Source organism: Bos grunniens, chromosome 3 (genome assembly GCF_055505025.1).
Source record: "Bos grunniens cultivar Pamir isolate PY7600 chromosome 3, Bosgru_T2T1.0, whole genome shotgun sequence".
NCBI classification, from domain to species: domain Eukaryota; kingdom Metazoa; phylum Chordata; class Mammalia; order Artiodactyla; family Bovidae; genus Bos; species Bos grunniens.
This window is the reverse complement of record NC_141167.1, coordinates 22,222,610-22,350,077: the sequence shown is the minus strand read 5'-3', so window position 1 is coordinate 22,350,077 and position 127,468 is coordinate 22,222,610. Positions and strand designations below refer to the sequence as shown.

The window sequence follows — 127,468 nt, the reverse complement described above, 5'->3', positions numbered from 1 at the left end:
ACATTTGGCTCCCCTTCAGATCTGGTCCGCGGGCCTGGAGCCCCGAGCTTGGGTCTCCTTTCAGTTTTCAGACCCCAGCAGTCCACACAGTGGCCGAGACTGGGGCTTAAGAACCATGCAGACTCTAGTTGAAAGTCCAGCTCTTCTCCTCACTGCTTGTGGGACCACCTGGGCTTCTGGACGTTCTTTTCACTTGCCAGTAAAACTGCTTCTGTCATGACTTCCCGGAGGGGTTACTGGGAGGAAGCAGAGATAATGTATGTGTTATCATTGTACCTGAAACTCGCCAGAAGACCCCCTAAGCTTGGCTTAGCAGTCACTTCTGGGAAGCTCATCCTGACCCCTGGGCTAAGGGCTTCCTCTGGGCCACACCAGCATCGCTGCGCTCACTGCCCTGTGTTGCCTGTTCCCTTGTCTCTGTGCAGCTCCAGCGTCAGGTCTGGGAGCTCCTCAAGGGCAGGCAGGGGGTGACTTTCCTCTCTGAGTCACCAGCACCCACAGTTGGGCCCAGGAAAGGGAAGCCCCAGGGGGTGGTGAAGAGACCCAGAGGGAGAGACTAAATCCTAGTCCGTATCATCCACCCCACATAGGTACAGACATACACAGGACCTGCACACCCTCTCTCAAGCTCTCTCTGGCTGAAGGTCCTGGGGTCAGTGATCACCGATGCTCCATCTGGTCTTCAGTTGGTGGGGAGGGGTTGTTCTCCCCCTCCCCGCCCACGTCTGCCTGCAGCCTCAGCTGTCCCCTGGTGGCTGCACACTCAATGAGAAGGGTGGATTCAGTAGAGCCTTTGAATCCTTCAGGGGGCTCTTCCCCCTTAAGCACTGGGACCAAAGACCTTCCTAAGGCCGGGCCCGGGGGACCTCATAGGTTGCGCAGCACCTTGCACTGCAGGTTTCCAGGGCAGCCGGGCCTCCAGCGCCCCCTCTTTGTGTCCCTAGAGGCCAGCTCTGTGAAAACTTCAGGTTCTGAGTACTACTGGTAGGGCCAGGCTCTGGGGGACTTAGCATCCGGTCCTCATGACACACCTCCCTTTCTCTCAGAAACGGTCCAAGAGCCCCATGGCCTCTGTCTTGAGTCATTATTCCAGAGATTAAGGAATGATAATGTTGGTGGTGCCCTGCTCCCTAGAGACCCTGGCCCAGTGGGGAAGAATAGAGAGCTTGATGAGAGAGAGAGAAAGAAAGTTCAGGGACGAGTCTCAGTATCATCCTGAGCAGGCTGGAAGATGGTGGAACCTCTTGGGGAACACTGATGGGGTTGTGTGAACTGTGCCTCTACCTGCAACCTGGGCGCCTTTTCCTGCTTCTCACGAAGGCACTGGGTAGTGGGTGGCCCCGAGAGTGACAGGTGCCAGGGGACAAGAAGGAGTGTGTGGGATGAGGATGCATTTGGACAAGTGGTTGGGAGCTGGTGGGATGTCTACAGGGAGAGGACTAGGGGGCATTTGGGTGTATAGGGCAGGTCTGAAGTGCAGTTGAGCAATTTCTAGTTCAACCAGAGCTTTTGCTTTCCAGTTGGATGCCCAACTGGGAGGTTAAGAGGACAGGTCTGGGCCAGGCAGCCTGGACACAAAACCGATATGACACTAATACTGTGTTGGACAAATCAGTCAACAAAGCTCCAGGTTACTCATCTGTAAACTGGGGGGAGTACGTGGTGTCCATTTAATAAGAGGTGTTGTGAAGACTCAAAAAAGTGGTGTACATAATACACAGAATAGTGTCAAGTGTACAGTTAGTGCACACAACAAATGTTAGCTTTTGTCTTATTATTATTATTATTATTACAGGATGAACTCGGTTGGATGCAGGACCACTCTGTGTCAGAGCTAGCAAAATCCTTCAAGTCATTTAGTTCAGTTTAGTATTAATAATATTGCACGGTGGAATCTGCAGCCCAAGGAAGGGATGGCCCCTGCCCAGTGTCATGTGACAAGTCAGGTTGAGAGGCAAGCTAGAGGCTCTGCATGGCTGGTTGGAACAGAATGTGCTGGGCCCAGCTGTCCCCCTGGACCTCTGGAGGAGCCAGCATAATGGGGCTGGTTTGTTCTGCATTGCTGAGGCTGGTACTGTTCTGTACGTGGACTTTGCAAATGAGTAACTGGGCTCCTGACCAGTTCAGGCTGTGAGCTTGGGGTGTGGGATGGGGGTGGTGATGAGGATGGGTGCTGGTGAAGTGGAGGACGAGTGGAGGAGGAGCGTGAGCTCCAGCGAGCAGGGAGGAAAAGGAGAGAGAGGGATGGGAAGAAGCTGATGGAAGAATCTTCCAGGTGCCAAGAGCTAACAAGTTGCAACAAAAGACTGGGAAGGGTCTTCCCTCCAACCCAAAGGCAGTGATGGTGGTGGTGATGGTTCGCACGCTGAAGCTAACAGCTGTTTTGTGGTGTGTAGGATGATTTCTGATTGGAGATTTTTTCTGATCCTATTTTCTTGAGGAAAAAATGCAGACTCAGAAAGGGAGGTAAATTGCTTAAGGTCACGAAGTCTGGAAGTGGCACTGGACCCTGCTCTTTTGACTTTAAATCTATTGTTAATTCTACCTCAATGTAGAGTTCCTTGTGTGCTTGTATGTGTGTGTGTGTGTGTGAGAGAGAGAGAGAAATGGGAAGATGAAGAGGAAAATAAAGTGTTTGTCACTGTAGCATTCGCAGTCCTTTAGAAAGAGGCATCTGGGAACTGGAGAGCGGTCCCCTTAGTAACTAAGCGGATGCTTGGTAGTGGCTACTTCTGCCTTCATCCTGCCTGCTCGCACCTCCACATCTTCCACCTCCAGTCCTCTGCCGAATCTGCTCTCACTAGGAGCACCAGAATCCTGTCTTCTTGTTGCAAGATACAGTGGCCTGTCTGATGCTTCTGCTCTCAGCACAATAGGATGATGGCCGTTTTCTCTGGGGAGTTCTTTCTGACCACCCTGGTGAACCCTCAGCACCCCAGGCTCACACAGGCCCATGGACTCACAGCCTCACGTTGGTCATGGTGGTGCTCTCTGAACAAGACAGCTGATCTCTGTGAGGCAGAGACCACAGCTGCCTTGTTTGTCATGATGTCCGAGTGTCCAGCATAGGTCCGGAATAATGGGAGGTCCCCGGTCAATGGTGGTTGAATGAATGTCATAAGGATCTTATCCCCTCCGTTTATTTACATTCCTTCCCATGAAGTATCAGCTTCTGAATCAGCATCTTCAGCTCCATCCCCTCTAGGACCCAGTTACCCCCTGCACAACTCTGCAGGAACCTCAGACCAAGATGGAATTCTGGATCTCTGACTCATCTGAGCCCCCTGTGCTGCTAGGGGCACCACCAGTCATCCACCCAGGCCAGAGGTGGATGGCCCCAAATCCCCCTCCCTCACCCCACCCTACCTCCCCTGCTTCAGGTCTGCAGCTTGCATGGATGTTTGCAGCAACCCTCTGTCCTCCTTATTCTCATTCTTGCTTCATGCTCAAACTATCCTCCACACATGGTCACTCGAGAGACCTTTCCCAAACACAGAGTCAAGCGGGACCCAGCCCTTTACATCTGTGAGGTGAGCCTCCCTCCTCCAGGAGGGGCCCTGGACTTGAAGCCAGACTTCCCTGGGCAAATCCTGCCCTGCCAATTTTATATTAGCATGATGTTGGGCAAGTTAGTAACATAGGTGCGTCAGCCTCTGAATATGAAAATTAAGGGTAAAATGATGCCCATCTTATTGGGTTGCAGTGAAGAGTAAATGTGTTAATGTATGTACAGGAAGCGTAGAGTAAATAAATACTTAGTGTTAGCAACAGACGTCTTTCTTTTCCTCTTTTGCCTGCAACGTCTTAATTAGCCACGAGATGGCACACTGCAGGCGCTCTGCTACTTAACTGCTCCAAGCTTTCCTTCCTTCCCTACCACAGTGCTTCACATCTCAGTGCCTATTTGTTTATGTTCTGGGCTTATGTTTTCCCTTCTGCCAGCCTTAGCAACTTCAGGAACGCTTTCTGATACATCTTTCCCACTCCAAACTCACCAAGTGGATTGTTTTCTGTCTGCGAGCTCCTGGAGGGCATGACATCTCCAGGTCTCTGGGCAGAGTCCCTGCATAGAAGAAGAGCTGTGTTTGTCAGATGAATGAATACGTGTCAGCCAGTCCCAGCTCAGCCACTTAAATAATTTGCATGATCTTGGGCAAATCAATTTACTTCTCAAGTTTTTTTTTTTTTTTTCCTTAAATGGACATCAAAGAGGCTCAACAACATACATGTGGAGACAGCCCAGTGCAAAGCCTTAGTAAGATCTGACATGGTGTAGACCCAGGGCCACCTTGCCCAGACACCTGCCTGCCAACCATGGAGCATTGTCATTGCCCACCAGCTATTACCCACTTGTGCTTACTCCTGTCCCCCATCCCAGTTGAGGGTATTAGAAATGAGTTTACCTCTTCCTAAAGGTCCTTTTTTATCAAGTATGGTCTGGAGTTAGTCTGCAAGCTGGCTGGGCTGGGTGGGCCGAGGCTTAGTTGATGGTTCAGCTGAGTCCAGTGGGCTCCCATTTGCCTGGAAAGCACAGGTTCAGCCTCCCTGTCCCTGAAAGCCCCACTATCCTCCTGAATGAGGCCCTCCTGGGCCTTGTCTTCTTCACTCTGGTTCCTGATGTCCCAGCTCTGGCTGGGGTGGGACACTGCCTCTGTTTGGATGACCTTAGTCATTGTGCCTCTCCCATAAAAACCCTGAAAACAATGGTCCTTCCTTAGGACAAACTCCCAGGATGGGATGACTCCATGAAAGAATATAAGCATTTTTGAGGCTCTTGTAAAGTACATGCTCACCAGTGATTTCTTTAACAGTTGAAGCCATTTATACTTAATCAGTTCACTGTAAGCAGCGTGGGTGGGGGAAGATTCCAGTTTGCCTTGGTGCCAAACACTTAAAAATTGTTCGAAAAGAAAGTATAATACTTTCTTTTTTGCCAAATGTCTGTTCTGTCCTTTATCCTTTCTCCTTATTGCTGGCAATATCTTGAAAAGCCACCAAATGGCAGCACTCACACACAATCCTTGGGATGCTTAATGCCACCAGCAATCCCTTTTCCTGTGTGTAGAGGGGAATCTGCCCAGGCCGAGGTCCGAGCGTAGTGACCACTGATAGGATCCCTGAGAGATGTGCGGGTGGCTCAAATGGAGAGATCACTGGTTGGAAGTCAAGTGCCTGGGATTCTAGAACTCGTCCTGTCCTGCCTTAAGTTTAGCTACCATTTATTTCCTGAGGACTGCCTGGGCTACATTTTATCCAACCATCACATCAGGAGCATCCATCACCAGGATTTGTGTCCATATTTACAATTCCTTTTCCTGTACACTGGCTGTCTTAAAAATTGTATGTATCCCACTGAAGATATGCTGGAATTTCCGTATCTGCGCTGGCACCCTCAGGCATGGGGATTAGGTTGTTCTCTGTAGACCCTATCTCTGCCTAAATATCCAATAACTGCCTCACTCCATGTTAAGCAAGAGTTCTACAGGGTATGGTATCCTATAATATTCCAAATGGAAACTCAGATACAGGGTTATCTATATTCAGAATTCCTTGTAAATATCTAAGGTTTTTATATACCCTTATCAATTTACCCATTCCCTAGACAGTGTAATAAGAGACTATAAGATGATGCAGTTACTTTCTGTTAATCATAAGGGAAGATAGCTGAGGACAAAGCTGTCATGCAGAGATATGCAGAGATGAAAGTAATCTAGAGGTTGAATTGGACCCTAGATCAAACTGTGCTTGAAAGCCACACTACGATTAGTTACATGAGCCAATAATTTTTTTTTGCAGTTGAAGTCAGTTTGAGTTTTTGATGTATTTTTTTGTGGGTTACACCAAAAGGAAACCTATATGATCCAGGAAGATATCAGAATTATTTCTAATAGTTGTTAAAACCAATCAGAAGTATCCTAAATTACATAATTTATCCCCAAACCATATAGATATATTTTGGCATTATATTTATCTTCATATTCTTCCTCTGGTAATAAAATTCCTTCATTAATCATTATATGAGGAGACTTAAAATTAGCAAACTTTCTTTAGGAACACATGGATTCCATCCTTAGATTTTAGGATAATTTGGCACATGAGTATGGGAGGCTTGTAGCAGTCTAGAGTTAGCTCGAAGTGGAGCAGAGTCAGGGCCAGGGTCATTTTGCATTTATCCATGGCAAAATGCTGCCTAATGCCGTTCCTGGGGACACCAGGGAGGAAAAGTAATACCTGATAAATCTGTATATTATTAGAAACATGAGACAATCTTTTTATATATGACACCTTTTCCAGGGAAACAAAATCCATATTCTAAACCAAACCAAGTTTGTGATAGAATTCAGAAAAGGTTTTAAATATAATGGGACCATAGAGTTCCTTTGTGTCAAGACTAAGTGATAGTGAATTGTATCAACAATTGATTCTGCAGGATCCATAGAACTAGAAAATTTTTCCAAATTATGGAGAAGAAACACTAGTTTTACTATTATTCATTTAGAAATCTGTGCAGTTGAGCATGAGAATTCTTTTTTTTTGACAGAGACACAAGAAGGTTTTTAACAAGTAAAATATGGAACATGTAATGTTTTACATTCACAATTCTGCTCTTTGTTGCCATGACAATTTACCCCAGCCTTGAATTTGCAGTAAAGAGCATGAGAATATTAAACCTGGTATACTCTGTGGATTATACTGTGTTTGGTAAAGCAGGTTTTTCTTATACCATATTGGAGCTTCCCTGGTGGCTCAGATGGTAAAGAATCTGCCTGCAATGCAGGAGACCCAAGTTCAATCCCGAGTCAGGAAGATCCCCTGGACAAGGGCATGGCAACCCATTCCAGTATTCTTGCCTGGAGAATTCCATGGACTAAAGAGCCTGATGAGCTACAGTCCATGGGGTCACAAAGATTCGGACATGACTGAGCAGCTACTATGGGAAAGGGACATTAGGAACTTAGAACAGGAATTTAGATTGTGCCTGGGTGCTGCCAATGTTGCCTTGTCTGGGGTGGAGATGGCTGGCATCAGTACATGCCCACTTGCCATGGAACAGAGCTGTCTTTCATGAAATTAACTGATCTCTTTGGGGGCTCGTCTGAACTCCCTGGCCATAAAAGAAGACAAGCCAGGTACATGGTAGGGATGTGGCACTCACGCAGTGCCAGTGAGCCGTGGGCCTACAGTGAGTGAATTTTGTCAAGCAAGCACTATAGTACACTTCCATCCTGTTTACCAGCTTGAGTCTTTACCTTGATCCAGCTGAAAATGGTAGGAAGGCATAGGGGGGTCTTTTTTTCACAATTTTCCTTGGAGAATCTCAAGGGGTAAAGATCTGTAATGAGAATGAAGGTCCTCCACTCCCCTCACGCACAAACTCTACACATATCATGAATGCAATTCCTAAAGCTAATGCTAGGAACTGACAAAGGCTGGGTACTACAAGCCTAGCCTGTGGATCACAATAAACTGTGGAAAATTCTGAAAGAGATGGGAATACCAGGCCACCTGACCTGCCTCTTGAGAAACCTATATGTAGGTCAGGAAGCAACAGTTAGAACTGGACATGGAACAACAGACTGGTTCCAAATAGGAAAAGGAGTACATCAAGGCTGTATATTGTCACCCTGCTTATTTAACTTACATGCAGAGTACATCATAAGAAATGCTGGACTGGAGGAAGCACAAGCTGGAATCAAGATTGCCGGGAGAAATATCAATAACCTCAGATATGCAGATGACGCCACCCTTATGGCAGAAAGTGAAGAGGAACTAAAAAGCCTCTTGATGAAAGTGAAAGAGGAGAGTGAAAAAGTTGGCTTAAAGCTCAACATTCAGAAAACGAAGATCATGGCATCTGGTCCCATCCTTTCATGGGAAATAGATGGGGAAACATTGAAAACAGTGTCAGACTTTATTTTTTTGGGCTCCAAAATCACTGCAGATGGTGACTGCAGCCATGAAATTAAAAGACGCTTACTCCTTGGAAGAAAAGTTATGACCAACCTAGATAGCATATTAAAAAGCAGAGACATTACTTTGCCAACAAAGGTCCGTCTAGTCAAGGCTATGGTTTTTCCTGTGGTCATGTATGGATGTGAGAGTTGGACTGTGAAGAAAGCTGAGCGCAGAAGAATTAATGCTTTTGAACTGTGGTGTTGGAGAAGACTCTTGAGAGTCCCTTGGACTTCAAGGAGATCCAACCAGTCCATTCTAAAGGAGATCAGTCCTGGGTATTCTTTGGAAGGAATGATGCTAAAGCTGAAACTCCAGTCCTTGGCCACCTCATGTGAAGAGTTGACTCATTGGAAAAGACTCTGATGCTGGGAGGGATTGGGGGCAGGAGGATAAGGGGAGAAGAGAGGATGAGATGGCTGGATGGCATCACTGACTAGATAGACATGAGTTTGGGTGAACTCCAGGAGTTGGTGATGGACAAGGAGGCCTGGCGTGCTGCGATTCATGGGGTCACAAAGAGTCAGACACGACTGAGTGACTGAACTGAACTGACCTGATGCTCCTAAAGGCCTGCCATTGAAAACACATCTGGAGCAAGCAGAGACTGTGCAATCTAGGAGCAGATCTAATATGTCCCTAGGATAAAAAGCAACCATGAATCATTCAGTTCAATTCAGTTCAGTCGCTCAGTCATGTCCGACTCTTCATGACTCCATGAATTGCAGCACGCCAGGCCTCCCTGTCCATCACCAACTCCCAGAGTTCACCCAGACTCAGGTCCACCGAGTCAGTGATGCCATCTAGCCATCTCATCCTCTGTCGCCCCCTTCTCCTCCTGCCCCCAATCCCTCCCAGCATCAGACTCTTTTCCAATGAGTCAACTCTTCGCATGAGGTGGCCAAAGTACTGGAGTTTCAGCTTTAGCATCATTCCTTCCAAAGAAATCCCAGGGCTGATCTCCTTTATGAATCATTAGGACAATTAAAATACAATCCGACTTAGCCAAATCTATTGACTTCACTATTTTCCCTTCAAGGACTACCTTGTAGCTCAGTCAGTAAAGGATCTGCCTGCAGTGAGGAGACCCGGGTTCAAACCCTGGGTTGGGAAGATCCCCTGGAGAAGGAAATGGCAACCCACTCCAGTATCCTTGCCTGGAAAATCTCATGGACAGTGGAGCCTGGTGGGCTGCAGTCCATGGGGTCATAAAGAGTCAGGCATGACTGAGCGACTAATACTAATACTAATTTTCCCTTCAGGGCTTCCCTGGTGGCTCAGACAGTAAACTGTCTGCCTGCAATGTGGGAGATCCTGGTTTGATCCTTGCTGGACATGGAACAACAGATTGGTTCCAAATCAGGAAAGGAGTACATCAAGGCTGTATATTGTCACCGTGCTTATTTAACTAATATACAGAGTACATCATGAGAAACGCTGGGCTGGAGGAAGCACAAGCTGGAATCAAGATTGCAGGGAGAAATATCAATAACCTCAGATATGCAGATGACACCACCCTTATGGAAGAAAGCGAAGAGGAACTAAAGAGCCTCTTGATGAAAGTGAAAGAGGAGAGTGAAAAAGTTGGCTTAAAGCTCAACATTCAGAACACTAAGATCATGGCATCTGTTCCCATCACTTCATGGCAAATAGATGGGGAAATAGTGGCTGACTTTATTCTTTTGGGCTCCAAAATCACTGCAGATGGTGACTGCAGCCATGAAATTAAAAGATGCTTGCTCCTTGGAAGAAAACCTATGACCAACCTGGACAGCATATATGCAGAGACATTATTTTGCCAGCAAAGGTCCGTCTAGTCAAGGCTATGGTTTTTCCCTGGTTGCTCAGCTGGTAAAGAATCTGCCTGCAATTTGGGAGACCTGGGTTCTATCCCTGGGTTGGGAAGATTCCCTGGAGAAGAATTGGCAATCCACTCCAGTTTTCTTGCCTGGAGAATCCCCATGAACAGAGGAGCCTGGCAGGCTACAGTCCATGGGGTCACACGACTGAGTGACTGAGTACAACACATGGTTTTTCTAGTAGTCATATATGGATGTAAGAGTTGGACTATCAAGAAAGCTGAGCACTGAAGAACTGATGCTTTTGAACGGTGACTCTTGAGAGTCCCTTGGACTGCAAAGAGATCCAACCAGTCCATCCTAAAGGAGATCAGTCCTGAATATTCACTGGAAGGACTGATGCTGAAGCTGAAATTCCAATACTTTGGCCACCTGATGCGAAGAACTGACTCATTAAAAAAGCCTCCTGATGCTGGGAAAGATTGAAGGCAGGAGGAGAAGGGGCCGACAGAGGATGAGAGGGTTGGATGGCATCACTGACTCGATGGACATGATTTTGAGCAAACTCCGGGAGTTGGTGATAGACAGGGAGGACTGGTGTGCTCAGTCCATGGGGTTGCAAAAAGCCGGACATGATTGAGTGACTGAACTGAACTGATTATCCCTTCACAGTAAATAACTGCCTTTGTCATATACAAATTGACAAGGAATCAAATTATTTATTACTCTTTTCTTTTGTCTTGGTTCCCAATAGACTGAGCTAGTAACTTGTATAAAGTTCGTGTGTGTGTGCTCAGTTGTGTCAGACTCTCTGTGACTGACTGTCACAGACTGTAGCCTGTCAGACTCCTCTGTCCATGGGATTTTCCCAGCAAGAATACTGGAGTGAGTTGCCATGCCCTCCGCCAGGGGATTTTCCCGACCCAGGGATTGAACCCGTGTCTCCTACATTGGCAGGTGGCTTCCTAACCACTGAGCCATCTGGGAATCCCTGTGCAAAGGTCAAGAGGTGGCAATTCAAATACTCAAGTCATTCAGATCCTGGCCCCTCCACCTCCCCATCTCTGTGGGAGGTGTAGATGAGCACGGCCTGGATTTAGACTGTGTGATGGCTCTGAACACTGGTTCACAGCCAAGGATCATGCTCTTTCTCTCCCAGACCCTGTAGGTCTCTCCTTTCCTTCTCACCCTCATTCAGGTTAACTTTAAATGTAAATGAGAGTGGGATTTTTGAAGGTCTAAACTCAAATATGCGCTAATGTTTTACAAGGCAAAGACTTTATAATTTTGCTACTTTAATGATTTCCAGTAACAAATTGTTTGTGGTCTATATCACAACTCAATGACTAGCTTGACTTTATGAATAAATGAAAGTGGGGTGCAAGGTGGTTAAATGACATTGTGTCAGTCAACTAATCACATACCTTTTACTTCCCAAAAGGATGTGATGTGTTTCTGTTGATGAAGAATCGTCATGGAACACTGGAAACTTTACAAATGGGAAATATTTTTCTTTTCTTTGTTTTATTTTTAAATATTTATTTATCTACTTGGCTGCCCTGAATCTTAGCTATGGTACATGGCATCTTCTGTCTTTGTTTGCAGCATGCAGAATCTTTAATTGAGGCATCAGTTCAGTTCAGTTCAGTCGCTCAGTCGTGTCCGACTCTTTGCGACCCCATGAATCGCAGCACACCACGCCTCCCTGTCCATCACCAACTCCGGGAGTTCATTCATATGAACTCTTAATTGTGGCATGTGGGATCTAGTTTCCTGACCAGGGATTGAACCTGGGGGCCCTGCCTCGAGAGTGCAGAGTCTTAGCCATTGGACCACCAGGGAAGTCCCAAAGTATTTTTCTTTTAAAAACACAGGAATTTTGTTCTGTTTTCTCTTTCCTAATCTATGGATGATTGTTCTAACCACGCCCTCTACTGTGAATATCTTCTGTTCCCTTCTATCCTTGTTGACTATCTCAGATGCCACTGGGTGGAGTTTGGGACTGTCATACCTGAGGGTCTTCCCATTCAGCAGGGTTGTGGTGAAGAGTCCAAATATTGAGAAACAAAGGCATTCCTGAGTAAACAGGAGGAAAAGTAGGTGAACTAAGATTCTGACTTCAAGAGACGACTCATTGGAAAAGACCCTGATGTTGGGAAAGATTGAAGACAGGAGGAGACGGGGATGACAGAGGACGAGATGATTGGATGGCATCACCAACTCAGTGGACATGAATCTGAGCAAACTTTGGGAGATAGTAAAGGACAGAGAAGCCTGGCGTGCGCAGTCCATGGGGCTCCAAACAGTTGGACATAACTGAGTGACCGAACAACAATGATTTGTGACATTGAGCATCTTTTCATCTGTCTGTAGGTCCTCTGTATGTCTTCTTTGGAAGAATGCCTATTCAGGTCCTTTGCCCATTTTTAAATTGGATTTTTTTTAATATATGGGGCAGGAGGAGAAGGGGATGACAAAGGGTCAGATGGCTGGATGGCATCACTGACTCAATGGATGTGAGTCTGGGTGAACTCTGGGAGTTGGTGATGGACAGGCAGGCCTGGCATGCTGTGATTCATGGGGTTGCAAAGAGTTGGACACGACTGAGCGACTGAACAGAACTGAACTGATGAGTTCTTTATAGATTGTGGATATTAACCCCTTAGTAGACATATCATTCGAAGAAGGAAATGGCAACCCACTCTAATACTCTTGCCTGGAAAATCCCATGGATGGAGGAGCCTGGTGGGCTGTCTATGGGGTCGCATAGAGTCGGACACGACTGAAGCGACTTAGCAGCAGCAGCAGCAGACATATCATCTGAATCTTCATTCAGTATGCTTTTCATTTTGTTGATAGTTTCCTTCCCTGTGCAAAAGCTTTTTAGTTTGATGCAGTCTCATTTATTTATTTAGCTCCTTTTTCCTTTACATAAAGAGACAGATCCAGAAAATTATTGCTAAGACCCATGACAAAAAGCTCACTGCCTATAGTGTTCTTCTAGGAATTTTATGGCTTCTAGTCTTCCTTTTAAGTGTTTAATTCATTTTATTTTTTTGAGTATATGGTGTGAGAAAAGTTATCTAGTTTCATCCTTTTACATGTAGCTATCCATCAAATCTATATATTGTTAAAGAAATTTTGAGTTGTACCAATGGGTGAGTTTTACAAAGGAGGAAGTTGTTTTTTTGTTCAGTATTCTCAAACTGCCTAAGGATGAAATGACTTGCCTCCTGAACATGGGGTACCTCCACTACTAGACATATCCATCTGCTAAAGTTCTCCAAGATATTAGGGCAAAGGAATGGCTCTCAATAGGTTCCAGAAACGGGCTCAGGGAGCCCACTGGTGTCACAAGATCATAGACAAGCTCTTTTACTGGCGCTTAGAAAATGTCTGTATTTCTGGGGGAAGATTTGCTGTTTTCTTCAAATTTGTAAAATGATCAGTGATGCACAAAAGGTAAAGAATAAAAACATGACACTTGATATGATTTACAACTAACTCTGTTGGGTGTACTGTCCTTTACAGAAAAACTTTAAGATTAGTGTTTAAGAAGTTGAACATTGTTTTTTGCTTGTGTGCCATCTCCCAGTTGGGGGGACAAAAGAGAGAGTGATGGCATTTTGGTCAGGTTTATGTGACTCCTTCAAGATACTTGCCCACATCACCTACTCCTGACTTGAGACTGAATACTTATAGATTTACCAGTACGGCCTGCTGAATGGTGACCTTTAATTACTAGACTCTAAATGCTATGACACCCTTCACGGTCTCAGCACTATCCCTGATACAGTTTCTATTTTAAAAACATCAGTAGGCTATTTGTGGCCGAGATGACTCAGTGTCCCTTCAACATCTTTTCTCCACTCTTACAGAAATATCGATAGTTTTAGCTGAGAACATGGTCCCAGTGAAAGACCACATTTCCTAGTCTCCTTTTCAGCTAAAGGAGGAAGTCGGTTATAGGCAGAGCTGTGAGCAGAAGGGATGTATACAATTTCCAGCTAATGTTTTCATAAAGAAAGGTGCATACCTTCCCATTCCCTCTTATGTTCTCTCACTTGCTCAAAGGCAGATGCGGTGGTGGGAGCTGGTAACTATCTCAGATCATTAACTGAAAGCCACGTGTTGAAGATGGAGAACAAAAGACTGAAGGAGCCTGGATGCCTTGACGGTCTTGTAAAGCAAACCATGCTACCAACTCTGACCACTTGCCTCCCTGAGATTTTAATGTGAGAAAGAAAGAAATTTCTATCTGGTTTAGGTCCCTCTATTTGGGGACCTTCTTGTTAGAGTGGGTTATTACTGATGTGATCAGTGCTTACTTTCCATTTACTGTCTACCCATATTGTCAAGAATACTAGTTTGCTTTTACTTGGCAGGGATCATGTTTAAGGGCTATTTAAACTGTCCATCTACTTGCCATAATTTTGCTGCTATGAGGCACTTGAGGAAAAGGAGGGCTAACTTCCATTACCATCCTTCAGGTTTCAACTTGTTTGTCACCTTCTCAAAGAAGATGTTCTAGACAACCCCATCTAAAGTAAATTCCCCTTAAAAGCAAATACCATATGACATCACTTACTGTGGAAACTAATATATGGCACAAATGAACCTGTCTACTACACAGAAACAGACTCACAGACAGAGAAACCAGACTTGTGGTTGCCAAGGGGAAGGGAGGGGGAGAGAGATGGACTGAGAGTTTGGGTTGGGTAGATGCAAGCTACTACATTTAGAATGGATCAACAAGGTCCTGCTGTATAGCACAGGGAATTATATCCAATCTCCTGGGATAACCTAACTGCCATCCCTTAATGACACCCCTACACAGCTTGAAGGGGCGTCCCTGGTAGCTCAGCTGGTAAAGAATTCATCTAAGATGCGGGAGACCCTGGTTCAATTCCTGGGTTGGAAAAATCCACTGGAGAAGGGATAGGCTACCCACTCCAGTATTCTTGGTCTTCCATGGTGGCTCGGCTGCTAAAGAAGCCGCTTGCAATGCAGGAGACCTGGGTTCAACCCCTGGGTTGGGAAGATCCCCTGGAGAAGGGAAAGGCTGCCCACTCCAGTATTCTTGCCTGAAGAATTCCATGGACTGGAGAAGTCCACGGGGTCACAAAGAGTTGGACATGCCTGAGCGACTTTCATTTCATTTTCCTGGGATAAACCTGGGAAAAGAATTTTAAAAATAATGTATATATGTGTAAAGCTGATATAGCAGAGATTGGCACATTGTAAATCAACTATACTTAAGTGAAAAGAAGTAAGTTCCACTGGATTACTGTCTAGCTCAACCACTCATTTCTTTCATGGCACTCAGTATTAATACAATTTGTATTTATCTATTTGGTATCCATTTTCCACTTTAGAAGCTCCATGAAGGCAGGGACCATGTATATTAATCCACTGAGTATCTAATATGTATCAAATATTTGGCACTTACACATCAAATAAGTGGTGAATCTCGAAATCATTAAGAAATTCCTGTTCAGGCTTCACAAGAGTTGTTAGCATCAGGAAACTATATAGAATGTCTTGAAAATATTCCAAACAAAAGCCTTCTTATCCCAGACTCAAACCCCACAGACCACAAAGACAAGTTTACATACCTTACTTTGTGAAAATTTAGAAGTCCTGTATGATAAAAGACACCATAAATACAGTTTTCAAAAAGTAAAAGAATGGGGGGAAATTACAAAGAAAAGTTATAATCAAGGATTATTATCCACAATATGTAAAGAGCTTACATGAATCAATAAGAAAAAGATAACTTCATGGAAAAATAAACATAGATGACATATACATTACAGAGAACAAAACAAAGATAAACATAAATGGCCAATAAGCATGTTTTGAAAACTAAAAGTAATGTCTCCAATAATAGGACAAGAGCTAAAAAAATTATAGTATATTCACATTACAGAATTTCATGAAGTCATGATTAGAAATGAGATGTATTTTTATTGAGTGAAAAAAGGAAGAACAATATGGATATGATCCCATAGACAAGAATATGTACATACATATGCATATATGAAATGTACAGGAAAAAGTCTGAAAGAATGCATCCCAAGCTATTCTGTTTTTAGGAAAAGCAGTAGGATCGGGCAGGGAGGTGTGGCTATGTGAAATGGGATTTTTACTTCTTACTCCATAGCTTTTCTAGTGTTGTAAATCTTTTACTGTGAGCATACATTCATCTATTATGAGTGCAATTCTGAAAGAGATTTTAAAACAGCAGAAAATATATGGAAGCCACTTAGAAAATTCTTGATATTTGGCATTAGTAATAACCAGAATCAAACAGAAAAGATGAGAAAATCTCTGAATCATACAGAAACATATCAAGGTGACACCCTATGTCACCATACTTTGATTACTCTCTATTTTCCAGGACCTTGAGCTGAAATTTAACTTTAAAACAAAATGTATAAAATCATCATGTCCTAGGCTCTAACATTAGGGGAGTTTCTTCAGGTGCAAGTAGATCCCCTTCTTGGGTTTGATGAAAACGTAGGGCATGAAGACAACAGGCTTGGTGGGCTCTACTCTCATCTGGAAGCGGAGCAGAATCAAGGCAACAACCACCTTTATCTCAGCTATGGCAAAATTCTGCCCGATGCAGTTCCTGCAGACACCAAGAAAAAAGAGACTGGAAGAACTGATACTTCTTCTGACGCTTTAATAAGATACTAGAAAAACAAGTCTGTTGTTAACAATACATTTGCACATGAAATTCCATACCAACTTTTGGACTTTGGACTTACCTTGTTCCCTGTAAGAATGTGAGCTGGAAGGTTCAAATTGATGCCCTTCCAAAACAGGGTGGCACTTGGAGCTGCTCACAGAATTGTTCCTCCCTCCACCCCCTCCCAACCCGCCATGAAGTTCTAATGTATAATAAAACATGATGACCATAGTTGGTAATACACTGTATTGTAGAACTGAAATTTGCTAAGAAAGAAGAACTTAAATGTCCTCTCACACACAAAAAAGGACAGGTATGTAAGCTGAAGAATATGTTAATGAACTACATGGGAAGGAATCTTCTCACAGTGTATATCGACTCATCATGATGCATATATCAAGTGTCTTACAATTTAAGATTCTAATATAAAGATGAAATAAAAGATGAAATAAATTGTTTTTCTGAAAAAGAATCATCTCATCTTTATTGGGAGTGAACCTGCATTGAACCCATGAGCAACAGCTTGCCTTGCTGTTTAGCCGTCTGAGCCATGGCTGTATAGGATGCCGTAGCAAACGGTGTTGTCCTTCGTGAAACTAACTGACACTTTCAGTGGCTCAAACAGGCACTAAGATCTACCTCATGGTCAGGTGAGAAGATAAGTTTCCATAGAAGAACTTATAGAGCTGGGGGGCTGAAGCGAGAAGGCTGTTTCCAGGTAAACATTTTTATGTGTTTTTAAAAACTTCAAATAGTCCTCACCTTGGTCCAGATGAGAATGGTAAGTAAGCATGGGAGTGTCTTTTATTACATTCCTGGGAGAACCTCAAGGGGTCAAAGACCTGAAATGAGAGGGTAACCCCACGACCATCCCCAAAACACCATTAACACATTTCTGAAGCTACTGCTTAGCACCGATCAACAGAAATATCCATGCACCACATATGTAATTTCAAATGTTCTGGTATCCACATTTTTACAAGGGGTAATGAATTTTCTAATATAATTTATTTAACAGAAAATATGATCATTCCAACATGAATTCATATACATAATTACTTCAAGAAAATATTTCCTATTTTTTGTACTACAGCTGCAAAATTTTACTTTCCCAGCACATCTCAGTTCTAACCAGCCACATTTCAAGTGCTCCACACCACATGTGGTTAATGGCTACCACCCTGGACAGTACAACTGTAGACCTGCTGACCTTGTCTGGTCTCCCAGGTGATTAGTCTGCTACCCAGACTAGGAAAGAGGAAAGCAGAAATACCATGGCCGGTGGTAGTATTTGCACTTTGAAGGTACAAGTGCATCTACTTAGAAGTCAAGCCAAGATGACCTACGTGATCAGTTGTCCAACTTGCCGTTACACATAACGGGTTTGAAACTAGCAGCGTATAAAAAAGGAAGTATCTACACACGTGTTTAGAGTTTCAAGAGACTCAGGTATGCTCCAAACCTTCTTTTTGCCTCTTCAGATCCTTTCTCCTCCCTTTCCCACCTTGCTCTGGGCTCCAAACTGACCCACGGGGTTTCCTGTTGGGTTTGACCAATAAAAGGCATTGAAAGGAAATCTGGAGAGTGGGACAGTCATACCTGTGGGTTTTCCCAGACGGCGGGGTTGTGGTGGAGACCCCAGATACTGAGAACCACAGTCATTCCTGAGAAAGGAAGGAAATAAAAGAGATTGCAGAAAAAAGAGCAAGTTGTGAGCTCCTTTTATACTGCTCTTCAGTAACACTTTTCTTTTTGAAGGGAAAGACTTAGTTCCTGGCAGAGTTCTGTGGGCCGTAGCTGATGCCAGCAGTGAAGGACCCATAAAAAGATGGGGTCTGGTGGCACCTCAGTTTTCAAATCAATGATCTATTTAATACCTGATTCTATCTTAAGGCACTCTTGGTATCATGTCAAAATGATAGCCTATGTTTATGTTTTCCACTATCTCTAGAAATTGTTTATGCATCTATTCATGGACTATAAAGTATCCAGACACAACAGCTTAGGTACATTTAGGAACAGAATTGTACTTCCACTCTGCAGATCCAATGACAAGTTTCTGTTGGTGCAGGTCATACATGGAAGTAGGGAATTTTGGCAAATGTTCATGTAGTATGAGGATTTTAAAAAAGACAGAAGAAAAATAAATAAAATTTAAAAAACAAAAAAGGAAAAAAAGAGGTGAGATAATTTGAGGATTATTGGGTTATCAGAAATAATTTTGGTAAAGTAATTCTAGATCTGTCAACAAAGGGACAGTAAGTGACAGGCTGTTGGTACTGATACAAGCAATCCTGTTGGCTTGTTCCTAAGGGCAAGAGTTAATTGAACACTGAAGCAGATTAAGTGGAGCGTATCTCATGTGATCTCTCTGCCTCCCACTTGCCCTGCTCAGGTACTTGTGCTGTTCTGAAAAGCACTGGGCTCCAGACATGGAACCTCTGAGCAAGTTCTAGCTCTGCTCAATGCACTTTGGGATCCCCCAGTGGGTTTTTGGCTACACCAAAATTATCTAAAAGTGCTCTGTAAACTGCAAAACACATATAAGCATCTGCTAAGAGCGTGTTCCAAGATGAAAAAGATGAGATAATCTATTTGAAGGCTCTATGTAAACTTTTAAGTACTGCATACTTACTAGGGTAATATTACTATGATGATGAAGACAAAGACCCTCTTTGGGTCTTCTAGATAAAGATAAAAGTGTTCATCTCCCATGAAGTCTTGCTGGGTGTCAAATGCAGCCAAGCCAGGATTATCTTAGAAACAACATCCCATAATGGAAGAAACCCTGAGTTGGGATTCTGGTGATATAGGTTCTGTTCATAGCTTTGCTTCAAATGACTATATACCTTTGGGAAAGTCTCAGAAACCCACATCTGGTCAAGGCATTACCCACTGAGAACTTAGCAGGTGCCCAACCCTAAGCCAGCTATCCCGAAGTTTGTCTTTTGACTCTTCCAAGAGTTGAGAATCCCTCTGGTCTTTTTCACTGTGGTCCCCAGGATTCAGTGATCTTTAGAAACTGCTTAGGAAAAGAATGCAAAGACCTGCAGGCAAAGAGCGTCCATCTGGAAAGGTAATGGGCTTGCTGAGTTGTCTGGAAATGGACACGGCTGGAGGTGCCAAGCGGAGTGACTCCTTAATGCACATTGTGGTGTATGACATCTCGCTCAGTTGGTCCCTGTGAGTACAAGAGAGGGAGCACAGGGAACTCAGACTCCATATTCAGTTTGTAAATACTGACATATTTTTCTATTCAACCTTTGCTCCTGGTCAAAGTCCTTTTACCCATTGGTTTATGTAACAGAATGTTAAAAAGGAACACTTTCTGCCTCAGGATTAGCTGAGGTCCCAGAGGACAAGGGACCATATAGGAGCCACACATCCTCACCTTGAATGTGGAGAAAAGGGAGGGAACCTCCTATACTTTGGTGGGAATGCAAACTGGCGTAGCCACTGTGGCAAACAGTATGGAGGTTCCTCAAAGAACTGAAAACAAAGCTACCATACACTCTTGCAATCTCATTCCTGGGTATATATCTGGAGAACTCTTATTTGAAAAGATACGTGCACCCCAATGTTCATAGAAGCATTATTTACAAGAGCCAAGAAATGCAAGCAACCTAAATATCCATCAACAGATGAGTGGATAAAGAAGATGTGCTATATATACACAATGGAATACTACTTAGTCATAAAAAGAATGAAACAATGTCATTTGCAGCAACATGGATGGATCTAGAGATCATCATGCTAAGTGAAATAAGTCAGAAAGAGAAAGACAAATAGTATATGACATCACTTACATGTGATATTTAAAATATGATATAAATGAACTTATTTGCAAAGCAGAGACAGACTCACAGTCAAAGAAAACAAATTTATGATTGTGCATGCTAAGTCGCTTCAGTCGTGTCCCATTCTTTGTGACCCTATGGACTGTGACCCAACAGGCTCCTCTGTCCAAGGGATTCTCCCGGCAAGAACACTGGAGTTTCTTGCTGTGCCCACCTCCAGGGCATCTTCCTGACACAGGGATCAAACCCGCGTCTCTTTACCTCTCCTGCACTGCAGGTGGGTTCTTTACCACTAGCACCATCAAAGAAAACAAAGTTATGGTTACCACAGGGGTTAGGTGAGGGGAAGAATATTAAAAAGTACAGTCACTTTGTTGTACACCAGAAACTAACACAACATTATAAATTAACTCTACTTGAAAAAAACCCCAAATATCCTCATAATAAAGTGAAGCACTAAACTACTGGTAAAGGATTTGCTGAGAAGATTCCTGAAAACGTTTTGCAACATTTAGCTCATCATATAAATCAAGGAATGGCTAAGGAATGAAGAGAGGAGGCCTCCAAGTTTTGAGAGGGAAAAAAGATCCTTCCAAAGAACTGCTGGAATGCTGGAGTGCTGTGGAGAATGCTGGAGAGGGGGTTCCCTTCATATTTAGCAAAGAGGGGATTAAAGAAGATGTTCTGACATGTGCTCCTTAGAGGCTGGGAAGAACAGAACTAGTAGGAAAGGCCATGATTCACAATTGACAGAGAGGCAGGGAAAGGAGCAGGGACAAAGCAAGAAGCCTACAGTGAGTCCTATGGGCCAGTGAACCAGCAAGAAGGACAGCTTCTGAACCAGCTTGAAGGACACTCTAAGGACAGGAATTTCTTTGCCCCATGAATCATCATCATAAAGTCCCAGTGAGAGAATCTCCAGAAACCTCACTGAGAGTAAAAGGAAGCACCAAGTTTAAAGGGCAGGACGGCAACAGTACCAGCTGCCTCTCCTCATCCTCTCTCCCTCCTGGGACCATTTCTGGAAGGGTTGGTAAGCAGAAGCCAACAACAACCCCCTCTTTATTTTCTTGGGCTCCAAAATGACTGTAGAGGGTGACTGCAGCCATGAAATTAAAAGATGCTTGCTTCTTGGAAGAAAAGTTATGATCAACCGAGACAGCATATTCAAAAGCAGAGACATTACTTTGCCAACAAAGGTCCGTCTAGTCAAAGCTATGGTTTTTCTAGTAGTCATGTATGGATGTGAGAGTTGGACTATAAACAAAGCTGAATGCTGAAGAATTGACGCTTTTGAACTATGATATTGGAGAAGACTCTTAAGAGTCCCTTGGACTGCAAGCAGATTCAACCAGCCCATCCTAAAGAAAATCAGTCCTGAATATTCATTGGAAGGACTGATGCTGAAGCTGAAACTCCTTTATTCTGGCCACCTGATGCGAAGAACTGACTCATTGGAAAAGACCCTGATGCTGGGAAAGATGGAAGGCAGGAGGAGAAGTGGATGACAGATGGTTGGATGGCATCATTTACTCAGTGGACATGAGTTTGAGCAAGTTCTGGGAATTGGTGACGGACAGGGAGGCCTGGTGTGCTGCAGTCCATGGGGTCACAAAGAGTCAGACATGACTGAGCAACTGAACTGAACTGAACTGACAACTGCTTCACCCACCTCTGGCTTCCAGACCCAGAGAAGTACTGAATTGGAATAGATGGAGATGCTCCAAGTGGATAACAATTTGAAGTTTTTATTATTACACTGGACCAGACAGCTTAATTATTGAAATGAGACTGCTCTTGTGATTTAAATGGATGGGAACACTATGAGATTCACTCAGAGCTTCACCCCAGTGATGAAAAGGACTTGCCCACACAAGTTTCAAGTATCAGCGGGAGAAGAGTAAAGTTTTTATTGGATCATAGATTGTCAGGTTGGTTCAGTAAAATGACAGCATACATTTGGTCTTTTTGCCTCAGGTATTTTTATTTGTCTTTCTGATTGTTTAGCAAGCTTTGGCCATTCGTTAATGTGAAATTTTAATTTTGAACTCTTTCCTCCTCAAGCTCATAATAAGAAGAGGAATTCTGCTTAGCCTAGCACTTTACATACTTAAGAAAAATAATGCTGTCTATTTCAGCCCTGGTGCGAAAAGATGAGAGGCCTTTTAACCCAATGCAGAAATAGATTGACAAGGAAGCAAATGGAGATGTTGAACAACTTTCTAACTTTTTCAGAAATTTGCTCTTTGCGGTGTGGTTTTATTAGAATTATAAATTTGGGGACTGTTCTGTACAAATTTCATTAAATGTAATGAAAGGCCATTTTTTATTCTCTATAATATGGTTGCCATTTCTCTCATTAACATAAATGGTAGCGAAGAGATTCTCTAGAGCGTGTTTTATCACCTGGCAAAGATTTCCTTATAGTTTTGACATTTCACATGGGCCAAACAGGAATAAGAAAAGTCAATATTTGAATTGTGTATATACATGTACCCTAATTGAAGTTAAAATATCTGATTAATATTGGTGTGGGAGGTGATATACACTGTCTCTAAATTCAGTGAATGAATAAAAACTTACTAGTCAACACTGCATCTAGTGCTATATAGATTAGACCTTTGACTTATCGTAGGAAATGACTAGTGTTTTGTTATAAAAAGTAAGATCTCTGCTTCAGTTCAGTTCAGTTGCTCAGTCGTGTCTGACTCTGTGACCCCATGAACTGCAGCACACCAGGCCTCCCTGTCCATCACCAACTCCCGGAGTCCACCCAAACCCATGTCCATCGAGTCGGTGATGCCATCCAACCATCTCATCCTCTGTCATCCCCTTCTCCTCCTTCCCTCAATCTTTTCCCGCATCAGTGTCTTTTCAAATGAGTCAGCTCTTCGCATCAGGTGGCCAAAGTATTGGAGTTTCAGCTTCAACATCAGTCCTTCCAATGAACACCCAGGACTGATCTCCTTTAGGATGGACTGGTTGGATCTGCTTGCAGCCCAAGGGACTCTCAAGAGTCTTCTCCAACACCACAGTTCAAAAGCATCAATTCTTCGGCTCTGCTATATCTATATAAATTCATATTTTCCTTTACAAATGTTCTAATTGAGCTGACTTTTGCATTTGAAACATGGTATTTTCCCTCTAGTCACTGGGCTGGGTTGTTAGCATCTCTTTCTTTGATCAACAAAACAAATACAATGGCTGCATTTTCCTTGCAAACAGTGTATCTGAGGAGCACATCTATAACCTGGGCTTCACGAACAGAAAGATGTGCTCAAAGTCTAGCCAAATGGAGTCGAATTTTTCCACCTGACTAACTCCTACCCATTCTGTAAGAGGCAGCTTACGTGTCAGATCTCCCAATAAGTCTTCCTGGGCCTCCCATGCTAAATCTCTGTGGCCACTAATGTGTATCTCTCTTTTTACCCTCACTATGTTATATTGCAATCAACTCTATGGGGATCAGACCTCCCTGGTGGTGCTGTGGATGAGCATCTGCCTGCCAGTGCAGGGGACACGGGTTTGATCCCTGGTTCAGGAAGATTCCATATGCCATGGATATGGAAGTTTTCATAAGCCCATGTGCGTCACAACGACTGAGCCAGTACTCTAGAGCCTGGGAGCAGCAACTTCCGGGTCAGCACAGCACAATGAAGAGTAGCCCTTGCCTGCTTCTGCAGAAAGTCCATGAATACCGAAGAAGACCTAGCGTAGCTAAAAAAAAAAAAAATATATATATATATATATGGAGACCAGTCTTCCGTACTAGAGTATGAGCTCATTGAGGGCAGAACCCACATCAAATCTGGCACCTTTTTATAGTGGCTCAGTACTTAAAGCTGCCCTAGTAGCTCAGCTGGTAAAGAATCTGCCTGCAATGTGGGAGACTTGAGTTCAATCCCTGGGCTGGGAAGAACCCCTGGAGAAGAGAACAGCTACCCACTCCAGTATTCTGGGCTGGAGAATTCTATAGACTGTATAGTCCATGGGGTTGCAAAGAGCTGGACTGAGCGACTTTCATTTTCACTTTCAGCACTTCAGTGGTACACACTGTACTTGAGTTGAACACATGTGGACTGAGTATGTTTATTATTTTGTTCTAAGTCCAAAGTCCATCCTGAGAAGTGAACAAGGGGATGGGAGAGAATGTCTCCATGAGGCTTAGAAACACAGATGTTCACTCAGGTCTTTCAGAAGCACAGCCTCACTGGAGTCCTACCATTCAAGCTGTGGATGCAAATCTAGGGAGATCATATCCCCATTTCCAAAGCGCCAGGGCCTGAGTGAAAGAAAGAAATAGGACCTTTTACACACACACTGACTAAAAAACCAATGAAATAGAAAACTTACCGATAAGTGAGTGTAAAATAGAAAGAGATAATTTTGGGCCTTGTAGAAAAAGAGAACAATAGTAGCCTGCCTCTTCTACTCATATATATATGTATGTGTATGTGTGTGTGTGTATGCATATGAAACACTATGATCACCAAGAGGAAAGAATAAAGCAAAATCCCAGGAGGAAAACAAGGAGGAAATGTTTATAGATGCAGATCTTACCAGGTAATGGAAGACCCATCCCCCAGGATGGCTCTGATCTCCTCCCGGCATTTCTCCTGATGCTCAGGGTACAGAGCTAGGTGGTAGAGGAGCCAGGAAATGCCTGCTGATACAGAGTCATGCCCTGCCAACATGAATGTGTTCACCTCGGACCACAGGTCTGCATCTGTGAAGCTATCATTTTCAGCCTAGAAAGAATAGTAGAGATACTTTTATGCAGTGTCAGTTTACAGATGTTTGAAGCCCAGTCAAAACAATGGTTTTAGGGGGAAAAACTAGCTATCAAATAAGAGTTTTCATTTTTATGCAGTTTAACAAATATATAGTTTGAGTCATGCTTTGCCCAGGGCATAAAGGAGAACCAAAGACAGATAAGAAAAGCAGGCCCCTGCAATAACTTCCTGCAATCATTTTGTCAGATTTATCCAGACTTTTCAGCATCTCTTCCTCATTGGTTTATCAGCTCAATCTGATTCACTTTCCCGTGTTTCCCTGAACTACCATGTATCTTTATGATAATCACCAAATCCTGCTGAATTTGTAAAAAATTTAGTCTTATCTGACTCCCTCTAGTGACAGAATTGTAGAATTCAGTTTTTAATCTCAAACTGCAGCACCAACCATCAATTCAAAAGTACTGTTAAATTTAGTTGATCAGTTTTGCTTTTGTCTTCCCTCCTCCCACTCATCTAACTACCCACACAATTAACTAGATACATAAGCAGGCTCAGAATTTGAAAGATTTTGTTTTTTGTCTTCCCTCCTCCCTCTCTTCTAACTACCCACGCAATTAATTAGATACATGAGTAGGCTCAGAATTTGAAAGACTTACCTGAGCAGAAAGGACAATATCCAGGAAGTCCCGGTATTTCCTCTTCTGAGTGTTAGTCTGCTTATTCTCATCCTTGAGGGAATTCCTTCTATTCTTGACTATCTTGTCTAGGGTAGAATAAATATTCCCCATTACCAAAGTGACAGAAAAGTCAATCAAAGTAAAATAAATCACAGAAAAAGCCATGACCCCCCAGATAGTTTCAAATCTTGTCTAATTTCCTGAAGTTAGAGTGACTTCATTACATTTAAATAGATTTAACTTATGCAGGGGGGCTTCCCTGGTGACTCAGATGGTAAAGAATCCATCTGCAATGCAGGAGACCCAGGTTCAATCACTGGGTCAGGAATATCCCCCCTCTGGAGAAGGGAACGGCTACCCACTCCAGTATTCTTGCCTGGTGAATCCCATAGACAGAGGAGCCTGGTGGGCTACAGTCCATGGGGTCACAAAGAGTCGGACATGACTAACACTTAATTTATGCAGATGTGTATTTTCCCATCAAATGACAACTTTTGTTCAAAGTTCCAAAGGCAAACACAACAGATGAAAATATACTTTATATAACTAAGTAGGCAATATAATTAAAAAATTAAAAATGTAGGTGCAAGTAACCAATCATTCTTTTCTTTCTCAGTCTAATGTCTCATTTTCATGGAAAAATTATCACATGAAATGGAATGAAAAGAAAAAGACCAGCAAATAAATGCCAACCTATATATAACTGAAGGGGCTGAAAGGAAAAAAATATTGGATAGAATGTTTAAAATTATAATCCAAGAAAACTGTCTGGAAATAAGAGAAAAATTAAATCTACATATTAAAGGGCTCATACTATGTCTGGAAAAATTGCAACAGAATAACCAATTCCTATATATATATATATATATCCTAATAAAACTACTTGACATTAAAGGCAGAGAAAAGGAAATTCTCAGAAATTCTAGACAAAAATATCAAATGAATTTTAATGATGATGAATTAAGCTAGCATCATACTTCTCGAGAACAATAAAAAAAAAATCAAGGCAAGGTTAGAGTATTAGGAAAACTCAAGGAAACAAAGTGTGAGGCAAAATTTTTATCCAGCAAAACTATCCTTCATGTATCAAGTCTACCAAAAAACTGTTATAAACTTATATGAACTCAGAAAATGCTTTGCTCATAAAGCCCTTACTGAGGAATCTATAGTGGATGAGTTTCATCCAACCAAGAAATTACTGGAAAAACTTCATTAAAATAACTGAGGTGTGCCTTTCAAAGACTTAATTCTAGATAACAGAATAAAATAAGGATAAAGATGTGGACAGAATAGTAACACATAAGCATTAAAAGTGAAAATAATGCTACTAAAAATAGGAGGAGTAGGGAGGGAAAAACCTGGCTTAAAATTCAACATTCAAAAAACTAAGATCATGGCATCCAGTTCCATCACTTCATGGCAAACAGATGGGGAAATAATGGAAACAGTGACAGACTTTATTTTCTTGAGCTCCAAAATCAATGCAGATGGTGACTGCAGCCATGAAATTGAAAGACACTTGCTCCTTGGAAGAAAAGCTATGACAAACCTAGACAGCATGTTAAAAAGCAGAGACATTACTTTGCCAACAAAGACCCGTATAGTCAAAGCTATGTTTTTTCCAGTAGTCATGTATGGATGTGAGAATTGGACCATAAAGAAGGTTGAGTGCCAAAGAATTTGTGTTTTTGAACTGTGGTGTTGTTGAAGACTATTGAGAGTCCCTTGGACTGCAAGGAGATCAAACTAGGCAATCCTAAATGAAATCAATCCTGAATATTCACTGGAAGGACTGATGCTGAAGTCGAAGCTCCAATACTTTGGCCACCTAATGCGAAGAGCCAACTCATTAGAAAAGACCCCGATGCTGGGAAAGACTGAAGGCAAGAGGAGAAGGGATGACAGAGGACAAGATAGTTGGATGGCATCACCGACTCAATGCACATGAATTTGAGCAAGCTCAGGGAGATGGTGAAGGACAGGGAAGCCTGGCGTGCTGGAGTCCATGGAGTCCATGTGCAAAGAGTCGGGCACGACTGAGTGACTGAACAACAAATATCAACAATCACTTTAAACATCAATGGTTTACTACACCAATTAAAAGACAAAGAAGGTCAGAATGCACCTAAAAAACAAGATCCAACTGTACGTTGTCTACAAGCCCTCCTTAAATATATAAAGATATACATAGATTATAAGTAAAGGGACAGAGAAAGATATACCATGCTAACTAATCAAAAGAAAGTTGGAGAAGCAATATTAGTTTCAAACAGAAGAGATTTCAGAGAAAAGAAAATATTAGGGATAAAGAAGAGCATTACATAATGACAAAGGGGTCAATTATCCAAGAAGACAATGATCTTTAATGTGCATGTGCCTAACAAAGGAGTCTCAAAATGCATGAGCCAAAAAGTAATGGGACTCAAGAAGAAATAAATAAATCTACTATCATAGTTAGAGACTTCAATATCCCTCTATCATGATGGACAGATCCAGCAAGCAGAAAACAAGCAAGGATATAGTTGAACTGAACAATATCATCAATCAACTGGATCTATTTGACAACTATAAAATATCTCATTCAACATGAGAACACTGACCAACACAGACCATACTTAGGGCCATAAACCATAATCTAGACTTTAAAAAATAGAACTCATAGGATGTATGCTTTCAAACCACAGTGAAATAGAAATCAGTAATAGAAAGATAATTGGAAAACTCCAAATTATTTGGCAAGTAAACTACACACTTCTAAATAACACATGAGTCATAGAAGTAGTCTCAACTTTAAAAATATTTTGAATTAATGAAAATTCAAATACAATTAATCAAAATTGTGAGATACAGTGAAAGCAGTGCTTAAAGGGAAATTTATAGCATTAAAAGAATTATCAGAAAAGAAGAAAGATCTAAAATCAATAATCTAAGCTTCTCCCTTGGGAAACAGGAAAAGAAGAAAAAAATTAAGTCCAAATTAACTAAAGGAAAAGAAATAATAAAAATCTGAGCAGAAAGCAATAAAACTGAAATAAGAAATAAAGAGACAAAATCAATGAAATCAAAAGTTGGTTCTTAGAAAAGATCAATAAAGTTGATAAATCTCTAGCCAGGTTAACTAAAGAAAAAAGAGAAAAGACAAAATTGCTATTATTAGGTATAAGAGGAACCATCACTTCTGATCCTATGGATATTAAAAAGAGAATAAGGAAATATTATGAACAACTCCATGCTTACAATTTGATAACCTAGTTGAAATGGGTCAATTTCCTGAAAGACACAACCTACCAAAAGTCAAAAGAGAAGTAGCTAATCTGAATAGACCTCTATTTATAAAACAGTTTGAGTCAATAATTAATAACCTTCCAAACCAGAATGGACCAGACTTGGTTGATTTCCTTGGTGATTTCTATCAAACATTTAGGAAAGAAATCCTGCCAATTCTCTACAATCTCTTCCAGAAAAATAGACACAAAGGGAGTACTTCCTGACTTATTTTATGAGACCAGCCATTATTCTCACTCCTGAACTGAGACAGGCCTGGAATCTGGGACCCTTTGTTGCAGTGCTGAAAAGCTTGTACCTGGACACATCTCTTCTCAAGCTACAGTATACAAAGAAACTATATGGGACTAAAAATTATTGTGTGCATGTGCAGTTAGGGCAAACTCTAGACCAAAAGACATAAAATAGACAAACCAAAACCAAAACCCATCTGCTGTTTCTGAAGGACCTGGAGCAAAAACTGGGTGTCAGGAGAAAAAGCAGGGTGTTCCGCAGGGCTCCCTGCACTCAACAACACAAAGGATGGGCAAACCACCTAAACCGCCCTTCCAACCAGACCCCTGGACACACTCCTATCGTCACCCCACGTAAGAAGCAAGCTCAGCCACCCGCCTTGGGGCCCAAACCAGGGAGCTTGTCACTTGTTTCTGCTCCCTCCTGGAGCCCCAATGAAGGCTTGACTGAATTTCTTGTCTGGCTTCCAGTCAATTTCTATTGACTGGGGAAGACCAAGAACGCTGGTGGGTATCAAAACCAAATAAAGACATTACAATAAAGGGAACATTTTGGAGGATAATTTGGTGGATTCTTACAAAGCTAAACTTATCCTTACCATGCCATCTCTAATCATCCTCCTTGGTATTTACCCAAAGGAGCTGAAAACTTAAGTTCATACAAAAACCTGTGCACAAATGTTTATAGAGACTTTATTCAAAATTGTCGAAACTTTGCTTTTTGAAAGCAACTAAGCAAACTATTGTTTGCCTTCAATTGGTAAACAAACTGTGATACACTTAACAGTTTGTTAAGTGTATGTGTTTCACTTACACATAAGTGAAAGTGAAAGTCGCTCAGTTGTGTCCGACTCTTTGAAACCCCATGGACTTCACAGTCCATGGAATTCTCCAGGGCAGAATACTGGAGTGGGTAGCCTTTCCCTTCTCCAGGGATCTTCCTAACCCAGGGATCGAACTCAGGTCTCCCGCATTAGAGGTGGATTCTTTATCAGCTGAGCCAAAAGAGAAGCTCTTATACAATAAAATAGAATTGAACAATAAAAATAAATGCACTATCAAGCCATGAAAATACATGGAAGAACTTTAAATGCATATTGCTAAGTGAAAAAAACCAATCTAAAAAGGTTACATATAGTATGATTCCAGTTAATGACATGGAAGAGGCCAAACTATAGAGACAGTAAAAAAATTAGTGGTTGCCAGGGGTGTGGCACAAAGGAAGGAGGGCTAAGTAGGTGAAGCACAGGGGAGGTTTAAGGGCAGTGAAACTATGCTGTATGAGACTGTGATGGTGGAAACATATCATTACATATTTGTCAAAATCCAGAGAGTGTACCCATGAAGAGTGAACCCTACACTATGGACTTTAGTTAATAATAATGGCTCAAGAGGGCTTCCCTGGTGGCCCAGTGGTTAAGAATCTGCCTTGCAACACAGGGGACACCACTGGTCCAGAAAAATCCCACATGCCAGAGGCCAACTAAGCCCATGTGGCACAACCACTGACCCTGTGCTCTGGAGACCACCAGCCACAATTACTGAAGCCCATGTGCTTAGATCTTGTGTTTCTCAACAAGAGAAGCCACTGCAATGAGAAGCCCACGAAGCACAAGTAGAGAGTAGCCCCTGCTGGCCACAACTAGAGAAAGCCCATGTGCAGCAGTGAAGACTCAGTGCAGCCAAAAATAAATAAATACAATAAATAAATATGTATGTAAAATGATTTGGAGAGGGCAATGGCACACCGCTCCAGTACTCTTGCCTGGAAAATCCCATGGATGGAGGAGCCTGGTAGGCTGCAGTCCATGCTAAGGGTTGTACACGACTGAGCGACTTCACTTTCACTTTTCACTTTCATGCGTTGGAGAAGGAAATGGCAATCCACTCCAGTGTTCTTGCCTGGAGAATCCCAGGGACTGGGGAGCCTGGTGGGCTACCATCTATGGGGTCACACAGAGTCGGACACGACTGAAGTGACTTAGCAGCAGCAGTATGTAAAATAATAATGGCTCACCCATTATAAGAAATACACCATACTTATACAAGATGTTAATAAGGGAAAGTACGTATATAGGGGGTGGTGAAGAAGTAGCAATATATGGGAACTCTGTGTTTTCTGCTCAATTTTTCTATAAGCCTAAAACCCCCTGAAAAATACCTTATTAATTAAAAAAAAATACTACAAAGTCTCTTCAATTGATTCAGTGTGATTTAGCACACAAATAGATAGACCAAGGATAGAAAAGAAAGTGAAGAAATAGGTCCAAGTACATTAGAATATGATAAAAGTGGTTACCTCAAACTGACTGGAAAAGATGGAACTTTTTAATAAATGGTGATAGGACAATTGGATAATCATTTGGAAATATTAAAGCAACTCTGTCATGAGTCCTACTATCATCAAGTGGGTTTATGTCAGGGAAACAGCTAAACATCCTACAATGCACTGGACAGCTCCTCACTGTCTGGATAACAAAGATTTAGCTAGCCCCATGGAGAAGGCAAGGGCACCCCACTCTCCAGTACTCTTGCCTGGAAAATCCCATGGACGGAGGGGCCTGGAGGGCTGCAGTCCATGGGGTCGCTAGGAGTCAGACACGACTGAGTGACTTCACTTTATTTTTTCACTTTCATGCATTGGAGAAGGAAATGGCAACCCACTCCAGTGTTCTTGCCTGGAGAATCCCAGGGATGGGGGAGCCTGGTGGGCTGCCATCTATGGGGTTGCACAGAGTCAGACACGACTGAAGAAACTTAGCAGCAACAGCAGCAGCAAATGTCATTAGTGCCATAATTGAGGTATTCTGGAATAGGGGAAGGTTTTAAACTATTGCTCAAGATCTAGATGCAGTAAAAGAAAATATAAATAAATTTGACTAATGGAAAATTTTGAAAAGTTTTTATTTTTGACCAATTTAACATTTCAGTTCAGTTCAGTTCAGTCACTCAGTCATGTCCAATTCTTTGCGACCCCATGAATCGCAGCACGCCAGGCCTCCCTGTCCATCACCAACTCCCAGAGTTTACCCAAACTCATGTCCATCGAGTCGGTGATGCCATCCAGCCATCTCATCCTCTGTTGTCCCCTTATCCTCCTGCCCCCAATCCCTCCCAGCATCAGAGTCTTTTCCAATGAGTCAACTCTTCACATGAGGTGGCCAAAGTACTGGAGTTTCAGCTTTAGCATCATTCCCTCCAAAGAACACCTAGGGCTGATCTCCTTTAGGATGGACTGGTTGGATCTCCTTGCAGTCCAAGGGACTCTCAAGAGTCTTCTCCAACACCACAGTTCAAAAGCATCAATTCTTCGGCGCTCAGCTTTCTTCACAGTCCAACTCTCACATCCATACATGACCACTGGAAAAACTATAGCCTTGACTAGATGGACCTTTGTTGGCACAGTAATGTCTCTGTTTTTGAATATGCTATCTAGGTTGGTCATAACTTTCTTTCCAAGGCGTAAGCATCTTTTAACTTCATGGCTGCAAGCACAATCTACAGTGATTTTGGAGCCCAAAAAAATAAAGTCTGACACTGTTTTCACTGTTTCCCCATCTATTTCCCATGAAAGGATGGGACCAGATGCCATGATCTTCGTTTTCTGAATATTGAGGTTTAAGCCAACTTTTTCAGTCTCCTCTTTCACTTTCATCAAGAGGCTTTTGAGTTCCTCTTCACTTTCTGCCATAAGGGTGGTATCATCTGTATATCTGAGGTTATTGATATTTCTCCCGGCAATCTTGGTTCCAGCTTGTGCATCATCCAGCCCAGCGTTTCTCGTGATGTACTCTGCATATAAGTTAAATAAACAGGGTAACAATATATGGCCTTGACGTACTCCTTTTCCTATTTGGAGCCAGTCTGTTGTTCCATGTCCAGTTCTAACTATTGCTTCCTGACCTGCATACAGGTTTCTCAAGAGGCAGGTCAGGTGGTCTGGTATTCCCATCTCTTTCAGAATTTTCCACAGTTTATTGTGATCCACACAGTCAAATGCTTTGGCATAGTCAATAAAGCAGAAATAGATGTTTTTCTGTAACTCTCTTGCTTTTTCACTGATCCAGCGGATGTTGGCAATTTGATCTCTGGTTCCTCTGCCTTTTCTAAAACCAGCTTGAACATCAGGAAGTTCATGGTTCACATATTGCTGAAGCCTGGCTTGGAGAATTTTAAGCATTACTTTACTAGCGTGTGAGATGAGTGCAAGTGTGTGGTAGTTTGAGCATTCTTTGGCATTGCCTTTCTTTGGGATTAGAATGAAAACTGACCTTTTCCAGTCCTGTGGCCACTGCTGAGTTTTCCAAATTTGCTGGCATATTGAGTGCAGCACTTTCACAGCATCATCTTTCAGGATTTGAAATAGCTCAACTGGAATTCCATCACCTCCACTAGCTTTGTTCGTAGTGATGCTCTCTAAGGCCCACTTGACTTCACATTCCAGGATGTCTTGCTCTAGGTCAGTGATCACACCATCATGATTATCTGGGTTGTGAAGATTTTTTTTTTGTACAGTTCTTCTGTATATTCTTGCCACCTCTTCTTAATATCTTCTGCTTCTTTAGGCCCATACCATTTCTGTCCTTTATTGAGCCCATCTTTGCATGAAATGTTCCCTTAGTATCTCTAATTTTCTTGAAGAGCTCTCTAGTCTTTCCCATTCTGTTGTTTTCCTGTATTTCTTTGCATTGATCACTGAGGAAGGCTTTCTGATCTCTCCTTGCTATTCTTTGGAACTCTGCATTCAGATGCTTATATCTTTCCTTTTCTCCTTTGCTTTCCGCTTCTCTTCTTTTCACAGCTATTCGTAAGGCCTCCGCAGACAGCCATTTTGCTTTTTTGCATTTCTTTTCCATGGGGTGCGGCGGCTGTGATGGACCATGCAGAAGCGTGCGGAGAGGAGCTACCCCAAGCCCAAGGTCAGGGGCGGCGACCAAGAGCGCCAGGCTGCGACGGGGCAGGAGCAGCCAAGAGGAGCTACCCCATGTCCGAAGTCAGGGGCGGCGGCCAAGAGGAGCTACCCCATGCCCAAGGTCAGAGGCTGTGGCCGAGAGGAGCAACCCCTCATCAAAGGAGCAGTGGCTGCATGGGCCCCCGGGGGCCAAGAGGGGCTACTCCACATTCTTGGTCAGGAGGGGCGAGCTCGTCAAAGGTAAGGAGCAGCGGCTGCACTTTGCTGGAGCAGCCGTGAAGAGATACCCCACGTCCAAGGTAAGAGAAACCCAAGTAAGATGGTAGGTGTTGCGAGAGGGCATCAGAGGGCAGACACACTGAAACTATAATCACAGAAAGCTAGTCAATCTGATCATATGGACCACAGCCTTGTCTAACTCAATGAAACTAAGCCATGCCATGTGGGGCCACCCAAGACGGGTCATGGTGGAGAGGTCTGACAGAATGTGGTCCACTGGAGAAGGGAATGGCAAACCACTTCAGTATTCTTGCCTTGAGAATCCCATGAACAGTATGAAAAGGCAAAAAGATAGGACACTGAAAGAGGAACTCCCCAGGTCGGTAGGTGCCCAAAGTGCTACTGGAGATCAGTGGAGAAATAACTCCAGAAAGAATGAAGGGATGGAGCCAAAGCAAAAACAATACCCAGTTGTGGATGTGACTGGTGATAGAAGCAAGGTCCGATGCTGTAAAGAGCAATATTGCATAGGAACCTGGAATGTTAGGTCCATGAATCAAGGCAAAATGGAAGTGGTCAAACAGGAGATGACAAGAGTGAACGTTGACATTCTAGGAATCAGTGAACTAAAATGGACTGGAATGGGTGAATTTAACTCTGATGACCATTACATCTACTACTGTGGGCAGGAATCTCTCAAAAGAAATGGAGTAGCCATCATGGTCAACAAAAGAGTCCGAAATGCAGTACTTGGATGCAATCTCAAAAAAGACAGAATGATCTTTGTTCGTTTCTAAGGCAAACCATTCAATATCACAGTAATCCAAGTCTATGCCCCAACCAGTAATGCTGAAGAAGCTGAAGTTGAACGGTTCTATGAAGACCTACAAGACCTTTTAGAACTAACACCCAAAAAAGATGTCCTTTTCATTATAGGGGACTGGAATGCAAAAGTAGGAAGTCAAGAAACACCTGGAATAACAGGCAAATTTGGCCTTGGAATACAGAATGAAGCAGGGCAAAGACTAATAGAGTTTTGCCAAGAGAATGCACTGGTCATAACAAACACCCTCTTCCAACAACACAAGAGAAAACTCTACACATGGACATCACCAGATGGTCAACATCGAAATCAGATTGATTATATTCTTTGCAGCCAAAGATGGAGAAGCTCTATACAGTCAGCAAAAACAAGACTGGGAGCTGACTGTGGCTCAGATCATGAGCTCCTTATTGCCAAATTCAGACTTAAATTGAAGAAAGTAGGAAAACCACTAGACCATTCAGGTATGACCTAAATCAAATCCCTTATGATTATACAGTGGAAGTGAGAAATAGATTTAAGGGACTAGATCTGATAGACAGAGTGCCTGATGAACTATGGACGGAAGTTCGTGACATTGTACAGGAGACAGGGATCAAGACCATCCCCATGGAAAAGAAATGCAAAAAGCAAAATGGCTGTCTGAGGAGGCCTTACAAATAGCTGTGAAAAGAAGAGAAGTGAAAAGCAGGGGAGAAAAGGAAAGATATAAGCATCTGAATGCAGAGTTCCAAAGAATAGCAAGGACAGATAAGAAATTTAACATTTAATTTCCCCCTAATGTTCTGCATTTTGTTTTTTCATCATAAATAGGCAATAGCAAGAGAATGTGAATAATTGTTTTCACTAAGTTCTGTGTAGATGCCTACAAATCCACTCCTGTTTCCTCTAATATTTAAATATTAATATTTTTGGTGTGGGCCATGATACAAACAGGTTTGATAACTACCGTTATACCGAAAGCTCATTTGTATCTTAGATGATTTCTAATCTGCTTATCTGTATGTCCTTATAATATCTATATTTATGTGTCTCCATACGTATGCATGTGTAGGTGTATCTTGCAAGTTTCTTGGAACAAATGTATTTTATATTTAACATTTATTCAGTTCCAGGGCCTGTCTTAAGTGCTTTACATATATTAACATATTTAATCATCATCACAAAACAATGAGATAGGTTTTTTTTTTAATCTTCATTTTACAGATAACCCTGAGACAGAACAGTAACTTGCCCAAAGTCATACTGCTACTCAGTGGTGGAGCTGAGGAAGGATTAATTCATGGCCTGATAAATATTCTCTGTTTTGATGTTCATGAAAAGTAGTGTTGAATTGCTTAAAAACTTAATCGATTTCAACTTTTGTTTATGTTTTGCTAAAACTATTTATTTTCGAATGAAGCTTCTTTTATTTTTTTATTGGGGTAAGAATACTTAACAAGATCTACCTAAAGCACAATGTCGTTCACTATAGGTACTGTGTTGTGCAGCAGATCTTTAGAACTTATTCATCCTGCATAACTACTTTATACCCATTGAACAGTCCCCCAGGGGGTCCTTTTTTTTTTTAATGTATGTCCATGTTTACTCTGTTCCTCCATTTATTCCTATGTTGCCTGAATATTTTTAGCTTGTCATTACTATGACAATCACTATGCAAAAAGCCATGCCAGGTATGCTATAAAATGTTAAGTGCCCACTTGCTATGTTATATTTGTATTAATAAAAACTGCATATAATAAAAATGGTGTAATATATAGAAAGGGCTTCTCTTGTGGCTCAGCTGGTAAAGAATCCGCCCGCAATGTGGGAGACCTGGGTTCAATCCCTGAGTTGGAAAGATCCCCTGGAGAAGGGAAAGGCCACCCACTCTAGTATTCTGGCCTGGAGAATTCCATGGACTGTATAGTCCATGAGGTCGCAAAGAGTCAGACACAACTGAGTGACTTTCACTTTCACCTATATAGAAAAATTCAGATAAGACTATTACTGTGGATATAGCAAACTCTTCTATAGGAATTGTTTCATTTGAGCCGTGTTCCTATAAAAGCTCCATTAAGAACAAGAATTCTTTGTCTTTTCACACTGAGACCTTTTCCTCTAGAGAGACAGAATACAACTGAGACAGTGTATGGACTTGGACAATCCGAACTCAAGAAATACCTGTATGATGATGCAATATCTTGTTTACCTCCCGCAGGCGGTGGCCCAGAGGACTTAATTTGAAAATTAGGTCATAGTGATAAAAGTAATTGAACACGCGTTGCATAAGGATATTGCTGCCTTCACTTGTTGCTTTTACATAATTATCATGGGAGCTAGAAGAGGGAGTAGAGATAATATGTCAATAAACGGCTTAGATAATGCAAATGAAGTTTTTTGTTTACCCCTCCTGTAACTGACCTGTCTGTTTGGCAGTTGGTTTCCCAGCTGAAAATACATTTCATGAGTACGTCCAGGGTCATCAAGTTGATGTGCTCATAGATATCCAGAAGTGTATTCTGAGAGCCACAAATCTTCTCCCACTTATTCTGGCACAGGAGGTCAAGATCAACATCATCATCATCATCAAAATGCTTTTATCTGAAAGTTCCTCCCTGACACTTCTCTTACCATGTGACAGAAACAATTCTGACTTAGCAGGGGTCAAAGGTCATATAAGTAAATGTTAACCTGAAATAGCTGCCCCTTATTTCACCAGTAAAATGGGTTTATTTAGGCACAGCAAAGAATTGAAGTTCAGGACATGCAATCATGGTGCGTGTCTGCTCAGTTGTGTCCAACTCTTTGTGACCCCATGGACTGTAGCCCACCAGGCTCCTCTGTCCATGAGACTTCCCAGGCAAGAATACTGGAGTGGGTTGCCATTTCCTCCTCCAGGGGATCTTCCTGACTTCAGGGATCAAACCCTCGTCTCCTGCATCTCTTGCACTGTAGGTGGATTCTTTACCAGTGAGTCACCTGGGCAAGTCAGGAGGACAAAGGACAGGAACAGTTATAAGGAGAACGAGGAGTTGGGGGAGCTGTTATAAACAAAGAGTCCATTGAAGGAAACTGGGAGATTAGAGTGCAGTGGTTTTTCATTGTCCAAGTTGTGTTAGTCTCATTAACCGGGCTGTTGTGGGTAAGCAGAAATTCTTCTTTTCTTTTGCTGGATAGTAAAGTAGTAACCTTCTTCCTGTTGGACATGCAAAGGTAGGTTTCTTCCGATTGGATCTGCAGTTGACCTCTAGCGGTAGGACGTGAGAGCTCCCCTTCTGGCTTCCTGATTTCATTTTAAATGAGATTTCTGTTTACTAATTTTCACATAAATAAGCCAAGTGCTTACTTGGCATAAGGAAGGGAAAAACGCACCTAACTAAATGAGAAAAAGCATGGAACAAACCAGGTATCTGGTAAATGGCTGAGGTAAGTATTTTTGGCCTTCCAATTATTATCACAACTCTTGTTTTAGAACAGATCAGGGTTCCAGTAAAACAGATAATCTCACACAAACCCATAATTACAAGGGTTCTCCCCAGGGTTTCCTCCTTCTTCAGTCCCCAGATTGCTAGATACCCCACCTATCACTACTCTCAACCACTATAGCTACCCTTAAAAATAAATTTGGAATTAAAAAATAATTTTTTTTTGATTTAGAAGTGGGGAACAGAGATAAGCAGTGAATAGGAGCAGCTGCTGGGAGGTGGCTCTCAGCCAAGCACTGCCTGTGTCCACTCTCCTTCTGCCCCCAAATGACCCACTTCCACTACCCAGGACGTTTTGTGCCTTAAACTGTCACAAAGTTCCCTGCTGAAAATGTATTCATCATAATAAGCATTCTTTGTGTAAAAAATACAAATAAATCTACATGTTTTAAGTTTAGATCAAGCTATATTTGTTGAGCACCCCTGCCTACAGCTGGGTGCTAAAGATTTGGAGGCCACAGAAAAAAAGGCAAAGAAATTGAAAAAAATCTTTTACCCAAGTGTGAATTGTTTAGTCAGTTGCTTTCATCCTGAGGGCTTCCCAGGTGGCACAAGTGGTAAAGAATCCGCCTGCCAATGCAGGAGATGCAAGAGACACGGGTTTGATCCCTGGGGTGGGAAGATTCACTGGAGTAGGAAATGGCAACCCTTTCCAGGATTCTTACCTGGAAAAGTCCATGGACAGAGAAGCCTGGTGGGCTATAGTCCAGGCGGCTGCAAAGAGTTGGACATGGCTGAGGATTACGTAAGTTTTACTGAGTACAAAAAGTGAGTTTGCTAATACAATATTGTTAATCAATTATATTTCAATGAGAATTCTATAAAAATAAATAAAATAAAATGAAACCTACAGGAATACCAAAAAAAGGGGGATCTAGAAGAAATGAGAACAAAAGAGGCTCTCCAGAGACACTTTGCAACAAAGCAGGGGAGGAGCTGTAAGAGGAGTCTTGGGAAAATATGCAACTGAGAAGCAAGAAAGATAGAAATGGTTCATCAAACTGTTGATAAACTCAAATATCACCACAGGCTGATTTGCAATTGTGCATAAAACTGCACAGCACCAGACTTGGAAAGCATGCCCTCTCTAGCCTGTACTTCTAGGTTTCTGCCTTGAGAAAGCACAACGAACATTTTAGTCACAATCCCAGTCAATTTCAGGTTAAATCCGCTTTTGTGAGCTTGGCTGAGGGCCCAGCCAACCAGGTAGTAACAGTGGTTCTCTCTTGGGAAGGGGATGGGTTTGCAGATGTAGGTGGAGGGCAACTTTGGCTCTGTTTGTGGGGTTTGAAGCGTTATAATGAAACTGTATTAATGAATTACTTGTCTTATTTTCAAGTGTGTACAACTTAAAAATCAAAAATATGCCATGTACAAGTGGAATTTTGGACTAGAACTCATTTATAAATCAGGGACCACCCACAGGAATATTCTGCAACATCCTTCTGCCCCTTTGGCTGAGCACAGGTCAGCTCCTAATGATACTCCACTACCTCCAAGAGGATTCTTTCTAGGTCCTTTATGGCCTTCAGGCAAGTCTATTCCAACCTTCAAACTTTTACTCCTGCTAACTCATTGTGCCTAAAATGCCCTCATCCATATTATCCACATATTCAAGTCCAGCTCATATTTCATAGTAAATTTGAGTCTCCTCTGAATCTGAAGCTATTATAGCTGCTTCTAGTTTCCTTACTTGTCACCACAGCACTTATCATCTGAGTCTTACCACTTGGTACTTGGTTTATTGCCATAAGATCTCAAAATATACCTAAGATGGATGACCAGATCTTTATCCTCTTTTATCATCCAAAGAACGATAGCAAAGGCTTACATGGATTCTCATTGCTTGGTGGGTACTTGTACATTGGGTAATTTCTAGAAATCATCCTCATTTGACTTTCACTACCCACTAAACAGATATCTGATACATTCGCTGTAGTGTTTTGCAACACGCCAGAGCACTTTCATCCCTTCACTTACCAGCATGATGTTCACAGATTGAACCATCACCTCGACAAACGATTTCAAGGTATTAAAATGGAATCCAGGAGTTAGTAGACGACGGTGCTGAGACCATTTGGGTCCACTCAAATTCACTAGTCCTTTTCCTTGAGAAATTAAAGGCACAAAACCAAATGCCATTTTATTAGGTGAGATGGGGAAGGACAGCTGAGGAACATAGACATCATGGAGCGACTGTTGGTGCACAGACAGTGGTGACACAGTGGAATGTCAAAGCAGTGCTCGTACATTAAGGATGAAGTGAGTTTTGATGCTTACACCTGGGATGGATGTATTTAGCACTGTAAGAAAGACCCTGAGTTCTGAAGCTGGATAAGCATGCTAATCCTGAAACCACCAGTTACTACCTGGTAGTAATTAAGTTATGTAACCTCCCTGGAGTTTGGTTTTCTCAATGCGAAACTGTGATAATAAATACCTACTTTACTGGGTCACTGTGCAGATTAAATGAAGGCATATACATAAGGTGACTAGCTTGGTCCCAGTAAAGGCACAACAAATATTTATCTCCTATCTATTCAAAACCAATCCATAAACTGCTGTCTGAAATTTTGCTGACACAAAATTCACAAACAACTAGATAAGAGGTTTAAGTCTGTCTTCGGCTACCTTCTCCTTCAGTGTTAGTCTGTGCTTCACACCTGTAAGTGATACAAAGCGAAAAGACTCGTCAAACCTAAGGCCTCATAATCTTCTGTTACCAGAAAAGTAAAGATTTGGCTTTAAAAGAACCTTAAAGTTTATTAATATATAATTGCCATCATTCATTGAGTGCTTATAACATGCCAGGCTTGCAATAGATGCATGCTCCAACGCTGATAAAATGCCAGCCATTACACTAAAATGGCTAAAATGAAAATATGTGTTTCATTCAATCCACAATAGCTCAGAGATGTTATTCTCATCTTTATTTTCAAAGATGAGGAAACAGAGGCTTAGAGAAATTAGATGACTTCTCCAAGATCACTCAACTAGTTAGTGGGGATAGGGGAAGGGCAGGATTCAAATTCAAGTAGCTCTGAATCCAAAACCTATATTCTTTCATTTAAGTACTTTCTTGTCTAACATAAATGCCAATTATATAACTAAAAAGCTTAATTTGTAATTAAGCTTGGAATTTGTAATTAAGCATGGAATATTTTCAAACTGCAGTTTGAAGCAAAACTTTACTGATTTGCATATGGAAATACAGAAACTCCAAAAAGAAAAGGAAAGATCCGAGAAAACAAGAGAGAAGAAAGAATAAAATAAAGAATGTGGATGGTAAGGCTGCAGTTTTAAAGACAAGAGATGGGACAGATTTACAGACAGGCTGTCTTGCAAATGAGACTTTGGCAGAGAAATTGACAAGAAGGGTTCCTAGGAAGTTGCACTGTGCTGACCTTAGGACTTCCTCTTGACCTTCCCCCTAGAAAACTCCTAGTATAGATCTACCATATTCTCAATGCTTTTGAAGTCTAATTTGAGTTTTCTTGGCAAGCTCTACTATACAAATGGGGCTTCAAGAAAGAGTGGATCACCTCCTTCATTTGCATATACATACCAATGCTTGCAGTTATGAACTTATACAGGAAGTTGGACTTGGGATCTGCAGAGTCAAGCAGAGGAAACAAAAGACAACATTAGAGGAAAATCACCAAAGTTGGGGAAGGTTCTCTTCATGTGCCGAAACTAAACACAAACAGTGAGCAAAAGGGAGCCCGGGGCTCACTCCCTACAGCCCTTGGTTGTCTTGGCTCAGGAAGCTGACAACAGCAGCTCCAGGAGGCAGACAGGTACACAAATCCAGATTCTTTCCTTGTTTCCACTTCCTCCAGCAGAAACAGATTGCCCAAAGGTTGCAAAGTGTCCAGGACAGGAGTTGGGACAATATATCACATCTTTTTTGGAAAGCAAATTAACTATTAGAGCCGGGACCTGCAGAACCCTTTCAGGAACTCTAGCATGAGGGTGTTTCACAGCTCTTGTCCTTTACAAGATGAATATGAGACAAATCAGAGCTCTGGGACTGGGAGACACAGGGGCTTTCAGGGAAAGGCTGCTTTTATAAGGTTTTACTAAGAGTAAGGGAGGTGATGGGGCTTCCCAGGTGGTGCTAGTGGTAAAGAACACACTTGGCAATGCAGGAGACTTAAGAGATGTGGATTCAATCCCTGGGTTGGGAAGATCCCCTGGAGAAGAACATGGCAACCCACTCTAGTATTCTTTCCTGGAGAATCCCGTGGACAGAGGAGCCTGGCAGGCTACAGTCCATGGGGTCACAAAGAGTCGGACACGACTGAAGCGACTTAGCACATGCATGCATGCGGGGGAGGTAATAGCACAAAGAAGCTGAGCCTATCATTAGCTTTACAAAGTTGGGAGAGCAAAAACTGGACATTTGAATTTTGTGGTATGAGATAATCTACCCTGGGAACATTTCTCCTGAAGACTTTATACTCAAGAAATGGGCTGAGGTGGGGAGTATTACTGATGCTGAAGTCACAAAACCAAGAGAGGAAAGGAAGGCCCTGGAGATCCAATGGTACCTTCTAGGCTTTAAGATACACTGCCCTAAAACAGTCCAGGGAAGTCTGAACAAGACAAGGGACTAGGGGGACGTGGGAATCCCCTTCAGGATTGGTGGGAAACCTCTCCACACTTCCGCCAGTGTCTCTTAAAGGCCCAATACCAATCTTTGCTTCAGAATTCCTTTAGAAGCCTGCCTGTGGGTTGTGTCATATCACTCCTAGGAGGATTAGGACCCTGAGAGTCATCTCTTTTCTTACCTGTTCTGCTCAGAAATGTCTTTGCATAGTCTGGATCATAGATATATAAAAATGCCTGAAAGGGCCCAATCCAGCGAGGAAAGGCACAAGGGTATTTTTCTACAATCTTCTCAAGGATCTCCATTTTACCATCTTTAAATAACTGCAATGAATAAGTGAAAGAAATGAGAGAAGTCAGCCAGTCTGGACTCATCCCCCTCCATAGACATAAGTTGAGCTCAGGTCCTGGATGAGGTTCCACAGGTAGAGGGGTTTGACCATTTTTCTGGAAATGAGTGAACACACTTTCCTTGGGATTTCTAAACCTAAAGTATAATTTTCTAACCAAACAGTATATTCATCTTTTCAATATAATATGTTGTATCACCAGACAGTGTTCCTGTTGAATGACATATATTTCGAACTGTTTCCCCAAGTGAGAAGGTGCAGTGAATAGAGTCATGCACTCTGCCTCACCTGCCAGTGTCACACACTTAGATTAGGAGTGGAGTCCGGAAGCTGAAAAAAGTGTTTTTAGGTGGGAAGGAAAAAACGTTAGTAGATTGAACATGACTCACCATCCAGCTCACCATTCTGTTTCTATAAATACTGATGACTGATTTTTTCTCATGACTTAATAGTAAATGCTCTCTAAAAATCTGCCAATCCCTTGTAATAGTAGAAGGCGCATATATATAGGTGTGTAAATCTTGCTGCTGCTGCTGCGGCTAAGTCGCTTCAGTCGTGTCCAACTCTGTGCGACCCCACAGATGGCAGCCCACCAGGCTCCCCCGTCCCTGGGATTCTCCAGGCAAGAACACTGGAGTGGGTTGCCATTTCTTTCTCCAATGCATGAAAATGAAAAGTGAAAGTGAAGGTGCTCAGTCGTGTCCAACTCCTAGCGACCCCATGGACTGCAGCCTACCAGGCTCCTCCGTCCATGGGATTTTCCAGGCAAGAGTACTGGAGTGGGTTACCATTGCTTTCTCAGGTAGAAATCTTTTTTTTTTTTTTTTAAGAAGAAAAGACTGTGATTTTATTTTCAGATTTTTGGAAATAGTTTTCAAAAAAATAAAATGACAAGAACACATACAAAAATTGCAACCATTCATTGAACTATGAGCTCTTAGCAGAGGAAAGGACTTTTGAAGTATTTGAGTTCCTCTCCTTCTGAAAGCCAGGATCACTTCTCAAATGCCCCTCATGCAACCAGCCTCCTCAAATCTTTCCCAAATTTGATGAACTTCATCTCTTAAAAGTTAACAGGAATCATTTAAAATCATTTAGAACAAAAGAAAGAATAAAATACAGGAGGTATGCCTCTTAAGTTACATGTTTTTAAGGAAAACTCACATCCTTGAAATAGCTTTGCAATATGCAGAGCAAGGTACTGGCTTCATAAAAAACAAAATGACTCTGTACTTGCATTCTTTAAATGTGAAGAGCAGCTGTCATCTTCCTCTATAAAAATTAGCAAGCAATATTCATTCAGGTACATTCATTTAACTGTACTTCATATAGTTTTATACTTGGGATGAGGCTAAAACAAAAACACAAAAACCAGCCAGCCTAGAGCTCTAATAAAACAAATAGTAATTACTGAGAGATGTGACCAAGTGAAAAATCAATCCTGAATAACAAAACAAATTTCTAATTACAGAAATAAGCTGACTGAAAATTTCCACACTTGGAAGATTTTGATTATGATAAAGAAATACGTAAAGTGGGAACAGTAAGTAAACGTGATGATTTGGTTCCTTCCTGAAGGTCTACTGGTCCAGCTGCCAGCCATACAAGTCTCTGGGTTCTCAGCGAAGTGTGACCAGTTCTTCTGAAGAGGTAGGATGAATAGCAACCGTGTTACCAAAGTCAGATGTTGTTGCTCCCATTTTCAATGCAACTGCAAAGCCCTGCAGCATTTCATCACATCCAATTCCCTGCATATGAATTCCAACCACCTTTTCCTCTTGGTTGGCACAAACCATTTGCATCACACATTTTGTTTTCCTTTTGGTAACTGCATGATACATTGGGGTAAAGGTGGTAGAATGTCTTCAGATTTTCTTTTCCATATTTATAAATGGCTTCATCTTCTGTGAGTCCCACTGTCCCAATAGTGGGGGGGGGGGTGGCTGAAGACCACTGTGGGGATGTTGTCATAGTCTAATTTGGAATCTTCTTTGCACTCAAAAAGTCTATGGGCAAGTTTTCGGCCAGCAGCAATTGCAACTGGAGTAAGAAGAGCATGTCCACACACATCCCCAACTGCATAGACACCTTTTACGTTAGTATTCTGGAATTCATCTACTATGATATGACCTTTGTCATCAGTTTGAACCCCCAGTTTGTTTAAATTCAAGCCCCAGGAGTTTGGGTCCCGCCCAATGGCCCAGAGCAGGCAGTCAACATCTGCAATAGTGGTGAGGGTGGGTTCCCTACCAGGAATCGAAGTAACCATGCGGAGTTCCAGGCCCGAAGAAGTTTTTTTAACTTCCCTGACCTGGGAGTACTTCAGCACCTCAATGCCAGCGTTCTCCAGCTCATCGGTACAGTTGGAACTGATTATTGAATCAAAAGTTCTAAGCACCTTATCATGCCGAATCATTATTGATGTCTTAGAACCCAGGGCAGACAGGATGCCAGCTATTTCCACAGCGATGTAACCAGCACCAACAATGACACTGCAGCGAGGCAACTCTTCCAGCTGAAAAAACCCATCACTGGTTATTCCTAGGCTGGCACCGGGGATCTGGCTCTCCTGAGGAACCGAGGGCACGCCGCCTGTGGCGATCAGGATGTGAGGAGCGGTGTATTTTCTCCTGTTGACCTCCACTGTGGGCTGGGGATCGCACGTGAATGCTGCATGGCCATGGATGATGTCTATGTGGGATTTGGTTAGATTATTTTGATAGATGGTGTTCAGACGGCTCACATAGGCATCCCGCTTTTCCTTTATAATCCGCCAATTGAATTTACTTTCACAACTTTGAAAGCCATAATCAACGTGGTCATGCATGAATTCAGAGTGGACAGCAGTGTTCCACATTACCTTTTTGGGTACACATCCGATATTCACGCATGTGCCGCCCAGCTTGTGTCTCTCTACCACAGCCGCCCGGGCGCCCAGCTCCGCCGCCTGGCGCGCGCTGGCCAGCCCTCCCGAGCCACCTCCAGATCACCAGGCAGTCGTCCGAGATCTCGGCGCCAGCGCGGAGCGGCGGGCACGGCGGCTGCGGCTCCTGCTTGTACGCCATGGCGCGGAAGAAGGCGCTGGCTGGCCCAGCCTGAGGTGGTGCGGAGTTGGGGAAGGCGCATGCCACCCACAGCCAGCAGTGTCCCGCGCTCGCGATTAGAGTCCTGGCCAGCCTAAATCTTGAAGCAAGCTCATAAACAAAACTCTCAGCTTCCAACATTTATACATTAGTGTACAAATACTGCCATCAGAGATGAACTTTTTGCCTTGATAAGCAGATTACTATGGCTCGTTTAAATACTTTCCTGGTGGCTCAGATGGTAAAGCGTCTGTCTACAGTGTGGGAGACCTGGGTTCGATCCCTGGGTCAGGAAGATTCCCTGGCGAAGGAAACGGCAACCCACTCCAGTACTCTTGCCTAGAAACTCCCATGGACGGAGGAGCTTGGGGCAGGCTACTGTCCATGGGGTCGCAAAGAGTCGGGCACGACTGAGCCATTTCACTTCACTTCACTTCACTTCTGAGGTAGGAAGGTAGGTGGGCCTCGGGCTGAGCCACTGGAGCTTGTCTCTTGCTGACATTTCAGAGAAAAGACAGGGGCAGAGAGGAGCTGAGCTCTGCTAGAACAAAAAGATAAGATGACAACATATTTTTGGAATCAAGAAAATCTTCTAGACCACACATGTGCAGAAAAGATCCTCAGGGGTCAGGGAAGGGAGGAGGCACCAATCCTGCCAACCTCGCAGAGACTTTTGCGTGAATCCATCTTGGCTAAAAGATACGCATGCACATCTGAAGGACCCTGAATCAGACCAGATATGAGCAACAAGCAAGATGATTGGCCAGAGGAAACCTGGAAAATCCATGCCCTCATATAAGCAATTTAAGTCACCCCCAAAGCACGACTCTCTGAGCCCATCCATGTGTTCTTTTCACATGTACTCTGCTTCTAATAAACGCTTTACCCACCGTACTATCTTTTGCTCTTTGATGAATTCTTTCTTCAAAGAAGACAAGGACTGAGGTCCCATTTTAAGCCCACTGGCCCTCAGGGTCTAGTGGTTAAGGATTCAACACTCTAACCACCATGACCCAGATTCGATTCCTGGCCAAGGATCTAGGATCCTGCTTCAAGCTACTGCACCCCAGAGCCCCCCAGATCACTTCTAAATCACTGACAATAAGATTCATTTACATCTGCTTGTTGTATAAAGTGTGAGGGTAGAGAGGCACCTCTGTGTGTGTCTGGATGCGCCTAGCTATGCATTTGAGCACAATTGTGAGGGGCCTGACTTGCAAAGAAATCTTTAAAATTTTAAAAAAAATTTTTATTTATTTATCTAAGTTTTTGGCTGTGCTGGGTCTTCATGGCTACGTCCAAGATTTCTCTAGTTGCGGAGAGCAGGGGCTACTCTTCGTTGCATCGTGCAGGCTTCTCATTATGGTGCACTTGCTTCAGAGCATGGGCTCTAGGGTGTGTGGGCTTCAGTAGTTGTGGTACACAGGCTTAGTTAGCCCTCAGTATGTGGGATCATCCTAGAGGAGGGACTAGGGACTGAGTCCTTCCTCTGCATTGTGTCCCCTGAATTGACAGGTAGACTCTTAACCATCGTACCACCAGAGGAGTCCTGTAAAGAAATCTTAAAGCTGGCAAGTTCTTTCTTGTGTGACCAATCAGAATTTGCTGTGTGATTGTGAAAAGGTGGAAAACTTCAGCTCCCAATTTCCTGGTACCAGCTAGTAGCTCTAACCCATGAAATGTTCCCTGGATACTTTACAGGGAAAACATTTGAGAAAACATTTGAGACTCCTGAAATCTAGTTCCTGAAATATTGCAGACTCTATTTTGCTAACATTCCCACAATCAAGCCAGTGATAAGAGCCCACTGACAGTGCAAATGGTGTTTCCTAACAATGTAAATATTTATTCATTTGCAAACAATAAACAGATAAGTATTTATTAAGTGCCTATTATATGTGCCAGGTCATAGAGATGCAGAGAAATATAAAACAGGCAAGTTCTTTGCCCTGGTGGAAATTGCAACTTAATATGAGGATTATTTTTTTATATTTGAAATTGTCATGAACATCCTCAGCCATAAGCTTTCTGGTTGTACTTTTAGTAACTCTAGTCTGGGAAAAAAGGAAAGAAAGCTATTGTGAATTCTGTAATATATGAATTTATATTTTTTCATCCACAAATCTAAACACATTTGAGTTTATGTATCATATGTATTTAGGAAAGATGCTCAGAAATATTTTAAAAAGAGCTTAGTCCCCTGAGATATAGTAATAGCTAACATTTACTAAGCACTGTGATGAGCTAGGTGCTGCTGTCTACAGAAAAAAAAAAAAAAGCACAGCCTGAAAGTTGAGAATTATGTTTTATATGGTGGACAAAACTGAGGACTTAAGCCCAGGATGCAGCCTCTCAGATAGCTCTGAGAGACTGCTCTGAAGAGGTGAAGGAGAAGTCAGGATATATAGGAGTTTTTGCAACAAAGACCAGGTAGTCGAAACTTCAAAAGATTACTGTTAATTAAATAAAACCAGAAGGAATTTAGTGCTTTTCTATGCTTTATATTTCTTACTCTTTACATCACGAACCCTATAAAGCAGATACAGTTGCAATCCCATTTTACAGATGAGGAAATTGAGCCTTAGAGAAGTTAAGTAATCTCTTCCAGATTGTGTAAGAAATGGAACTTGAAGTGGTCCATTTTCAGAACCAAGTAGCTGGCCTTGGGTGGAAAATTATTAACAAACGGTTTCCCACTCAGAGCTAGCTAGTTTTGTCTTGAAAATTACTGGCAAGCTAGTCTTACCTAACCGGAGAAGGCAATGGCACCCCACTCCAGTACTCTTGCCTGGAAAATCCCATGGACAGCGGAGCCTGGTAGGCTGCAGTCCATGGGGTAGCTAAGAGTCAGACACGACTGAGTGACTTCCCTTTCACTTTTTACTTTCATGCATTGGAGAAGGAAATGGCAGCCCACTCCAGTGTTCCTGCCTGGAGAATCCCAGGGACGGGGGAGCCTGGTGGGCTTCAGGCTATGGGTTGCACAGAGTCGGACACAACTGAAGCGACTTAGCAGCAGCAGCAGCAGTCTTGTCTAACAGCTTACACCTGAAGAGTCCCTAAGCTAACAGGATGTCTGGGAAGGGATAAACAAAAATCTTTGTTGAGAACTGTGGACTTAGGATGCGAAGGGAGAAGAAAGAATACCCTATGAGACTTGGGCAATTCCAGGAAGACTGTAACCGCATCAGTTCAGTTCAGTTCAGTTCAGTCGCACAGTCTCACCTAATGAGGAACCAGGGAGGGATCTGCGAGCCAGGGAATAAGTGTTTGCTGTAACTGTCCTGGGTGTGCCTGCCCACCGGACACCCGATCTTGCAAGACTGTCATTATAAGTCTTGCTTTCACTGTGCTTCGTGTCTCTGAGTCCATCCCTTGGTTTTGGGCTGGTTGAGTGTGTTTCTCACATTGTATAGCCAGCCACTAATAGTAAGGATTCAAACTTGCATTGAACTATGGAGCCCAATAACTACTTAGTTACACAGACTTTCCCTGAATTATGTATAAGGATACACACACACACACCCACATAAACTAGGGGTGTTTACCACATAAACACTAGGTCCTCCACACTGACTGGGATACACTGGTCTACTGAATAAATGTCAGTCTACCTAGTCGGTTCTTTATAGTCAAAGATCTTTGAATGAATCAATTTATTTAGCATCTAATATATGTGTGCATTCAACAAAGTAGTTTTTCAAAATTAAAGTATAATTGATTTACAATGGTGTGTTAATTTCTGCTCTTTAGCCAAGTGACTCAGATATATATATATATATATATACTTTCTTTTTTCTGTTCTTTTCCATTGTAGTTTACCTTAGGATACTGAATATAGTTCCTTGTGCTATACAGTAGTACCCTGTTGCTTATCCATTCTGTATGTAATGGTTTGCATGCACTAAACCCAAACTCCCAGTCCATCCCTCCCCCACAGCAAACACAAGTATATTCTCTATGTCTGAGTCTGTTTCGGTTCCATAGATAGGTTCGTTTGTGTCATTTTTTAGCTTCTACATACAAGTGATTTCATATTTTATTGTCTTTCTCTTTCTGACTTACTTCACTTAGTACTATAACAAGGAAGAACAAAATCTGGCTCCATATTGGATCTGTTTCTTTTACTTTAACCTTTGCTTTCCATTGCTTTTGTTACTATAATCACTAAAAGGATGATATCCATAGCTATGAGCATACATAACACCTGCCTCAGGAACCCTGCCCTTCTGCCTGAATGCTAAACTAAAGTGCCTTTGTTGAGCTCACAGGGAAACAACCTGACCCTGCACACCTGTGAACAGCTGCAGGAAAGAAGAAATTTACACATCCCCTCCTGAGGCTGGCCAAACTAGGAGATATTTTGCAAGACTTGTGGCTATTTTACTTTACTTCTTCACCTCCTCCCCATCTCTGTTCTATAAAAGAGATAAGTATCCAGACCTCTATAAGATGGGACTCTAGAACTCTAGTCTGCCACCTTCTTGGACACACAGTTTTTCTACTGCTCCTTGCCTCAGTGCCTTGCCTCCTGATTTATTGGCCTGTGTGTGGCGAGCAGACTGAACTAGGACTCGGTAACAGTATGATAATATCTTATTCCATCCGTGTTGCTGCAAATGGCTTTATTTCATTCTTTTTTTGTGGCTTTACTCCTTGGAAGGAAAGTTATGACCAACCTAGATAGCATATTCAAAAGCAGAGACATTGCTTTGCCAACAAAGGTCCGTCTAGTCAAGGCTATGGTTTTTCCTGTGGTCATATATGGATGTGAGGGTTGGACTGTGAAGAAAGCTGAGCACCGAAGAATTGATGTTTTTGAACTGTGGTGTTGGAGAAGACTCTTGAGAGTCCCTTGGACTGCAAGGACATCCAACCAGTCCATTCTAAAGGAGATCAGTCCTGGGTGTTCTTTGGAAGGAATGATGTTAAAGCTGAAACTCCAATACTTTGGCCACCTCATGCGAAGAGCTGACTCACTGGAAAAGACTCTGATGCTGGGAGGGATTGGGGGCAGGAGGAGAAGGGAACGACAGAGGATGAGATGGCTGGATGGCATCACCGACTTGATGGACATGAGTTTGGGTGAACTCTGGGAGTTGGTGATAGACAGGGGGGCCTAGCGTGCTGCAATTCATCGGGTCGCAAAGAGTCGGACACGACTGAGTGATTGAGCTGAACTGAACATGCTATTATATAATACACCACATATTCTTTATCCATTCATCTGTTGATGAACAATTAGATTGTTTCCATTCTTGACTATTGTGAATACTGCAGCTATGAACACAGGTGTGCATTATCATTTGGGATTATACTTTTGCTTGGATGTACACCCAGGAGTGGGATTGCTCAATCCTAGAGTAATTCTATTTTTAGTTTTTGGAGAACCCCCATACTGCTTTTTTAAAATTATTTATTTATTTAATTTTGGCAGTGTTGGGTCTTTGTTGCTGTGTGGGCTTCTCGTTACCCTGGCTTCCCTTGCTGTGCAGCATGGGTTCTAGGCATGTGGGCTCCAGTGGTTGTGGCACAGGGGCTCAGCAGTTGCAGTTCCTGGGCTCTAGAGCACAGGCTCAGTTTCTCTGGGGCATGTGGAATCTTCCCCTGCCCACCCCCACCCCCACACCCCAATACTGTTTTCCATAGTGGCTGCAGCAACTCATGTTCTCACCAACAGTATAGGTGGGTTCCCTTTTCTCTATACCCTCTTCAGCAACAAAGTAGCTATTGAACACCTACTATCAGTCAAGAACTGGGTTTATAGTGGTGAGCAAAGACTCTCCTCTCACAGATCCTATATTCTAGTGGGGAGAAAGGGAATATGGATGAAAAATGTTGCCTGCCGTATCAACAAACAATGTTGCAGCCATCAAGCCATCAGTCACTACTGCTGCCCCACCCACCTCCCCCCAAACCCTGAGCCTGACTATTGGGAACTCAGGATGGGGAAGAACATGATATCAGCTGTAGATAGCTAAGGTGCACATCAAAGGAATAATTTCAATGAATCCAAACTCTTGCATTTTCCCATACACAGAAAAGCGCTAAACTCCTTATGTTGAGATACTTAGTTTTCTTCATTTTATTATTATTATTATTTTGGCCACACCACACAGCTTGTAAGATCTTAGTTCTCTGACCAGGGATGGAACCCATGCCCCTTGCAGTGGAAATGCAAAGTTCTAATCACTGGATTGCCAGGGAATTCCCCTGGTTTTCTTTAATTAATAGTAATCTTTTGATGTTCCAACCATATGATTTTTACTGCAGAACCCCTTCATACCCTTGCTCCTTGCTTACCTTTTTGGAGCAGTCTCAAGGCAATGGCACCCCACTCCAGTACTCTTGTCTGGAAAATCTCATGGATGGAGGAGCCTGGTAGGCTGCAGTCCATGGGGTCGCTAAGAGTTGGACATGACTGAGCGACTTCACTTTCATTTTTCACTTTCACGAATTGGAGAAGGAAATGGCAACCCACTCCAGTGTTCTTGCCTGGAGAATCCCAGGGATGGGGGAGCCTGGTGGGCTGCCGTCTATGGGGTTGCACAGAGTCGGACACGACTGAAGCAACTTAGCAGCAGCAGCTCAGAGCTATGTGGCTTGAAGTCCTCATAAAGTCCAATAAATTAAACACATGGAACTTATATTTCATTTAACACTTACATAGCACTTACAAAGTGCCAGACATGGTCTCAGTTCTTTTCAAATATCTAATAAGTTTATCTTCTGAAAAAGTCAATAAAAATATTAGTAATTATATTATATGTAAATAACCTAATTATTTCAAGTAAAAGACGAAAGGTATAAGATTATATTTTTTAAAAGCCTAACTATACTACTGACAAAAGACATGAGACAAAAAGTTCAAAAACTTAAAAACAAAGGATTAAAAATGTACCATTTCAATACTAGCAAAAAAGTTTGCACAGTTACACTAGTATCAGATACAGTAAAATTTAAGACAAGAAGTCTTACTAGATATAAGAAGGGACAATTCTTGTATAAAAAGGATTAGTCTACCAGAAGATATAATAATTCAAAATCTCAAAAGCTTGAAAATTGATAAAACAGAAAAGGACATTAGAACTAAAATGAGAAATAAAGAAGTTCACAATAAGACTGGAAGACTTTACCACAATGCTACTCAAAGTATGATCCATAAACCAGTCCATGATGAGATACTTATAGAAACTGAGCACAGCCCTTCAGATTTTTATAACAATTTAACATTGCTGAAATTTCTTACTTTTTTTAAAAAATGAAAACAATTGTCTACAACAGATCAGGAAAAAAAATGGCTTTTCACCACAAATGCTTTGAGAAGCACTATGTTAATATATCATTCTTAATAGCTGGTAGAACAGATCTCTTGGGCCTTTTTAGTTTTCCCAATTTCTGATTGACAGTGCCTTCTCAATTTTGGTTTGTGGATGGTGTAGAGGTGAAAATTAAACTCTAACGAGAAACAAAGGAAATGGAAGTTGAGGATGAACAGTTTAAAAAAAGTTAAACAGGTTAAATGAAAAAAAAAAATCTAGATATAGAGCAATAACTTAAAGGCTGGTTCAACCCCAAATCTCTGCTCTCTCTCCATGTCACACCCCCTTAGGTCCCACAACAGATCAGAGCTTTTATTTTCTAGAAAAACTAAACCAGAGAGACTCCAAGACTTGAAGAAACCAGACACTGTGGAGGGCAGGGATGAATCAGTGGACTAAAAATAGAGGGATTCAGTGAAAGACTGCATAACAAATGATTAGATCCCCAGCTCCCTTCCTTTTTCTGCTCCTAGAATGCCAGGAGTCACCTGGCAATCTAAGTAACAGAAAGGTAGATTCATCTCCAAGAAACTGAAAAATGAACAAATAGATACTGACAGGTTGAGTCCTCCAACAGGTTTGCTTTCATGGAAAGTTCTTGCTGTGTACACAAGACTTCAAACATCTTTAAAGCCTCACTCTAGAAAATGAAAAGACAGCCAAAGACCATCTCTCAGTTTTGGAGACAGCCTCCAAGAAAGGCATAAAGCAAAACTAACAAACTGTGGTAGCCAGCCTCCAAAATGGTCTCCAATCATCCCCCACCTTTTTATATTGTCCCTTCCTACATTGTACACACATTTGTCAATGTGACTGATTGCTTACAGTAGAAATGATGGAATAAAAGTTTCAAGATTAGGTTATGAAAGACTGCAGTTTCCATCTTAGATTCTCTAATTCTCACTCTTGCTCTCTCATATCTTACTCTGAGGGAAACAAACGGCCATGTTGAGAGTAGGGTGACTAATCTTTCCAGCTTGCCTGACTGAATGGGTTGCCAGATGCAAAACCTTCAGAACTAAAAATCAGGGGTCAACCAGGAAACCTGGAATGAGTTGGTCACCCTACTTGTGAGCAACCTTATGGAAAGGTCCATGGGGGAAAGAACTGATGCCTCTGGTTAATAGCCAGTGAGAAACTGTGGCCTGTAAACAACTGTGTAAGTGAGCTTAAGAGTGGATTCCCTAGCCCCAGTGGAGCCTTGAGATGACTATCACCCCAGCCAATCCCATGCAACCTTGGAGGAGATCCTGAGTCTCTCACAGAGAGATTCTCAAAAACTTCACAGATTGTGTGAGATAAAACCATATGTTGTTTTAAGTTGCTAAGCTTGAAGGTAATTTGCTAGGCTTTAATAGATAACTAATACACAACAGAAGAAAAAAAAACTGAAAAAGTTAGTACTTCCAAAAAAGATATGTATAGTATTTCAAGACCAGGATTCTGTAACAAAGCAGAATGTGTTAAATTGACTATAGGAATGGCCTCAATTTGTTAAAGCCTCCCTGCACTCAACACTTTGATTGTCAGTTCTCTCACACTGATTTGGCCATGTGTCTTGCTTTGGGAGAGTAGCAAGCATGACTCAGAGACTTAAAAAGCACCTGCACATTGAGACTTGCTCTCTTGCTATTCTTGAGACCCTGATACCACGTGGGCAAAGCTAGCCTAACCAGCTGAAGGATAATAAACCAGATGGAAGAGAATGAAGGCACCCAAGAGGACAGTCAGCCTTTATCTGCCCCAGTAGCTGACTGTAGTTGCATCAGTGAGCCAAACTGAAGTCAGTTGAGACTGGCTATAAGAGTAGAACCTCATAGCCTAGTTTAGCTCAAATTGCTGACCCACAGAATCATGAACTAAATAGCTGGCTGTCATCTTAAGCCACTAAGCTTCAGCTTTAGAGTGTTTTTTAAGTTAATTTATTTTTGGCTGTGATGGGTCTTCATCACCGTGTGTGGCTTTTCTCTAGTTGCAGCAAGCAGGGGCTACTCTGTTGCGGGTCACAAGCTTCTCATTACTGTGGCTTCTGTGTTGCAGAGCACAGGCTCTAGGATACACAGGCTTCAGTAGTTGTGGCTCGTGGGCTCTAGAGTGCACGCTCAGTAGTTGTGGAACATGTGGTTAGTTGCCCCACAGCATGAGTATTCTTCCCGGATCAGGGATAGAACCCATGTCCCCTGCATTGGCAGGCAGATTCCCAACCTCTGGGCTACCCAGAGACGCTCCTTAGGGAGGTTTTTTTTTTTTTTTTTTTTTTTTTTAATGCATCATAAGGTAATTGATGCAATAATGGATGAAGAATAAGACAGAGCTCTTGGTGTTTGGCAAAACTAATACAATTATGTAAAGTTAAAAAAAAAAAAAAGACAGAGCTCTTGGAAATAAAAATCATGACAGTCAAAATTTTTCAACATTTTAGTAGAAATTCTAGGAAGATAAAATCAAGAAGAAAAGATTAAAAAAAAATAGATCTAGAAGGTTTATATCCAACCAATAGGAGTTCCAGAAAGAGAGAAAAGAGAAATGGAGAGAGGTGGGGGATGTGTTGAAGAAATTGTAGTATTCACTGTAAATCTCCTGTTCCTAATTCATCATCCTTACCACCTTAATATATACCATAATTAGCACCTGCATTTATTAACCTAAGGGTTTTTCCCCTGGGCATTTGATCCTGCTTTGATGCTTGACTATCAGAGAAAAATTAATAACTTAGGAAGTGAAACCTCCTCCTTTCCAAGTATTGGAATTATGTATTTCCAAACAAAAGTGGAAGACTTATTCAGTGAAAATTATAAATCATGTTGAAAGAAATTTCAAAAGGCATAAAGAGCCTCCTGATGAAAGTGAAAGAGGAGAGTGAAAAAGTTGGCTTAAAACTCAACATTCAGAAAACTGAGATCACGGTATCCGGTCCCATCCCCAAATAGATGGGGAAACAATGGAAACAGTGAGAAACCCAATTTTCTTGGGCTCCAAAATCACTGCAGATGGTGACTGCAGCCATGAAATTAAAAGATGCTTGCTCCTTGGAAGAAAAGTTATGACCCACCTAGACAGCATATTAAAAAGCAGAGACATTACTTTGCCAACAAAGGTCCATCTAGTCAAAGCTATGGTTTTTCCAGTAGTCATGTATGGATATGAGAGTTGGACTATAAAGAAAGCTGAGTGCTGAAGAATTGATGCTTTTTAACTGTGGTGTTGGAGAAGACTCTTGAGAGTCCTTTGGACTTCAAGGAGATCCAGCCTGTCAATCAGTCAGTCAGTCCTGAATATTCATTGGAAGGACTGACGCTGAAGCTGAAACTTCAATACTTTGGCCACCTGATGCAAAGAGATGACTCATTTGAAAAGACCCTGATGTTGGGAAAGAATGAAGGCGGGAGGAGAAGGGGATGACAGAGGATGAGATAGTTTGATGGCATCACTGAGTTGATGGACATGAGCTTGAGCAAGCTCTGGGAGTCAGTGATGGACAGGAAAGCCTGGCGTGCTGCAGTCCATGGGATCGCAAAGAGTAGGACATGACTGAGCAACTGAATTTACTGAGGTGGAAACATATCCCATGTTTATGGATTGGAAGATTTAAGATGTGAATACTACCCAAAGCAATCTACAGATTCAATGCAATCTCTATCAAAATCCCAATGATGTTTTTGCAGAAATAGAAAAATTCTAGAAAATTCATTCTAAAACTCATGTGGGATAACAAAGGATTGTGAATAGCCCAAACAGTCTTCAATAGGAACAAAGCTGGATGACTCAATGTTTTTTGATTTCAAAATTCACTACAAAAGTATACTAATCAAAACAGTATGGTTCTGGTTTAAAAACAGACATATAGACAAACAGAAAAGGATAGAAAGACCAGAAATAAACCCTTCAAAATATGGTTAAATGATTTATGACAAAGGTGCCAGGACCATTACATGGGAAAATGTGCTGGAAAAATTAGATATTCACATGCAACAGAATGAAGTTGTACCCTTACCTAAAATACAAAAGATAACCCAAAATAGATCAAAGACTTCAGTTTAGTTCAGTTCAGTCACTTAGTCATGTCCTACTCTTTGCAACCCCATGAACCGTAGCACGCCAGGCCTCCCTGTCCATCACCAACTCCTGGAGTTTACCCAAACTCATGTCCATTGAGTCGATGATGCCATCCAACCATCACATCCTCTGTCATCCCCTTCTCCTCCTGCCCTCAATCTTTCCCAGCATCAGGGTTTTTTCAAACGAGTCAGCTCTTCACATCAGGTAGCCAAAGGATTGGAGTTTCAGCTTCAACATCAGTCCTTCCAATGAATATTAAGGACTGGTTGGATCTCCTTGCTGTCCAAGAGAGTGTCAAGAGTCTTCTCTGAGAGAAGACTTAAAACTATAAAATTCTTAAAAGGAAACATAGGACGAAAGCTTCACAATTTTGGATCTGGCAATAATAATCTTGGATATGACATCAAAGGCATAAGCAACAACAACAAAAAATAAATGGAACTTAATGAAATTAAAAAATTTTTGTACATGAAGAGACAGTATCAACAGAGTAAAAAGGCAACCCAAAGATTGAGAGGCAATATTAGCAATCATACATATGGGATTAATAGTTAGAATATATAGAGAACCCCTAAAACTCAACAATAAAAAAACAACCTGATTCAAAATCAACAAAGGACTAAATAGACATTTTTCCAAAGAGGAAATGAAGATGGCCAACAGGTACATGGATGCTCAACATGACTAATCATCAGAGAAATGCAAATCAAAACCACAATGAGAGATCAAGCACCACATGCCTACCAGAATAGCTATCATCAAAAAGAACAAATAACAAATGTTGGCAAGGATATGGAGAAACCCAGAGAGTCCCCATGGCAAGAGGAGTCTGGTGGGCTACAGTCCATGGGGTCACAACGCGTCTGTCATGACTGAGCAACTAAGAACACCACAGCACAGCAAACAGTGTACCCTCACATACTGTTGGTGGGAACTGTAAATTAGTGTAGCAATTGTGAAAAACAGTATGGAAGCTTCTCAAAAAACTAAAAATACAACTACTGTATGACTTTTCCACTCCTGGGTATATAGCCAAAAAAACCCAAAAACACTAATTCAAAAAGATACATGCACTCTGATGTTCATAGTAACATTATTTACAACAGCTAGGGTATGGAGAAGCAATGGCACCCCACTCCAGTACTCCTGCCTGGAAAATCCCATGGACGGAGGAGCCTGGTAGGCTGCAGTCCATGGGGTTGCTATGAGTCAGACACGACTGAGCACCTTCACTTTCACTTTTCACTTTCATGCATTGGAGGAGGAAATGGCAACCCACTCCAGTGTTCTTGCCTGGAGAATCCCAGGGACAGCGGGGCCTAGCCGGCTGCCGTCTATGGGGTCGCACAGAGTCGGACACAACTGAAGTGACTTAGCAGCAGCAGCAGCAGGGTATGGAAGCAACTTGTGTCCATCAACAGAAGAATGGATAAAGATGTGGTGTGCATATATATAATGAAATACTACTCAGCCATAAAAAGATGAACTTTTGCCATTTGCAACAGCACAAATGGACTTGGAGGGCATTAAGCAAAGTGAAATAAGTCGGTCAGAGAAAGACAACTATTGTACGATACCATTTAAATGTGGACTCTAAAGAATACAACAAACTAGTGAATAAAACAAAAAAGAAGCAGATTCACAGATATAGAGAAGAAACTAGTGTTTACCAGAGGGGAGAAAAAAGAGGGGGATGGGAAATATAGGGGTAGGAGGAAAAAAGGGTTATTATGGATTATATGAAATTATATGTATGAAACTTTTGAAAATTGTAAAGCACTACAGAATTTTAAAATTGTAAAGCACCCCTTCATGGATCATTGCCTTGTTGTGGCGAAGGGGCTCATGTAACTCAATGAAACTATGAGCCATGCCATGTAGGGCCACCCAAGGTGGAAGGGTCATAGCAGAAGGTTCTAACAAAACACGATTCACCGGAGGTGGAAATGACAAACCACCTCAATTTACTTGCCATTGAGAACTTCATAAATTGTATATAAAGGACAAAAAGATATAACCCCAAAAGATGAATGTTCCCAGGTCCGAAGGTGTCCAATATGCTACTGGGGAAGAGTGGAGGAGAACTACTATTAGCACCAAAAAGAATGAAGTGGCTGGGCCAAAATGGAAACAACGCTCAGTTGTGGATTTGTCTGGTGATGAAAGTATTGCATAGGAACATGGAATGTTAGGTAAATTACCATGGATCAAGGTAAATTGGACATGATCAAGCAGGAGATGGTAAGAATAAACATCTACATCTTAGGAATCAGTGAACTAAAATGGATGGGAATGGGTGAATTTAATTCAGACCATTATATCTATTACTGTGGGCAGGAATCCCGTAGAAGAAATGGAATAGCTCTCAAATCAACAAAAGAGTCCAATGCAGTAGTTGGGTGCAACTTCAAACATGACAGAATGATCTGGGTTCATTTCCAAGGCAAACCAATCAACATCACAGTAACCCAAGTCTATGCCCCTACCAACGATGCTGAAGAAGCTGAAGATGATCAGTTCTATGATGACCTAGAAGACCTCCTAGAACTAACACCAAAATAAGATGTTCTATTCATCATTGGCAATTGGAATGCAAAAGTAGGAAGTCAAGAGATAACTGGAATAACAGGCAAGTTTGGCCTTGGAGAACAAAATGAAGCAAGGCAAAGGGTAACTGAATTCTGTCAAGAGAATGCATTGGTCATAGCAAATGTCCTTTTTCAATGACACAAGAGACAACTTTATACATGAACATCACCAAATGGCTAATATGAAAATCAAATTGATTACACTCTTTGTAGCTGAAGATGGAGAAGCTGTATACAGTCAGCAAAAACAAAACTTGGAGCTGACTGTAGCTCAGATCATCAGCTTCTCATAACAAAATTCAGGCTTAAACGAAAAAACGTGGGGAAAACCACTAGGACAGCCAGGTATGATTTAAATCAAATCCCCTATGAACATGCAGTGGAGGTAATGAATAGATTCAAGGGATTAGAACTTGTAAACAGTGTGCTTGAAGAATTATGGATGAAGGTCCATAATATTGTACAGGAAGCAGTGAACAAAACCATCTCAAAGATAAAGAAAAGCAAGAAGGCAAAGTGGTTATCTTAGGAGGCCTTACAAATAGCTAAAAAAAGAAGAGACGTGGAACGCGAGGGAGAAAGGGAAAGGTATACCCAATTAAATGCAGATTTCCAAAGAACAGCATGGAGGGACAAGAAGGCCTTCTTCAGTGAACAGTGTATAAAACTAGCAAAAAACAACAGAAGGGGAAGACTAGACATCTATTCAGGGAAATTGGAGATATCAAGGGGACATTTTGCCCAAAGATGGGCACAATAAAGGACAGAGACGGTAGAGACCTTATAGACACTGAAGAGATCAAGAAGAAGTGGAAAGAATACACAGAAGAGCTGTATAAAAAAGATACAGATGGACTGGGTGACTATGATGGTATAGTCAGCCACCCAGAGCCAGACATTCTGGAGAGTAAATTACTAGTAGTAATTTACTAGTAGTAAATAAAGCTAGTAGATGTGATGGAATTTCAGCAGAACTATTCAAAATCCTAAAGGATGATGCCATTAAGGTGTTGCATTCAATATGTCAGCAAATCTGGAAGACCCAGCAGTGGCCACAGGACTGGAAAAGTTCAATCCTCATTCCAATTCCCAAGAAGGGTAGTACTAAAGAATGTGCTAACCATCAGACAATTACACTCATCTCCTATGCTAGTAAAGTCATGTTTAAAATCTTGTATGCTAGGCTTCAGCATTATGCAAACCAAGAACTTCCAGATGTCTGAGGTGGATTTAGAAAAGGAAGAGGAACCAGAGATCAAATTGCCAGCATTTGCTGGATCATAGAGAACACTAGGGAATTTCAAAAAAAAAAAAAAATCTACCTCTGTGTCATTGACTATGCCAAAACCTTTGACTGTGTGGATCATAATAAACTGTGGAAAGCTCTTAAAGAAATGGGAATACCAGACCATCTTACCTATTTCCTGAGAAACCTATATGCAGGTCAAGAAGCAACCTGTATGCAAAAGCAAACCTTGTATGAAACAACTGATTGGTTCAGGATTGAGAAAGGAATACAGCAGGGCTGTCTGCTGTCACCTGTTGGTTTAATCTACATGCTGAGCACATCATGAAAAATGTCAGGCTGGATGAGTTACGAGCTGGAATCAAGATAGGCAGGAGAAATATCAACAACTTCAGATATGCGGATGATACCACTCTAATGGTAGAAAGCGAAGAGGAACTAAAGAACCTCTTGATGAGTGTGAAGGATGAGAGTGAAAAAGAGCCAGCTTAAAACTAAATGTTAAAAAAAACTCCTAAGATCATGACATCTGGCCCCATTAACTCATGGCAAATAGAAGGGGAAAAGGTGGAAGTAGTGACAGATTTCCTCTTCTTGGGCTCTAAAATCACTGAGGATAGTGACTGCAGCCATGAAATCAGATGTTTGCATCTTGGCAAGAAAGCTATGACAAACCTAGACGGTGTGTTGAAAAGCAGAGACATTACTCTGCTGAGAAAGGTCCTTTTAGTCAAGGCTATGGTCTTCCCAGTGGTCATGTACAGTTGTGAGAGCTGGACTGTAAAGAAGACGGAGTGCCAAAGAATTGAAGCCTTTGAACTATGGTGCTGGAGAAGACTCCTAAGAGTCCCTTGGACAGCAAGGAGATCAAACCAGTCAATCTTAAGGGAAATCAACCCTGAATACTCATTGGAAGGATGTTGAAGCTGAAACTCTAGTATTTTGCTCATTTAATGTGAACAGCTGACTCATTGGAAAAGTCCCTGATGTTGTGAAAGATTGAGGGCAGGAGAAGATGGCGTCAGAGGGTGAGATGGCTGGATGGCATCACCAATGCAATGGACATGAACTTGGGCAAACTTTGGAGAGAGTGACGGACACAACAACTGGTGTGTTGCAGTCCATGGGGTTGCAAAGAGTCAGACACGACTGGGTAACTGAACAACAACAATGGATTATATGAAATCATATGTATGTAACTTCTGAAAATTGTAAAGCACTATAGAATTTAAAGAATCTTTCTTTCAGTAAAACTTTTTAAGTTAAAAAAAAAAGAACAAAAGACTTAAATAGACATTTCTCCAAGTAAGATATACAAATGGAAATAAGCACATGAAAAGATGTTCAGCGATGCATTAGGGATCATTGCTGCTGCTGCTGCTAAGTTGCTTCAGTCGTGTCTGACTCTGTGCGACCCCATAGACAGCAGCCTACCAGGCCCTGCCGTCCCTGGGATTCTCCAGGCAAGAACACTGGAGTGGGTTGCCATTTCCTCCTCCAATGCGATCATTAGGGAAATGCAAATCAAAATTATGAGATACTACCTCACATCCACTAGGATGGCTGCCATTCAAAAAAAGAACAGAAAATAACAAGTTTTGGCAAGAATGTTGAGAAACTGGAACTCCTGTGCACTTCTGGTGAAAATGTAAAATGGTATTGCCACTGTGGAAAACAGTACAGTGGTTCCTCAAAAAACTAAAAATAGAATTACCATATGATCCAGCAATTCCATTTCTGCACATTTACCCAAAAGAATTGAAAGCAAGGTCTCAAAAAGATATTTGTACACTCATGTTCACAACTGCTAAAACGTGGAAACAACCCAAGCATCCGCCAGCGAATGAATGGATAAAGAAAATGTGGTATATAAATACAATAGGATATTATTCAGCCTTAAAAAGGAAGGAAATTCTGACATATGCTATGATATGGATGATGTGATATGATTGGGAATTTGTGTGCCAATGCAGGGGACAACGGTTTGATCCCTGGTCTGGGAAGATTTCACTTGCTGCGGGGCAGCTAAACCCCGTGCCACAACTACTGAGCCCAGGCGCAGCAACTACGGAAGCCCCCAGGCCCTAGAGCTCTTGGTTTGTGACAAGAAAAGCCACCGCAATCAGAAGTCTGTGCAGGGTACAACTAGAGAGCAGCCCCTGCTCACTGCAAATAGAAAAAGCCTATGCACATCAGTGAAGACCCAGCACAGCCAAAAATAAAGAAATAATAAATTTAAAAAAATTTAAATAAAAAAACATGTTCTTTAGACTATTTTTTAGCAATGTATGTGGAAGGCTTTTAAAAACGCGTACATAAATCCAAGAGATGAGCGAAGCAATTTAGACAGACCTGAATTACACCACAGCTTTCTTTTTCCATATTGTCTCTTTACATATCCCCCCTCCAACTCCCACCGCACCTAAATATCCCTTCTAGTGGCATGCATTGGAGAAGGAAATGGCAACCCGCTCCAGTGTTCTTGCCTGGAGAATCCCAGGGAAGGTGGAGCCTGATGGGCTGCCGTCTATGGGGTCGCACAGAGTCGGACACGACTGAAGCGACTTAGTAGCAGCAGCAGCAGCAGTGGCTCTAGGGTGTTTCATGGAGTAATGTAAATGCGGGAGCCACAGGCTGGCAGGAGAGGTCGGTGCAGGACTGAGGGATGGGAGGAAAAGAAGGAAGCAGCCGCTTCTCTGCGCGATCGGATTTCCAGCATCCTCCTTCACCCCTCCCTCCGATGTGTCTACCTTGCTATGCCCGTACAGCCAGTGAGTGGGGGGCGAGGGGAAGAGGCGCAGGTCTCGGAGCAGCCTCTGCCTCTGCAGGTAGAGCTTGATGGCCTGCAGCAGCCCTAGGGCCAAGCAGAACACCAACGTCAGGTAAAAGGGCCTTGCCCAGTGCGTCTCAAGCCAGGAGGACTCCATCCAGGAGGACTCCATCCAGGAGGACTCCATCGCTTTGCGCTACGAGGACTGACTTACCGGCGGGGAGCTTTGTGTAGCCGCTCTTGCGGGAGGATCCACCCACTCACTCCAGGGCAAAGCCCGCCCACTGTTTCTCTGTGCCCTCCCGCAAGATCCCCGCTCCCTCACCCTGCTTCCCTCTCTGATCGCCAAGGGTGCTAAGGAAGAGCTGTGGGAGGGGAAGTTCCCGCTTAGGGGGAGGAAGCAGGCACGAGTTCCCGGATTTCTTGCCCTTTATCAATGGATGCAAACCTGCATTCAGGACGACTTCTCATGGAGTGTCATAGTTCATGTGTGACAGCTTTCAGTCACAGAAGATCTGAATTTTAGGTTTTGAAATAATGCCAAAGCTAACGTCGTTGGTTTTCCTCTTTGCCACAAAGCATTTATAAACTGCGCTGAAAAAGAGAACTTGTTCCCCACTGAAATGCTATCAAAACCCACAAGAGTCTGGGGGCTGGTAATGCGTGAGTAGGATTATTAACCTTATATAGGTACCCTGTCCAGTGGTGTGCTAGTAATGTCTTACAGCTGGTTCTCACTCTGATTACTGGTGCTTGCCAGTGTCCAGCAAGTCCTATTTCAAGTCTGCCAGCAGAGGACCCTGAACACTGAGTTGGGAAGAGATGCAAAGTTGCTACTACCATCATATAGTATTTCCACCACACAGATTCAGATGGGGCCAGTTACAGGATTTGTGGATCCAGGTGCAAGATGAAAATGTGGGGTTTCTTGTTAAAACTTTATTAAAAATTTCAAGATGATGACAGCAGAGCATTAAACCAAGCACACACCCTTTTGAGTGCAGGGCTTAGATCTCAGGCCCATGAAGCCAGCCCTGGATACAAGAGACATCAGTTCAGTTCAGTCGCGTCTGACTCTTTGTGACCCAATGGACTGCAGGACGCCAGGCTTCCCTGTCCATCACCAACTCCCAGAGCTTACTCAAACTCATGTCCATTGAGTCAGTGATGCCATCCAACCATGTCATCCTCTGTTGTCCCCTTCTCCTCCTGCCTTCAATCATTCCCAGCCTCAGGGTCTTTTCAAATGAGTCAACTCTTCGCATGAGGTGGCCAAAGGATTGGAGTTTCAGCTTCAGCATCAGTCCTTCCAAAGAACACCCAGGACTGATCTCCTTTAGGATGGACTGGTTGGATCTCCTTGCAGTCCAAGGGACTCTCAGGAGTCTTCTCCAACACCACAGTTCAAAAGCATCAATTCTTCGGTGCTCAGCTTTCTTTTTAGTCCAACTCTCACATCCATACATGACCACTGGAAAAACCATAGCTTTGACTAGACAGACCTTTGTTGGCAAAGTAATGTCTTTGCTTTATACTATGCTGTCTAGGTTGGTCATAACTTTTCTTCCAAGGAACAAGCATCTTTTAATTTCATGGCTGCAGTGATTTTGGAGCCCCCCAAAACAGTCTGTCACTGTTTCCATTGTTTCCCCATCTATTTGCCATGAAGTGATAGTACCAGATGCCATGATCTTAGTTTTCTGAATGTTGAGCTTTAAGCCAACTTTTTGACTCTCTTTTTTCACTTTCAAGAGACATAATTATTAATAATCTCAAAAGCATAGACAATAGTATAGTAAAATTTTAAAAGTATGCATTTTAAATACATATTAATCATCAGATATGGGCTTCATTGGTGGTTCAAAATCCACCTGCCAATGTAGGAGAGGCAGGTTTGATCCCTGGGTTGGGAAGATGCCCTGGAGAAGGAAACGGCAATCCTCTCCAGTATTCTTGCTTGGGAAATGCCATGGATAGAAGTGCCTGGTGGGCTACAATCCATGGGGTTGCAAAGAGTCAAACACAACTGGGCGACTAACACAATGACAACAGCAAAACCATCAGGTGGTGAACTTGGATTCAAGAGGCCTAATTTCTCAAGCTGCTGTTCCTCACATCTAGCCTTCTTTTATACATACATTTATTTATGTTTAGCATAATAATGAATAAATAAACATTCATTTATTTATGCTAAAACATAAATAAATGTAAGGTGTTGGATTCACAGCCCAGAATAATAAACCCAGTCTCTGCTACAACTCCCTACTCCCCTCTCCTCAGTACCGCCCACTCCTCAGGCTCCCACCCGTCTCTGGAGCCAGGTTTTACTTGGCAAGGTAAGGGTTAGGACAGACTCCAGTGAAGGCAATTTCACCTGGACCGAGTGCCGGCCCCTCAGATCCATTGTGCACCACACATGAAGTGTTTCAGTTGCCTCTTCTCAGACCTTACCACCTCCCGCCTATCTCTGTCTCTCAACTAGAGACTGCTATTTAACAGTGTATCAGAATCTTCTGGTTTACAGTCTCTCCTGGGAGATTCATGGCATTTTTATTTTTCCGATTCTTTCTCTGTGTCCTGCTCTTTCCCTAGATCATGGTAAGTGTACGGTGGCCTTCATAAGACTGCATCACAGTGGTCTGGCTGAAGACCTCAGATTCACACCTAGGTCCTGGGTGGTCTCAGCTTTGTGAGATCTAGTCTGGTCCTTGGGTTGGTGAACTTCTAGTTAGTTCTCTCAGCAGGGTCAGCGCCTGAGGACACCTTAGCTGACCCAGTCCCACCCAGGCTCTTGCTGGAAGTGTTAGCTCTCTGAGACCTGGCCAGCCTATTTTCTGCATTCCATGTCCTTCCTTGCAGAACAAAGGAACTTTGGGCTTTTTACCAATATACCCTAAGAGGCATGAGGGTGCTAGCTCAGGCCTTCTTTCTCCTTCACTGCCATTTTCATTCTGCTTCCTCCCAAAAAGGAACTCTTGTGCTATCAACTTTTCTGTCATCTATCCAAAACTTGCCTTCCCTTGATTTTAGCCTAGATGGGAGAAATCAGTTACTCTCCTGACCACTGGCTTCCTGATCTCTGCTCATTCTTTCCCCAGCCCAGTAGGTTGGAAGAGGTGGCTTCTCCACAACCTCCATTTCATGTAGGAACATCTTTCCTTATGATATTGCCTGTGTTCTGTCTACCTCCAATTGAGAGTGAAGATCTACCATTCACTCCAAAAGTGGGGAAATAGAGAAATTTAGAAATTTATTCTGGCTAAAGACTGGCTTTCCATACTTACTGCCACTCAAAAATCCCATTTGGGGGGAGTAGTCCCTTCCTTCTCTTGGCATTCTTATGCAAATAGCCACTGAATTAAATTTCCTCAGCTGCACTACACGGGACAGAGGTCATTGAAAAAGCCCCAGCAACACAGATAATGATGCTTGGCAGGTCCAAGTAAGTAAGGACTTCAGGCTTTACCTAGGACATAAGAGTCCACTGAAGGGATTTAAGATGGAAAGTTACATGGATTAGGTAGTAGAGCTCTCTGATGACTGTTTGGATGAAAATAGGTAAATATTTATTGTGTGCTTACTAAGTGCCAGGTACTATTCTAAAGTGATTTAGAAGTAGTAGCTTATTTAATTATCAAATTAAAAATTTGAGATTGGTATTAGCATTTTACATATCCTCATTTTATGTATACAGAAACTGGGACACAGACAGATTATGCAATTTGCCCAAGGACACTAGAGGGTAAGGAGGCAATCTCAAGAATTCAGGTCTCAGGATCTTAACATTTATGGGGGCAAATTATATGTGTATATGAAGGATATGGGTTTCCCAGGTGGCTCAGTGGTAAAGAATCCTCCTGCCAATGCAAGAGACACAAGAGATGCAGGTTCAATCCCTGGGTCAAGAAGATGCTCTGGAGAAGGAAATGGCAACCCACTCCAATGCCCTTGCCTGGTAAGTCCCATGGACAGGAGCCTGGTGGGCTCTAGTCCATGAGGCTGTGAGAGTTGGACACAACTTAGGGGCTAAACCACTAAAATAGAGGGATATAGGACCTGAACTAGGAGAATGGTTCAAATGCTATTGTTGTGTTCAGGTAAGATGTGAAAATGGCCTGAACTGCCAGTATCATGGGACAGAGAGGCAGAATGAGTAGGAGAAATACTGATGTATTTTTTATGGGAATTGGTAACTGACTGGATGTGGGCACAGTAGGGAAGAAATCTAGGATGATCCTTATGTTTCTGTTCTTGAGATAGACAAAGCAAGAAGAATTAATATTCCGTAACATCCCTCTTCCCGGACACCCCCCAATCCTTGCCCCGTGTGTCTTGTGCTCTTCTCAAACTCATCTTCAAGATTCACTGCCTCTATAAATGCTTCTCTAACCAGCCCCAGCCCATGGGAATCTATCCTGTGAATAATCAACACATTCAATTTTATTTTTATTTATTTTTTTATTTGTCTTCATTGCTGCATGCAGACTTTCTCTAGTTGCAGTGAGCGAGGTCTACTCTTCAGGCTTTTCATAGGCTTTTCATTGCAGTGGCTTGTTGTGGAGGACAGGCTCTAGGTACATGGGCTTCAGTAGTTGTAGCACATGGGCTCAGTAGTTGTGTCTCTCAGGCTCTAGAGTGTGGGCTCAGTAGTTGTGGCGCACAACCCCACAGCTCCACACCATGTGGAATCTTCCTGGACCAGAGATTGAACCCATGTCCCCTTCATTGGCAAGTGGATTCCCATCCACTGTACCACCAGGGACGTCCCAACACATTTTTATAGCTCTCATTTGACACTTTGCTCATGCTTTCATTTATTATTCATATCACAATCACCAATCTTATGCAGCCTCATTATGTATGTCTCATTATGTACCTCTTTATATATGCAACTTGCTTTCCTAATTAGGTTTTGAAACTCTATAGTGGTTCAAATATTGTTTTTTTCATCTCTTGGATTCTCTTAGAGCCCGACTTTGGGCTAGACACACAGTAGATGTTTTCAAAATAGTTCTTTAATTCACTTGAACTAAGGAGACATGTGGGGGGAGGGGGAGATTTAGGAAAGAGCAAAATGAGGAATATAGAATAATGATCTCCAAAACAAATGGAAGACAAAGAACTGGAGACTTCCCAGGTCAAATAGTTTGTATACTAAGAGAACAAGCATAACATAGGGAGTAGGGAAGGGAGTTAAGAAGAGGAAGAATAAATTAAAATGACGGTTATTTTCATGACAGGGAGCCTGGCGCTTGTTCCTAACGGACATGGCGTTGCAAAGTGCTAAAAGAGGGGTAATAAGAGAAAAAATAGGTCCAGGGGATGAATGGGGCATTGAATAGAATGAATGAGCTGGTGGGATGTGGCTCAGAAACTTCGTAGATGGATATTTTCATGAAAATATTGAGGCTGGGTAGAAATCACTGCGTTCTGCTCTTAATTTAACACAGAAGTTATAGTTTTTGAAGGGGTGCTACTGGGAAGAAATGTGAGACGTGTGAGAGGTGAGAAACAGGGAGGGAGTGGCTAGACTAGATTTCTGATGCCAAATAACCTCAATTTTCTTAAAGGAGTCTGAGGCATTGTTTGCCCTGGCAAGGACAGGGAGGATTGAGTGCCTGAGCAGAGTGGTGATTTGGAACAGCCACCATGGTTAATGTGAGGACATAGGCACATAAGATGTGAAAAGACAGGAACCAGTGGAATTTACATAGCAAGTTCCATGTAGAGGGCCAAGGACACAGAGTTCCATTACTTCCTTCCACAAGAGCCTGGAGGTAAGAGAATGGAAATGTTCAGGTTGGAAACATAGACCCGTTCCCCACAGGCATTGTTGCCTCCTGTACACCAGCCAATGCTGAGCGATGCCAGGATACAAAGATGGATCAAGGGGAGGCCTTGCCCTGGCAAAGTTCACAATCTGGTGGTGGGGGGGACAGATTGATAAGCAAAGAGATATAGTACAGTGGGTAAATGCCACAATTGGAAGGATCCATATGGATTGTCTACACCTTGTCCTGTTTTTGGAATAAGGAAATTAAATCCAAAAAAGGGGAAGGGGCTTGCCCTCAGCCCCTTATCACCAGACTGAGAATTTTAAGGTCCTTTCTCCTTTTCTTTTTGTCTCCTGTGTGACACAGCAGTTGCACTGGTCTCCCCAGTCCCTTTGAATGATACAACCAGTGAACTGGGGAGACCTTTCAGCCCAGTTCAGTTCAGTTGGTCAGTCGTGTCCAACTCTGCAACCCCATGAACCACAGCATGCCAGGCCTCCTTGTCCACCATCAACTCCTGGAGTCCACCCAAACCCATGTCCATTGTGTCGGTGATGCCATCCAACCATCTCATCCTCCATCGTCCCCTTCTCCTCCTGCCCTCAATCTTTCCCAGCAGCAGGGTCTTTTCAAATGAGTCAGCTCTTCGCATCAGGTGGCCAAAGTATTGGAGTTTCAGCTTCAACAACAGTCCTTCCAATGAACACCCAGGACTGATCCTGGTTGGATCTCCTTGCAGTCCAAGGGACTCTCAAGAGTCTTCTCCAACACCACAGTTCAAAAGCATCAATTCTTCGGTGCTCAGCTTTCTTTATAGTCCAACTTTCACATCCATACATGACCACTGGAAAAACCATAACCTTGACTAGACAGACCTTTGTTGACAAAGTAATGTCTCTGCTTTTTAATATGCTGTCTAGGTTGGTCATAACTTTCCTTCCAAGGAGTAAGTGTCTTTTAATTTCATGGCTGCAATCACCATCTGCAGTGATTTTGAAGCCCAGAAAAATAAAGTCAGCCACTGTCTCCACTGTTTTCCCATCTATTTGCCATGAAGTGGTGGGACCAGATGCCATGATCTTAGTTTTCTGAATGTTGAGCTTTAAGCCAACTTTTTCACTCTCCTCTTTCACTTTCATCAAGAGGCTCTCTAGTTCTTCTTCACTTTCTGCCATAAGGGGAGACCTTTGAATATGTCTAATCATGTTACTCTGTTACTGTGACTAATACCAATATTTCAAAAACTGGGTAAGAAGTGTGAGGCTCCAGAGGAGGAAAAGGAGCCACAGAGAAGTATGAGGGAAATTAGGAGCACTCTCCACAAGGAGAGAGTTTCACAACACAAGAAATGAAAGATGGATGCTGGGCACATGAGACAATGAGGACCAAACATAAAATGTGGGTCTTGGGATTAGCATCATGGAAGTCAGTATTAACTGTAAGAAGAGATATTGAAATTATAGAAGCCAAAATAATGTGGGTCGAGAAGTGAATATGATGGCAATTCATTGAGACAGGGGAGAAAGCATTAACCACCCTGAAAAGTCTGGCTCTGAGAGGGAAAAAATTAAGATGTTACCCATGAGTAGGGGTGGGGGGCTTCCCAGGTGATTCAGTGGTAAAGAATCTGCCTGCAATGCAGGAGACACCAGAGACATGGGTTCGATCCCTGGATTGGGAAGATCCCCTGGAGGAGGAAATGGTAACCCACTCCTGTATACCAGCCAGTGCTGAGCGATGCCAGGATACAAAGATGGATCAAGGTGAGGCCTTGCCCTGGCAGAGCTCACAATCTGGAGGTTGGGGGGGACAGAGAATCCCATGGGAAGAGGAGTCTGGCGGGTTACAGTCCATAGTGTGACAAAGAGTAAGACATGACTGAGCACACACTCAGCCACATGGGGATTTGAGACAGGAAGTTAAGGTCTCCCCACTACCCCGGTTCCTAGAAGAGAGAGGGGTTGGGATCCTTGGTGCAATCAGTAGCCTTGAACTAGAAAGAAGGAAAGGTTAGGGTAGATGCAAAGTTTCACATTTTGTGTTATTTCAAACCGCAACAGAGAGCAGCACAAAATGTAAATCTCATAAAAATCCCATATCAGATCCCCAGATCTCCAGATCATGGATAGTTTTGAATTATATCCATATCACTAAATTTTACAATTTAAAGATCCAGTCTCTATCTCCTTTAAAAAAAAAACATAAATGTTGACATAATTTCAAAACTATTTTAAATTCAAAATACTTGAATTTCAGAGTATATTGAAGTCATCTGATCAAAAATATACTTGCATAATATACTTAGCAAGTACACTTGCATAAATAAGCTGCTGCTGTCAACAGTAAGTTAAACAAATGCCTTCAGCAATCCTTCATATTTGTTTAAACTGGGTACACTTCAAAAATATTAATTTTATTTGTGCAATTATATGAGTAACATAACTATAGGGCATAACAGCCTATGCCAGGATAGACTCTCACCTGGAATAATAATAATATAAAATAATATTGAACTATACTTCTTGCCAGATATTTTATATGCACTCTCCATTCTCCCAAGCAGGTCTGACTTACCATCCCTACTTTCAGTTCAGTTCAGTTCAGTTCAGTCGCTCAGTCGTGGCCGACTTTTTGCGACCCCATGCACAGCACGCCAGGCCTCCCTGTCCATCACCAACTCCCAGACTTCATTCAGACTCACGTCTATTGAGTCAGTGATGCCATCCAGCCATCTCATCCTCTGTCGTCCCCTTCTCCTCCTGCCCCCAATCCCTCCCAGCATCAGAGTCTTTTCCAATGAGTCAATTCTTCACATGAGGTGGCCAAAGTACTGGAGTTTCAGCTTTAGCATCATTCCTTCCAAAGAAATCCCAGGGCTGATCTTCAGAATGGACTGGTTGGATCTCCTTGAAGTCCAAGGGACTCTCAAGAGTCTTCTCCAACACCACAGTTCAAAAGCATCAATTCTTCGGTGCTCAGCTTTCTTCACAGTCCAACTCTCACATCCATACATGACCACTGGAAAAACCATAGCATTGACTAGACGGACTTTTGTTGGCAAAGTAATGTCTCTGCTTTTCAATATGCTATCTAGGTTGGTCATAACTTTCCTTCCAAGGAGTAACCGTCTTTTAATTTCATGGCTGCAATCACCATCTGCAGTGATTTTGGAGCCCCCAAAAATAAAGTCTGACACTGTTTCCACTGTTTCCCCATCTATTTCCCATGAAGTAATGGGACTGGATGCCATGATCTTCGTTTTCTGAATGTTGAGCTTTAAGCCAACTTTTTGACTCTCCTCTTTCACTTTCATCAACAGGCTTTTTAATTCCTCTTCACTTTCTGCCATAGGGGTGGTGTCATCTGCATATCTGAGGTTCTTGATATTTCTCCTGGCAATCTTGATTCCAGCTTGTGCTTCTTCCAGCCCACCATTTCTCATGATGTACTCTGCATATAAGTTAAATAAGCAGGGTGACAATATACAGCCTTGACGTACTCCTTTTCCTATTTGGAACCAGTCTGTTGTTCCATGTCCAGTTCTAACTGTTGCTTCCTGACGTGCATATAGGTTTCTCAAGAGACAGGTCAGGTGGTCTGGTATTCCCATCTCTTTCAGAATTTTCCACAGTTTATTGTGATCCACACAGTCAAAAGCTTTGGCATAGTCAATAAAGAGAGCTTATTTTTCTATAAGTAAATATCATATAACTTTATTCATAAAATGGTATCCATTTTGATAAACAAAACCACTATATAAGCAAATATAGAATCTTAAAACTTTAAGGAAAAACTTGATGAAGGCTGAAGATTTTGTTTTTACAAGAAAATTTAAAATTTTTAATAAGCTTAAAATATTCTACCTTGTAATCTGACATTAGCAAAATTATAAACATGTTACTGCTTCCATTTTTCAATTGCTTTAGTTTCCATGGTTAATAGCAGTAGCTCTATTAATCATGGCTATCCCATTGTGTTACTTAAATGGCTTTTAATTTTTAAGATGGAGAAAGACATTCTACTGTAGAGACAAAGATAGAAATTGTCAAAATAAAATTAATTAAGAACCTATTCTGTAAAACTTGCACATGTATTGTATTAATGATAACGATCTCAGCAGATCTGCAGAAATATTTTTTTCCAATTTCATTTTTAATGGTTTTATTCAAAGCCTTCATTATATTGGCAAAACTTGTGATGGGTCACTTGATTTTTTTTTTTTTACAATCTTTATATTTTTTACAATAGATTTTCCTCCACTTGAAATAATTGGGTTGGAGGAAGAAATGTAAGTATGTTAGCATCAGTAGGTTAGTTCTTGAAATATTAAAATTGCTGAGCAATCATTGCATCAATTGTGTAACAAAAATGATGCTTTATAATCCTGTTGCCTAACACTCTGCTCAGAGTTAGAAACATGGCATCTGGCTCTCACACAGTGGAAAACAAAGCAAGAGAAGAAATCAGCCTGCCTGCCTTGCATTAAACCTTCCCCAGGACAAGAAATAACCGAGGCAGCAAATGGGAGCAGGAAAAAGGGATAGGAGGATTCACGTCTCCAAAAATTACCCTGCTTTGTGTCGGTGTATTTACAGATCAAATTCTGACCCACTTGCTGCAAAGCACTGTTCTATGGATGAAACATAACTCCTGGACTCACATGGTACTTAAACCAGTAGCAACTTCTCTAAGCCTCAGTTTCCCCAACTGTAAAACATGGCAGTGATGATAGCACCTACCACTGTCAGTTACTGTAAGAATTAAACGCACAGCATGGAGCACTGCACTGGAGCAGTGGGTTACACATGTGTTTTTAAATACTATGACTATCAGAGAAACCAGGGCTCTAGCTAGGGAGTGTTGGGGGCCAGCGTGAGGCACTCCACCTGTGGCAAAGGTCATGAGGAAGGAGGCTCAACATACGAAAAGGTGGGATCGAGCCTCAGGAGTCCCCCTGGAAATCCTTGAGCATCTACCCCCATAACCAGAGCCTGCCTACTTCACTACTTTGTGCTCTCACCTACACCTCTGACTTTACGGGGGGCTGTCCCCCACCACCTCTTTCGGAGAAGGAGTTAACTTAGAGCTCCAGTTAATAATAATTCCTGGGCATGATAGGAGTGTTTCAACCTACAAACTCCTCTGAAGTTTCTCTAGCCTGCCTGACAGGCTTGTCCGGCCACATGTGATTGCTCACAGCCTCCCAACCGTGAGAGGCACAAGATGCTTTAAACCTTCTAAAAACAGGTTCTTTAGAAAAGTTAGAAAACCATTAGTATAAGTATAGTGGGCTGATTAGAAATTGTGCTGGTGAAGGGTTTTTCATTTGTTGAGCCAATGTTTGTTGCTAAGTCTCCACATCCCCTGCCCTTATACACATTAATGAATATATAGAAGAAATAAGTATTAACTTTTGATATAAATCACATTAGACCTTAGGCCAAGTAAATTCTTTCCTTAACTAAAACCCACTACACCCTCACCCTATAGGAATGTAACTTTATTTGGGTGGCGTCTGTTTTAAGAATAATCACCCCTGGAGAAATAAGTGTTGACTGACCGCTGTCACAAGGAGAGGGTCATAAATTGTCAGCAGGCCCCCCTGGCCAGAAGATGATGTAACACCCCTAAGACCTCTGTATACATTTGTATGAAGCACCTGACTTTAATAAAAGTCAGGACTGCTGTCCCCGCATGACTTTTGTATAACATTTCAGTGTATAAAAACAGACCCTGGAAAATAAAGAATTGGGATCAGTTCCTCAAAAGACTGGTCTCCCCATGTCTCTCTCTCTCTCAAATTCTGGCTGATTCTCCATCTGGAGCACGGAACCTGCCATGCTTACTAATTATGCCTGGGCTTCTAAGATCCGACCGGGGAGGCCTCAGTGTCTCCTCTCCTTTGGGAGAATGGAAGGATGCCTGAGGCCTATGTAAGTGGTGCAAGCTTCTTGTCTTGAAGTTTTATTGGTTTCCCACGTAAACCAAGCTATTCAGCCTCTTTTCTCCACTGAATTTTCCTACTGAGCTATCCTCATTCTATTACTCTTTATATCTCTAATTAATATCTAATTGAAGCTATTGTATCCTGATCCTCACCTATGCCGTCCTCACTTCGAACTCCCTGGATCAGCCGGGGCAGGACCCCGGCAGAGACCTAAGGAAGTGAAGGAAGGAGTATGTCATTCAGCCATTAAACACACGTATGTTAAACAAATAATATGTATACTAAACAAACATATCCCATCAATAAATAAATATGAAGGCAGATTCTTTACCACTAAGCCACCTGGGAAGCCCTTTTAGTTGACACTGCCTCACATTTCAACCACTGGGCCTCAAAGCACTACACCAGGGAAAGCTATTAGAACCAGCCACAAACCAAGGCAAAAATCATTCCTTCCCTTAAAAAAATCCTAGGGCCTCATGTTGAATGTAGTGCCTAGTCTAGAACATCCCTTTGCATAAGGTAGTTTAATTTTAATGGACTCACTGTCATCCGCTGCCACTGAGATTGCCAGGATCATGTTGATCCTCCCAAATCTCCCTCGCTTGCCATTATGCAGCCAAGGAAGGAGTGTTTGTCACTTCTGTACCTGTCTGTGTAAACAACTTTGACTCAGAGACACAGTTCTTGTCAAATCCCATAAAAGAAAGGACCCACAAACACCTACCTCACAGATATAGAGAAGAAACTAGCTGTTAGCAGTGGGGAGAGTGGAGTGGTGGAGGACAAGATTGGGGTAGAAGTTTAAGAGGTACAAACTGCTATGAATAAAATAAACTACAAGGAATGTAGCCAATATTTTATAACAAATATAAATGGAGTATAGTCTTTCAGTTCAGTTCAGTCACTCAGTCGTGTCCGACTCTTTTCGACCCCATGAATCGCAGCACGCCGGGCCTCCCTGTCTATCACCAACTTCCGGGGTTCATCGAGACTCACATCCATCGAGTCAGTGATGCCATCCAGTCATCTCATCCTCTTTCATCCCCTTCTCCTCCTGCCCCTAATCCCTCCCAGCATCAGAGTCTTTTCCAGTGAGTCAACTCTTCGCATGAGGTGGCCAAAGTACTGGAGTTTCAGCTTTAGCATCATTCCTTCCAAAGAACACCCAGGACTGATCTCCTTCAGAATGGACTGGTTGGATCTCCTTGAAGTCCAAGGGACTCTCAAGAGTCTTCTCCAACACCACAGTTCAGAAGCATCAGTTCTTCGGCGCTCAGTTTTCTTCACAGTCCAACTCTCACATCCATACATGACCACTGGAAAAACCATAGCCTTGACTAGACGGACCTTTGTTGGCAAAGTAATGTCTCTGCTTTTGAATACGTTATCTAGGTTGGTCATAACTTTCCTTCCAAGGAGTAACCGTCTTTTAATTTCATGGCTGCAATCACCATCTGCAGTGATTTTGGAGCCCAAAAGAATAAAGTTTGACACTGTTTCCACTGTTTCCCCATCTATTTCCCATGAAGGGATGGGACCAGATGCCATGATCTTCGTTTTCTGAATGTTGAGCTTTAAGCCAACTTTTTCACTCTCCTCTTTCACTTTCATCAAGAGGCTTTTTAGTTCCTCTTCACTTTCTGCCATAAGGGTGGTGTCATCTGCATATCTGAGGTTATTGATATTTCTCCCGACAATCTTGATTCCAGCTTGTGCTTCTTCCAGCCCAGCATTTCTCATGATGTACTCTGCATATTGTCAATTACTATGTTGTACATCTGAAACATGTAATATTGTGGATCAACTGTACCTCAGTAAAAATTAATTAATTAAATAAAAGAAAAGCCAAGATGAGAGGTGGAGAGAAAGTGGCCTACTTGGAATCTCTAACTCCAGGCCTATGGCATCTCATGTCTTGGTTATATTAATCAGTAAAGTCTCAAGTTAGGTTTCTACTACTTTTCACTAAAACATAAACAAACAACAACAATAAAACTCCCAATTAGTGTATCAGATTCTCACTAAAAATGGCACTTTGTAGTTTTATGTACTAGTTCTGAGGATAAGAACATGGGCATACTTGGAGGGGTAGTTATTCTGCCTATCACAGAAAATAATCCAAAAGTTAACTAGGGGCTTTGTCCAAGGGACTAAGCAGGTTTTTGAAACTGAGATATTTGGCAAACACACTCATGAAATATAATACAACATGTTGCTTAAGACTTCTGGCACAATATTCAGAACAAACCAGTTTTGAATATTGGGTCACTATTTGCTATCTCTGTTGCCTTGAGCAAGTTATTTTACTGCTTTGGAGACTATCATAAAATGGGCATTTTTCCAGTATTTATTTATAGGGCTTGCCGCAAAAGCCCTGGTTCACCTTGAAGATCCCCCTGCAGAATCAAGGCACTCATTCCTCTAGTTCCTTGGTGTGTTGGCTGCTAAGGGATCAAAGATGCATCCTTTTTATGGCTGAGTAATATTTCATTGTGTATACGTATCACAACTTCTTTGTCCATTTATCTGTTGATGGACACCTAGGTTGTTTCCATGTCCTGGCTATTATTGTAAGTAGTGTGGCAATGAACATTGCGGTACTTGTGTTTGTTTGAATTATGTTTTCTCAGGGTATACACCCAATAGCAGGATTGCTGGTTCATGTGGTAATTTTAGTCCTAGTTTTTAAAGGAATCTTCATACTGTCAGTTGAACTGAGGTGAGTGAACCTAGAGCCTGTTAAACAGAATGAAGTAAGTCAAAAGGAGAAAAAAAACAAATATATTAACACAGATATATGGAATCTAGAAAAAAGATACTAATGAATCTATCTGCAGGGCAGAATAGAGACATGGATGTAACAGAATGGACTCATGGACACAGCGAGGGAAAAAGAGCCTGAAATGAATTGAGAGAGTAGCATTGAAACATATACATTACCATGTGTAAAATAATAGCCAGTGGGAAGTTTCCGTATAACTCAGGGAGCCCAGCCTGGAACTCTGTGATGACTTAGAGGGGTGGGACTAGGGGTAGGTCGGATGGAGGTTCAAGAGGGAGGGGATACATGTATACTTATGGCTGAATTACATTGTTGTACATAAGAAACCAACACAACATTGTAAAGCAGTTATTTCAATTAAAAATAAATTTTAGAAAAGATGCATCATTTTCTAGTGATTGCCCTGCAGTAGCCAAAGAACAGAAAGGACTGTGGATCAGCTCTAGGACTTAATTCTAAGAAGAGCAAACTTCAGAGGAGATTAAACTTTCAACTTCAACAGGATTGCCACAACAAAGTCAGGGTAGCAATTGGGAAGAATGGAACCCTAATACATGAGATAGAACATCTGAGTCAACACACTTAACAATCTGAGTCCCCAACCTCCCTTGAATGATTCCAGCCATTTGAAAATCAATTCTTGTCATACTACTGTGTCCAAGTGGAGATAGGGTACCTAATCATGGAGCATGAGTGACCTTGTAGTCACAAACATTTGTTTGAGTCTGTTTTGTCAGACCTATTAAGTCATAAGTTTGGACAGGCTCAGCAGCAATAGATCACAAGATGGAAGTGGTACACCCAGGATCAGGTGCAACTAGGACCAGAGAAAACAAATAAGTTATATGAGCTTTATTTTATGCATGAGCTAAGTCAATGGACATGAGTTTGGGCAAACTCCAGAAGATGGTAAAGGACAGGGAAGCCTGGTATGCTGCAGTCCATGGGGTTGCAAAAAGTTGGACACAAATGAGTGACTGAATATCATCACCAAGTGGCTCAAACCTTCATGTTGTCAGACCTCCCTGGTGTTCTGGTGGTAAGGCCAATGCAAGGGACATGGGTTTGATCCCTGGTGCAGGAGGATTCCACATGCCATGGGACAAATCAATCCCATCTGTCACAACTGCTGAGCCCACACTACAGCATGTGCTCCACAACAAGAGAAGCCACCACAGTTTGAAGCTTGAGCACCGCAGGTAGAGAGTAACCCCTGCTCACCACAACTAGAGAAAGTCTGTGTGCAACGAAGACCCAGCATGGTCAAATGAGTAAACAAGAAATGAAAGAAAAAGACCTTCACGTTGTCCACCTATGTCACCTAGGAAACCTTCCATCAGTTCATACCAAGGGCTGCAGGTCTGGTCCTTTATGACTCACTGAAGGAAGAGAAAAAAGGCTGAGTGTGGAGCACATATGGATTGGTTCAATCTGTGAGTGCTAATTGATAATGGACTGCTGCTGCTCTCCAGCCCCTTTCAGGAGCAAGTTCTGAAGTGCAGTAGTGAGAAGAAATCTTTCCAATGGACAGAGATTTAGGAAGTGCATCTGATCATCCTTTTGATGAGAAATAGGATAAAAGTTTATAGAGTCATGAACAGTGGCGAATGGCTTAGTGGTTTGACTGGGACCTAGAAGGACAAAGATTAGAAAATAGGAGACAAGAAAGTCTGGGAAACAGACATGTGGATGGAAAAGTGGCAGTGGGCATGAGGTGTGAAGACCTTTGTATTGCACCCTAATATCCACCCAAGAGTTTCTATCACAAATGAGGCATGGGAAAACTGGTAGACAAAGTGACTCAATCAGTTGACATCAGCCAGCCTCCTGCATCATGTGTTCTAGTACTGGCACAAAGGGTACATGAGCAGGGTAGCCATAGTAACAGGGAAGGAAGCTATGAATGGGCCCAGTAACATGGACTCCCTCCTACTCATGAAGTTTGACCTAGCTACTGCCACTGTGAAACATTCAGTTCAGTTCAGTCACTCACTCATGTCTGACTCTTTGCAACCCCATGGACTGCAGCACACCAGGCTTCTCTGTCCATCACCCACTCCCAGAGTTTACTCAAACTCATGTCCATTGAGTCAGTGTTGCCATCCAACCATCTCATCCTCTGTCATCCCCTTCTCCTCCCACCTTCAACCTTTTCCAGCATCAGGGTCTTTTCAAATGAGACAGCCCTTTGCATCAGGTGGCCAAAGTATTGGAGTTTCAGCTTCAGCATCAGCCCTTCCAATGAATAGTCAGGACTGATTTCCTTTAGGATGGACTGGTTGGATCTCCTTGCAGTCCAAGGGACTCTCAAGAGTCTTCAACAACATAGTTCAAAAGCATCAATTCTTTGGCACTCATTTTTCTTTATGGCTGAGCAGGTGAAACATTTATAGCTTTATAGCTGGCAGGTAAACATTCAACCTGACAACAAAAGAGATCAATGCTAAGCCCCTCAGGTCATCCTCTGAGAAGACAAACGCATTGGATGTCTTGCATCCTGAAAGAGACACAATTGAACTTAACAGGATTTGGCCAAGTTCCACTTATTGGTTTACCATTCTTGCCTGCTGGAAAGATTAAAGGCAGGAGGAGAAGGGAACAACAGAGGATGAAATGGTTGGATGGCATTGACTCAAAGGAACTGAGTTTGAGCAAACTCCAGGAGATGGTGAAGGACAGGGAAGCCTGGCATGCTGCAGTCCATAGGGTAGTAAAGAGTCGGACATGACCGAATGATTGAATAACAATACCACTGTCCAAAGGCTTACACAGGGTTTGACCCACTAATACAAGATCTCACACAACATCACCTTGAACTCTGAGATGCTCCCCCACCCCCCTTTACAGGAAAGGAAGTATGGTAGTGTTCATAGAACCACGGGATCCACCATAAACTGCCAGTCAAAAGGCTTGTCCTGAACAGGCAATGAAATGGCCTTTTGAAAGCAGAGCTAAGTCTCCAACTTGGAGACAATATCTTGGGAAGATGGGGCCCCATGGATGTTATACACAATCTACTCAGACCTGATACAAACCTGTGTGTGCTAAGTCCTAATGGTTCTGTATTTTCATGAATCTACTTGAATCTAGAAACCAAAGGGTGGAAGAAAAATTGACTCTGCTCACTATTACTCTCAGTGGTTCAGTTTTGGGAATTAGTGCTCCCCTTATGCACAACAATAGGCTCTGTGAAGCTAAAGACTTGTTTTCCAAGGGGCAGATATTTCTACCAGAGGCACAACAAAAGTCCCATTAAACACTAAGCTATGGCTTCCACCCAGTTACTTCACGTTCCTTTTTACCAACAGACAAGCAGGCAAGAAAAAGAATCCCATCTCTGTAAATGGTAATTGACCCTGATCACTAGCAGGAAGTATAGCTTCTATTCCCAATGGAAGCAGGGTAATTACTTTGGTACCTGGGCATTCCCCTACACAATTATGACCATAGACAATGCATCCTGAGATGATCATGGTGATCAAGGGCTCAGTCCCTCAGGGATAAGGAGCTGGATCACCCCATCTAGACCAGGAGAGATACCAGCTGAAGAGAGGAAAATTTAGGAGTAGAGGAGGAAGATGGTGAATATCATTTGTGACTTTGAGGCTGCAAATGGTCATATCATTAGCCTTCTAAGTTTCCCGAGGAAGTCACTACATGAAGCAAGTGGATCCAGTAAGTGAACAGTAGATTATAAAGCAGATTATGGCACTCTATAGAGTTCCCCTTTTAGGAATGAGGTACATATTACCCCAGCTGCTAGAAGCATTAGCTACTGATGGCTCACACCTGTGTTCCTCTCTGGGCATTTCCTGGGCCACATGATTCTGCTTGCTCAAGGCAAGCTTCCTCCTTTAGGGGTAGTCTGCAACCAATGACTGGATGGTATGAAAGTACAATGGTTATTCCCCTCACCTCCTTTCAGAACAACTCTAAAGGACACCCTAGACTCAGTGCTTACCATGAGATTGCCTGAGACAACTATTTCAAGTGCATCACAGTTCATATTCTCTCCCTGACAATCCCTGCTGCCCTTGCTTCCTCACAGGTGTTGTTCCATGGAGAACTTCCCCAAAACCACCTTACAGGATAATATAAGTATTAAGGAACCTAGTTTAGTACAATGCTGAGAATATAGTATTGTGCAAAAGAAATGATATGCAGGTAGTAGCAAAACTGGAGTTAGAAATCTGAGGTGTGGGTCCTGTTGTTGTTGTTTAGTCGCTAAGTTGTGTCCCACTCTTAGGGTGTCAACCCCATGCTCTACAGCCCTCAAGGCTCCTCTGTTCTCCACTCTGTCCCAGGGTTTTATCAAATGTGGGTCCTGACTCCTACACAAACTTGCTTTGCAACCTTGAGAAAGTCAATTGATATCTCTTGGCTTGAGTTTTCTTATCTGTAAAATCAGGTTAATAATACCTGATAAATTGAGGAGTAGACGCAACTATGCCTTCAGAAAGCTTAAGGACTAGGTAAAAGAGGAGTAGATTTTTTAAAATTTCCTGCTCTACTATGTGCCAGCACTATATTAGGTAATGAGGAAAGAAAATCTCACTAACTTAGAATTTGCCTCTGACTCTCATTCCAGGCAGAAACTGGTGATAACGTTCTCAGTTGAAGACAAACTTGAAAGTTCCATGCTTTGCTTTGGAAAGGAAAAGCAGGCAAATATTTGAATATTAGAAGGCCCTATTCCAGAATGACATAGGAAAGATGGCAATGTAGGAAACCTCAGGAATTCATATCTACACTGAAACACTTCAACTAGCAGGAGCTGTCTTAAGAAACTGTTTTGGAACTCTGAGTCTGGTAGAATAATTGAAGCATCTAAGGGAAAGCTTGATGAAGGGGCTGGTAAATTTCAGTCAGTTTCAGCTTTCTTGCATTAGAGACTACTATCTCCAGGACAGGCAGCTGTGGGGACAGTGGCATGTGTTTCCAGGGCAACTTGCTAGAGCTAGTTAGGAAATAAGGCATTGTCCTCCCAAGGCTGGAGTTGAGTATTTCAGTTGCTGATTTGTTGCTTTTCATCATTAAGGGGCCAACACAAATTGTTCTGGCTCCCACAGGTTGAAATGGCTTCACAGATAAGAGAGAACTTAAAGTGATAGCTTCTTTTTTCTGGTTCAATATGGCAGAGTGGACACGTGGTCATCTCCTCCTGCGAAAGCACCAAAATCACAACTGGTTGTTGAACAATCATCGAAAGGAGGATGCGGGAACCTACCAAAAAAGATACCCTATGTCCAAAGACAAAGAAGAAACTGCAGCGAGGGGCACAATCACAATAAAATAAAATCCCATAACTACTGGGTTCAGTTCAGTTCAGTTCAATTCAGTCGCTCAGTCATGTCTGACTCTTTGCGATCCCATGAACTGCAGCACGCCAGGCCTCCCTGTCCATCACCAACTCCCGGAGTTCACTCAAACTCATGTCCATCGAGTTGGTGATGCCATCCAGCCATCTCATCCTCTGTTGTCCCCTTCTCCTCCTTTGCCCAATCCCTCCCAGCATCAGAGTCTTTTCCAATGAGTCAACTCTTCACATGAGGTGGTCAAAGTACTGGAGTTTCAGCTTTAGCATCATTCCTTCCAAAGAACACCCAGGGCTGATCTCCTTTAGAATAGACTGGTTGGATCTCCTTGCAGTCCAAGGGACTCTCAAGAGTCTTCTCCAATACCACAGTTCAAAAGCATCAATTCTTCAGCATTCAGCTTTCCTCACAATCCAACTCTCATATCTATACATGACCACTGGAAAAACCATAGCCTTGACTAGATGGACCTTTGTTGGCAAAGTAATATCTCTGCTTTTGAATATGCTATCTCAGATCAGATTAGTCACTCAGTCATGTCTGACTCTTTGTGACCCCATGAATCACAGCACGCTAGGCCTCCCTGTCCATCACCAACTCCCGGAGTTCACTCAGACTCATGTCCATTGAGTCAGTGATGCCATCCAGCCATCTCATCCTCTGTCGTCCCCTTCTCCTCCTGCCCCTAATCCCTCCCAGCATCAGAGTCTTTTCCAATGAGTCAACTCTTCACATGAGGTGGCCAAAGTACTGGAGTTTCAGCTTTAGCATCTAGGTTGGTCATAACTTTCTTTCCAAGGAGTAACCGTCTTTTAATTTCATGGCTGCAATCACCATCTGCAGTGATTTTGGAGCCCCAAAAATTAAAGTCTGACACTGTTTCCACTGTTTCCCAATTATTTCCCATGAAGTGATGGGACCAGATGCCGTGATCTTTGTTTTCTGAATGTTGAGCTTTAAGCCAACTTTTTCACTCTCCTCTTTCACTTTCATCAAGAGGCTTTTTAGTTCCTCTTCACTTTCTGCCATAAGGGTGGTGTCATCTGCATATCTGAGGTTCTTGATATTTCTCCCAGCAATCTTGATTCCAGCTTGTGCGTCTTCCAGCCCAGGGTTTCTCATGATGTACTCTGCATATAACCACTGAGTGGGTGACCCATGAAATGGAGAACAATGACACCAAAGAAGTTCTCCTACTGTTGTGAAGGTTCTGAACTCCACATCAGGCTTCCCAGCCTGGGGATCTGACAAAGGGACTGGGAATCCCCAGGGAATCTGACCTTGAAAACCAGCGGGATTTGATTGTAAGACTTCCAAACAACTGGGGCAAACAGAGACTCCAGTCTTAGAGAGCACAAACAAAACTTTTCATGCACCAAGACTCAGACAAAAGGAGCAGTGTACCCACAGGAGATCAAATCAAAACTACCTGCTAGTGTGGGAGGATCTCCTGTGGAGATGTGTCAGCAGGGGCTCACCACAGGGATAGGGACATTGGCAGCTGCAGACTGGGAAGATCCCCCTTGGTGTAAACCTCCTTGGAGCTTACCATTAACCCAACCATAGAGCCTGTAGACCTGAAGGCTGTGTTGCTTCAGGCCAAAAAACTCCCGGGGCAGGGGGGCATACAACCCCATCCATCAGCATATAATTGGATTAAAGCTTTACCTAGACAGCATATTTTGGGGGGCTCCAAAATCACTGCAGATGGTGACTGCAGCTATGAAATTAAAAGACGCTTACTCCTTGGAAGGAAAGTTATGACCAACTTAGATAGCATACTGAAAAGCAGAGACATTACTTTGCCACAAAGGTCCATCTAGTTAAGGCTATGGTTTTTCCAGTGGTCATGTATGGATGTGAGAGTTGGACTGTGAAGAAAGCTGAGTGCAGAAGAATTGATGTTTTTGAACTGTGGTGTTGGAGAAGACTCTTGAGAGTCCCTTGGACTGCAAGGAGATCCAACCAGTCCATTCTGAAGATCAGCCCTGGGTGTTCTTTGGAAGGAATGATGCTAAAGCTGAAACTCCAGTACTTTGGCCACCTCATGTGAAGAGTTGACTCATTGGAAAAGACTGATGCTGAGAGGGATTGGGGGCAGGAGGAAAAGGGGACGACAGAGGATGAGATGGCTGGATGGCATCACTGACTCGATGGACGTGAGTTTGAGTGAACTCCAGGAGTTGGTGATGGACAAGGAGGCCTGGTGTGCTGCGATTCATGGGGTCGCAAAGAGTAGGACACGACTGAGCGACTGAACTGAACTGAACTGAGATAGCATATTAAAAAGCAGACACATTACTTTGCTGATGAAGGTTCACCTAGTCAAAGCTGTGGTTTTTCCAGTAGTCGTGTATGGATGTGAGAGTTGGACCATAAAGAAAGCTGAGCACTGAAGAATTGATGCTTTTGAACTGTAGTGTTGGAGAAGATTCTTGAGAGTCCTTTGGACTGCAAGACGATCCAACCAGTCAATCCTAAAGGAAATCAGTCCTGAATATTCATTGGAAGGACTGATACTGAAGCTGAAACTCCAATACTTTGGCCACCTGATGTGAAGATCTGTCTCATTGGAAAGGACCCTGATGCTGGGAAAGATCTCCTTTGCAGGAAGAGAAAGGGATGACAGAGATGGTTGGATGGTATCACCAACTCGATGGACATGAGTTTGAGCAAGCTCTGGGAGTTGGTGATGGATGGGAAAGCCTAGTGTGCTGCAGTCCATGGAGTCACAGAGTTGGACATGACAGCGCAACTGAACTGAACTGAGCAAGGACCTGCCCACCAGAGCAAGACACAGTTTTTCCCACCATCAGTCCCTCCCATCAGGAAGCTTACAGAAGCCTGTTAGCCTCCTCCATCAAAGGGCAGACAGAAGAAGCAAGAAGAACCACAGTCCCACAGCGACTAAAACAAAAATGCCATTTCAGAAAGTTAATCAGCATGAAAAATCAGAAAGCTATATCCCAGATGAAGGGACAAGATAAAACCCCAGTAAAACACCTAAGTGAAGTGGAGATAGATAACCTTCCAGAAAAAGAATTCAGAATAGTGATAGTGAAGATGATCCAGGATCTTGGAAAAAGAACAGAGGCAAAGGTTGAAAAGATGTAATAAATGTTTACCAAAGACTTAGAAGAACAAAGAAACAGAGATGAATAATATATTAGAAGGAATAAATAGCATAAAAACTGAGGCAGAAGAACAGATAAATGACCTGGAGGACAGAATGGTAGAAATCACTGCTGCAGGAGGCAGTCCTAAGATGGTGGAGGAATAGGATGGGGAGACCACTCTCTCCCCCACAAAGTCATCAAAAGAACATTTAAACGCTGAGTAAATTCCACAAAACAACTGAATGCCGGCAGAGGACATCAGGCACCCAGAAAAGCAGCCCATTGTCTTCGAAAGGAGGTAGGAAAAAATATAAAAGACAAAAAAAGAGACAAAAGAGGTAGGGACGGAGCTCCGTCCCAGGAAGGGAGTCTTAAAAAGAGAGAAGTTTCCAAACATCAGGAAACACCCTCACTGCCGAGTCTGTGGCGAGCCTTGGAAGCACAGAGGGCATAACAGGGAGGAAAAATAAATAAATAATTAAAACCCACAGATTAGAGCCCAACGGTAACTCCCCCAGCGGAGAAGCAGCGCAGACGCCTGCACCCGCCACTAGCAATCGGGGGCTGGGCAGGGAGGCGCGGGCTGCATTGCTTAGAGTAAGGACCCAGCCTGAATGCCCCGAGGGCAATCTGAGGAACTAACTTGGGCTAGCAAACCAGACTGCGGGATAGCTACCACTCGCAAAGCCCTAACCTAAGACACCACCAGGCCCGCACACAGAACAAAGGACTGAATAGAACTAGCCGGCTGCAGACCATCCCCCTTCGGTGACAGGCAGTCAAAGCTGGAAGGGGGCAATCGCAGCCCCAGAAAGAGCACGTGTATACCTGAAATTAAAAAAAAATAAATAAAAGAAAAAAAGAAAAAAAAAAAAGAAAGACATCTACCAAACTGCAAGCAGGCTTCTTTGCTAACTAAGACTTCTTGGGGTTCTGGACATCCGCCTGCGAAGGTGCGCCGGTTGTACACCCAGAAAACCGAGCAGCAGGGACAGGGGAGACGATAAGTCGCAGTGGCGCTCGCCAAACACCTCATCACCGGAGCTGCTCGGACCTGGGAAGGGCACAAAATGCAGGCCCGACTGAGTCTGCACCTCTGAGGACTACCCGAGCGCCTGAACCTGAGCAGCTTAGACCTGGGAGGTGCAGGCTGCCCAGGGACAGCCTCCGATGGTTCCTGGCAGAGCAACCTAGAGCCTGAGCAGTGTGGGCAGGGAGGGTACACGCGCTGTCAGCGGGGCAGGCCCAGTGTGGCTGAGGCACTGTGAGCACACGCCAGTGTTGTTTGCAGCGTCCCTCCCTCCCCATAGCGTGACTGAACAAGTGAGCCTAAAATGTGTCCACCACCACTCTCTTGTGTCAGGGCGGAAATCAAACAGTGAAGAGACCAGCAAACAGAAGAAGCTAAAACCGAGGGAACCGCTTTGGAAGTGACAGATGTAATAGATTAAAACCCTGTAGTTAGTACTGACTACATAGGAAGGGGCTTTTAGATCTTGAGAAATATAAGCTGGACCAAGGAACTAACCAAAAATGAACTGACCCCACACTGCCCACAACAACACCAGAGAAAGTCCTAGATATATTTTTACAATCATTCTTTTTTTTTTAAGTAAAAAAAATTTGAAGTCCTCTATTATTCCTTTAATTTTCATTTTTGTCACCTACTATTACTTTGCAAAAAAAAGACCCTATTTTTTAAAGCAAACTTCATATATATATATATATTTTTTTTAATAATTTTTGTGACTGTTTTTTCTTTTCTTCTTCTTTTCTTTAATATTGTATTTTTGAAAATCCAACCTGTACTCTAGATTTTTAATCTTTGCTTTTTGGCATTTGTTATCCTTTCTTTGGGATTGGAATGAAACCTGACCTTTCCCAGTCCTGTGGCCACTGCTGAGTTTTCCAAATTTGCTGGCATATTGAGTGCAGCACTTTCACAGCATCATCTTCCAGGACTTGAAATAGCTCAACTGGACTTCCATCACTTCCACTAGCTTTGTTCATAGTGATGCTTTCTAAGGCCCACTTGACTTCACATTCCAGGATGTCTGGCTCTAGGTCAGTGATCACACCATCGTGATTATCTGGGTCGTGAAGATCTTTTTTGTACAGTTCTTCTGTGTATTCTTGCCATCTCTTCTTAACATCTTCTGCTTCTGTTAGGTCCATACCATTTCTGTCCTTTATTGAGCTCATCTTTGCAAGAAATGTTCCTTTGGTATCTCTGATTTTCTTGAAGAGATCTCTAGTCTTTCCCATTCTGTTGTTTTCCTCTATTTTTTTGCATTGATCGCTGAAGAAGGCTTTCTTATCTCTTCTCACTATTCTTTGGAACTCTGCATTCAGATGTTTATATCTTTCCTTTTCTCCTTTGCTTTTTGCTTCTCTTCTTTTCACAGCTATTTGTAAGGCCTCCCCAGACAGCCATTTTGCTTTTTTGCATTTCTTTTCCATGGGGATGGTCTTGATCCCTGTCTCCTGTATAATGTCACGAACCTCATTCCATAGCTCATCAGGCACTCTATCTATCAGATCTAGGCCCTTAAATCTATTTCTCACTTCCACTGTATAATCATAAGGGATTTGATTTAGGTCATATCTGAATGGTCTAGTGGTTTTCCCTACTTTCTTCAATTTCAGTCTGAATTTGGCAATAAGGAGTTCATGGTCTGAGCCACAATCAGCTCCCGGTCTTGTTTTTGCTGACTGTATAGAGCTTCTCCATCTTTGGCTGCAAAGAATATAATCAATCTGATTTCGATGTTGACCATCTGGTGATGTCCATGTATAGAGTCTTCTCTTGTGTTGTTGGAAGAGGGTGTTTGTTATGACCAGTGCATTCTCTTGGCAAAACTCTATTAGTCTTTGCCCTGCTTCATTCCGTATTCCAAGGCCAAATTTGCCTGTTATTCCAGGTGTTTCTTGACTTCCTACTTTTGCCTTCCAGTCCCCTATAATGAAAAGGACATCTTTTTTGGGTGTTAGTTCTAAAAGGTCTTGTAGGTCTTCATAGAACCGTTCAACTTCAGCTTCTTCAGCATTACTGGTTGGGGCATAGACTTGGATTACTGTGATATTGAATGGTTTGCCTCGGAAACGAACAGAGATCATTCTGTCGTTTTTGAGATTGCATCCAAGTACTGCATTTCAGACTCTTTTGTTGATCATAATGGCTACTCCATTTCTTCTGAGGGATTCCTGTCCGCAGTAGTAGATATAATGGTCATCTGAGTTAAATTCACCCATTCCAGTCCATTTCAGTTCTCTGATTCCTAGAATGTCAACGTTCACTCTTGCCATCTCCTGTTTGACCACTTCTAGTTTGCCTTGATTCATGGACCTAACATTCTAGGTTCCTATGCAATATTGCTCTTTACAACCTCGGACCTTGCTTCTATCACTAGTCACATCCACAGCTGGGTATTCTTTTTGCTTTGACTCCATCCCTTCATTCTTTCTGGAGTTATTTCTCCACTGATCTCCAGTAGCATATTGGGCATCTACTGACCTTGGGAGTTTCTCTTTCAGTATCCTATCATTTTGCCTTTTCATACTGTTCATGGGGTTCCAAGGCAAGAATACTGAAGTGGTTTGCCATTCCCTTCTCCAGTGGACCACATTCTGTCAGATCTCTCCACCATGACCCGCCCATCTTGGGTTGCCCCACGGGCATGGCTTAGTTTCATTGAGTTAGACAAGGCTGTGGTCCTCGTGTGATTAGATTGACTAGTTTTCTGTGAGTATGGTTTCAGTGTGTCTGCCCTCTGATGCCCTCTTGCAACACCTACCGTCTTACTTGGGTTTCTCTTACCTTGGGCGTGGGGTATCTCTTCACAGCTGCTCCAGCAAAGCGCAGCCATTGCTCCTTACCTTGGACGAGGGGTATCTCCTCACCGCTGCCCTTCCTGATCTTCAATGTGGGATAGCTCCTCTAGGCCCTTCTGCGCCCGAGCAGCCAGGGCTCCTTGGATGTGGGGTTGGTCCTCTCGGCCACCGCCCCTGGCCTCAGACGTGGGGTTGCTCCTCCCGGCCGCCGCCCCTGGCCTCAGGCTTAGGGGCGTGGGGTAGCTCCTCTTGGCTGCTGCCCCGACCTCGGATGCGGGGTAACTCCTCTCGGCCTCCCCCTCTGACCTCGGACACAGGGTAGCTCTCCTAGGCCGTTCCTGTGCTTTCGCAGTCTGGTACTCTCGGCCGCTGCCCCTGACCTTGGACGTGGAGTAACTCCTCTTGGCTCATGCAAAAATTCAGTCTCTCAGTGTGTCCAACTCTTTTGCAACCCCATGGACTGTAGATTTCCAGGCTCCTCTGTCCATGAGATTTTTCAGAAAAGAATACCAGAGAGATAACCAAAACTCAGTTTGTTCATGTAAGTTGTTGTACTAAAGACTTCCCACTTATTTCTTGATTCAGGGACATTGTTAGGTTTTGTTTGATGCAGTTGTCACCTTTCTGAGCTAGGATTTGATGTAAGGAACAACTGAAATTTCCTCTGGTGACTTTCTCGTCATACTAATGGTCACTTGATGATACATAGTTTCAGTAGCAGATGGTTTAACTAATATTCCTCAGGGTGTTGAATCATCTCTCAACTTCTGCTGGTCTAACAGATATTGATTCCCTCTTTTTTACATTTGTTCTGATTCTATCTGACACTTGCAACCAGAATTTTGTATTAAACTCACTCATCACTCCTACATGTACTCATTCCTTCTTCATGAAGTTATTGTCCATTGAAACTTTGAAAAGTGAGGCATAATCCCTATGAACATGCTCTATGCTGGCTCTGAAAACACAGGGATGAGAGAGATTAAAGGGAAGTTTGTCAACATGTTACTCATTGAATTGAGTCTATGGCTGTACCACCCTGAACATGACTGATCTCATCTGACCTCAGAAGCTAAGCAGAGTCAGGCCTGATTAGTACTTGGATGGGAGGACATTGAGTTGAAATGTGACAATATAGGCACCTAAGGAGCCTTGGGAACCCTGGAGAGGGACATCTTGGAGTCAACAGGTTTCTGTTTAAATGGAGCTCACCTGGGTATATATCCTTCACATGGGTATATATCCTTTACATGGGTTTCCTCATTCTTCAGTGAGACAGAATCAAGTAATAATCTCTCCCTTATACAGGTTTGCCTTGAATATTACCTATTGGGTTGGCCAAAAAGTTCCTGTGGGGTTTTTTCTACCATCTTATGGAAAACTCGAACGAACTTTTCAGCCAATCCTATACTTGTAATAGGGCTTTATAGGTGGTGCTAGTGGTAAAGAACCTGCCTGCCAATGCAATAGATGGAAGACATGTGGGTTCAATTCCTGGGTCAGGAAGATCCCCTGGAGGAGGGCATGACAGCCCACTTCAGTATTCTTGCCTGGAGAATCCTGTTGACAGAGAAGCCGGCAGACTCCAGTCCATAAAGTCACAAAGAGTCGGGCATGACTGAAGCAACTTAGCACACATACACGCATACTTGTAATAATGTGTAAGTCCTCAGTTGGTTAGTCGTGTCTGACTCTTTGGACTGTAGCCCACCAGGCTCCTCTGTCCATGGAATTCTCCAGGCAAGAATTCTGAAGTAGGTTGGCATTTCCTTCTCCAGGGGATCTTCCCAACCCAGGGATGGAACCCACATCCCTAGCATCTCTTGCATTCACTGGTAGATTCTTTACCACTAGTGCCACCTGGGAAGACCCAATAGTGTATAAGGCCAGCCACAAAGTACCACTAACTGGATGGCTGAAACAAAACAATTTAGCATCTCACAGTTTTAGAGACAGGAGCTGAAAATCAGGTTGGCTTATTTCTTCAGCAGGTGTGCAGGAAGCACCTGTTTCAGGACTCTCTCCTGGTAAAGATAGTAAATCATATCTTTTCCATATGTCTCTTTACTTCATCTTCTTTCTATGAATGTCTGTCTCTGTGTCTGCATTTTCCCTGTTATAACTGGATTTGGGTATACCTGACCTGCCTCTTGAGAAACCTATATGCAGGTCAGGAAGCAACAGTTAGAACTGGACATGGAACAACAGACTGGTTCCAAATAGGAAAAGGAGTATGTCAAGGCTGTATATTGTCACCCTGCTTATTTAACTTCTATGCAGAGTACATCATGAGAAACACTGGGCTGGAAGAAGCAAAGCTGGAATCAAGATTGTCGGGAGAAATATCAATAACCTCAGATATGCAGATGACACCACCCTTATGGCAGAAAGTGAAGAGGAACTCAAAAGCCTCTTGATGAAAGTTAAAGTGGAGAGTGAAAAAGTGGGCTTAAAGCTCAACATTCAGAAAATGAAGATCATGGCATCTGGTCCCATCACTTCATGGGAAATAGATGGGGAAACAGTGTCAGACTTTATTTTTTTGGGCTCCAAAATCACTGCAGATGGTGATTGCAGCCATGAAATTAAAAGATGCTTACTACTTGGAAGAAAAGTTATGACCAACCTAGATAGCATATTGAAAAGCAGAGACATTGCTTTGCCGACAAAGGTCTGTCTAGTCAAGGCTATGGTTTTTCCTGTGGTCATGTATGGATGTGAGAGTTGGACTGTGAAGAAAGCTGAGCGCCGAAGAATTGATGCTTTTGAACTGTGGTGTTGGAGAAGACTCTTGAGAGTCCCTTGGACTGTAAGCAGATCCAACCAGTCCATTCTGAAGGAGATCAGCCCTGGGATTTCTTTGGAGGGAATGATGCTGAAGCTGAAACTCCAGTACTTTGGCCACCTCATGTGAAGAGTTGACTCATTGGAAAAGACTCTGATGCTGGGAGGGATTGGGGGCAGGAGGAGAAGGGGACGACAGAGGATGAGATGGCTGGATGGCATCACTGACTCAATGGATGTGAGTCTGAGTGAACTCCGGGAGTTGTTGATGGACAGGGAGGCCTGATGTGCTGCAATTCATGGGGTCGAAAAGAGTCGGACACGACTGAGCGACTGAACTGAACTGAACTGAACTGAATGACCTCACTTAAACTTAATTTATTGTTGTTATTCAGTCACTTAGTCATGTCCAACTTTTTGTGATCCCATAGACTGCAGTATGCCAGGCTTCCCTGTCCTTCACTATCTCCCGGAGTTTGCTGAGACTCATGTCCATTGACTCAGTGATGCCACCCAACCATCTTATCCTCTGTTGCCCTCTTCTCCTCCTGCCCTCAATCTTTCCTGGGATCAGGGTCTTTTCCAATGGATCAATTCTTCACATCAAGTGGCCAAAATATTAGAGCTTCATCTTCAGCATCAGTCCTTCCAATGAATATTCAAGGTTGATTTCCTTTAGGATTGACTGGTTTGATCTCCTTGCTGTCCAAGGGAACCTCAACAGTCTTCTCCAGCACAGTTTAACCAGTAATTCCAATATAAGTCTGTGAAAAACATTGGTACACCATGGAGTCCATTATTAAACATTTATCAAGCATCTACTATGTGTAAGATTCTAAAGGCAGTTCTGGGTGAGGGCCTATAAAGGATCCATCTGGAAGCCAGGATCGGGCCTTAGACCAAGTCTCTGCAAGAGAGAAGGAATTGTGATCAGATCCCAGCTTCTCAGAAGCAATTCCAAAGTCCTAAATAGCTGCTGATAGATCCAGAACTATCTCCATGTTGCTCTCCTGTCACCAGCATCACTCCCATCACTGATTCTAAATGGGACACTTTACTGATTGATCTTGCTCTCTGTTACAGAACTCAAAGGAAAAGGAGCTGGAAGAGCTACTGAAAAGGGTAGAGGAATTCCCCTATGCCTATCCTTGCTGGATGTGGGGGGACAATGTTCACCTTGTTGTCTATGACCCTGACTACATGAAGGTGGTCCTGAGGAGATCTGGTGAGTACAAAACATGATCCCAGCTGGAGTCTCTTTTCTATCTGTGTACATCCTCCTGGGTCTGAAATTCCAGAAGAGACTGGCAGTTCAATCATCAATACCTGAACTCACTACCATCCAAACATCCAGCCCATATTCCAGTACAAGAACAACATTGTTCACTTACCCTACACTTGAAACAGCTGGTTGAGGCTGTGTATTTTCCTTATTTCTTCTTTAACCCTATTTAGATAATGTTTATGTAAATAGCCCCAGATCTAAAAGACAATTTTTTTTTAATCTACTCTGACTTACATTTGCCTATCCTGGGTCATAGCATAGCTATACCATCATTTTTGCAGGAAAATCACAGGTTTCTGTCTTACCTCGTGGCACTAAACAGAGCCTATATTTCTTGCCCATTCACTGTGTTAGTCTGGCGGGTGTTCTGCTGCTGGAACACTGAGTCTGCCTTCCTAGACCAACAGTGATGATCAGGATATAGAGAGTCAGGGATGGGAGGCAAGTGGAAGGTGGCTTGAGACAGCCTGCCATCTGACAAGCATCAGGAAGAGAAGGCAACCAATGGTCTGGAACACAGTTACTCTGGGGGCTGCTTGCCTTGCTTGGTCCATAACTCTCCTGTTATGCTTTCCTTACCTTTCAGATCCTAAGTCTGAAGATATCTACAGATTCTTGGCCCCCTGGATTGGTAAGTACATCTAAACTAGTACTCTGTTACATTCCCAGTTAGGTTTACCAAGAGTTGACTTTCTGACTCACAGAGAACAACAGGTGCCAAGCACCCTGTCATAATTCTCATCTCTGAATCAAGCCTCATTTCTTTTCTTCCAATAAAACCCTCATCCTTCATAATGGTGCGGAGAGCCCTCCTGAAGTTCAGTCTCTTCCACATCGCTTCTCAGTCCTTTCCAATGTTTGCAGCGTGACTTCTAGATAAGTCCTTTATGGCCTGCCCCCCTACCTTTATTGACCTCTATCTCACTACTGTCATAATCAAATCCTATGGACAGACATATTGGAAATTCACATTCCTGAAATATACTATATATATATATTATATATATATATATATATATACAAGTAGAAAATATGGCCTTTTCTACCTTCGTCCATGATGTGCCTTCTCCTGACACCCTTGGTTCCCAAGTTGTACCCAGTTGCCCCTCTGATCCAGGCTCCCCGACCCCCATACACACCCATATGTGGTTCATGGACAGTTTTGCTGCTGTTGGAGGAGCAGACATGGTTCCAGCACCGGCAGATGCTGACCCCAGCCTTCCACTATGACATCCTGAAGCCCTACCTGGGTCTTATGGCTGACTCTGTCCAAGGGATGCTGGTGAGTTCATCCCTGGTCACCTGTACCTGCTCACATCCAGCACAGCTGGCAAAGTCCACTCTCAGATACTTGTGTCTGTCACACATCAATCAGACACAGCCTCCCAGAATGATATATTCAGAACTTAATATGAGACAGCCCTCTCCAAACCTGGGTTGGACAGAGGAGCATGCAGGCATCAGCTTGGATACACCATTTGCTCCTCAACAAGAGAAAACAGAGCCTTGGTGTATTCAGGGTCTACTCTTCTCCCATCTCCACATCTTCAACACAGTGGAATAGAGCAGGGGTCATGCCCCTTGAAAGCAGCCCAAGCTGCCCCTGGCTGGCCTGGGCAATGACAGCTTCAGGGGTAGGGTAGACATCCCAGGATGCCACTCACGTAGGCTCTGGTATGGGCCCAGGAGTTCTGCATGGAGTTGAGCTCTTCATGGGAGAAAATGGGACAAAGTCCACATTCACAGAGCTGAGTCCTGTTGCATGACCACCAATTAGGATTTTGATTTCTCACCAACTGGTCTCAGCTAATGCTTAATGAATGGAAGGAAAGGACATCTCTGATGTCCCTTTCTTGAGGGGACAGGTACTATACTCTTATGCTCTATCTTGCCTTGAGAAATTTGCTTACCAGTCTTGGACATCACCTGATCAGGTCCAATATCAGAACACAAAATATTCCCCCTATGTCTCCTGAGAAACTATGCATTTTGGCCTTCAAAAAGTTGTTTATCATCATAAGTTGCTTATAAAATTCAGAACTAATTCAGAATATTATGAGAGAATATGAGTAATTATATAGTAAAGATTCTGAGAAAATAAGCATCACTTCACACACACCTGTGTGTTACAGCCCCCAGCTGCTAAGACATAACCACTTAGAAACTGAGGAAATCTCATCTGATGGTGTAGAGACAGAAAGAAAGCCTGGCCTTGGCAGCACAGGGCTTCTGGGGGAGCAGAGCAAGGTCCATGTCACCGTCCCTCCACAGGACAAGTGGGAGGAGCTCGTCAGCCAAGACTCACATCTGGAGATCCTTGGAGACATGTCCTTGATGACCCTGGACACCATCATGAAGTGTGTCTTCAGCCATTAGGGCAGCGTCAGGAATGACAGGTCAGTGACAGCCTTTCAAGAGCAGGGTCCTGTTCTCACCAGCTGGGGAGGACTTACCTGAGAGGCAGTAAGAGCAGCAGGGATGCTTATCAGCACAAAAAGTAACATTCTGCAGAGAGACATGGACCACTGTCAAGTCCCTGATCACAACAAAGGGAGAAGCCTGGGCCCTCAGGATACTTGTAAATACTGAGGGTTTCAGAGGCTAAGGCAGAAATGGCAATGCTTCAGTGCTGCCTGTCCCCACTGACTGAGGAATCCTCCACCCAGAGATCCACTCCCTCTCCAGGTCAGAGGTTCCCTCAACTCCAGTCTCTTCTGTACCCTCTCCCTTCAGGAACTCCCAGACCTACATCCAGGCTATTAGGAACCTCAACAATATGTTTTTTCCCAAGTGAGGAATGTTTTCTACCAGAACGACCTCATCTATAGGCTGACCCCTGAAGGCCGCTAGAACCACAAGGCCTGCCAGCTCACCCATCAACACACAGCTTCTCCTCCTCATGAGCTGCTCCCCCACCTTCATTAGGCTCATGTGAAAGGGCCTGACCTTGACCTTTCAGGCAGAGCCCAGACTCCTGCTTCCTCTTCAGGAGCTGGCACACATGCACCTGCTGCAGGGACTGGGAACCCAGAGGTCGGGGTGTCAGGTGTTGAACAGGGAGTTACAGGAGTCACCAGGTTGGTGATGACTGAGTGAGACCCCCTTCCCAGCAGCATTCAGGCAGAGCCTCCTTGGGCTGTGTTACTGTGGGAATTGCTGCCTAGAGTAGATGATGCTGGAGCTCTCAGTCCGGACTTGCTCACCCAGTCCCGCCCACCTCATCCACCTGGCACCGAGACTGGGCCTGAGGGGCAGATGGAGCTATGGTGGGGCTGCATATGGGCCCCCAGAGTCCACAGCTCTGGCTGGGAACCACTGTTCTGGGACAGATGCAGTGATCGAGGAGAGGAAGGCTTGCCTGCTGAAGGAGGGAGAGATGGAGAAGGTGAGGAGCAGGAGGCACTTGGACTTCCTGGACATCCTCCTCTTTGCCAGAGTGAGTGTGGGCAGGAAAGGCCTGAGCCTTTGGGCAGAAGCACACAGGAAGGGCGGACCCTGCACTCTGGCCCTGCCTCCACAGATGGAAGCAGCTTGTCTGACGAGGACCTCCGTGCTGAAGTGGACACGTTCATATTTGGGGGCCATGACACCACAGCCAGTGGCATCTCCTGGATCCTCTATGCTCTAGCCTCCCACCCTGAGCATCAGCAGAGGTGTCGGGAAGAGATCCAGAGCCTCCTGGGGGATGGTGCCTCCATCACCTGGTGAGCGTCCAGGAGATGGAAGAGCCCTGTCCCACCTGAGCTAGAGAGAATCCCTGCTTGTCCTGTCCTGCCTGCCCTAAGATGGGCTTCCTTTCAGGGGCTACCTGGACCAGATGCCCTACACCACCATGTGCATCAAGGAGGCCATGAGACTATCTGCCAGTGCCAATCACTAGCAGAAATCTTAGCAAGCCCATCACCTTCCCTGATGGACGCTCCTTACCTGCAGTTACGAACTTTACCTCACCACTCACCTAGGCACTCTGTAGGACCACATAGTAGACCAGAAATCCACATGTGCTTTCTCAGTTGTGGGATGACATGAAATTGTATCTACCTTAAGGTAATTATTTACTCTGTAGTTAGGATAAGGTGTGTGAAATGCTGGACACAGAACTTGAACACAGCAAAAGCTCAATGGGCAAATGCTCGCTCCTGAATGTGGTCTTGTAATGGAGCTTAAAATTCTAATTCCTTGAGAAGTGAAGGCTTCAGAGAAAAGCAGACAGAAGCAGGGGGGAGGCATGGTTCTTCCATATGGTTTCTAAGTAAAGGAGGGAGCTCAGGGACTCCACTGTCATGGGTCAGATGGCTCAGTCTCTGAGGAGCCCTCTGATGGATGGCAGAGAACAGCTGATGATGAGGTCTGAGAGCCCTGCTGTGGCTGGAGGCCACCCACTGGCTCACTTCACAGTGGGCCTGAATCCCAGCACTGTTTCCTCCTAGTTGTGGGATCATAGACCCAACCCTTAACCTCTCTGAGGCTCAGGCACTTCATCTGTACCTGAGGTTATGAGCACCTTCCTTGAGGGCTGTGTGAGGTTTGAGTTAATTCACACTCCCCAAGGGTCAGGATGGCACTTGATAAATGTGAGTTGTCATATGATTTGGTCCCAAAGGTAAGTCTCTAATTCTTTTTTATTTTTAACTTTTTATTTTATATTGGAGTATAGCTGATTGACAATGTGATAGTTTCAGGCTGATAGCAAATAGACTCAGTCATACATATATATGTATCCATTCTCCCCCAAACTCCCATCCCACCAAGGCTGCCATGTATCATTGAACAGAGTTCCCTGTATAAGCCTTCTTTTACATGGTTACCTACTCCTAATCTGTGCTCATGTGCTTTGTCATGCCCAGCCCACCTGTCTTGTAAGAGCATCATTTCATTCAGAGTGATGGAGGGTGGTTCTCATGGTGGCTTCCAGGATTTTTTTTTTTTTTCCAGTGGAGCTGCTAAACCAGCCCTAGAATTTCTATCTCTCAACATCATTAAGATGAAAATAAGATAAACTTCCCATTGTTTAAGCTATTGCTACTTTTTCTTTCCGTCTCATACACCTGAACTTATTTTTATTATTTTTTTAATTTTATTTTTTAATTTATTTTAATTGGAGGCTAATTACTTTACAGTATTATATTGGTTTTGCCATACATCAACATGAATCCGCCACGGGTGTACACGTGTTCCCAATCCTGAACCCCCCTCCCACCTCCATCCCCATACCATTCCTCTGGGTCATCTCAGTGCACCAGCCCCAAGCATCCAGTACCATGCATCGAAACTGGACTGGTGATTTGTTTCATATATGATATTATACATGTTTCAGTGCCATTCTCCTAAATCATCCCACCCTCGTCCTCTCCCACAGAGTCCAAAAGACTGTTCTATACATCTGTGTCTCTTTTGCTGTCTCGCATACTGGGTTATCATTACCATCTTTCTAAATTTCATATATATGCATTAGTATACTGTATTGGTGTTTTTCTTTCTGGCTTACTTCACTCTGTATAATAGGCTCCAGTTTCATTCACCTCATTAGAACTGATTCAAATGTATTCTTTTTAATGGCTGAGTAATACTCCATTGTGTATATGTACCACAGCTTTTTTATCCATTCGTCTGCTGATGGACATCTAGGTTGCTTCCCTGTCCTGGCTATTATAAACAGTGCTGCAATGAACATGGGGTACACGTGTCTCTTTGATTCTGGTTTCCTCGGTGTGTATGCCCAGCAGTGGGATTGCTGGGTTGTATGGCAGTTCTATTTTCAGTTTTTTAAGGAATCTCCACACTGTTCTCCATAGTGGCTGTACTAGTTTGCATTCCCACCAACAGTGTAAGAGGGTTCCCTTTTCTTCACATCTTCTCCAGCATTTATTGCTTGTAGACTTTTGCATCACAGTCATTCTGACTGGCATGAAATTGTACCTCATTGTGGTTTTGATTTGCATTTCTCTGATAATGAGTGATGTTGAGCATCTTTTCATGTGTTTGTTAGCCATCTGAATGTCTTCTTTGGAGAAATGTCTATTTAGTTCTTTGACCCATTTTTTGATTGGGTCATTTATTTTTCTGGAATTGAGCTGCAGGAGTTGCTTGTATGCTTTTGAGATTACTTATTTGTCAGTTGCTTCATTTGCTATTATTTTCTCTCATTCTGAAGGCTGCCTTTTCACCTTGCTTAGAGTTTCTTTTGTTGTGCAGAAGCTTTTAATTTTAATTAGATCCCATTAGTTTATTTTTGCTTTTATTTCCAATATTCTGGGAGATGGGTCATAGAGGATCCTGCTGTGATTTATGTCGGAGAGTGTTTTGCCTATGTTCTCCTCTAAGAGTTTTATAGTTTCTGGTCTTACGTTTAGATCTTTAATCCATTTTGAATTTATTTTTGTGTATGGTGTTAGAAAGTGCTCTAGTTTCATTCTTTTACAAGTGGTTGACCAGTTTTCCCAACACCACTTGTTACACAGATTGTCTTTTCTACATTGTATATTCTTGCCTCCTTTGTCAAAGATAAGGTGTCCATATGTGCGTGGGTTTATCTCTGGGCTTTCTATTTTGTTCCATTGATCTATATTTCTGTCTTTGTGCCAGTACCATACTGTCTTGATGACTGTGGCTTTGTAGTAGAGCCTGAAGTCAGGCAGGTTGATTCCTCCAGTTCCATTCTTCTTTCTCAAGATTGCTTTGGCTATTCGAGGTTTTTTGTATTTCCATACAAATTGTGAAATTATTTGTTCTAGCTCTGTGAAGAATACTGTTGGTAGCTTGATAGGGATTGCATTGAATCCATAGATTGCTTTGGGTAGTATACTCATTTTCACTATATTGATTCTTCCAATCCATGAACATGGTATATTTCTCCATCTATTAGTGTCCTCTTTGATTTCTTTCACCAGTGTTTTATAGTTTTCTATATATAGGTCTTTAGTTTCTTTAGGTAGATATATTCCTAAGTATTTTATTCTTTTTGTTGCAATGGTGAATGGAATTGTTTCCTTAATTTCTCTTTCTATTTTCTCATTATTAGTGTATAGGAATGCAAGGGATTTATGTGTGTTGATTTTATATCCTGCAACTTTACTATATTCATTGATTAGCTCTAGTAATTTTCTGGTGGAGTCTTTAGGGTTTTCTATGTAGAGGATCATGTCATCTGCAAACAGTGAGTGTTTTACTTCTTCCTCTCCAATTTGGATTCCTTTTATTTCTTTTTCTGCTCTGATTGCTGTGGCCAAAACTTCCAAATCTATGTTGAATAGTAGTGGTGAGAGTGGGCACCCTTGTCTTGTTCCTGACTTTAGGGGAAATGCTTTCAATTTTTCACCATTGAGGATAATGTTTGCTATGGGTTTGTCATATATAGCTTTTATTATGTTGAGGTATGTTCCTTCTATTCCTGCTTTCTGGAGAGTTTTTATCATAAATGGATGTTGAATTTTGTCAAAGGCTTTCTCTGCATCTATTGAGATAATCATATGGCTTTTATTTTTCAATTTGTTAATGTGATTTATTACATTGATTTATTTGCAGGTTTTGAAGAATACCTGCATCCCTGGGATAAAGCCCACTTGGTCATGGTGTATGATCTTTTTAATATGTTGTTGGATTCTGATTGCTAGAATTTTGTTAAGGATTTTTGCATCTATGTTCATCCATGATATTGGCCTGTAGTTTTCTTTTTTTGTGGCATCTTTGTCAGGTTTTGGTATTAGGGTGATGGTGGCCTCATAGAATGAGTTTGGAAGTTTACCTTCCTCTGCAATTTTCTGGAAGAGTTTGAGTAGGATAGGTGTTAGCTCTTCTCTAAATTTTTGGTAGAATTCAGCTGTGAAGCCGTCTGGTCCTGGGCTTTTGTCTGCTGGAAGATTTTTGATTACCATTTCAACTTCCGTGCTTGTGATGGGTCTGTTAAGATTTTATATTTCTTCCTGGTTCAGTTTTGGAAAGTTGTACTTTTCTAAGAATTTGTCCATTTCTTCCAAGTTGTCCATTTTATTGGCATATAATTACTGATAGTAGTCTCTTATGATCCTTTGTATTTGTGTGTTGTCTGTTGTGATCTCTCCATTTTCATTTCTAATTTTATTGATTTGATTTTTCTCCCTTTGTTTCTTGATGAGTCTGGCTAATGGTTTGTCAATTTTATTTATCCTTTCAAAGAACCAGCTTTTGGTTTTGTTGATTTTTGCTATGGTCTCTTTTGTTTCTCTTGCATTTATTTCTGCCCTAATTTTTAAGATTTCTTTCCTTCTACTAACCCTGGGGTTCTTCATTTCTTCCTTTTCTAGTTGCTTTAGGTATAGGATTAGGTTATTTATTTGACTTTTTTCTTGTTTCTTAAGGTATGCCTGTATTGCTATGAACTTTCTCCTTAGCACTGCTTTTACAGTGTCCCACAGGTTTTGGGTTGTTGTGTTTTCATTTTCATTAGTTTCTATGCATATTTTGATTTCTTTTTTTATTTCTTCTGTGATTTGTTGGTTATTCAGCAGTGTGTTTTTCAGCCTCCATATGTTGGAATTTTTAATAGTTTTTCTCCTGTAATTGAGATCTAATCTTACTGCATTGTAGTCAGAAAAGATGCTTGGAATGATTTCAATTTTTTTGAATTTACCAAGGCTAGATTTATGGCCCAGGATGTGATCTATCCTGGAGAAGGTTCTGTGTGTGCTTGAGAAAAAGGTGAAATTCATTGTTCTGGGGTGAAATGTCCTATAGATATTAATTAGGTTTAACTGGTCTATTGTATCACTTAAAGTTTGTGTTTCTTTGTTAATTTTCTGTTTAGTTGATCTATCTATAGGCGTGAGTGGGGTATTAAAGTCTCCCACTATTATTGTGTTATTGTTAATTTCCCCTTTCATACTTGTTAGCATTTGTTTTACATATTGCAGTGCTCCTATGTTGGGTGCATATATATTTATAATTGTTATATCTTCTTCTTGGATTGATCCTTTGATCATTATGTAATGTCCTTCTTTGTCTCTTTTCACAGCCTTTGTTTTAAAGTCTATTTTATCTGATATGAGTATTGCTACTCCTGCTTTCTTTTGACCTATATTTGCATGGAATATCTTTTTCCAGCCCTTCACTTTCAGTCTGTATGTGTCCCCTGTTTTGAGGTTGGTCTCTTGTAGACAGCATATATAGCAGTCTTGTTTTTGTATCCATTCAGCCAGTCTTTGTCTTTTGGTTGGGGCATTCAACCCATTTACGTTTAAGGTAATTATTGATAAGTATGATCCCATTACCATTTACTTTATTGTTTTGGGTTCGAGTTTATACACCCTTTTTGTATTTCCTGTCTAGAGAATATCTTTTAGCATTTGTTGGAGAGCTGGTTTGGTGGTGCTGAATTCTCTCAGCTTTTGTTTGTCTGTAAAGCTTTTAATTTCTCCTTCATATTTGAATGAGATCCTTGCTGGCTACAGTAATGTGGGCTGTAGGTTATTTTCTTTCATCACTTTAAGTATGTCTTGCCAGTCCTTCCTGGCCTGAAGAGTTTCTATTGAAAGATCAGCTGTTATCCTTATGGGAATCCCCTTGTGTGTTATTTGTTGTTTTTCCCTTGTTGCTTTTAATATTTGTTCTTTGTGCTTGATCTTTGTTAATTTGATTAATATGTGTCTTGTGGTGTTTTGCCTTGGGTTTATCCTGTTTGGGACTCTCTGGGTTTCTTGGACTTGGGTGATTATTTCCTTCCCCATTTTAGGGAAGTTTTCAACTATTATCTCAAGTATTTTCTCATGGTCTTTCTTTTTGTCTTCTTCTTCTGGGACTCCTATGATTTGAATGTTGGAGCGTTTAATATTGTCCTGGAGGTCTCTGAGATTATCTTCATTTCTTTTAATTTGTCTTTCTTTTTTCCTCTCTGATTCATTTATTTCTACCTTCTACTTCTACTTCACTAATCGTATCTTCTGCCTCCGTTATTGTACTATTTGTTGCCTCCAGAGTGTTTTTTATCTCATTTATTGCAGTATTCGTTATATATTGACTCGTTTTTATTTCTTCTAGGTCCTTGTTAAACCTTTCTTGCATTTTCTCAATCCTTGTCTCCAGGCTATTTATCTGTGATTCCATTTTTATTTCAAGATTTAGGATCATTTTCACTATCATTATTCCAAATTCTTTATCAGGTAGATTCCCTATCTCTTCCTCTTTGGTTTGGTTTGGTGGGCATTTATCCTGTTCCTTTACCTGCTGGATATTCCTCTGTCTCTTCATCTTGTTTATATTGCTGAGTTTGGGGTGGCCTTTCTGTATTCTGGCAGTTTGTGGAGTTCTCTTTATTATGGAGTTTCCTCGCTGTGGGTGGGGTTGTATGGGTGGCTTGTCAAGGTTTCTTGGTTAGGGAAGCTTGTGTCCGTGTTCTGGTGGGCAGAGCTGGATTTCTTCTTTCTGGAGTGCAATGAAGTGTCTAGTAATGAGTTATGAGATGTCAATGGTTTTGGAGTAAGTTTGGGCAGCCTGTATATTGAAGCTCAGGGCTGCGTTCCTGTGTTGCTGGAGAATTTGCGTGGTATGTCTTGCTCTGGAACTTGTTTGCCCTTGGGTGGTGCTTGGTTTCAGTGTAGGAATGGAGGCGTTTGATGAGCTCCTATCGATTAATGTTCCCTGAAGTCACAAGTTCTCTTATGTTCTCAGGATTTGGACTTAAGCCTCCTATTTCTGGTTTTCAGTCTTATTTTTACAGTAGTCTCAAGACTTCTCCTTCTATACAGCACCGTTGACAAAACATCTCCTTTTGAAGACAATGGGCTGCTTTTCTGGGTGCCTGATGTCCTCTGCCGGCATTCAGAAGTTGTTTTGTGGAATTTACTCAGCGTTTAAATGTTCTTTTGATGAATTTGTGGGGGAGAAAGTGGTCTCCCCTTCCTATTCCTCCACCATCTTAGGACCGCCTCCTCAGCTCCCAGGATTTTTGTGCTGACACTTGCCCCCTGCTCCATGGGGACCATCAGGCTTTTCTCTCTCCTCCCTTCCCCGCAGGAATCGAAGTCGCCCTCTCCTTTTATGGACTTCACCACAACCCAAAGGTGTGACTGAATCCAGAGGTACAATGGCCATGGAAGGAGGGGATGGGATGCTCTGTCCACACCAACCCCTCCTCCTGCTCCTGCTCTGAGAGTCTTGTCCCCTGGTGGATTGGTCAAGAAGTTTGAACCCACCTGTCCTGGCCCTGGTGCTCTCTCTGCAGGTGTTTGAACCATCTCGGTTTGCACTGGGCTCTAATCAACACAGCCATGCTTCCCTGCCCTTCTCAGGAGGATCCAGGTGAAGCCTCTGTACTTGGGACAGCGGGTGTCATTGGGTGCCACTCTATGTGTGTGACTGTCTACATTTACATGTGATGCATGTAGTTATGCCTTTTATGTTGGTGAGTTGGGATAGATGTGTGTGTCTTTTGTCCAAAAGACAAATGGCTATTAGGGCAGACCACAGACTACCCACAGCTCTTTCTCAATGGCTGGCAACATTTTAGTGTTGTTTAAAAGTTTAGTGTATTGTAATGTTTTCCTCACTGTAAGATGATGATGCTACAAAATGAGAATTAACTAATTAAATACTAAATTTCAGGTCATCCATTTCAATTGTCAAAATTTAAAGGGTGGATTTTTTTTTAATTCTACATCTTCTCAGTTACACCTTTTCTACTTACATCCTCATTCTCCATCCAGTTGAATCTTGAGTAGTTAGCATGTTTCCATTTTCAGACGCCCTACCTGTCTCAACTATTGAAGCCATACACTGGGAAAGTTATGGCAGCCTTTCAAGAAAGTTTGATACCAGTGTGTGTCACTTTGTCTTGTGATCTGTCCAAAAGACATCTTGACAGCATACTAATGTCTGAAACACATGACAGTTTCTCTGGTTGTCAAAACTTTTCCTGTGATCTGGAATTTTTTTTCATGATTCTATACTTTGAATCCAATAGTCCAAGCTGACAAAAGTATAGAAAGGAGACAGTCAAGTGCTTTTGAGAGAAAAATCCACTAATTTGAATAGGACACATGCATTTTAAAAGTTACTGGCATGTAAAATATAGAGCATTCTTGAAAGAGCTGTGAGGTGGGCAAAAGCACTCTCTATCAGCTGCTGGGAAAATCCTCCCAGGATGCTAGAATCCTGCCCTGACATACTAGCTTCCATAAACTTTGAGCTTCTTAGTAGAAACAAGTTTTTTTCTGAATCTACAATTCTGTGAAATTTTCAGTTAGTGAATCAACCTTCCCAGAACAGGTTTGAGTCAAACTGTCTTCCAGAATTTGCTCTAGGATTTGGTTTGTGCCAGGATCCAGTCCTTCCTTGTAGACATGTCTACATGTCCTGTGGCTGCCATTCAAGGATAAGAAGAACTAGGCACCTCGATTCCTAGGTCAGAATTAATATTTACTTTTACTCCATCTTTTAAAAATTCAATTAACTTTATTTAAATACCAAACTATTGAGCCTGTCTCTGTGTGTTGAATCCTGGGCTAGGAGGTGCGGACACTGAAACAAAAGACTTTGTCCCTGACTTTAAGAGCTCACCGTCAAGAAACAAATACTCTGGCAATTCCCTGGTAGTCTCATGGTTAGAATTCTGTTTTCACTGCAGAGGGCCCAGATTCAATCCTTGGTTGGGGAACTAAAACCCCATGAGCCACATGGCATGGTCAAACAAACAAACAAAAACAAACCAAAAAAAAACCTCTATTCAAGACAGATGTCATTCCTTCTTTCTTTCTTTTCACTCACTCACTCATTCATTCATTGAGCAGACTGTGGAAGGTTCCATGTTCCTGGCACCGTCCTGGGACAGGACACAAGTGATGTGTCCTTGGGTTAACACTAATGGTACTTGGGGTCCAAGGAAGAAGAGTGTTGTCAGCAGAGGGGTGAGGACAGGTGTTCACTGGATTGAGCCTTGAGCCTGTGGCTGAAAGAGGTGTGGGAAAGGGATCTTAAGAGGAGCTGAGTGAGGAAGAGAAGATGGACAGACCCCAGATGAGTGAGGAACAATCCAGAGAGGGTTATGATGCATCTGAAGCACTGGGAATTGTCCTGCCTGTGATGGGGAACATAGCAGGCCTGGAGATGCTGTGGCTTTAGAAGAAGAAGAAGTAGGGAGACCAAAAAGGACAGCTGAGGCGCCCAAGGGATGGTTAGGGGGTCATTTCTGGATTAGAATGAGAAGGTTTCATAGGCACATTGACTGAGGAGCTGAGGGGACACAGGAGGCCAGTTCATCAACTGGGAGGCAAATGGTCCAGCAGGTTCAGGGTCACTAACCTGTGACCTCTCCAGGAAACCTCCCTGTTGCCATTTAGACTTCCTTAGACAATCCTGTCTTGTCCTGTCTGGAGATTCAGGTCCCTGTGTTTACCCATGTATGACAAGGACCTGAGAGTATGGCCTACCCCACCCCTTACACTGCCCTGCCTGACCTGAAACCAGAAACTGCCTGTGGGCCAGTGAACAAAGTTCTAATTCACATTTCCTGATTCACTTGACTTGACTCTGTGACTTAGGAGTGCTGACCCTCACCAACAGGATTTTCTGGTGAGAGAAGAAGTAGAAGTTAGGAGTCCTTAGAGAGGTGGGCTTTGTCAAAGGTCACAGGGAGAGGGTGGACCAGTTTAAACTGGGTGGCAAGTTTAGTGTGACTCGTAAGAAAAGGATCAGGGCTTGGTCACCTGGAAGACAGCTCTGAATATCCTGTTTCTGGTCAGTGGCCAATGCCTACCCAGCTCAGAACAGGATTTGAGACCACTTCTCATTTCATTTTCCCTCCTGGGCCCAGGAAGTGCATCGGGAAGCAGTTTGTCATGAATGAGATGAAGGTGGCCATGGCCCTGACCTTGCTTCATTTTGAGCTGTCACCGGATCCCTCAAGGGTTCCCTGCCTCACACCAGAAATTGTGTTGAGGTCCAAGAACGGGATCCACCTGCATCTCAGGAGTCTCACTTAAGATCTGCAAGGACAAGGACAAGTTCTGAGGGACTTTTTCCTGCCATCTTATCTTCGTATTGCTCTCCTCTGCCTGCCTTTCTGCCGACTTCCGTCTTTCCACCTGCTTGGCCACCAGTTGATCTCATCTGTCTCCTGCTCATCAGACTGTCTCACCCATTCTCAGGCTTCTTCTTTTTTGTTCCCTTCTCCTACTCACCTGTATCTCTGACTGTCCACCTAACTCTTCATCACCTGCCCTGCTCCAGCCTGTATGCCTTCTCCCTGTCTTTGTTTCCTTTCTGCCTGTCTGCCCTGTATTAGTTTCTTCTACCTGCTATAAGAATTTACCATGAATGTGGTGACATATAACAACACAAAATTGTAATCTTATAGTTTAGGAGATCACAAATCTGAAATTGATTTAACTCAGCCACAACCAAGGTGTTGAGGAACTCAAGGGAGAATCTGTCTTTGTGTATCCTCAGCTTCTAGAACTTTGCTCTTTGGCTCTTCATTGAGTGGATTAAGCTCCCCAAGATTATGAAGGGAATCTCCTTTTCTTACATTCAATTGATTGTAAATGTTAACTATATCTTCAAAATCTTCACAACAACAGCTAGACTTTGGTTTAATTGATTACCTGGATCTACAGCCTATTCGAATTGACACATAAAAGCAGACAATACATCCCTCCCCTTCCACCTGGCATTCCTATATATCCCTTTAAACCATACTTAATCGGCAAATAAAGTTGTACTTCTGCCAACGATCCTGTGTATAATTGAAAGATGCTTTGACATTGTACAGGAGACAGGGATCAAAACCATTCCAATAGAAAAGAAATGCAAAAAAGCAAAATGGCTGTCTGGGGAGGCCTTACAAATAGCTGTGAAAAGAAGAGAAGCAAAAAGCAAAGGAGAAAAGGAAAGATATAAACATCTGAATGCAGAGTTCCAAAGAATAGCAAGAAGAGATAAGAAAGCCTTCTTCAGTGATCAATGCAAAGAAATAGAGGAAAACAACAGAATGGGAAAGACTAGGGATCACTTCAAGAAAATCAGAGATACCAAAGGAACATTTCATGCAAAGATGAGCTTGATAAAGGACAGAAATGGTATGGACCTAACAGAAGCAGAAGATATTAAGAAGAGATGGCAAGAATACACAGGAGAACTGTACAAAAAAGATCTTCACGACCCAGATAATCACGATGGTGTGATCACTGACCTAGAGCCAGACATCCTGGAATGTGAGGTCAAGTGGGCCTTAGAAAGCATCACTATGAACAAAGCTAGTGGAGGTGATGGAATTCCAGTTGAGCTATTTCAAATCCTGAAAGATGATGCTGTGAAAGTGCTGCACTCAATATGCCAGCAAATTTGGAAAACTCAGCAGTGGCCACAGGACTGGAAAAGCTCAGTTTTCATTCCAATCCCAAAGAAAGGCAATGCCAAAGAATGCTCAAACTACCGCACAATTGCACTCATCTCACACGCTAGTAAAGTAATGCTCAAAATTCTCCAAGCCAGGCTTCAGCAATATGTGAACTGTGAACTTCCTGATGTTCAAGCTGGTTTTAGAAAAGGCAGAGGAACCAGAGATCAAATTGCCAACATCCGCTGGATCATAGAAAAAGCAAGAGAATTCCAGAAAAACATCTATCTGCTTTATTGACTATGCCAAAGCCTTTGACTGTGTGGATCACAACAAACTGTGGAAAATTCTGAAAGAGATGGGAATACCAGACCACCTGATCTGCCTCTTGAGAAATTTGTATGCAGGTCAGGAAGCAACAGTTAGAACTGGGCATGGAACAACAGACTGGTTCCAAATAGGAAAAGGAGTACATCAAGCCTGTATATTGTCACCCTGTTTATTTAACTTATATGCAGAGTACATCATGAGAAACACTGGACTGGAAGAAACACAAGCTGGAATCAAGATTGCTGGGAGAAATATCAATAACCTCAGATATGCAGATGATACCACCCTTATGGCAGAAAGTGAAGAGGAACTCAAAAGCCTCTTGATGAAAGTGAAAGTGGAGAGTGAAAAAGTTGGCTTAAAGCTCAACATTCAGAAAACGAAGATCATGGCATCCGGTCCCACCACTTCATGGGAAATAGATGGGGAAACAGTGGAAACAGTGTCAGACTTTGTTTTTCTGGGCTCCAAAAATCACTGCATATGGTGACTGCAGCCATGAAATTAAAAGACGCTTACTCCTTGGAAGGAAAGTTATGACCAACCTAGATAGCATATTCAAAAGCAGAGACATTACTTTGCCAACAAAGGTCCATCTAGTCAAGGCTATGGTTTTTCCTGTGGTCATGTATGGATGTGAGAGTTGGACTGTGAAGAAGGCTGAGCGCAGAAGAATTGATGCTTTTGAACTGTGGTGTTGGAGAAGACTCTTGAGAGTCCCTTGGACTGTAAGCAGATCCAACCAGTCCATTCTGAAAGAGATCAGCCCTGGGATTTCTTTGGAAGGAATGATGCTAAAGCTGAAACTCCAGTACTTTGGCCACCTCATGTGAAGAGTTGACTCATTGGAAAAGACTCTGATGCTGGGAGGGATTGGGGGCAGGAGGAGAAGGGAACGACAGAGGATGAGATGGCTGGATGGCATCACTGACTCCATGGACGTGAGTCTGGGTGAACTCCGGGAGTTGGTGATGGACAGGGAGGCCTGGCGTGCTGCGATTCATGGGGTCGCAAAGAGTTGGACGTGACTGAGCGACTGATCTGATCTGATCACTCTTTCCACTCAAGACAATGGAAAGTCATTAGTTGATGGTCACTCTTCTCCCTGATATCCTGGAATTTAATGCTGTGTGATTAACTGTTATTAATATAACTCATGTTATATGTGAAGGGAATGAGAGAAGGAAGAAAAAAATCTGATACAAATGTATACCCACAATCATATTTATAACAAAATAAGGAAGAAATACTCATAATAATTACTGCCCTCATTTCTGCAACTGGTCATGTGGCCAAGGAAGTGAAAATGTTTGTTGCTCAGTCATGTTCAACTGCTTGTGATGGACTGTAGCCCACCAGGCTCCCCTGTCCATGGAATTCTCCAGGCAAGAATACTGGAGTGGGTAGCCATTCCCTTCTCCAGGAAATCTTCCTGACCCAGGGATTGAACCCAGGTCTCCTGTGTTGCAAGCAGATTCTTTACATGTTGTCATAACTGTCTATTACTACCTTCTTCCACCATCCTCTCCATGTTGTTTTTGCCCTCAGAAAGCACTTCAGCTGGTCATGGTTCTTCACCTGGTGAGATGACTTAAAGCTTTATTCTTTAAAGAGCTGAGCCATAACTAGCCTGCCTGAATTGCACTGTGGCATTTTTCTGTTTACATTAATGAGCAGGCATGATATTCGGTTGGCCAATAAGTTCATTCAGATTTTTCCATAAAATGGAATGGAAAAACCCTAATGAACTTTTTGGGCAACCCAATAGTTTTAAAGGGTCACCCAAAGTATCACCTCTATTCTGGACATACTCCTCTTTACCTTCATTAGTAAGGAACCGACCAATTTCACCTCAGTATTCAGTATCAATCCAGTACAGAAACTGTCTTTGATACAAAGGCATGAAGAACCTAAAGTGGACAGATGACAGTCTTAATTTCAGTTCAGTGTTACCATTGTTGTGTTTCTGAGTGGAAGCCTCTCTCCCTTTAGAACTAAGACATCTAGGCTAACGGAAAATTAGGTTGCAGGGACAAGAAGCAAACATCTTGCTAATACAATCACTTCACACTATAATAATAATGAAAGGTACCACTTCTATTTCCATCTCTTAATTCCTGGACATGTGAATCTTGGCAGTGGAAGAAACAGCATTATGTTCGTAACAGCACTACTCACAGTTGCTAAGACGTGGAAGCAACATATGTTCCATTACAGATGAATGGATAAAGATGATCTGTATATACATATTACTCAGAAATATTACTCAGACATGAAAAGAATGAAAGAACACCATTTGTAGTAACATGGATAGACCTATAGATAAACATAGTAAGTGAAGGAAGTCAGACAGAGAAAGCAAATATTATATGATATAACTTATATGTGGAATCAAAAAAATCCAATACAAATGAACTTGTTTACAAAACAGAAATGGACTCACAGACATAGAAATAAACATATGGTTACCAAAGATAAAGCGAGAAAGGAATAAATTAGGAATATGGGATTAATAGATACACACCACTATATATAAAGTAGATAGTTCATTCAGTCACTCAGTTGTGTCTGACTCCTTGCTAACTCATGAATCACACTACGCCAAGCACATTGTCCATACCAACTCCCAGAGTTCACTCAAACTCATGTCCATCGAGTCGGTGATGCCATCCAGCCATCTCATCCTCTGTAGTCCCCTTTTCCTCCTGCCCCCAATCTCTCCCAGCATCAGAGTCTTTTCCAATGAGTCAACTCTTCGTATGAGGTGGCCAAAGGATTGGAGTTTCAGTTTCATCTTCATCATCAGTCCTTCCAATGAACACCCAGGACTGATTTCCTTTAGAATGGACTGGTTGGATCTCCTTGCAGTCCAAGGGACTCTCAAGAGTCTTCTCCAACACCACAGTTCAAAAGCATCAATTCTTCAGCGCTCAGCTTTCTTCACAGTCCAACTCTCACATCCATACCTGACTACTGGAAAAACCATAGCCTTGACTAGACGGACCTTTGTTGGCAAAGTAATGTCTCTGCTTTTCAATATGCTATCTAGGTTGGTCATAACTTCCCTTCCAAGGAGTAAGTGTCTTTTAATTTCATGGCTGCAGTCACCATCTGCAGTGATTTTGGAGCCCAGAAAAACAAAGTCTGACACTGTTTCCACTGTTTCCCCATCTATTTCCCATGAAGTGATGGGACTGGATGCCATGATCTTAGTGTTCTGAATGTTGAGCTTTAAGCCAACTTTTTCACTCTCCTCTTTCACTTGCATCAAGCGGCTTTTCAGTTCCTCTTCTGCCATAAGGGTGGTGTCATCTACATATCTGAGGTTATTGATATTTCTCCCAGCAATCTTGATACCAGCTTGTGCTTCTTCCAGCCCAGCGTTTCTCATGATGTACTCTGCATATAAGTTAAATAAACAGGGTGACAATATACAGGCTTGATGTACTCCTTTTCCTATTTGGAACCAGTCTGTTGTTCCATGCCCAGTTCTAACTGCTGCATCCTGACCTGCATACGGGTTTCTCAAGAGGCAGATCAGGTGGTCTGGTATTCCCATCTCTTTCAGAATTTTCCACAGTTTGTTGTAATCCACACAGTCAAAGGCTTTGGCATAGTCAATAAAGCAGATAGATGTTTTTCTGGAACTCTCTTGCTTTTTCCATGATCCAGCAGATGTTGGCAATTTGATCTCTGGTTCCTCTGCCTTTTCTAAAACCAGCTTGAACATCTGAAAGTTCGTGGTTCATGTATTGCTGAAGCCTGGCTTGGAGAATTTTAAGCATTACTTTACTAGCATGTGAGATGAGTGCAATTGTGCAGTAGTTTGAACATTCTTTGGCATTGCCTTTCTTTGGGATTGGAATGAAAACTAACATTTTCTAGTCCTGTGGCCACTGCTGAGTTTTCCAAATTTGCTGGCATATTGAGTGCAGCACTTTCACAGCATCATCTTCCAGGACTTGAAATAGCTCAACTGGAATTCCATCACCTCCACCAGCTTTGTTTGTAGTGATGGTTTCTAAGGCTCACTTGACTTCACATTCCAGGATGTCTGGCTCTAGGTCAGTGATCACACCATCGTGATTATCTGGGTCGTGAAGGTCTTTTTTGTATAGTACTTGTGTGTATTCTTGCCACCTATTCTTAATATCTTCTGCTTCTGTTAGGTCCATACCATTTCTGTCCTTTATTGAGCCCATCTTTGCATGAAATATTCCCTTGGTATCTCTAAATTTCTTGAAGAGATCTCTAGTCTTTCCCATTCTGTTGTTTTCCTCTATTTCTTTGCATTGACCACTGAGGAAGGCTTTCTTATCTCTTCTCACTATTCTTTGGAACTCTGCATTCAGATGCTTATATCTTTTCTTTTCTCCATTGCTTTTCGCTTCTCTTCTTTTCACAGCTATTTGTAAGGCCTCACCAGACAGCCCACCTCCCCATTTTGCTTTTTTTGCATTTCTTTTCCATGGGGATGGTCTTGATCCCTGTCTCCTGTACAGTGTCACGAACCTCCATCCATAGTTCATCAGGCACTCTATCTATCAGATCTAGTCCCTTAAATCTATTTCTCACTTCCATTGTATAATCATAAGGGATTTGATTTAGGTCATACCTGAAAGATCTAGTAGTTTTCCCTACTTTCTTCAATTTAAGTCTGAATTTGGCAATAAGGAGCTCATGATGTGAGCCACAGTCAGCTCCCAGTCTTGTTTTTGCTGACTGTATATAGCTTCTCCATCTTTGGCTGCAAAGAATATAATCAATCTGATATCAGTGTTGACCATCTAGTGATGTCCATGTGTAGAGTCTTCTCTTGTGTTATTGAAAGAGGATGTTTGCTATGACCAGTGCATTCTCTTGGCAAAACTCTATTAGCCTTTGCCCTGCTTCATTCCGTATTCCAAGGCCAAATTTGCCTGTTACTCCAGGTGTTTCTTGACTTCCTACTTTTGCCTTCCAGTCCCCTATAATGAAAAGGACATCTTTTTTGGGTGTTAGTTCTAAAAGGTCTTGTAGGCCTTCATAGAACCATTCAATTTCAGCTTCTTCAGCGTTACTGGTTGGGGCATAGACTTGGATTACTGTGATATTGAATGGTTTGCCTTGGAAATGAACAGAGATCATTCTGTCTTTTTTGAGATTGCATCCAAGTACTGCATTTCAGACTCTTGTTGACCATGATGGCTACTCCATTTCTTCTAAAGGATTTCTGCCCACAGTTTTAGATATAATGGTCATCAGAGTTAATTTCACCCATTCCAGTCCAATTCAGTTCGCTGATTTCCGGAATGTCTATGTTCACTCTTCCAATCTCCCGTTTGACCATTTCCAGTTTGACGGTAGGTGTTGTGAGAGGGCATCAGAGGGCAGACACATTGAGACCATAATCACAGAAAACTAGTCAATCTGATCACACAGACCACAGCCTTGTCTAACTCAGTGAAACTAAGCCATACCGTGTGGGGCCACCCAAGATGGGCGGGTCATGGTGGAGAGGTCTGACAGAATGTGGTCCACTGGAGAAGGGAATGGCAAACCACTTCAGTATTCTTGCCTTGAGAATCCCATGAACAGTATGAAAAGGCAAAATGATAAGATACTGAAAGAGGAACTCCCCAGGTTGGAAGGTGCCCAATATGTTACTGGAGATCAGTGGAGAAATAACTCCAGAAAGAATGAAGTGATGGTGCCAAAGCAAAAACAATACCCAGTTGTGGATGTTACTGGTGATAGAAGCAAGATCTGATGCTGTAAAGAGCAATATTGCATAAGAACCTGGAATGTTAAGTCCATGAATCAAGGCAAATAAAGTAGATAAATAACAATAATTTACTGTATAGCACAGGGAACTTTATTCTATATCTTCCGATAATAATGGAGAAGAATCTGAAAAAGAATATATATATATATATATATATATACACACACACACACATACATATATACATATATATACACATACACACACATATATCTGAATCACTTTGCTGTACACCTGAAACTAACAAAATATTGCAAATCAACTAAAAGTCAATACAAAATAACAAATAGCACCACATATTGGCCATTAATTTATAGCACATACAATATCCTGGAGAACCTTACCTCAGATATATGCAAGCTATTGCCACCTAGCTGGTGCTGTATACCCAAACCCATCCTAAGGTTATTTTTTTGGTTCTGGAATGCATAAGTGGTAAAGAAGATGCAGCTAAACTTAGGGGCAGCTAAACTTACATGTAGCTAAACTTAATCACAGCTAAACTTAGCTAAATGTTAGTTAAACATTAAAGTTTCCAACTTCATTGAGACCTTCCCATATGTCCCCATTCCAATTTCAGGTGCCCATTACTTCCCAATGAATGCTCACACTTTGGCAGAAGATTGGGAAATCAATTTATATTTAATTCAGACACTGACAGGATGAGACTCTGGATTTAGTTTTCACAAATCTCAGTGCTGGTTGAGGCCCGTGGTAACAGGAAACAAAGGTTTCTTTCAGGTCAGGCTGAGAATCTTTCTGGCCATTTGTGTACAGTTTGGCCTGGGAATTTGAATCCCCAACCTCATCCATTTCCTTCGGTACTGTCTCCAGTACAGCTAGGAACAACCAGCCTATCTTACTATACTCTTTAATTTGACTAAAAAGTTCTAAGATATCGAATATATGGTCATCAGAATCTTGCTTTTTATAAAAATTTGGTTAGTACTATCCAATGATGATGTTTTGTGTATCTTTATTTAAAATCCTCAAAGATGATGCTCTTAAAGGATGGCACTCAGTTTTTCATGGGGGCAGTCCTAAGATGGCAGAGGAATAGGCTGGGGAGACCACTTTCTCCCCCACAAATTCATCAAAAGATCATTTGAAGCTGAGCAAATTCCACAAAACAACTTCTGAATGCTGGTGGAGGACACCAGGCACCCAGAAAGGCAGCCCATTCTCTTCGATAGGAGGTAGGACAAAATATAAAAGATAAAAAGAGAGACAAAAGTGTTACAGATGGAGACCTGTCCTGGGGAGGGAGTCATGAAGAAGGATAAGTTTCCAAACATCAGGAAACCCTCTCACCGATGGGTCTGTGGGGAGTTTTGGAGTCTCAGAGGGCAACAGAACTGGGAGGGGGAAAAAAACCCCACAAATTATGTGCCTAACCACAACTCCCAGCGGAGAAGTAGCCCAGACACTCACATCTGCCAGCAGCGAGTTGGGGCTGAACAGGGAGGTGCGGGTGGGAGCTAACATGAGATAGAAACCCAAACTGTGGGGTAGCCAGAGAGAGAAAAAATCAAAAAGAGAAAAAGAGAACTTTTCCGTGAAAAGCTCTAACCTAAGGCGCTGCTGGGCCTGCTCACAGAACAAAGGACTGAGCGAATACCAGAGGAGAGCTAGCTGGCTGTGAACCAGCCTCTCCACCTGCTGGAGGCAGAGAGGCAGGTGGGCAACAGCCAGAGCCTGAAGGCGAGGGGCAATCTCTGCCCCAGAGATGGCATCCTCTACCAAACTGTGAGCAGGCTCCCAATTACTAACCAAGTCTTCCTGGGATCCTGGACAGTTGACATCTGCCAGAAGAGTCGCAGTCAGAGATCAGCTCCCCAGAGGAGACACATGGCACACTTGAGATGGCACTCCTGCTGCGCAGCCAGGAAACTGAGCGACTGGGACCGGGGAGAGGATAAGATGCACCACCCAGCTGGGAGAGTGCGCTCGTCAAGCATCCGGTCACCTGAGCTGCTCGGACTTGGGAAGTCCCAACTGAGTCTGTGCCTTTGTGGAGTACCTGAGAACCTGAACCTGAGTGGCTTAGACCTGGGAAGTGCACACAACCAGGGGCCCGCTTTAAACAATTTCCCTGCAGAGCAACCTGGAGCCTGAGCAGTGTAGACCAGGAAAGCACACACATCTTGAGGTGGGGCAAACCCAGTGTGGCCCAGACACTGTGAGCACTCCCCACACACACCAGTGATATTTGTTTGCAGTGATCCTCCCTCCCCACAACACAACTGAACAAGTTAGCCTAAATAAGTGACTGCCTTCACCCCCTTGTGTCAGGGTGGAAATTAGACACTGAAGAGACTTGCAAACAGAGGAAGCCAAAATAAACAAGAAGAGGGAACCAATTTGGAAGTGACAGGTGCAACAGATTAAAACCCTGTAGTTAGCACTGACTAAAATGGAAGGGCCTATAGACCTTGAAAAGAAGTATAAGCTGGAACAAGGAACTGTCTGAAACTGAACTGACCCCACACTGCCCTCAACAGCTTCAGAGAAATTTCTAGATATACTTTACTATTATTATTAATTTTTTTTAAATTTTTAAGCTCTTTATTACTCCTTTGATTTTCATTTTTGTAACCTACTATTACCTTGCAAAAAAGACCATATTTTTAAAGCAAATTTCATATATATATATTTATAATTTTTTGTGGTTTTGTTTTGTTTCTTTAATATTGTATTTTTGAGAGTCTAACCTCTATTCTAGATTTTTAATCTTTGCTTTTTGGTATTTGTTATCAATTTTGTACCTTTAAGCATCCAATCTTCAGTATCCATTTTTACTTAGGAGTGTGACTACTGGCTTGATTGCTCTCTCCCCCTTTTGCCTCTCCTTTTTCTCCTCCAGGTCACCTCTATCTCCTCCCTCCCCCTTATCTTCTGTACCCAACTCTGGGAGTCTCTTTGGGTGTTCCACGCTGTGGAGAACACTTAGGGAACTGATTACTGGCTAGATCTGTCTCTCTCCTTTTGATTCCCTCTCTTCTCCTCCTGGTCACCTCTATCTCCTTCCTCCCTCTTCTCTTCTCCATGTAACTCAGTGAACCTCTCTGGGTGTCCCTCACTGTGGAGAATCTTTTCACTATTAACCTAGATGCTTTCTCATCAGTGCTGTATAGATGGAGAAGTCTTGAGGCTACTGTAAGAATAAGACTGAAAGCCAGAGGCAGGAGGCTTAACTCCAAAACTTGGGAACACCAGAGAATTCCTGTCTCCAGGGAACATTAATTGACAAGAACTCATCCAAAAGTCTCCATACCTACACTGAAACCAAGCTCCTCCCAAGAGCCAACAAGTTTCAGAGCAAGACATACCAAGCTAATTCTCTAACAATGCAGGAACATAACCCTGAGCATTAAAATACAGGCGGCCAAAAGTCACACCAAACCTATAGACACCTCAAAACTCACTACTGGACACTTCATTGCACTCTAGAGAGAGGAGATACAGCTCCACCTACCAGAACACTAACACAAGCTTCCCTAACCAGGAAACCATGACAAGCCACTCATCCAACCCCATCCACAGGGAGGAACTTCCACAATAAAGAGGAGCCACAAACTTCCATCATACAGAAAGGCCACCCCAAACACAGCAATCTAAACAAGATGAAAAGGCAGATAAATATACAGCACATAAAGGAACAGGATAAATGCCCATGAAACCAAACAAAAGAGGAGGAGATAGGGAGTCTACCTGAAAAAGAATTCAGAATAATGATAGTAAAAATGATCCAAAATCTTGAAAACAAAATGGAGTTACAGATAAATAGTCTGGAGACAAGGATTGAGAAGATGTAAGAAATGTTTAACAAGGACCTAGAAGAAATAAAAAAGAGTCAATCAATAATGAATAATGCAATAACTGAGATAAAAAAAACAATCTGAAGGGAACCAACAGTAGAATAACTGAGGCAGAAGATAGGATAAGTGAGGTGGAAGATAGAATGGTGGGAATAAATGAAGCAGAGAGGAAAAAAGAAAAAAAGAATTAAAAGAAATGAGGACAACCTCAGAGACCTCTGGGACAATGTCAAACACCCCAACATTTGAATCATAGGAGTCCCAGAAGAAGAAGACAGAAAGAAAGACCATGAGAAAATACTTGAAGAGATAATAGTTGAAAACTTCCCTAAAATGGGGAAGAAAATAGCCACCCAAGTGCAAGAAACCCAGAGAGTCCCAAACAGGATAAGCCCAAGGCAAAACACCCCAAGGCACATATTAATCAAATTAACGAAGATCAAACACAAAGAAAAAATATTAAAAGCAGCAAGGGAAAAACAGCAAATAACACACAAGGGGATTCCCACAAGGATAACAGCTGATCTTTCAATAAAAACTCTTAAGGCCACAATGAAATGGCAGGACATTCTTAAAGTGATGAAAGAGAAAAACCCACAACCCAGATTACTGCACCCAGGAAGGATCTCATTCAAATATGAAGGAGAAATCAAAAGCCTTACAGACAAGCAAAAGCTGAGAAAATTCAGCACCATCAAATGAGCTCTTCAACAAATGCTAAAGGATCTTTTCTAGACAGGAAACAAAGAAAAGGTTTATAAACTCGAATCCAAAAGAACAAAGTAAATGGCAATGGGATCATGCTGCTGCTGCTGCTGCTGCTAAGTCGCTTCAGTCGTGTCCGACTCTGTGTGACCCCATAGACGGCAGCCCACCAGGCTCCCCCGTCCCTGGGATTCTCCAGGCAAGAGTACTGGAGTGGGGTGCCATTGCCTTCTCCACAATGGGATCATACTTATCAATAATTACCCTAAAGGTAAATGGGTTGAATGCCCCAACCAAAAGACAAAGACTGGCTGAATGGACACCAAAACAAGACCCCTATATATGCTGTCTACAAGAGACCCACCTCAAAATAAGGGGCACAAACAGACCGAAAGTGAAGGGCTTGAAAAAATATATTTTACGCAAATGGAGATCAAAAGAAAGCAGGAGTAGCAATACTCATATCAGATAAAATAGACTTTGAAATAAAGGCCATGAAAAGAGACAAAGAAGGACACTACATAATGATCAAAGGATCAATCCAAGAAGAAGATATAGCAATTAAATATGCACTCAACTTAGGAGCACCGCAATATATAAGGCAAATGCTAGCAAGTATGAAAAGGGAAACTAACAGTAACACAATAATAGTGAGAGACTTTCATACCCCATTCACACCTATGGATAGATCAACTAAACAGAAAATTAGCAAAGAAACACAAACTTTAAATGATACAATGGACCAGTTAGACCTAATTGATATCTACAGGACATTTCACCTCAAAACAATGAATTTCACCTTTTTCTCAAGTGCATATGGAAATTTCTCCTGGATAGATCACATCCTGGGCCATAAATCTAGCCTTGGTAAATTCAAAAAAATTGAAATCATTCCAAGCATCTTTTCTGATCAGAATGCAGTAAGATTAGATGTCAACTACGGGGAAAAAAACTATTTAAAATACAAACATATGTAGGCTAAACAACATGCTTCTGAATAACCAACAAATCACAGAAGAAATAAAAAAAGAAATCAAAATATGCATAGAAGTGAATGAAAACGAAAACACAACAACCCCAAACCTACGGGATTCAGTAAAAGCAGTGCTAAGGGGAAGGTTCATAGCAATACAAGCTTACCTCAAGAAAGAAGAGAAAAATCAAATAAATACCCTCACTTTACACCTAAAGCAACTAGAAAAAGAAGATATGAAGAACCCCAGGGTTAGTAGAAGGAAAGAAATCATAAAAATTCGGGCAGAAATAAATGAAAAAGAAACAAAGTAGACCATAGCAAAAATCAACAAAGCTAAAAGCTGGTTCTTTGAGAAGATAAATAAAATAGACAAACCATTAGTCAGACTCATTGAGAAACAAAGGGAGAAGAATCAAATCAACAAAATTAGAAATGAAAGTGGAGAAATCACAGCAGGCAACACAGAAATACAAAGGATCATAAGAGACTACTATCAGCAACTATATACCAATAAAATGGTCAACTTGGAAGAAATGGACAAATTCTTAGAAAAGTACAACTTTCCAAAAGTGAACCAGGAAGAAATATAAAATCTTAACAGACCCATCACAAGCATGGAAATTGAAAATGTAATCAGAAATCTTCCAGCAAACAAAAGCCCAGGACCAGACGGCTTCACAGCTGAATTCTACCAAAAATTTAGAGAAGAGCTAACACCTATCCTACTCAAACTCTTCCAGAAAATTGCAGAGGAAGGTAAACTTCAAAACTCATTCTATGAGGCCACCATCACCCTAATACCAAAACCTGACAAAGATATCACAAAAAAAGAAAACTACAGGCCAATATCATGGATGAACATAGATGCAAAAATCCTTAACAAAATCCTAGCAAACAGAATCCAACAACATATTAAAAAGATCATACATCATGACCAAGTGGGCTTTATCCCAGGGATGCAAGGATTCTTCAACATTAGCAAATCAATCAATGTGATACACCACATTAACAAATTGAAAGTTAAAAGCCATATGATTATCTCAATAGATGCAGAGAAAGCCTTTGACAAAACTCAACATCCATTTATGATAAAAACCCTCCATAAAGCAGGAATAGAAGGAACATACGTCAACATAATAAAAGCCATACATGATAAACCCGCAACAAACATTATCCTTAATGGAGAAAAATTAAAAGCATTTCCCATAAAGTCAGGAACAAGACAAGGGTGCCCACTCTCACCACTACCATTCAACATAGTTTTGGAAGTTTTAGTCCCAGTAATCAGAGAAGAAAAAGAAATAAAAGGAATCCAAATTGGAAAAGAAGAAGTAAAACCCTCACTCTTTGCAGATGACATGATCCTCACATAGAAAACCCTAAAGATTCCACCAGAAAATTACTAGAGCTAATCAATGAATATAGTAAAGTTGCAGGATATAAAAGTAATACAGAGAAATCCCTTGCACTCCTACACACTAACAATGAGAAACAGAAAAATTAAGGAAACAATTCCATTCACCATTGCAATGAAAAAAATAAAATACTTAGGAATAAATCTACCTAAAGAAACAAAAGACCTATATATAGAAAACTATAAAACACTGATGAAAGAAATCAAAGATGACACAAATAGATGGAGATATATACCATGTTCATGGATTGGAAGAATCAATATAGTGAAAATGAGTATACTACCCAAAGCAATCTATAGATCAATGCAATCCCTATCAAACTACCAACGGTATTTTTCAGAGAACTAGAACAAATAGCTTCATAATTTGTATGGAAATACAAAAAACCTCGAATAGCCAAAGCAATCTTGAGAAAGAAGAATGGAACTGGAGGAATCAACCTGCCTGACTTCAGGCTCTACTACAAAGCCACAGTCATCAAGACAGTATGGTACAGGCACAAAGACAGAAATATAGACCAATGGAACAAATAGAAAGCCCACAGATAAACTGATGCATCTATGGACACCTTATCTTTGACAAAGGAGGCAAGAATATACAATGTAGAAAAGACAATCTCTGTAACAAGTGGTGTTGGGAAAACTGGTCAACCACTTATAAAAGAATGAAACTAGAACACTTTCTAACACCATACACAAAAATAAACTCAAAATGGATTAAAGATCTAAACGCAAGACCAGAAACTATAAAACTCCTAGAGGAAAACATAGGGGAAAAAAACACTCTCTGACATAAATCACAGCAGGATCTTCCATGACCTGTCTCCCAGAGTAATGGAAATAAAAGCAAAAATAAACAAATGGGACCTAATTAAACTTAAAAGCTTGTTCACAATGAAGGAAACTCTAAGCAAGGTGGAAAGACAGCCTTCAATAATAGGGGGAATAGGGGGAAATAATAGCAAATGAAGCAACTGACAAAGAATTAATCTCAAAAATATACAAGCAGCACCTGCAGCTCAATTCCAGAAAAATAAATGACCCAATCAAAAAATGGGCCAAAGACCTAAACAGACATTTCTCCAAAGAAGACATACAGGTAGTTAACAAACACGTGAAAAGATGCTCAACATTGTTGGGAGCCACATTAGACATTACTGACAAAATGGAGGCACGGCCCCAGCCCTGTCTCCTCATTCCACAGGCATGGTCCTGGGATAAAAAAGTTAAGTTTTGTGATCCTGACTTGTTCTTTCCTTTCTTCAGTTGAGTTGGCTAGAAAGAATGTTAAGGTGCTTCTTGTTCTTGAAAAAAACATGAGAAAACACAAAGCCTTCTGCAGTTGTGCCCAGAAAATAATCTATAAAATAACCATTGACATTTGTTCAAAGATTTTTACAAAAAATGTCCCAAGATGAACATGTAGGCCACAGCTTGAGGCCATGGGAAAGATTGTTATCTGAGACCTGTTTGTGAGGAAAGTGTTTATGGCAAAGGAAATTTGCTGAGTTTAGGGTTTAAAAATAATTAAAAATAGTTAAAAGTCTTTTTAGGAGATAGTGAGCTTAGGATACTAGGGGCAAACAGGATTTTTAAAGATAAAAAATAAACTGAAAAATGTGGTATGTGGCCCAGACATAAACATGAGTTACAATGTAATCACAAGTAAACACAATTCTGAGAGAACTGCTGAAGCAGGAACTCTGTTTGAAGGACAACAAAGAGATAATAAATCTGGGTGAGGGGGAGCTAAAAATGTAAAACCTCTGACCTAATGCTTTCGAAAAAATATAAAAAAAGACCTGATGCTAAAATAAACATGTAGTCGGGTACCTCGAGTCAGAGGCCACATCATTTCCCGCCGACACTGCTCATCCCTTCAGGCTGATTCCCTGGCTGCTAGAGCTAGACTGACAAGTGGCGCCTGAACAGGGACATCTAAAGGGTAAGTAACTTCATGACTGCAATGCAGAGCGGTTAGGATTGTACCTGTGGGTGGCCGGCACCTCTCTGCAGTTTAGGCAGGGTGAGGAGGGTACAAAAGAAATAAGAATATTCTCTAGGAAAATGGGTCTCTCTGCATCCAAGAATAGACAAATGTTTATTGAAATATTACTTCACATGTTAGCCCATAGAGGTGTTAAGATAAACAAAGGGAGACTGTCTAAATTTCTAATTTTTGTCCAAGAGCAATGCTCATGGTTTCCTGAGGAGGACACCGTAAATCTAAAAACCTGGACTAAGGTTGGAGATCAGTTACATTTGTTTTATACTTTACATGGGCCAGAAAAGGTTCCTGTAGATGCTTTTAGTCTGTAAAATATGATTAGGGACATCCTGGACCCCCGGCATGAGGCTGTTAGACAGCCTATGGGAGAGGCTACAGTGGTAGATGGTGGGCCTCCGCCTTCTACACAGATCATGTTTTCTGCCATTGATGAAAGAAAAGGAGGGAGACTGTGCTCAACCTCCTGAAGAATTAGAGGATTTACAGGACGCTGCGGCCAGGCCCCCTAGCGAGGCCCCCCCCCCTCCTCTACACAAACCTTTAAAAATGTATCCATCACTTTCTGATTTAAGGCCATTGCCACAGCCTCTGTTTGTGCCTCTCAGGGCCCAAGAGTTCCCCACTTTGCCCCCAAAGCCTCCCAAAACATTGCCTGAGGCTGAAAAAGATAAAGAGTTTTCTGAAACAAAGGAGCTCTTGAAACAGACTGCCTGAGGCTGAAAAAAATAGAGTTTTCTAAAACAAAAAAACTCTTGAAACAGACACATACACAATATACAGAGCACCCTCCTTAGAAAAAGCCCCCTCAGGGGGGCCTCACCCAGGCTAAAAGAAAACAACAGGGAAACTTGAAATTCTCTATGGCCTTTCCAGTAGTTTTTACCAAAGCAGAAAGGAAAGACAAAAAAGAGGAAAAATAGGAACTGGTCCCATATAAGCTACTAAAAGAGCCTAAACAAGCTTGTCATGATTATGGGTCTCCCTTCCCCAGTAACTGTGCCTTTCAATATAATGTGATAGTTATAGACCTACAAGATTGTTTCTTTACCATGCCCCTGGCTGTTCAAAATTGTAAAAGGTTTGCTTTCAGTCTCCCTTTAGCTAATTTTAAACAGCCCTATAAAAGGTTTCAATGGAAGGTTTTGCCTCAAAAAATAAAAAATAGCTCCACCTTGTGTCAAAAATTTGTAGATCAAGCTGTACAAAATGTTAAAAAAAAAAAGTATAAAGATCTATATTTGATACACTATATAGATAATATTTTGGCTGCCCATAAAGATAGAGCCTTATTACAACAAATCTTATCTAAATTGATTGAGGCCTTAAAAAAACTGGGGTTTAAAAATAGCTCCAGATAAGATACAAATAAATCCTCCTTTTTCTTATTTAGGGAGGGTGTTAAATACCCATATAGCTGCAGAGAGATTGTTTACTAACTTTAAATGATTTCCAAAAATTATTAGGAGATATTAATTAGATACACCCACATTTAAGACTGACTACTACAGATTTAAAGTCTTTGTTTGATTGCTTAAAGGGTGATCTTGTTCCCAGTTCTAAAAAAAAAATTGACTAGTGAGGCAGAGTCAGCTCTTGTTAAAGTAGATGAGACTTTAAATGATCAGTTAATTAAGATTAATATTACCAAAAGATGAGATTTAATTATTCTCACCACAGAACATACACTTACA

At 42.3% G+C, this 127,468-nt stretch overlaps 2 protein-coding genes and 1 pseudogene across 2 annotated transcripts; 1 reads left to right on the top strand and 2 right to left on the bottom strand.

The window, feature by feature from the left end:
* Positions 1 to 15,364: 15,364 nt before the first annotated feature.
* Positions 15,365 to 64,778, bottom strand: CYP4X1 (cytochrome P450 family 4 subfamily X member 1). The gene is made up of 12 exons (XM_086387068.1): positions 64,602 to 64,778; positions 43,386 to 43,527; positions 42,161 to 42,205; positions 40,576 to 40,703; positions 37,532 to 37,659; positions 37,292 to 37,446; positions 25,636 to 25,742; positions 24,804 to 24,991; positions 19,494 to 19,627; positions 18,046 to 18,110; positions 17,209 to 17,288; positions 15,365 to 16,386 (listed from the first exon to the last, which is right to left on the bottom strand). The coding sequence occupies exons 1-12, from the start codon at positions 64,776 to 64,778 to the stop codon at positions 16,218 to 16,220; spliced, it is 1,518 nt and encodes a 505-aa protein (XP_086243194.1). The 3' UTR covers positions 15,365 to 16,217.
* LOC147375282 (glutathione reductase pseudogene) lies at positions 45,158 to 46,777 on the bottom strand (annotated as a pseudogene).
* Positions 64,779 to 69,888: 5,110 nt separating the features above from the next.
* LOC147375280 (cytochrome P450 4A6-like) lies at positions 69,889 to 99,338 on the top strand. Its single transcript, XM_086394042.1, has 9 exons — positions 69,889 to 69,915; positions 95,257 to 95,398; positions 96,045 to 96,089; positions 96,619 to 96,740; positions 97,730 to 97,815; positions 98,192 to 98,248; positions 98,666 to 98,898; positions 98,979 to 99,162; positions 99,260 to 99,338. Exons 1-9 carry the CDS (start codon positions 69,889 to 69,891, stop codon positions 99,336 to 99,338), a joined length of 975 nt encoding a protein of 324 aa, XP_086250168.1.
* The last annotated feature ends 28,130 nt before the right edge of the window (positions 99,339 to 127,468 follow it).

Excerpts from the sequence above, each read along its gene's own strand:
- CYP4X1 (XM_086387068.1), bottom strand. The coding sequence starts at position 64,778 with ATGGAGTCCTCCTGGCTTGAGACGCACTGGGCAAGGCCCTTTTACCTG. Across the intron at positions 24,992-25,635 it reads ATATTGTCCTTTCTGCTCAG|GCTGAAAATGATAGCTTCAC; the intron begins GTAAGTCTTTCA and ends TATTCTTTCTAG. Across the intron at positions 16,387-17,208 it reads CCATTCTCATCTGGACCAAG|GAACTGCATCGGGCAGAATT; the intron begins GTGAGGACTATT and ends TGGTGTCTGCAG.
- LOC147375280 (XM_086394042.1), top strand. The coding sequence starts at position 69,889 with ATGGCGTTGCAAAGTGCTAAAAGAGGG. Across the intron at positions 69,916-95,256 it reads TGCAAAGTGCTAAAAGAGGG|AACTCAAAGGAAAAGGAGCT; the intron begins GTAATAAGAGAA and ends TCTCTGTTACAG. Across the intron at positions 98,899-98,978 it reads CCTCCTCTTTGCCAGAGTGA|ATGGAAGCAGCTTGTCTGAC; the intron begins GTGTGGGCAGGA and ends CTGCCTCCACAG.